General features: G+C 42.4%; 2 protein-coding genes across 7 annotated transcripts; both read left to right on the forward strand.

The window, feature by feature from the left end:
* Positions 1-4448: 4448 nt before the first annotated feature.
* Positions 4449-56480, forward strand: CASP7 (caspase 7). Of its 4 annotated transcripts, none has more exons than XM_015456708.3 (7): positions 4449-4493; positions 22700-22809; positions 46573-46709; positions 47191-47319; positions 50904-51079; positions 51761-51890; positions 54876-56480. In XM_015456708.3, the coding sequence occupies exons 2-7, from the start codon at positions 22700-22702 to the stop codon at positions 55103-55105; spliced, it is 912 nt and encodes a 303-aa protein (XP_015312194.3). In that variant the 5' UTR covers positions 4449-4493; the 3' UTR covers positions 55106-56480. The 4 variants fall into 4 exon arrangements, with proteins under 4 accessions (XP_015312194.3, XP_005566529.3, XP_045217510.2 ...); XM_005566472.4 differs by lacking the exon at positions 4449-4493 and adding an exon at positions 4920-5246; XM_045361575.2 differs by lacking the exon at positions 4449-4493 and adding an exon at positions 5182-5824.
* Positions 56481-76617: 20137 nt separating this feature from the next.
* Positions 76618-108214, forward strand: PLEKHS1 (pleckstrin homology domain containing S1). 3 transcript variants are annotated; one of them, XM_065521427.2, is made up of 13 exons: positions 76618-76693; positions 78821-78867; positions 92057-92145; positions 92258-92364; positions 92998-93132; positions 94464-94539; positions 95441-95557; positions 97967-98086; positions 100220-100326; positions 100818-101027; positions 101748-101849; positions 103125-103260; positions 106292-108214. In XM_065521427.2, the coding sequence occupies exons 2-13, from the start codon at positions 78840-78842 to the stop codon at positions 106469-106471; spliced, it is 1407 nt and encodes a 468-aa protein (XP_065377499.1). In that variant the 5' UTR covers positions 76618-76693; positions 78821-78839; the 3' UTR covers positions 106472-108214. The 3 variants fall into 3 exon arrangements, with proteins under 3 accessions (XP_065377499.1, XP_045217511.2, XP_065377500.1); XM_045361576.3 differs by having other exon boundaries at positions 100818-100985; XM_065521428.2 differs by lacking the exons at positions 76618-76693; positions 78821-78867; positions 106292-108214 and adding exons at positions 90479-91048; positions 103405-103752 and having other exon boundaries at positions 100818-100985.
* The last annotated feature ends 9544 nt before the right edge of the window (positions 108215-117758 follow it).

Genomic DNA, 117758 nt, shown 5'->3' on the forward strand with positions numbered 1-117758 from the left:
GCATCAGGAAATGGATGGTCACACTGCCGAAGGCCACAGAATCAGAAATGAGGCAGCGCTTGGTTGGTATCCATCTGGGTCCACTCAGGAGAGAGAAACCACACAGTAAGCTGAATGAACACAGGCATCCCTCAGTATCCATGAGGGTATTGGTTCCAGGGCCCCTGAGGATACCAAAATCCATGCGTGCTCAAGTTCCTTATATAAAATGGCATAGTATTTGTATATAACCTACGTGTAATCTCCCATATGCATTAAATCATCTCTACATTATTTAAAGTACCTAATACAATGTAAACACTATGTAAGTAGCTGTTACCCTGTATTTTTTATTTATATCATTTGTATTATTGTATTGTTATTTTTTGCTTGTTTGTTTTTTTAAGTATATTTGATCTGCTGTTGGTGGAATGCTCAGATGCAGAACCTGGGGATATGGAGGATCAACTGTATAACAAATTACAAACTGTAACAGTGAGTTGGAATATCAACAGGTTGGCTAGTAAGAAGTAAAGAGAACTCTGAAAACTGTGGCAATAGCAGATATCCTTGCAAATAACGTATGTGTGCCATAACAAAGTGCCACAGGCTTGGTGGCTTAAACAACAGAAATTTATTTTCTCACAGTTCCAGGGGCTAGAAATCCAAGATCATGGTATCAGCAGGGTTGATTTCTTCAGAGACCTCTCTCTGCTTGTAGATGGCCACCTTCTCCCTGTATCCTCCCATGGTCTTCCCTCTGTATCTGTGTCCTGACTGCAACCAGTCAGACTGGTCAGGGGCTAAGTCTTCACGTGCATAGGGTGTAACTGAGTAACCAATGGGAAACCTCTAGAGGGTACTTTAAACCCCAGAAGATTTTGTAACCAGTGCTCTTGAGCCACTTGCTCCACCCGGTTCCCACTCTGTGGAGTATACTTTCATTTCAATAAATCTGTGCTTTCGTTGATTCATTCTTTCATTCCTTTGTTTATGCATTTTGTGCAATTCTTTGTTCAAAACACCAAGACCCTGGAAAACTCCTAGTCAAGACCCCCTAGTGGTAACAGAGGCACTCTCTACAAAACCACCTGAAGCAGGTGCCAGGGGAAGCTGATGGCTGCTGGGTGTTCTGGCCACCAGCTATACTCCAAGAACCAGGTGCTGAGAAGTCATGCCCTCTGAAGGAGCACACCAGACACATGAGAACCAGGAAGCAAAACTCTTTCCATCCTATAATGAATCTGCAGCACCATTTACCCACCAAGCTTTGGGTAAAGGCCACAGGCAAGAGAAAACTACTGAAAGGGCCCAGTTCAATTTTCACAGAGCAGACAAAAAGGGTGAATTTGAAGTTGCGAGGCAATCATTCAGTAACAGGTGCAACATGAATTCCTTCTTCCAGGGAAGAAAGGAATTCCTCTTGGGCCCTGAGCTTCCTATTCTCTCCACCTGGCAGAAGCCTGCTGGGACCTCAGCAGGGGCCAGGGTTTGGGTTTGGGCTTTGGCTGGTGAGAATGGCATTTCTGTTAATCTTGCAATGTCCTTCATGGAGTCCTGTATAAAGTCATAGCCTGGCCTCACCTGTCCAGTGGAGAACTGGAGAAGCAATCACTGGTGCCACCCCTCAGGGGTGCTCTGCCCAGCAGGGTATGGATGGGGAATTCACCAGCAACCAGAGGGGAGGGCTGGAGGGAAGATTCAGAGGGGCTGGCCCAAGAGCACCTATGAGCCCCTTTGGAAACCATCCCAATGGGGGAGGCTGGGGGACTTTTCTGGAATAAGGGGGAAGGCACATGCTACAATCATGTGAATATAGAAAGGAAACATAAAACAATGGCATGACCCAAGGCTGGAGAGACAAACGAGGTACATTTAGAAGAAAACATCATTTGGATCCAAAGTGTCAGTACAATTATTACAGACGGAAAAGTTCAAAATGGTTTCTTCCCTTCTGTATTTCCTTCTTGTTGATACTGTGATAATCCAGCTTTAGAGCAATAACTTTGGAATTTCTCGTGCCAGCCTACAATAAGTATCAGGGGAACCCGCCCCCAATATTTCACCATAGGTTCTTTGTATTTTCCCTGTGTTGGCCAGTCTGAGAAATAAAGAGAAAGAGTACAAAGAGAGGAATTTTACAGCTGGGTCGCTGGGGGTGACATCACATATCGGTGGGACTGTGATGCCCACCTGAGCTGCAAAACCAGCAAGTTTTTATTAAGAATTTCAAAAGGGGAGGGGGTGCACCAACAGGGAGTAGGTCACATGCTTTAAAGGGCAAAAAGCAGAGTGAAGATCACATGCTTCCGGGGAAACAGGGCAAGGAAAAAATCAGAACTCCTGGTAAGTGTCTATGTTCAGCAGTGTACGTATTGTCTTGATAAACTTCTTAACAGAAAACAGGGTTCGAGAGCAGAAAACCAGTCTGACCTCAAATTTACCAGGGCTGGGGGTTCCCAATCCTAGTAAGTCTGAGGGTAATGCAGGAGACCAGGGCGTATTTCAGTCCTTATCTCAACCACATAGGACAGACACTCCCAGAGCAGCCATTTATAGACCTCCCCCCGAGGAATGCAATTCTTTTCCTAGGGTCTTAATATTAACATTCCTTGCTAGGAAAAGAATTTAGCAATATCTCTCCTAGTTGCACGTCCATTTATAGGCTCTCTGCAAGAATAAAAATATGGCTGTTTTTGTCTGACCTTGCAGGCAGTCAGACCTTATGGTTGTCTTCCCTTATTCCCTAAAATCGCTGTTATTCCGTTCGTTTTGAAGGTGCACTGATTTCATATTGTTCAAACACACATGCTTTACAATCAATTTGTACAGGTAACACAATCATCGCAGTGGTCCTGAAGTGACTTACATCCTCAGCAAGAGATTAAAATTAAAAAGGCATAAGAAATTATGAAAGTATTATTAGGGAAGTGATAAATGTCCATGAAATCTTCACAATTTACGTTCCTCTGCCGTGGCTCCAGCTGGTCCCTCCATTTGGGGTCCCTGACTTCCTGCAACAATAAGGAACTGAAAAAAGTTTCTTTTCGAACCACCTCTCCATTTGAGCCAGCTGTGAATTCTTGCATGCCAACACATCGTGACATTTGCATGATATAATTTATGATAGAGCATTCTTGTGGATGGAAAATTCATTTTTTAAAGGCAATTTGATTCTACTTCTACCACTAGCAAATCTATGAATCAGCAACTTTGCTGAGCCTCAAATTCTTTATAAAATGAACAGAGATCAGTTGTAAGAGCCTCTTTTAGCTCTAACACTGATTCACTATATTTCAGGAATAATCTACAAGATCCTAGATTTACAAATTAGATAAATCAAACAGTAACTTAATCGCTTTACTAATAGTGTTCTTTGTTTCTCAGATGACTCACAATCGAATTTCTTTCTTTTTTTTTCTTTTTTTTTTTTTTTTGAGATGGAGTCTCACTCTGTCCCCCAGGCTGGAGTGCAGTGGAACAATCTTGGCTCACTGCAAGCTCCGCCTCCTGGGTTCGCGCCATTCTCTTGCCTCAGCCTCCCAAGTAGCTGGGACTACAGCCGCCCACCACCACGCCCGGCTAATTTTTTGTATTTTTAGTAGAGACGGGGTTTCACCATGTTAGCCAGGATGGTGTCAATCTCCTGACCTCATGATCCACCCGTCTTGGCCTCCCAAAGTGCTGGGATTACAGGCGTGAGCCACCGTGCCCAGCCTTGAATTTCTTTACAAAACAAATTATCTTAGTGTCTGAATGGCTTAGTTTACCTCCAACATTTCGGGAACGTGGGTATTAAAAAAAAAAGACTAGGGCAGCCACATTAGAAATTGTGTCACTGCTGGTTAAAAATATTCAGGGATTCAGGATTTTCCCATAAGTTAATCAATTATAATTATTCCCTTACACTTGCCAGGGGTCAGTCTTTTTTTTCAAACCAAGAAAGCGTCCTCACCTGGAGAGATTTGAGAGACAAATACTGAAGTCTCAGGCCCACAGGAAAGCAAACAAACAAAAAGAGAAGATGGCGTTCTTGCCTGATTTCAGACCACTAAGCATGTATTCCATTCATGCAAGGATTTGGTGGTTCCTAAAAGTAAATACTGTATCTCTGATATGAATAAAACTACAATTTCTTCTCAGATATTTTACACCTCAGTGTGATTGAGTTTAGTTGCTTCCTTGAGCCAGGGTGAAGAAAGACGTGTGTGTGTACGTGTGTGTATGTGTGTTTTGTGGGGTCAGGGTGAACTGGAATGCGTAAGTGTGTGTGTATGTGTTTTGTGGGGTCAGGGTGAACTGGAATCCGTGCGTGTGTGTGTGTGTATGTGTGTGCTGTGGGGTTGGGGTGAACTAGAATCCGGGGGTGAACTAGAATCCGTGGAAGTGCTCGGTCTCTCCCGTGTTTGACTGACTCCCGGCCGCACACCCAGTCCCTGACACATGGGGGCGCACAACAAACATTTCCCGAAAGATTCGGGAGCAGCATCTCCACCAGCTAGCTGGGCTGCCAGGTGGGTACTTCCTTCAAAGCTGGGAGAGTGTCCTACGCCCACGCGCCCAGGAGGGCGCCCCCGCAAAGCAACCTCTAGGAGACCACAGCGGATGCCACAGCTGGCCCGAAGCGGATCAGCCTTGGGGGCTACGCATGCAGAAACAGGCGCGGAGTCCCCCGGGGGGACGCGAGCAGTTCCAGCTGGGATCCCAGTTTCGCTAGGGAAGAGCCTCTGGCTATGGGAAAGCGGTCTCCGAGTTCATGCGAAGGCCCAGGTCGAGGTCTACACTGGGGGCAGGGAAGTGGAGGTGACCACATGAGCGCCCCACCATTGAGCGCCGCCGCGAAGTCTGCGCTCTTTGGGTCACTTGGAGCGCGGCCAGTTTGGCAGATTTGTTTTTTTCCCGGAACAGCCCGCGGTGGCTGGGCTGTTCCGGAAAACTGCAAACTTTGCTGTGCGCGCTCTCCCGTGCGCAGGCTCAACTTTGCAGAGCGAGTGGCCAACTTTGTAGAGCGCGCGCCAGCTTTGCAGAGGCGCCCTCCAGGGATTATGCGTGCGGCGGCGCTTGTCGCTTTGGGCTCTTCCACCCCTGCCGAGCGCTCTGTCCCGAGGAAGGGGCGGCGCAAGCCCCGCCCGGCCCTACCCGGGGCGGCCCCTCCCTCCGCGGCGCTAGGGCTTTTAGTTTCGCTTTCGCTAAAGGGGCCCCAGAGCCTCGCTGCGGAGCGACAGAGAGAGCCTGCCAGCCCCAGCCGCCCTACCGCCGTGGGAACGGTAACTAGAGCCCCCGCCTCGGCCGGCGCTTCCCCAGCCCGCCGGCCGTGCGCGTCTGGCCTCCCTCCTTCCTGTCGGCTTCCTAGTCCCCTCTCTGCCCCCAGCGTGTAGGGGAGCCTGGTTGAGTGAGAGTGGCCCCGACGGCCTGCGCTGAAACTTTGGAGAGAGCCGTTTCTGCCCTCTCCATCCCTTGCCTTGTTCAGCTTGTCCTCCCTTCCCTCTCGAGATTTAGGAGAGGAGGGTTCGTGATCTGGCACAGCGGCTAACAGCCAGGGCTCCTTTACCTGGGTTCCGGTCCCCGCCCCTTGCCTGCAGACGGCGGGACCTTAACCCTCTCTCTGTTAAATGGGAACCACGGTGATCGCCGCTGACTGTTGCGGGGATGAACAGAGTTGATTATAGTACGCGGTTCGCGGCAGTGGCTGTGTCAAGGCTGAGTACCCTGGAGCTGAGCGTCCTTGCTGCAGGGCCCTTAGAGGGACCTTGAGGAGGTGGAAACAAGGCAGGAGACATTTAGACGGGTGGAGTGTTGGGCTCCAGGAGACAGCTTTGCGGTTTATGGAGCAGTAAAATTACTTGTGAGTGATTGTGGGTGTATCATTTCCAGATCTTTAACTCTTGAACTTCTGGGCTCTCGGGCTAGTTGACGTGGCCCTCCCTGTTGTCTCAATTTACAGGCTATTTCCTCCTTTTGGGTCTCGCCAGCCTGACCTTCACCCTTGGTATGGCCATTGCCTAGATTCACAGTCCACCTTCCCCCACCTGTAAACTGTGTGGCTTTGGGCGGGTTACTTAACATCTCTGAAGAAGCTGAAGTTTCTGCAATACCAAAGTAAAGGCCCTGGTCTAGCAGCGCCGTGAGCTTCGGGTGACACAGCGGAGCGCTTGAGTGCCCAGTAGAGCCTCCCTTTCCCCCTCCCAGCTGCTAGAGGCAAGAGGGAGGGGGAAGTTTTCAGGTCTTCTCTGTGTGCCCTTTAGGAAGTTTGTTTTTATTTGGGCAGGAAGTGAGGCACAAATGTATGATGTCACTTTTCAAGGGAAGCAGCTGCAGTCCATTTCCCCCTTCATGAAAGTAAAAAGTTCAGACAATAGCTGGACAGTGACTTCCTGGCCAGCTGTGTACCAACATGTGGGCCCCTGGTCAATATATTTGGAAACAATCACTGCAGGAATTTTTTTTCAGTCTCTACAAAATCTTTTTTAAAATATGGATGTGGTTTTGAAATAAAGGCGAAGGTGGACAGTTGTAAATCGTCTTAGTCTCGTGGACATTGGTGATAATGGAAATATTTCTTGACGATTTAGAATGTGCCACCCAGTGCCTAGCATTTTACGTGCATTGTTTCATTCATCCTCCCAACCACTTGTGACATAAGTACCATTGTTTTCCCATTTTGCAGATGAGGAAACTGAGACTTAGAGAGGTTGAACACTTTTCCTGAGGTCCCATGGCTAATATGTGGAAGAACTGATTCAGCCCCAGATCTCAGGGTTCTCAACCACCCTCTTGGGTCTCCTTGGTTCTGTTGTTTGGACAGTAGTTTATTCAAGGGGCTGAAGGATTCGAAAATACATTTAAGTTAGGTTTATAAAGAAAAATGGATTTGGTGCCTGTCATGTACCTGACACTTTTCTGTGATCCAAAAAAAAAAAAAAAGATTAAGATGAGGTCTCAGTCTGCAAACAGCGACAATCTTGGTGACGAATAGTAAGAATAAGAGTTACAGTGACTAACCGAGATTTACTGTGTGCCTGGCATTGTTAGCGCTTTGAGTGTCTCATGTATTAATTTATTTAAAGAGAAGTTAGACATATTTCATTTAAAGAGAAGTTAGACATATTTAACAGTGGGATAAGCAGTCTCCCTCAAATGGCTGCTCTTTGCAGTCTGGACCCTAAAAAGGGGACAGATATGAGAAAATAATGCCAGGCGTACCCTCTCCGGGCAGCTTGGCAGAACTGAGATAGGTCTGGATTTTCTTGGTGCACTGTGATGATGAAAGGAGGAAATAAGGGGTCAAAACCAGGTCTTGGTTTGACTGAAATGAAGTGTCTGAGATCAGACACCCCCACCTGGTTACCACCCTGGGCTATGATTGCCCTTTGGAGGTTCCAAAAATCAAGCCCAGTCTCATAGGAATAAGAAAGTAACTGTTTAGCTTTACAGATTTGAAAAAGCCAAGTCCCACCACTGCTGACTTGAATTGTTAGAAGAGACCCTTTCTGTCACTGTAGACAGTGTTTAGCATCAACCTAGAAGGATACTGTAGGTTTCAGACAGAAGACCTAATGGCCTACTGTTTGGAGGGAAAGTTCTAGAAAGTGTCCCATCATTGAGCCACAGAAATCAGCCTGAATTTTACATCTCAGTAGCTAAGTCCAAAGCCCTCTCTTAGTGTCTGAGAAGGATGAGGAGTTTATACCCATCCTTTGATGGAACATTTCAAATGTTTAATGAGTGCACGGTTCTCTCTGCCTGCATGGCTCCCACCTACCCTCCCTGCTTCCCGAACCTTTTCGGTTCTCAAGTCAGACATTTCCTCCCCTGAGAACTTTCCCTAATTTCTGTGAGGTTCTTGAGTTTCCCTGGTATGGTTACAGATTGTTCACCCTCAAGGCACACAACACAGTTGCATTTCAACCTAGACGCCATCCTTTTTTTCATGTCTGTTTATCAACATGGCAGGACAAGCTCAATTTGCTCACAAGTATGTCCCTAATTCCTAGTGGGAGTCTCCAAAAGTCTCCAAAAATTCAGGTTCTTTGCCCATTTTTAAAATTGGGTTATTTGCTTTTTTGCTGTTCTGTTGTGAGTTCCTTGTGTATTTTGGACATTAACCCCTTTTCAGATATATGGTTTGTAAATATTTTCTCCCATTCCATAGGTTGCTTAGGGCTATCAAAACAAAGGCTTGGCTTTCTTAGGAGCCATTTTGCTTAGGGCCTTCCCCTTTTTCAAAACCACTTTATTAAGGTATAGTTGAAATATAAAAAGCTAGGCCTATTTAATGCATGCATACATAACAAATTTGGGGATAAGCAGAGATACACCCATGAAATCATCACCACCTCAACAAAGCCACCACCTCCTAAAGTTTCCTCCCACACCCTTTAATACTATTATTATTTTATTTTTATTATTATTATTATTTTCCGAGATGGAGTCTCGCTCTGTCACCAGGCTGGAGTGTAGTGGTGCAGTCTTGGCTAACTGCAACCTCCGCCTCCTGGGCTCAAGCGATTCCCCTGCCTCAGCCTCCCAAATAGCTGGGACTACAGGTGTGCGCCACCATGCCCAGCTAATTTTTGTATTTTTAATAGAGACGGGGTTTCACCATGTTGGCCAGGATGGTCTCGATCTCTTGACCTCGTGATCCGCCTGCCTTGGCCTCCCAAAGTGCTGGGATTACAGGCGTGAGCCACTGCGCCTGGCCAATACTAGTATTTTTTGTGTGGTAAGAACAATCACCATAAGATCTACCCTTTTAGCAAATTGTAAGTATACCATATAGTATTGTTAGCTATAGGCACTATGCTGTATAGTAGATCTCTAGAATTTATTCATCTTGCACAACTGAAACTTTGTACCCTTTAACTATCACTTCCCCATTTCCTCCTCGCTGCCCCCACCCCCGACTTCTGGCAACCTCCATTCTGTTCTCCATTTGAATGAGTTTGACTCTGTTAGATTCCACATAGATGTGAGATCATACAGTAATTGTCTTTTTGTGTCTGGCTTATCTCACTTAGCGTAATGCTCTTCAAGTCCATCCATCTTGTCACAGATGGAGGATTTCCTTCCTTTTTGTGGCAGAATAATATTCCATTGTGTGTGTATACCACATATTCTTTATCTGTTCATTCATTGATGGACATTTAGATTGTTTCCATAATGCTACAGTGAATGTGGGAGTGCAGGTATCTTTTTGAGATCCTGATTTCAGTTTCTCTGGATATATAGCCAGAAGTAAGATTATTGGATCATATGCAATTTCTAGTTTTAATTTTTTGAGAAATCTCTAGACTGTTTTCCATAATGGCTGTACCAATTTATATTCCCACCAACAGTATAGAAGAGTTCCCTTTTTTCACATCCTTGCTAACACTTACCTTTATACACGCACACATATATACATACACATACACATTATATATGCATATGTGTATGTGTATACCATACACATATTGTGTATGGTATACCATATATATTTAAAAATATATATACATATTTAAAACAGCTATCCTAACAGTTGTGAGATGATATCTTATTGTGGTTTTGCTTTGCATTTCCCTGATGATTAGGGACACTGAGCACCTTTTCATATACCTGTTGCCTATTTGTATGTCTTTAGAGAAATGTCTATTCAGGTTCTTTGCCCATTTTTAAAATTGGGTTGTTGTCTTTTTTTTTTTTTTGCTATTGTGTTATGTGAGTTCCTTGTGTGTTTTGGATATTAACCCCTTTTCAGATATATGGTTTGTAAATATTTTCTCCCATTTCATAGTTTGCTTTTTTTTTTTTTTTTTTTAATTTCCTTGCTGTACAGAGCTTTTTAGTTTGGTGTAATCCCACTTGTTTATTTTTGCCTTTGTTGCCTGTGCATTAGCATCATATGCAAAAACTCATTGTCAAGACCAATGTCAAAGAGCTTTCTCCCTGTTTTCTTCTAGGAGTTTTAAGGTCTCAGGTCTTATGTTTAAGTCTTTAATCCATTTTGAGTTGATTTTTTTGTATGGTGTAAGATAAGAGTCTAGTTTTATTCTTTATATCATGGGGATATCCTGTTTTCCCAACACCATTTATTGGAGACTGTCCTTTCCATATTGAATATTTTTGGCACCCTTGTCAAAAAATTAGTTGACTGTAATGTGTGGGTTTATTTCCAGACTATTCTGTTCCATTGGTCCATGTATCTGCTTTATGCCAGTGTCATACGGTTTTGATTACTATAGCTTTGTAATGTCATTTGAAGTGAGGAAATGTGATGCCTCTAGCTTTCTTTTTGCTCAAGTTTGCTTTGGCTATTTGGGGTCTTTTGTAGCTACATATGAATTTTAGAATTTTTTTATATGTCTGTGAAAATGCCATTGGAATTTAGATAGGGATGGCACTGAATCTGTTCAGTGATCAATTTGAGCAGCATGGACATTTTAACGTATTCTTCCAATCCATGAACATGGAATATCTTTCCATTTATTTATGTCTAATTTCTTTCATCAGTGTTTTCTAGTTTTGTTGTTCTGGCTCAAAGAAGACCCGTGTGTTGCTTAATTTGCACATATTTGTGAATTCTCTAATTTCTCTCCTGTTACTGATTTCTACTTTCATACCATTGTGGTCAGAAAAGATACATGATATGACTTTAATCCTCCTAAAATAATTAAGACTTGTTTTGTAGCCTAGCATATGATCCATCTTGGAGAATGTTGTGTACACTTGAGAAGAATGTCTATTTTGCTGCGTTGGATGATATACTGTATATATGTCTGTTAGGTCCATTTGGAGTAGTGTTGTTCAGGTCCACTGTTTCCTGATTGATTTTCTGTCTGGATGTTGCAAGTGAGCTTTTGAAGTCCCTTACTATTATTTATTGCTATTTCTTTCTGTAGTTCTATTAATACTTGTTTCATATATTTAGGTGTGCTAATGTTGGTTCATATATATTTACAGTTTTTATATCTTTGATAAATTGGTATCTATAATTATAATATAATGACTTTCTTTATCTCGACAGTTTTTTACTTATAGTCTATTTTGTTTGATGTAAGTATAGCCTCGCCTGCTCTCTTTTGGTTACCATTAATATGGAATATCTTTTTCTATCCCTTCACATTTAGCCTATGTGTGTCCTTAAATCTAAAGTGAGTCTTTTGTAAATATCATGTAGTTGGATCTTATTTTTTTACTCTATTTAGTCACTGTATGTATTTTGATTGGATAATTTAATCCATTTATATTTAAAGAAATTATTGATAAGGGCTCACTGTTGCCATTTTGTGATTGTTTTCTGACTGTTTTATAGCTCATCTGTTTCTCTCTTCCTCTCTTGCTTCCCTCCTTTGTGATTTGATCATTTTTTGTAGTGATATGCTTTGTTTCTTTTCTGTATATATTTTGTATATCTACTACAGGTTTTTGCTTTGTTTTCACCATGAGGCTTACACAAAACATCTTATAACGGTATATTCTAAGTTGATAACAACTTAGTCCATTTGGGATTCTATTACAATATACCCTAAACTGGGTTGCTTATAAACAACAGAAATATATTTCTCGTAGTTCTAGAGTCTGGAATGTTCAAGATCAAAGTACTAACAGCATTAGTGTATAGCAAAGTTTCATTTCCTTGTTCCTTTATTATATCTTATCACATGGTAGATAGGGCAAGGTAGAGCTCTTTTTATAAAGGTACTAATCCCATTTATGGAGCTTTACCCTTTTGACCTAATCATACCCCAAATGTCCCCCTCCTAATACTATGACATTGGTGAATAGATTTCAGTGTATAAATTTTGGAGGGGTATGTAAACATTCAGACCATAGCAACAACTTAACTTCATGCACATTCAGAAACTCTACAGTTTTATTCTCTCCTTCCACGTTTTATGTTATTGGTCACAGTTTACATCTCTTTATATTGTATATCCATTAACAACTATATATCTATAGTTATTGAAGGTAGAGTTGTTTTTAATACTTTAGTCTTTTAACTTTAGTAGAGTTCAAAGTGATTTATGCACAATTAATACAAGTGCTCCCCAACCTATCATGGATTTACATCCCTATAAACCCAGTGTAAGTTGAAAATATCATAAGCCAAAAATGCATTTAATGCAACTCATCTATTGAATTTCAGAGCTTAGCCTAGCCTGTCTTAAACATGCTCATATCACGTTAGCCTACAGCTGGGCATGAGAATCTAATACAAAGCTTATTTCATAATAAAGTGTTGGATATCTCATATAATTTATCAATACTGTACTAAAAGTAAAAACAGAATGGGTGTATGGTTACTTGAAGTATGGTTTCTACATGATGTGTTTTGCTTTTGCAGCATTGGAAAGACAAAAGATGAGTAAAACCATTGTAAGTCAAAGACCACTTGTAAATTATTTTCATATTCTGGATTTGACTATACACTTACCTTTACCAGTGAGTTTAAAGAGTGTCCTTTCATTTCAACCTGAAGTATTCCTTTTAGCATTTCTTGTAAGGCAGGTCTAGTAGTGATGAACACCCTCATTTTCATGTGTCTCAGAAAAGTATTTATCTTTTCTTCTGAAGGACAGCTTTGCTGGATATAACATTGGTGGTTGGCAGTTTCCTTCTTTTAGCACTTTGATTATATTATCCCACTCTTTCCAGGCCTGCAAGGTTTCTGGTGAGAAATCCGCAGATGGTCTTATGGACATTTCTTTGTATGTAATGAGTTGCTTTTCCGCGTGTGTGTGCGCGTGCGCATGTGTGTGTATACATATATATATGTACATATCAATAGCTTTTGGAGTACAAGTAGAATTTGGTTACATGGATTAATTGTGTAGTGGTGAAGTATGAGATTTTAGTGGACCTGTAACCCAAGTAGTGTACATTGCACCCAATATGTAGTTTTTTAAAATCCCACATCGTCCTCCCACTCTCCCCTCTTATGAGTCTCCAGTATCCATTATACCAATCCGAATGCCTTTGCATGCTCACAGCTTAGCTTCCACTTATAAGTGAAAATATAGGTATTTGGTTTTCCATTCCTGACTGACTTCACTTAGAATAATGGCCTCCAGCTCCATCTAGGTTACTACAAAGACATTATTGTAATGTCACCATCTTCCTTCTTTCCTTCCTTCCTTCCTTCCTTCCTTCCTTCCTTCCTTCCTTCCTTCCTTCCTTCCTTCCTTCCTTTCTTTCCTTCTTTCCTTCTTTCCTTCTTTCCTTCTTTCCTTCTTTTCTTTTCACAGCTTAGCCTAGCCTTTTCACAGACTCTCACTCTGTCACCCAGGCTGGAGTGCAGTGGCACAATCACAGCTCACTACAACCTCCACCTCCTGGGTGGAGCAATTCTCCTGCCTCAGCTTCCCGAGTAGCTGGGACTACAGCCGCATGCTACTACACCTAGCTAATTTTTCTATTTTTAGTAGGGACGGGGTTTCACCATGTTGTCCAGGATGGTCTCAGTCTTGACCTATGATCCACCCACCTTGGCCTCCCAAAGTGCTGGGATTATGGGTGTAAGCCACTGTGCCTGACCCTACATCTTCAGTTCTGATTTAGCTTATTTGAATCTTCTCTCTTTTATTGGTAAATCTAGCTAATGGTCCCCTGAGTTTATCTTTTCAAAGTAGCAACTTTTTGTTTCATTGACCTTTTGTATTTTTTTGTTTCAATTTCATTTATTCTGCCTTGATCTTTGTTATTTTCTTCTGCTAGCTTTGGGTTTGGTTTGTTCTTGCTTCTGGAGTTCCAGGAGGTGTGACTTTAGGTTGTGAATTTGTGATCTTTCAGACTTTCTGATGTAGATATTTAGCACTACAACCTTTCCTCTTAGCACTGCTTCTGTTGTATCACAAAGGTTTTTGATAACGTGTGTCACTATTATTCGTTTTGAAGAATTTTCAAATTTCCATCTTGATTTTATTGTTAACCCCAAAATCATTCAGGAGCAGACTGTTTAATTTCCTTGTTTTTATGTAGTTTTAAGGGTTTCTTTTGGAGTTGATTTCTAGTTTGATTCTGGTGTGGTCTGAGAAGATACTTGATATAACTTTCATTTTTAAAAATTAATTGAGACTTATTTTGTGGCCTATCACATGGTCTATCTTAGAGAATGTTCCATGTGCTGATGGGAAGAATGTGTATTCTGCAGTTTTTGGGTAGAATGTTCTGTGAATATCCATTAGGTCCATTTGTTCTGGAGTGTAGTTTAAATGCAGTGTTTCTGTGTTGACTTTCTGCCTCAGTGATCTGTCTAGCACTGTCAGTGGAGTATTGAAGTTCTCCAATATGATTATGTTGCTGTCTATCTCTTTTCTTAGGTCTAGTGGTAATTGTTTTATGAATCTAGGAGCTTCAGAGTTATGTGCATATATATTTAGGGTTGTAATATCTTCCTGTTGGGTCAATCCTTTTATAATACTTTCTTTGTCTTTTTTTTTTTTTTTAACTGTTTTGCTTTAAAATTTGTTTTATCTGATATAAGAGTAGCAACTTCTGCTTGCCTTTGGTTTCCATTTCTGTGGAGTATCTTTTTCCACCCCTTTACCTTGATTCTATAAGAATAATTTGTATTAGCTGAGCTTCTTGAAGAGGGCAGACATTTGGTTTGTGATTTTTTAAATCCATTCTGCCAATCTTTATCTTTTCAGTGGAGCATCAGGCCATGTACATTCAACATTAATGTTGAGATGTGACCGACTCATCATGTTGTTACCTGGATACTTTATTTTCTTCATTATGTTATTGGTTTATAAGCCCTGTGAGTTTTATGTTTTTGAGAGGTTCTATTCTGTTGCATACTGACCTTTTGTTTCAGGGTTTAGAATTCCTTTTAGCATTTCTTGTCGGGCTGATCTGGTAGTGACAAATTCCTTCAGCATGTGATTGTCTGAGAAAGACTATATCTCCTTCATTTATGAAACTGAGTTTTGCTGTATGCAACATTTTTGGCTCAGAGTTATTCTATTTAAGGAGGCTAAAAATAGGGCCCCAGTCCTTTCTGGCTTATAAGGTTTCTGCTGAGAAGTCTACTGTTAGTCTGATAGCTTTTCCTTTGTAGGTTGTCTGATGCTTTTGTCTTACTGCTCTTAGAATTCTTTCCTTCATGTTGACTTTAGTAGTAGCCTGATGACTGTATGCCTTGGAGATGTCCATTTTGCCATGAATCTCCCAGAAGGGCTTTGACCTTCTTATATTTGGATGTCTAAATATCTGGCAAGGCCAGGGAAGTCTTCCTCAATTATTTCCTCAAATAAATTTTCCAAAATTTTTACTTTTTCTTCTCCCTCAGGAACACCAATGATTATTATCTTTGGCCATTTTACATAATCTCATATTTCTTAGATACTTTGTTCATTTCTTTTAGTTATTTTTTCTTTATTTTTGTCTGACTGAGTTTATTCAAAAGCCTTGTCTTGAGCTCTAAAGTTCTTACTTCTACTTGGTCTAGTCTGTTGTTAAAACTTTCCACTGTGTTTTGTAAGTCCCTAAATGTGTCTTTCTTTCTAGAAGTTCTGATTGTTTTTTGTTGTTTTTTTTTTTTCTCTAAAGTATCTATCTCTTTAGAAAAATTTTCATTCGTATCCTGAATTTTTAAAAAACTTTCTTTATGTTGGTTTTCACCTTTTTCTTGTATCTCCTTGGGTAACTTAATAATCAACCATTTGTATTCTTTATTTGGTATTTCCAAGATTTCATCTTAGTTTGGATCCTTTGCTGGAGAGCTAATATGATCTTTTGGGGGTGTTATAGAACCCTATTTTGTCATATTGCCAGAATTATTTTTCTGGTTCCTTCTCATTTGGATAGACCATTTCTTCTAATTATTTTTTAATTTGTTTTTTATTCAACTGTTGCTTTTTAATTTCCTTTCTTCTGCCTTATGGATGTGACTTCAATGATTATAGCTTGTTGTAACCTAATTTGGCTCTGGGTGCTTTTGGGGGTGAAGACTGTGTATGAGTTCCTTGGTTATAGAGAGTCTTTGTGTGATGGTTTTCTCAGATGTAGTAGCAATGTGCTTGGTGTGTGAGCAGGTTTACTGTCTCTTATGGGGTTAGGATGGCAAAAGTCTCTTGAAGGTTAGCTCATCCCCAGTGGTGTACACTCATTCATTCATTCATTCATTCATTCATTCCTCCAGTATTTTATTTACTGAGTTGAACAGTTCAGGCTTCAGGTCAGCATGGCAGTTGTCCATGGGTAAAAACTGGGTGTAGCTAAAACAGGTAGATAAATACAACACCTAATGTGGGCAGAGGTCCCAGCCTTGACATAGGCAGCTGGAGAAGCTGGAGTGAAAAGCACTGAGGTCTTTTCAGAGGGAAGGAAGGGGCTACCTCAGCTCCCCTGCCAGGCCAGCAGGAGAAAAATCTGCTTCCCATTCACACTCCTGACCCAGTGTTCCGTCTGTTCAAACCAGACAGACACCACTTTCCATCTGCAGAAATGCTGGTATTCCACGTAGAAAGGGATTATGACTACCCCTCATGCAGGACTGAACCCTGAGGGCACTTGTCCTATGGGGATGCAGTCACCCTGAAGTGTTCCAGAAAGGCTGTCTACAGATGCACCCATGCCACGCTCCTGTAGGAGAAGCCCAAGCTGTAGCTGCAGTGGTGGGTGAGGAGGAGAAGTCTCCTTCTCCAAGACCTGTCACAAGCACCAGGGCTGCTTGACTGTTGTAGTAATGCCACAGACTTTCCCTGCTGAGTTCAGCATTGCACCTGTGCCTCTGCTGAAAGAAACTTCCCGCAAGCAGAAAGCTATGGGACTCGAGCTTTGCCATCTGGATTCTTTCGTCCCATGGGTTACTCCCTTGATTTGGTACACTGCCCCTTCCCCTAGGAGTAGGAGCCCTGAGGGCCAGACTGTTGTGAATGCTGCTGCTCCTCTAGGTCTAGCCACCCAGTGGGGCTGCCACACTCCAGGAAAGTGCTGGGGAAAGTCTGCAAGGGGTCCAGTGATGCGACCTGCCCTCAGATTTCCAGCAGTGGGTACCAGCACCTGTTCTGATGGGGATGGCAGGGGAGTGACGTAGACTCTGAGATTCCTTATACATAGCCTTAGTGTGTTGGCTTTCTCAAACACTAGCTATAGTAGGAATGAACTGATCATATGGACAGACTCAGGACCTCCTGATTAGCTGGGGGTATTGCAGGCAGTGGTGACAGATGGGGTCATGCACAAGTTTTCTCCTTCCTGGGTGCTATGCTATTCTGCCAGCAGATGCTGTAATGGACTGTGTTTGTTGGCCTCCAGGCAGGAGGTGGCACTTGGAAAAGAACACCAGCTGCGGTGGTAGCCGTGGGATTTGTGCTTCTCATGTTACCCAGGTGAGGTACTCTGGTGTCTCAGACAATGGGCGAGGCCATAGAGCTTCCCAAAGTTTCTGTTCTTTGTGTTAAGCTATGGAGTAGGGGGTAAAGAGGCAAAGCCAGGTGGAGGCTGGGTCACGCAAGTGCGTGCTGTGGCTCTCCACGTAGGGGCTCAAGCAGAGGCCCCAGTGGGGATAAGAGGGCAGTCCTCCTGCCGCAGGGGTAATGTTCCAGGGAGGAGCGCAGCTGCCTGTGCTGCACAGAAAGTCCACACAGGGAGTGCAGAGTAGCAGGTGACAGTAAGCCCTGCCCAGTTCCCATGCACTTGGCAAGATAGGTCTCACACCCGTAGTGTTCCACTAGTAGCAGCTAGCTAGGTTCCAGGCATTCCGCTCTCAGAACTCAAAACTGCCCCAGGCCATAAGCCTTCCCAGTTGAGACATACCATGGCTTTCAGGCCACACCCCTTCTGGTCTGCCTGAGAAGCAAAGGTACCCAGCTCTTGTGCTTGTGAGTATAACCCACTGCCCACTCACCCCTCGGTCTGGCCAAGGGGGTTCATCGTCACACAAGATTATATCACAAATGTCAATTAGGAACCTCTCTCAACCTGTGACAGACTACTGAGTTAGCTGGAAGACATCCACAAGGTCACCTGTGAGGTAGGACCTGGAATGACTTCCCTCTATCCCTGCTGGGGACCGAGAGCACACGCAACGTACATCCCAATGCTGTTCCTTCTCGTGTGTTCCCCAGTGCTCACTAAGTCAGCTTCAGTGCTGGGTGGGGTTAAGACCTTTCCCTATGGCCTGGATTGCCAAGTTCTCCAGTGGGAGTGTATGTCCCAGAGACAATTTATCCCCCTCACACTCCGGGGACTTAGAATTTTCCACCTGGTATAGGCTGCAGCCCACCACTTCTTTCAAAGGCTCTGTGGTTTCTTTCAGCTTTCCTATTAAGTTCCTGTGTTGCTTCTTGGAAAAAAGTACACAGCATGAATCTCTACACACTATTTTGTCTTCCCAAGTGAGAGAGGCATGCTAACAATGCCTCCAATCTGCCATCTAGGAAAAAAAATCAGTTGCTTTTCTTTTGCTGCTTTGAAAATTTTCTCCTTATCTTTTTTGACTCTTACCAGTGTTTGTAATGTGTCTCAGTGTAGACCTGTTTATGCTCGATCTGTTTGGGGTTCTTTGGGCTTCATGAATCTAGATGTTCATTTGCCTCTCCAGATTTTCTGTCATAATTTCTTTAAATAAACTTTCTACCCTTCTCTCCTTGCTCCTTCTGAGACACCCATACTGCATATATTCGTTCATTTGATGGTCCCATAAGATCCATAGGCTTTCTTCACTCTTTTTCACTCCTTTTCTTTTTGTTCTTCTGACTGGTTAATTTCAAATGATCTGTTTTCAAGTTCACCTGACTCTTTCTTCTGCTTGATCAAGTCTGCTGTTGAAGCTCTCAATTGAATTTTTTATTTCAGACCTTGTATTCTTCAGCTCCATAATTTCTGTTTCATTCGTCTGTATGGTTTTTATTTCTTTGTTGAACTTCTCATTTTGTTTATCTATTGTTTTTCTGATTTCTTTTAATTGTCTCTCTGCTCTCTTGTTCCTCACTGGGCTTTTTTAAGATGATTATTTTGGATTCTTTGTCAGGTAATTCATTTTTGAGGGGTCAGCTACTGGAGCTTTATTTTGTTCCTTTGGTGGTGTCATATTTCCTTGATTATTTGTGTTCTTTGAAGCCTTGCATTGTGTGTTCCCACTTGAAGAAGCAGTCACCTCTTCCCATCTTTATTGACTGGCTTTAGGAGAGAAAGACCTTTGCCGGTGAGCTCAGCTAGAGATTCTGGGGATCTCTCACACCTTTTCTATGGATATACCTGCTCCACACCTCTTGATCCCTCTTTGGGATTATATGCATTTTCTCAATCCTGCAAAGCCAGACCTCATGCTAAAAGCCTCCTCTTTATTCCTTAGGGTAGTACCCTGAAATGTTCAAAGTTTCATGTCTTCTCTCAATCCATCAAAGTTGAGTTGGCTGCTAGTATCCATACCTGCTGTTGAGATCCATGCATCATCTGTGGTTGTATACAGACTGTTGTGCACTGAGGTACACATCAGCTGGCTGAAGGGGTCCATAGGCCAGTCGTCCAGCAGGGTTTATGGGAGGGTCTTAGGGTAGAATGCATGAGCTGGGTAGCAGAATCTACAGCTGACTGTTGATAACCGTTCACTCTTTGCACTCCTGCTTTTTCTCCTTGCTCCTAGCTGCCCCAGATGATTCAGCCATGCTATTCCCCTCAGTGTTCTGGGTGGGATGAGACAGAAGTGGGTCTCCTAGACAACATCCTGTTAGGCTGGGAAAGGTGGGTGCGCACTTCACTCTCACTTCCCCCATGGGAGAATTGTGAGCTGGAGGGACCTCTGCCTGGCACTGAGCTGTGCCACCTTAGGGGAGAGGTGATGTGGGTAAAGTGAACTGCTCTTATTATACTCTTTGATGCATCCAATCTTAGATTTTTTGCTTCGCCAGTGTGCTGAAACCTCTCAGTGGACTCCTGTGGCCTCACAAAAGTATTCTTGTCCATAGGTGTAGTTGCCAAAATCAGTATTTCTATAGAAGAATGAAAACTGGAATCTCCTATTCTGCTATCACACTGACGTTTCTTCTGTCTTTTAAAAATAGTGGCTATATTGTTTTGTCATCATATACCCTAAATTCAGCCTTTAAGATTAACTTTTGGAAAAGGGCCAACTTGGTTAACACCACATGTCAAAGTTAGTGTCTTTGGTGAATTTTTTTAAAAACTTTGACTTATTAGTTTTGAAAATATGTGAGTATGTATTGTGTTAATAACAATCTATGTTGAAAAGTAAGTCTACATAAAGGAGACAAAAGAAGCTATCCGGTGTTTTCCACGTGTGTGGCCTTACGATTATCTCCTCTGTGGGTTATCTCCATTTTGAGAAACTTTGGGTTCTAATCTGGAAAATCTGCCTCCCAACCAGATACACATTGGTGGTGATGAAGGGAGGCTCACGATGTGTTGAGAAACAAGGTGACCATCTGACTTCTCCTGGTCATTGTAGAGACCTGGCAGTAGGACTTTCCCTTCTTCTTAGCTCCCTCCCTTCTTCCCAGTTCACCCTCAGATAAGCTGGAAGGTGAAACCATAATGCCATTCAGAGTGCAAGGCCACTAGGTCGTCGCTTTGCCTCCTGGGACACCTCCTTCTGAACTGCATTCCTTCTTCTCTCCACCTCCAAAAGTCATTACTTGTTGTGCTCAGTGGCACAAAATATTCTGTAAAATAGATACCTTCTTGTTTTCCAACTTAATGATAGCATCCCTCGGTGAGCCCTAACTGGAATACAGAACTGCACCTGACAACCGTGGCCTGCTCAGTGAAGTTGCTTAGAGTTGCTTAGAGATTGTATCAGAGGCATTTGAACCAGAGCAACTCCATATTGAATAGGGGCTGGGTAAAATAAGACTGAGATCTACTGGGCTGCGTTTCCAGGAGGTTAAGGCATTCTTAGTCACAGGATGAGGTAGGAGGTTAGCACAAGATAGAGGTCATAAAGACCTTGTTGATAAAACAGGCTTTGCAGTAAAGAAGCCAGCCAAAACCCAGCAAAACTAAGATGGTGACAAGAGTGACCCCTGGTCACCCTCACTGCTCATTATACACTAATTATAATGCATTAGCATGCGAAAAGACACTCCCCCCAGCACCATGACAGTTTACAAATGCCATAGCAACATCTGGAAGTTACCCTATATGGTCTAAAAAGGGGAACTTCCTCAGTTCCTGGAATTTCGCACCCTTTCCTTGGAAAACTTGTGAATAGTCCACCCATTGTTTAGCATATAATCAAGAAATAACTATGAGTATCCCTAGTCCAGCAGCCCAAGCTGCTGCTCTGCCTGTGGAGTAGCCATTGTTTTATTCCTTTACTTTAATTAATTAATAAGCTTGCTTTCACTTTATCGACTTGCCCTTAATTCTTTCTTGCACGAGGTCCAGACCCTCTCTTGGGGTCTGGATCAGGACCCTTTTCCAATAACAGTTGGGACCAGGTAGAAATTGGAGTCTGGAGAAGTTTCCCTTTATTCCTGAAAGTTGATCTGTAATCCCTTCATGTGGAAGGAAACGGGACTTGATTTAGAAGAAATGCTTCTAATACTGGCCAGGCGCGGTGGCTCACACCTGTAATCCCAGCACTTTGGGAGGCCAGAGTTTGAGACCAGCCTGGCCAACAGCCTGGCCCGATCTCTACTACAAATACAAAAAAAAAAAATTAACCAGACGTGGTGGTGGGCACCTATAATCCCAGCCACTCAGGAAGCCGAGGCAGGATAATCACTTGAACGTGGGAGGCGGAGGCTGTAGTGAGCAGAGATCACGCCATTGCTCTCCAGCCTGGGCAACAAGAGTGAAACTCCATCTCAAAGACAAAAAAAAAATGAATCTAATACTGGCTCTGCCTTGGGCCAGCCACATCACTTTTAGCTAATTATTTTCCCTTGGGGTGTGTGTTTCATCCAGCCTTCCGTTCAGTTAAATATTTTAGTAAGCACCTTCTGTGTTCCAGCTACCTCTGCCATGATGAACTTATATCGTCTTATGGGAGCCAAACAGCAGAGTGCAAATAAGCAAGCCACATACAAAGGCTATGTAGTAAATGAAGGCAGAGGGTGGGGGTGGGAAAGGGCCAGGTAGTAAATATTTTTGGCTTTGTGGCAATCACTCAACTCTGTTGTAGAGAGGAAACAGCCATAGGCAGTACATAAATGAATGGACATGGCTGTTTTCCAGTACAACTCTATTTACTGAAACAAGTGTTGGGCCATAGTGTGCTGACTCCCAGACTAGATCAGAAGGGGCCTTAAAATCCGAGGACATGGCTTTAGATTTGAACTTGTAGTTAATGGGGATCTCTTGAAGATTTTCAAGCTGGAATGTAATTTGATGGAAATCTATTTTGTTTAGAACTGTGTAAAAGCATCTGATGGAAAGAGAGCCTAATGCCCCAGGTTGTCGCTGCTTTTGAACTGCGTATGAGCACTTCGTGACCTGCTAGGAATTTAGGGGGAAATTGTCATGGTTGTAAACGTTGACAGACCTTCCACTGTTTCTTGTATGCAGTGAACATAAAACAAAATTGTGGATGCTGGATTAGAAGCTCCCTGAGGGCAAGGACTTTGTTTTCTTTGCTGCCATATGTAGTCTCTGGGATGTAAGCATACTCACATATTTGAATGCATTAATGGGGCAGTTACCCTGAATCTTAAATATGCAAAACTGCTCACCCCTAGTCATAATGGAAAAGCATGTCACCTAATGAGTGTCATTTAAAAATATCACAGTATCAGTGATGCCACTGACCTCGTGGCTTGTTTTTTTTTCTTTCCAGATGGCAGACGATCAGGGCTGTGTTGAAGAGCAGGGGGTTGGGAATTCAGCAAATGAAGATTCAGTGGATGCTAAGCCAGACCGGTCCTCGTTTATACCATTCCTCTTGAGGTAGGTTTGCTTAATCAGGGACCTTGGACCACGTCAGCCTGCCATGCCTCTGCCATCTCCACCCACTTATGGGGAGGGGACACTCAGGGAAGGAGGTTCATGCTGAGCATGGGAGGTTTGCACAGGTTCTTGCTAGCCACATACAAAGGCTATGCAGCTGTATGCAGCAACACTAGGGTCCTGCGTGCGGCTGTATGCAGCAACGCTAGGGTCCTGCATGCGGCTGTATGCAGCAACGCTAGGGTCCTGCATGCGGCTGTATGCAGCAACGCTAGGGTTCTCATGTGCACCCTCTTGTCTGTGGGCCAAGCCCAGGAATGGACAAAACCAAGCATTGGGAGTCTCCTGCTCAGCGGCCGAGTGTCTGGTAGCAGTTCCCAGGAATCAGGGGCTGTTCTCATTAGAGGCGATTTGCAGGCACCTTCAGAACAGAGCCTGGGCTGCTGCCACCAGTGGGACCAAATTTGACAAAAAACACAGAATCCAGGGGCTGAGAGACAGGAGGTTTTAGGGTGACTCACGCCCACCCTGTGCCTCCTGCTGCATTCCACTGATAGAAGGGGGATTGCATCCTGTTCATTAGTTCCTGCCTTCCCCTTTCTTGAGTTCACTTTTAAAATTCTAAATTTTGCATTTAATAATATAATAGCTTCATTGATAAACTCTTGTATGCCTGCTTTGTATTATTGCATTTAGTCTACATAATTGCACATTTAGTTTTATTGTTATCACCATTTATCAGGTAGGAAAACTGAGGTGCTGTGAGGTTTAATAACTTGCCTTTTTGCTGACAGTAAATGATAAAGCTGAGAAACTATACAATGCCAGCACCACTCACTTAAAGGTTCTGCTGTGTGCTTGCCTTTTAAAAGTAGGGCTAGCTTGGTGCAGTGGCTTACACCTGTAATCTCAGCACTGTGGGAGGCCAAGGATTGAGGATCGCTTGAGCCCAGGAGTTTGAGACCAGACTGGACAACATAGTGAGAGCCCCGTCTCTACAAAAAAAGATAAGAAAATTAGCTGGGTGTGGTGGCACATGCTGGTAGTCTGGCTATTCGGGAAGCTGAGGCAGGAGGATCACTTGAGCCCAGGAGATCAAGGATGCACGGGACAATGACTGCACCACTGTACTCCAGCCTGGGCAACAGAGTGAGACTCTGTCTCAAAAAACAAGTTTTTTTTTTTTAATAAAAAATAAAAGTAGGACTGCAAGGACTTGGAGGAACCCCAGACCCTCCCTTAACCTTGATCATGGATGGACAGTGAGTGGAGCTTCCTGAGAGACAGAAGGCAGCATGAGTCAGACGCATCACACTTCTTTGGATTCCCTAAGCCACGTCTTACCAGGAAAGATAGCGAGGGGGATAAAGGCCGAGGTTAGGGAGTGCTCCCAGGCAGTGCTCAGGAGGGGAAGAGCTGGTGGGGGGTGGGCAGCCAGGCTCCCAACACCTCAGAGCAGACCTTGGGTCATATCATCCAACCTAGGACTTGGAAAAGTGGGAGAACTCCAACACTGTGGACCCAGATTCTGTTGTTTGCCAAATAAAGTCAAGAATATCCAATTAAATGACCAGAAAATACAGTTCTGACTCCTGGAACTTTCCAAAACCCTGAGAAATTGGTACAGGCCAACTTACTCCCCAGGGAAAGCCCCTTAGAGCCATGGGGCTTTGCTTATATGTGCTCAAAATAATGTAAAGCTGTGTGTTCCCTTGTGTATTTTAAGGTAACATACACATTTTTGTCAAGATAGTTGCAAAAGATGTAATAATAGTTCACTCTTCCCCACCCTTTTTGAGTATTTGACTTCAGCAAGTTGTCTACAAGTGAAAGAGAAACAGGAATCATTTAATAATCATTTTGTAAGTCTTAGTAAAGCCTTTTGATGTACTTCCCAGAAAATATTAAAATAAATGGTGCGTTGTAAATACTGACATTTCAAAGTCATTTCTTTAAATGTATCCAGTGGAATCTACATCCATAGTGATTTTATAACCACCTTTATCCATTAAAAAAAATACATGAACAGCTCTCCTGTAACAGCTAGAACTTTTATATTTCTTTTTTCCCCTCAAACTTGGTTTTTTCATTCTCTTTTCCTCCACATTTTCTTCTGATGTAATAGATTTAATTGCTTAAAAGTCTTGTTGATCACAGCACATCATATACCTATGTAACATATACACGTATGCGTATGTGTATCCATATACATTTTAAGACAGTTTTCCAGATATCATGAGTATTAAAAGAAAGTTCTCCTAGACTAAGTTACTGTTTCAGCTTTAATGAATTCACAGTTGATCTAAAAAATAAATGTTAATATATCATTAATATATTGTCATTCATCAAAATAATTATTAAATAGAAATTACATGGAAGTTTCAACTTATAATGGAATGAAGGGGCTTTTAATAAGTTAGTTTCTAAAGAAATGGACAAATAATACTTATTGCTGGAATAAGAAAGAATTTGATATTACCTTTTTCCTATTTTTCGTTTTTAGTGATAAGAAGCACTGAGAAATCATGAATAAATACATGAGATGGTAGGAGGTTTGTTATAGTCATGTCACTTAATTCTTTGAATTCTCTGAATTCCTTCTGAGTTCTGGACCAAAAAATGACAACTTGATTAGGTCTGTCCTTAATTATGTTGGAAGTAAAGAATTGGCAATTACCTAACTTACAAAAGAAATTGTTATTCAGCCTTAAAGGTATTTAATTTTTTTAGTTTCTGGGAAGTACACCAAAAAACTTGTACGTAAACTTTTCAAACAGTTGTAAATTAAATTTGCTCCTCTTTTATTTAGAGGCAGTCTGTTTAACTCAAAATGTTCCAGAAAAGATAATTAAGCATTAATAAACATTTGTCAGTATCCTTTTTTTGATAAAATGCTTTTAAACCATATGCTATTTAAAATATATTTTTGTCAAGACGTTGGAGCTGCTGATGTAGCTTATTCATGTATGAAAATTGTCTGCTCTATAATCTAGTTGACAAAGCCAGTCCCTGTCAAACCAGTTAGCCGTACCACACTTGTTTGCTGTCAGTAAATGTCTGATACCATTTTTCAGTTCAATAAATATGTTATTAGGCATCCTTGTGATAGTCATCTCGTTTCTGAATTCTAAATTCTTTTTTTTTTTTTTTTTTTGAGACAGAGTCTCGCTCTGTTTCCCAGGCTGGAATGCAGTGGCCAATCTCGGCTCACTGCAAGCTCCGCCTCCCGGGTTCACGCCATTCTCCTGCCTCAGCCTCCCGAGTAGCTGGGACTACAGGCGCCTGCCACCACGCCCAGCTAATTTTTTGTATTTTTAGTAGAGATGGGGTTTCACCCTCTTAGCCAGGATGGTCTTGATCTCCTGACCTCATGATCCACCTGCCTCGGCCTCCCAAAGTGCTGGGATTACAGGCGTGGGCCACTGCGCCCGGTCCTGAATTCTGAATTCTTATTCTTGGATAGGTGAATGGATGGATGGAGGGAAGGGAAGAAGGATGCAAGGAAGAATGAAAGGGTACCAAGCCCAGCCCCATGTTGACCTCCTGGAATCAGTGTTTCTTTTGTTGTCATAGGACTGATAGGGTTTGGCTCTGTGTCCCCACCTAAATCTCATCTCAAATTGTAATCACCGTAATCCCTGTGTGTTGAGGGAGAGACCTGGTAGGAGGTGACTGGATTATGGGTGTGGTTTCCCCCTTGCTGTTCTGGTGATGGTGAGTTCTCACGAGATCTGATGGTTTTATAAGTGTTTGACGGTTCCTCCTACACACACTGTGTCTCTCCTGCTGCCATGTAAGACGTGTCTGCTTCCCCTGCCACCATGCTTCGCCTTCCACCATGATTCCCCAGCCATGTGGAACTGTGAGTCAATTAAACCTCTTTTCTTTATAAATTACCTAGTCTCGGGTAGCATCTTCATAGCAGTTTGAGAACAGACTAATACATAGGAGTCCAGCTCAACAATAAAAAATCTTTGGAAATACTAAGGGGATGAAAAAGGCAAAGGCATTAAACAAGAACCATCATCACTTCCATTTCATTCTATTATATATTTTTTAATACAATTTTCAGTGTATACAAGCATACTTTGTTTTATTGTGCTTTGCAGATACTGGTTTTTTGTTTGTTTTTTGTTTTTTGTTTTTTTGAGACAGAGTCTCACTCTGTTGGCCAGGCTGGAGTGCAGTGGTGTGATTTGGCTCACTGCAGCCTCCACCTCCCAGGTACAAACGATTGTCCTGCCTCAGCCTCCCAAGTCGCCAGACTATAGGTATACACCACCACGCCTGGCTAATTTTTATATGTATTTTAGTAAGGACAGGATTTTGCCATGTTTCCCAGGCTGGTCTTGAACTCCTGACCTTAAGTGATCCACCCCCCTTGGCCTCCCAAAGTCCTGGGATTACAGGCATGAGCCACCACACCTGGCCCAGATATTGCATTTTTAATAAATAGAAGGTTTGTGGCAACCCTGCAAACCTATTGCCTCCATTTTTCCAACAGCATATGCTCACTTTGTGTTTCTGTGTTACATTTTGGTAATTCCCACAACATTTTCAGTTTTTTAATTAGTGTTGTATCTGTTACTATGGTCTGTGATGAGTAATCTTTTTTGTTGTTGTTGTTCAAACCCAGGATAATCTCTGTAAATATAATCAGTGATCTTTGATGTTACTATTGTAATTGCTTTGGGGTGTCACAAACCACACCTGTATAAGATAGCGGACTTAAATGATAAATATTAAGTGTGTTCTTACTGCTCCACCCACTGGCCATTCCTGTCTCTCTCCTTCTCCTTGGGCCTCCGTATCCCCTGAGACATTATTGAAATTGGGCCAATTAATAACCCCACAATGGCCTCTAAGTGTCAAGTGAAAGGAAGAGCAATATGTCTGTCACTTTAAATCAAAAGCTAGAAGTGATTCAACTTAGTGAAGGCATGTCGAAGCCAAGACAGGCCGAAAGCTAGGCCTCCTGTGCCCAACAGCCAAATTGTGAATGCAAAGGGAAAGTTCTTGAAGGAAATTAAAAGTGCTACTGCAGTGAACACATGGATAATAACATTATGCTTATTATTGCTGACTTGGAGAAAGTTTGAGTGGTCTGGAGAGAAGATCAAACCAGACCCAACTTTTTCTTAAACGAAAGCCCAAGCCAGAACCAGGCCCCAACTCTGCAATTCTTTGAAGGCTGAGAGAGGTGAGAAGGCTGCAAAAGAAAAGTCTGAAGCTAGCAATGGTTGATCCATGAGGTTTAAGGAAAGAAGCCTTCTCCATAAAGTAAAAGTTCAACATGAAGCAGCAAGTGCTGATGTAGACGCTATAGCAAGTTATCCAGAAGATCTAGCTAAGATCATTGGTGAGAGTGGCTACGCTAGACAGCAGATTCTCAATGTAGACAAAACAGCCTTCTATAGGAAGAAGATGCCATCTAAGATTGTCCTAGCTAGAGAAGAGAAGTCAATGCCTGGCTTCAGTGCTTTATAAGGACGCTTGACTCTGTTGTCAGGCAGACTGGTGACTTTTAAGTTGAAGCCAATGCTCATTGACCAGTCTGGAAATCTTAGAGCCCTTAAGAATTATGCTAAATCTACTGTTTCTGTGCCCTATAAATGGAAGAACAAAGCCTGGATGACACCTGTTTATAGCATGGTTTACTGGATATTTTAAGCACACTGTTGAGACCTGCTGCTCAAATTAAAATAAGATTCCTTTCATTGACATTGCACCTGGTCACCCAAGAGCTCTGGTGAAGATGCAGAAGGAGATTAATGTTTTTATGCCTGCTAAAACATCCGTTCTGCAGCTCATAGATCAAGGAGTAATTTCAACTTCCAAGTCTTATTACTTAAGAAATAATGTCTTACTATTTGAGAAATATTATTTCAGAAATACATTTTATAAGGCTATAGTTGCCATAAATAATGTTGGGAATAACATTATAGTTATAGTGTTACCTTTGATGGATCTGGGCAGTTAATTGAAAACCTTCTGGAAAGGATGCACCATTCTAGATGCCAGTAAGAACATTTGTGATTTATGGGAGGATGTCAGAACATTAATAGGAGTTTGGAAGAAGTTGATTCCAATCCTCATGGGTGACTTTGATGGGTTCAAGACTTCCTTCTGTGGAGGAGGTAACTGCAGATGTGCCTGTTGTGGTGGAAATAGCAAGAGAACTAGAATTAGAAGTAGACCTGAAGATGTGGCTGAATTGCTGCAGTCTCATGATAAAACTTGAACAGATAAGGAGTTTCTTCTTATGAATAAGCAAAGTAAGTGGTTTCCTGAGATGGAATCTACTGCTGGTGAATGTGCTGATATATTTTTGAAATGTACATTTAGAATATTACATAAACTTAGTTGGTAAAGCAGCCACAGAGTTTGAGAGGATTGACTTGAATTTTGTGTGTGCTTTAACTCTTTTTTATTTTCTTTTAATTTTTTTTTTAACACTTTTGTTGAGGGCTGACTTTCAACAGATTGCAGTGAGGGAGCTGCTCTGCTGCGTACGAAACCCCAACCCGGAAGCAGGTCATCTTTGAATGGTTTAGTGCCAGGTTCCTCACGAATGTGCATTGCGTGATGGGCGAGGGAACAATCACCTTTCTGTTGACTTGAATTTCGAATGAAGTTGTGCTGTGAATAACGTGCTGTCAAACAGAATGGCATGCTACGGAGAAATTGTTCATAAAAGGAAGAATCATTTGATGCAGTGAACTTCATTGCTGTCTTATTTTAAGAAATTGTCACAGCCACCCTAATTTTCAGCAACCACCACCAGATTAGTCATCAGGCATCAGTGCTGAGGCAGGACCCTCCCCACCAGCCCAGCGATTACAACCCACTGAAGGCTCAAATGATTGTTAGCATTTTTTAGCAATAAAGTATGTTTTAATTAAGATATGTATTTTTTGACATAATGCTGTTGCATACACTCAGACTGGTGTATCGTGTGAACATAACTTTTCTACCCACTGGGAAACCAAAAAAAGTCAGGCGACTCCATTTATTGCAATATTTGCTTTCCTGTGGTGGTCTGAAACCGAGCTGGCAGTATATCTGAGTTGTGCCTGTATTTGAATTTGGAACAGCCCAATGTGGTCCCACATACCCCCATTACTAATGACATACTTCACCTTTATCAGACCCACGTATAACTAAGAAGCCCCACCACAGTGCCTGATTCAAGGAGACTCACAGATACATCTTATTTGTCTCTTTGTGGATGACCCGGAGCTTTCCTCACCCCGTGAGGTTCAGGGTGGGTGAGGACGTCTGCCCTTCTTTTACACGGTGGGAGATGGGAGAGTGGGCAAGGGATAAGTGGTATCTCTGATAGACCAGTTTTAGAAAAAAAAGTGTAAGTGGCAGTTGAGGACCTGACCATTTATTCTTCCCTTAAGACTGTGCACCTCTGGGAAAGTTTTTGAGTACCTTGCTGGAAGTCTTCTGCCTGAAAGACCTTTTATTTTGCAAAAATAGATGTGGTCTGTGGTATGTCCCCCCCACCCCTCAGCTTTAAGTCGTTTGGAAAGATAAATAAGCCTGGAGGGTCGACATTCTGGTCCACTCTACCTTTTTCATAGCACGACTGATGTTGATGTCATTAAAATAAACAGTATCCCGAGGTCCTCCCTGCAGTTTGGTCCTCCCTGCAGTTTCAGGAGTGCCATGTCACCCACTGACAGATGTGGGGTGCAGTGCATGGGAATGCCACTGGCTCCTCTGGATGTTCCTTGCAGCTGATGGTGCCTCCCACACCCCCACAACCTTCCCTCCCTCCCATCCCATTCCATCCCATCCCATCCCACCCCATTCCAGCCTCCTTCTCTAAGGGGCTCAGGATCACTGTTAGGCAGTGGAGGAGGCAGTGGCATCTCTGACCTGTCACTAATCAAGGACCAGATTGCCCACCTGCCCACCCCTGGAGACATGAAGGATCCTGGGTTGCAGAAAGAAATATCCCCTTCCCCAGAAAGCCGGGGTGGGACTCACAGGTCTCAAATATTAATAGTTTCAAGCCCCTAGACTTGTCTTGGCCTTTTTTTGCCTCGCAGCCACTAGATGGCAGGACAGCATTGTTTTATCTCCAGTCTGTAGGCACTAAAAATCCAGCCTGTTCTTTAAAAAAAATATTTAAGGTTTTTATAATTTTCTGATTATTGAAGAACATGTGGAAAACACGGAGAAGCACAAAAAATTCAAAATATTTTAAAATTAGTAAAGCATTCAGGTTTTTGGTTATTTAGAGGAAATCATTATGAGGCCAGTCCGTATTCATTTATGAACCATAGTTTATAGAACAGGGTCTAGGGTCCTCCTTGCACTTGAAGAAGGTTCTCTCTTGATGTAAATATAACCCTATAGTCCTTGCCCCAGATATAAAGTCAAAGTTTTAACCAAATGCCTAGGCGCAGCTACAGAAAATAATAGCGAATTGCTGAATTGTAGGACACAGCCTTGGAGCTGTGGCAGGTTGGGGAGGGAAGGATAAGGAAGGACTGGAAGAGGAGCTGAAACTTGAGTTGTCAGGAAAAGCAGGGGGGTATCAGGGGACCGGTGGAACCTCAGGGCCAGGGTGGAGATGATTCAGGCAAGGCCACCGACATAGCTTCTGCCTCAGAAAGTGGGCAGAATCTGCTGGACAGGGTGAGTTTGGTCTTCATAGCATAGGCCACAAGGAGCCATTGTAGGTCCAAGGCCAAGCCCTGGCCAGCAGCAGCCTAGAAGATGTTCTCTCCTAGGAACCTGAGAAATCGGAGGCTCCCTTCTGAACTCTGCTCAAGGTCAGAATTTAGGAAAAGGAAAAAACGGGGAAGACAGGTTTCACGCAGTCTCAGATTTCCCCTGGGCCTCCGTGGAGTCTCGTGTGTCTCTGCCGAGGAGTTTGTTTACCCTTCTGGTTTCCCAGTGGAAGAGCGCAGAAGAAAAGATCTATTCTCAACATTTGCTAAACTTCCTATTTTCCAGGCACTGGCTCGGATCACATGGGTTTTACCCTTGGCATCATCTGTGTTTTCCAGCCTTTGCCCCCTGGAGGGTGGCTAATAAATGCCACTTGGTTGTAATTCTCTCTCCTGGAGGCATCTTGGGCTTCTCTTCACCAGTGAGTGTTATATGTAAACACATCCCTATAAAAAAATATGTTATTTGTATAATTATAAGGAAGATCCAAGTGGCAGGCTTTTTCATTTGGAGAGGGGTTAAAAACTGTTTTAGAAGACACAATGCTTTGGAATCAGAGACAAGCACAAAGAAGGCAGACCTTAATTCATTCCAAAGAATATGTTTCAAGTTAAGCAAAAATTGTGCCATGATGCCCATTGATTGAAAGGGGCCAGATCTGGGCCCACAAAAAAATATATGAACATTGAAATTTATGCAGGGCATTTACTTTTCAATAAAGGAAGGATTCAAATTCAGCTGCCAGAAAATTAGAGACCTGTCTCCCAAATTTGTACATAGAGAATGATAAAGATTTAATGCTGTATTTGAAGCAGTGATGACACTATGTAAAATAATAGAAGTAGCAAAGTTGAGTGAGACAACCGGGGTTCAGATCCTGGCCCTTCTTCCCACTTACTGTTTGAGAGACTGTAGCAAGTCACGTGACCTTCCTGTGCCTCAGCTTCCTTATCTGCAAAATAGAGATATTAATTTCTGCCCACAGGATTGTTATAAGAATCAGAGTAACTGTCAGCTTCCTGAATTTCCTGAATGTGCCTACTGAGGAAGAAATCATAGAATCATGATTTTAACACTGGGAGAACCCCTAATGTAACTTACTTAATTCCCTTCATTATAATCAAGGAAAGGAAGACCAGAGAGGTGAAGCGTAGCCACCCAACAAGACCAGGACCGCGACGCAGGCCTAACTTGTGGTCCAGGGCTTCCCCCCAGCATCAGGTGGCACCCATGACTGTGGTGGCATCAGGCTGTTCATCTACATTAATCCACCCACAGAGTGGTTGTTTCCTTCCACCCAAGTGGGTCAGCAAATTATCTTCATGTACACAGCCTCCTCTCTGCTTCACTTTGGCGGAGGAATGGTATAGGGATAGCTGTCCCAGCAGGGCAAGCAATGGACTTTCCAGTGGCAGAGGAATGGCATAGGGACATCTGTCCCAGCAGAGTGAGCAGTGGGCCAGTGAAGAGGGCCAAGTGCACATTTCAGGACCAGCAAGCGCAGGACACCAAAACGTAGGTGGAGGTCTAAGAATGGCGAAGCTGTAGCTTCTGCATCTGTGGGATACCTCCAGTTCTTTTCAGTTATTGCTCTTCTAGAGGGGAAAAATTAACTCTAAAGTGAAAAGGTAAGGTAAATCATCAGCTTTTCACAGTCATAGAAACCTAGAACACTATTAGCAGAGAAAAATTAAACCTAGTAATAGAAAGTACTATGAAAACATAACCAGTTGCTTCTCACATGAACATGTGATCACAGATAGGGAATGTGAGCATGGCATTGCATGTTTAACCCCTGAGCTGCTGGCTTGCTTTCTCTCAAGGATCTATGATGGTGGGAATTTTGTTTGTTTTGTTTTGAGACGGAGTCTCACTCTGTTGCCCAGGCTGGAGTGCAGTGGTGTGATCTCGCCTCCCTGCAACCTCCACCTCCCAGGTTCAAGCAATTCTTGTGCTTCAGCCTCCCGAGTAGCTGGGACTACAGGCACATGCCACCACTCCTGGCTAATTTTTTTTTTGTATTTTTAGTAGAGACAGGGTTTCACTATGTTGGCCAAGCTTGTCTCAAACTCCTGACCTTAGGTGATCTGCCTGCCTCGGCCTCCCGAAGTGCTGGGATTACGGGCATAAGCCACCCTGCATGCCAGTGGTCAGTTTTAAGGGGAAAAGATGGGTGGAGTGATTAAGTAAGGACTGAAGTATATTAGCTGTTCTAATGCTGGACGCTGTAGCCGTAATACAGACCTATTGTATCTTCCACTCAGTCTATTAGGCTATTTAAAGACAATTCAGCCTTTTTCCTCCCCCTACCCCGGATGATTTGTTTTAAAGTCATTTATCAATTTTTATTGTCAGGGACCCTACTTTTTTTTTTTTTTTAGGGGAAGGAGGGAAATGTGGAGGTTGATATGTTTTGGTGAGGGGAATGTATTCTTCTCCTTAGCCTCTTTTAAACTGAGTTTGCTTCCCCATGTCTGTATTTTTGCAACTGAATTGCAGAGAAAAAATGTATAGAGCGAATTTTCTCTCTTGTTCACAGACCTGAGGATGGCAGATGATCGAGAGGCTTGTGCAGAGTAGCAGGTGTCATAAGCTCATTCTATCAGCTTCACACCCTTTGTAGACTGTGGTCCTGAACCAAGAAATTGAGAAAAGCATTGCGGAGAAGTTCACTTTATAAGTGTTTTGTTTTTATGTGTTCGCATTTTCCTTGTTACGTTTGGAGGGTTGAGATGGGGAAATACAGCAACTCCTGGATCGTTTACTTTATGCAAGATCATTGAAAAATGTTTGTATGCCTCGTTTGAAAATGAAGAGCTTTGGTATGCTTCCATGGTCTCCTATTATTTTTATTATTCACTTGAGTGCCTTTAAAGGAAAAACATAACCTAATGAACCTGAACTCTTTACTTCACCACCCACTTCCTCTTTTTGTTGATTAACTTACATATAGTTTGACATGTTTTGCTGTCATGTGAGTGCTGTTTTGCGGCCTGTCGTAGATTTGGCACTTCAGTGGGTTGACCGTGAGTGACGCTCATCCGCTTTAACTCTATGACGGTTTGTTCTGTTGACACTCTGTCTCTTGCTCAGCTATTCCCCTGTTTCCGATTTTTCGCTCTTAAAGATTGTGCTCCTGGCTGCATGTTTATGAAAATTGGTTTGTTTTTTTCCTTTGGACCCCATGTGCACAGACAGTTGCTTGTTTCCACAGGGAGCCATCCCAGGGTTGGGGGGTGCTACAATGGGGAGCCGGGGCATTTCTGCCGGTCAGCAGAGAAGGGAGAGGCCAGTGTGACCTTCCCAGCCCGAGTTTGAATGGTCCTATGGAAAACTCCAGCGTGCAGTTCACTGCTGATTCAGTCACAGGCCTTCAGGGCCAGGCGGCCTGTGCCAGTCTTATCCCCTGCTGAGCTCCGAGCATGTTGAGTTTTTATTATTACAGAGAAGAAGGAAACTCACTTCCTGTCGTCTCAGGGCACAGCCTAGTTCTGATGCAAAGGGAACTGTTTTCGGATGGAGACACTAGGTACTACCTTCACTCTTTCTTTTCTTCTCTGTCTTGCTCTGTGCCTTGGTATGTTAGGACCGTGGGGATGCCCTCTGTTGAGATGTTGAGACCATGAATGAATCATCCCAAAAATATTTAGACAAAGCGGCTACGAAAACCAGAGCTCTAGTTCCGAATGAAACAGCTCTGGGGAAATGTGAGCCTGGTGGTGTGTTTACTTTCATGCTGATGAATGTCTGCAGGCAGATAGAGCTACTGGGAATCCTATTCATGGTGATGCTTTAGAAAATTAATTGCAGTGGGCTTCTTGCATGCTTATATTCCTTTCCAAATATAGAAAGGCATAATTCACATTTTGAGTAGCCTGGGGGATCCATAAGAGGATAAAACCTGTATTTATCCACTCCAGTGATGGGGAAAATTATACTTGCACCCAGAGTGGATTGTAAAAATCCGTTGTACTCTTTCTAAGGTTTTTCACTTCTTTGTAAAGTAGGCAGAATATTTTTATCCTATAATGTTTTCTGATACAAGTTGCTGTAGGCTCTTCAAGGAGGCCTTTTTATCTAAATAATCATGAGAGCTTGGTTATAATTTTTTGACTCTTGAGTTTGTTGTAGTGAAAATGACTGAGTTGAGCTCACACTGTGAAATTAGAAGTTGCAAGAAATGGCTGTCTACCGAAGAAGTTAGGACAGTCTGGTTCCTTCCTGATAGTTGATGCTGGCATTATTTGTGTTCCTAGCAGAGATTTATGCTTATCTGAACACGTCTGGAAACAAAGATAATGGTACTTGCCCATATTGGCAAGAAAACTCAACATGAAGAAAGAGTTGGGATGGTTAGGAAGCACTGGATTCAACCTGCTCTGTTAATTAACTTTCCTTTGCATTTTAGTGCACACTGAAGTGCACTGAATAAGTCATTCTACCATGATATTGTAGTGTGTTGTGATCTTGCTTGTCTGGTCCTGAGCATAGTGATTTAGCAGCCAGGTTTCTTTTTTTAAATCTGCAGTGAATTGTGGAACACAGAAGCTTTTAAGCGGATTTAGAACTTTCAATTCACTGCTCTGGTTTATCTTGGACTTTGCACTTAATGGCAGATTCTAAAACAAGAATCAGATGTTTCTTCGCAAAGTAATCTTAGTAAAAGTCTTCAGAATGTAAAAAGGGCCAAAGTAAAGGTAGTTGCATCAGCAGTTAGCAAAGAGAGGAAAAAGAGGAGGATGGATAGAATGGGCAGTGATAAACTCTGGAGGAAAAAATACCCTGACCAGTTTTACTTGCCTTATCTTTCTTTGCCTCTCGTCTGCACTTTGCAGAATCAGTGGGATAATGATTGTTAATTCAATTTGTAAAGCGTAAGCCTATAAAAATACTCGTACTTCTTCATGGTGACTTAAAAAATATCTGAAGTGGTTCCTCCACCGTTTGTATCGTTCATCAGCTTCCGAAGAAAGACTTATTCCCATTGATCTGGACTTGAAAGAATCTTAGCGGCCTTTTCCTCCTGCCTCCCCTTTTGGCAGGGTACAACAGTTCTCACATGCTTCAACATCTTCTGCTGTGAGGTCCTAGGAACCTGGAGAAACAAGAACAGCCACTTTTAGAAAATCATGTCTTTGGGGATGATCGCCAGCTGAAGAAGTTTCTAATCTGAACCTTTGAAAGCATTTTATTTTCTTTCTTATTTCCTCCCCAGCTCCCACCCCTGGGAGAACCTGCTGGGCTGAGCTATGGACTGTTGTCTTCTTTGTGCCATTGGCTAATTAATTAGCACAGTCTCCTGGGAGCCCTTGAGGCCCTTTCTGCTGTCCAGTAGCAGTTGTTTATCTGATGATCTGCTCGGTTCCAGCAGCTGATTTCCAAACAGACAGTAACTCTGTTTGCTGCTAGGACTGGGATTACAAAGCATGCCTCCTCTGACTGTGCTGAGAGTGAATTACTGCTCACACCCAGGCTGCCCCGGGGACTCTACACAGTTTGTTACAAAGGAAGGAGACTCTAAGGATGACACTGCCTGCTGGGGCATTTCCTGGAAGGATTTTGGTGGTGGCATTAAAGGAATTTCCGTTTAATGTTCAGCTTAGCGGTCACTGCTAGGAGACCTTGCAGGTTTCATGGAGAGTTGTAAATTGCCCCGGTGGCCCTAAATACACCTCAATGCTGCAGAGGGGCACCTTCCAGAGTCTGTGCTTCCTGAGGTATGTCAGGTTCCATCTTCTGTCCAGGAACCAAGGAGCCAAAAGGCTGTGCACAGCTGGAGAGGTGTTTGATACAGTGGAATGAGCTGGTGTTCTCTGCCCCACACGGGAGTGCACATCGGCACCGTGCAGGAATGTGTGGCCAACATCTTCCATCAACTTCTCCGCTTCCTCGGGCTCTGGAAGTAGGCGAGGGGCTTGAAACAAGATCAGAGACAGCAATGAAAGGTCAGAGCCAAGAGGGCCCATGCAGTGGACAGACAGGCTTTTGTCTTGACCCTCAAGCTTCAGAGGGTCCGAGATGCTCAGACCCTCTGCTGCTGGCATTGTTCTGCACGTTGCTTTTGTTCTGTGCTTAACGCTGCTTACTGGAGATCGTCCCAGGAAAATGCCCACGCCTGACCTGAGACTCATTCTGTAGGTCTAGAGCAAAGCACAGGAATCCGAATTTTAACAAAGATGAGAAACTCTGGAATAGGAGACTTGGTGTTACACCTCGGAATGAATCTAGGCTCTATTCCTCTCTAGCTTTGTAATTTTGGACAAGCTGATTTCATCTCTCTGTGAAATGGAGTTAATACCTCATAGAAGATTAAATGAGATAATATATGTAAAGCGGTAAATGATGAAAAAGTGACATTATGTATTGATTCTTGTTGTTATTGCTGACACAGAGGAGTAAGAAATTTAGAAGACTAGGCAGAGGGATAAAGTCACAGTGAAAAATAGAAAAATGGGGCGTCTAGGGAGCCCTCTTAATTAGCACAAAAAATTATGAATCCAGTGATCTTCAGAATAAGCCAGATCTTGAAATCCATTTATAGCAAGCAAGTGACTTTTAACTATTAAATGGTAATTATTAGTTTAGCGTTTTGAATAACTTATTTGCGTGTAATAAAAAAGTTACACAGTCAGAGTTCTTTCCACTCTTGCTTGCTGTTTGCTCCCAGCTCCCTGTAACACAGATAACCACTCGGAAAGACGGACATAATAATGAACCAGCGTCATTGTCGGAAGTAAATACCCAAGATTCGGTGTCTGACGGCCACGGAAAACTAGGACACAGACACACAAATACTGAGGTTCAGAGTGGAAGTTTAATAAGCAAAAGAAAGAGAAGACCTCTCTGCTGCAGAGAGAGGGGTCCAAGAGAAATGGGTTGCTGGTTCCACAGTAGAATGCAAGGAGTTTCATAGATGAGCTTGAGGAGGTGATGGCTGATTTACATAGGGCGCAAAAGATTAGTTGGACCAGGTGTGCCTTTTGCATAGGGTGTGAAAAAGCTGGCCGCCCCACCCTCATCTTTTATTACAGCTGCTTCTCCACCTGGCCAGTGCCATGTTACCTGTTTCCTTACTGTACACATGGTGACAAAGAAAAGGGAAGATGGAGCCTCCCTGTTAAACATACCTGGCCCTTAAGTAGCCCTTTTCTGTTGGCACAGCTGCTGGCGTTCACCCGTGCAAGCTTCTAGCTTGCTTATCTGTGTCTGCAGCTCGATTTTTGAGGCTGCTCTTTGTTAAAAAAAAAAAAAAAAAAGAAATGACTTGGGGGCTGCTTTTTGTTAAAAGGGAAATTCTGTGGAGGACTCTTATACTCTTACTATCTGCCTAAATAATTTCTGTCTCCTGTATCAATAACAGTAATAATCATGATGTTTATTTACCACTTACAACAGGACACACACTGTTCTAAATGCTTTGTGAATATTAACTTGTTTACAAGCTCTGAGCTAGATGCTGTTATTTTGTCCTTTTAACAAATGAGGAAGCACAAGCACAGAGAGGTTAAGTAACTTGCCCACAGTCACACAGCTATGTGGTAGAACAGGGATTCAAATCCACGCAGTCCAGCCCCTGTCATGGATTTATCCACTGCACCATCCTTCCAGTGTCTCTTTATGCAGATACAAGCAAATCTAAACATATTTTCTGTTCCTCTCAGTTTTTTTCACAAGGTAGCACACTGCTGTCATTGTTCTGCACTTTGGTTTTGTTCTGCACTTAACACGAGTTATTGGAAATTGTCCCGCATCAGAACATAAAGAGCTTCCTCATTCTTGTTTACAGTACTATGTGATTTTGATTAAAGAACCCTCCCTTTATGATCCAACCTGGTTATTGTGGGAGCGCGTGACTAATTGAATAAGCTTATGTCTGCCAGATAGCTCTTGTAATTGAGGTGTGCTATGAAGGTTCAACATTGGAAATGGGAGAGTCGGGGGAAATGAGGGAAGAAAACTTATTACTCCAAAAATGTTTCCACGTAGTATTAGGTCTCCCACCTGAAAGAAATACTCGAGCAAAAGAGTTGTCCTGCATTCCTGCAGAATCAGCAGGAAGCGGCTGCCCTGAATCAACTCCCTCAGAAATCTGTTCTCTTCCTATATGTGAACTTTGAGCCTAATGAGACTGTACCTAATGAGTGTCTCTGCAGCAGCCTTGCAACAAGAACTGGTAAAATGGAAGTGCGGGTACCAGTGTGCCCCTCCCTCACCTGCCCCTGACATGTCCTGCTGGTCACCAGGCAGGATGGCAGCTCCATTTAGCTGATCTCCACCTAAACTGGAGGTGGCCCAGGGCCTCTGACTGTGGTGTGTCTTCAGCAGGAAACGCTCTTCACTCATTCACAAAACACTGTTGGGCACCTGCTATGTGTCGGGCACTGTTGTAGAAGCTGGGGAACTGCAGTGAAGTAGTCCAGGTCCTGCCCTCATAGAGTTTATACTCTAGCAGGAGACAATATAGCTCTAATTTGAGATCAGGTGACGAATTTAAAAGTTAAAGCAGGGGCCGGTGCGGTGGTTCACGCAGCCTGTAATCCCAGCACTTTGGGAGGCCGAGGCGGGCAGTTGACCTGAGGTTAGGAGTTTGAGACCAACCTACCCAACATGGTGAAACCCCATCTCTACTAAAAATACAAAAAAAATTACCCGGGCATGGTGGTGTGCGCCTGTAATCCCGGCTACTCCGGAGGCTGAGGCAGGAGTGGGAAGGAAAAAGTGGATATAATAAGGGCAGTAACTCATGTAGGCCCTGCGGGCTGTGGTCAGGACCCTGGAGTTCCTTCCCCACATGTGAGAAAACCACTGGATGGCTCTGGGCAAGGAACTAATCTGACTGGATTTATCTTTTTTTTTTTTTTTTAAAGTACAGGGTCTCTGTTGCCGAGGCTAGAATGCAGTGGTGCGATCTCGGCTCACTGCAGCCTCTGCCTCCCAGGCTCAAGTGATCCTCCCACCTCAGCCTCCCAAGCAGCTGGGACCATAGGCGTGCACCACCATGCCTGGCTTTATTTATTTATTTGCATTTTTTGTGGAGACCAAGTTTCTCCATGTCACCCAGGTTGTTGGAACTTCTGGCCTCGTGATCTGCCCACGCTGGCCTTGGAAAGTGCTGGGATTACAGGTATGAGCCACCACACCTGGCCTTACCATTTTTAAAAGCTCATTTTGGAGAGAAGCCAGTTAGGAGGCAATGGTGGACATCAGGTCAGAAGATGATGTAGCTTGAGCCTTCCAGGGTCCTGGCCTGAGGGAGCAAGCAGCATGATGCCCAGTGAACTAGGGTTGTTGCGTGCAGAAACAAGAGACCAAGGGACAGTGGCCAGCTCCACTGGGTAGGAACCATCGTGGGTGCCCTGGGTCCTGCCATGCCCTATGATCCTCCGCAAGCAGGTCTGAGCTGTGCAGGGGAGAGCTGCACCAGAGCTGGGGCCAACAGGCCAGCAGGGACACCCTGAAGGCTTCTGAAACCCTGGAACAGAGTTTCACAGGGAGCCCTGGGAGGGCTTTAAGTGGTGATGGTGGGATCTGGTTTCTCTTTTTTTTTTTTCCTTTTTTTTTTTTTTTTTTTTTTTTCTAGACAGAGTCTTGCTCTGTCACCCAGGCTGGAGTGCAAAGGCATGATCTCGGCTCACTGCAACCTCCGCCTCCCGGGTTCAAGTGATTCTTCTGCCTCAGCCTCCCTAGTAGCTTGGGATTACAGGCACACGCCACCACGCCCAGCTAATTTTTGTATTTTGTAGAGACAGAGTTTCACCACGTTGGCCAGGCTCGTCTTGAACTCCCGACCTCAGGTGATCTGCCCGCCTCAGCCTCCCAAAGTGCTGGGAATACAGACATGAGCCACCGTGCCCAGCTTGATTTCTCTTTTTAAAGGAACACTCAGGGTCACAGGAATCTTGGGTGAACATTACCCACTCTCCTCCTCCATCCCCACATTTCTCTTATCTATTGGCTTTGTTCTGCCCAATCTTTGCCAGTCTGTCCTCTTGGCTCCTCAGGCCACATGGTAAAACATGGCAGTCACCAACTCTCATTTTAATCACCTTGACGGAGACTGACCCATTTTCTCAATTTCAGTTCTCAAATTCCCAGGGAAGAGAGCTGATTGGCCCAGCCTGGGGATCAGGTGCCCCCTGGACCAATCAGTGGTAGCTGCAGGGTCAAGTGGGCCGGATGGCAAATCACTTTCTACCAATATGGTGGCTCTCATTGTAGCCTCAAAGGGAGAATGGGGATGAAACGGATATAATCCCCGGGAAAGAAGGTACCCCAAAACAACACAGCTCTTAGGTGGAAACCTAATCTCTTAGACTCTCGTTCTTGCTGAATATATCTATAAGCAGTGGACTTTTCGTCCCTCTCCCCCTTTTTTTCTGATGCTTTCCTCCTGATGCCTTCTAGACAATCATTTGCACCTTTTCTTTGTCTCCAGTTACATGCTTTAATCTAATCATCAGGGTTTGCTTCTTCAAAGTTAAGCTATGGACAGAGTTTTCCCAAAGCCAGCTCTTCTTAGGAAGATGAATTCAATGGGGTTGAATTGATAGTCACTCACAAACACACATCTGTGGTCTGGGAAGATGTGGGTTTAACAAAAAGCTATTCTGGTTAGAAGGAAAAATTAATATTGACTGACTCAAATCCAGAAAGAGGAAGCAGATACCAAGTTCATTTTGAAAAATAAGAGTTCATTTTAGGGGCAGACTAGCTAAGTTCTTTTGCTTAGAAGGAGAAATTAATATTGGCAGACTCAAATCCAGAAGGAGGAAGCCGATATTAAGTTCATTTTGAAAAATAGGAGTTCAATTTAGGGGCAGGCTAGGTATCACCCTTTTTAGATATTTACCAGGACGGAGGACCATATTTCATATTCAATTTTAAGGTACTTTTCATAACCATGGACAGTGTTTTCTTAAAGTGTTTATCTTTCTTCCTCTGTTGTGTTCTTTTTATGTAACCAGTTAATTTTCCAAATTTTATTCTGATAGAACCAGAGTCCTTTTATTTTTCACATAACATATCTAATTCTGTTTTTCTCATAAAGGATGCTTGCTAGTTTTGTTTTGCTCATCACTGAGGATGAGCTAATGACAGCTTTAAAAAAAATCCCAGCTTGTTTTTTACTTTGATATCATCATTGAGATCCATCCCACAGAAGAAAGAAGTAGGACTTTATCTCTGAAAGGATTTTAGTGCATAAACTGTGACTTCCAGCCTGCTAGACTTCATGCTACTCTTAGGATCTTTGAATAGCCTTGAATTAGCTGCAGGATCCAGGAAGTTAGCTCTGAAATTCAGTTGACATGTTAAGAACCTACTTTAGGCCAGACACAGTGGCTCACACCTGTAATCCCAATACTTTGGGAGGGCAAGGCGGGTGGATCGCCTGAGGTCAGGAGTTCAAGACCAGCCTGGGCAACATGGTGAAACCATGTCTACTAAAAATACAAAAATTAGCTGGGCGTGGTAGTGCACGCCTATAATCACAGCTACTCAGGAGGCTGAGCATGAGAATCGCTTGAACCTGGGAGGAGGAGGTCGCAGTGAGCTGAGATCGTGCCACTGCACTCCAGCCTGAGTTACAGAAAGAGACTCCATCTCAAAAATAAATAAATAAATAAAAACTCTACCTATTCAGTGTTCTTTTCTTTTATCCCATTCTAGTGTTTTCTGAAGGGTTGTGGAGAGCACTGGTTGAAGCCCACCCTGAAACTACCTTGGTAGAGGGGTTAACTGGGCTAGGAGACCTAATTTCAGAAAGGTCACAGATTATATTCCACCCTCCACAAAAGTAACCTGGAAGATGAGTAAGTCCTGTCCTGAATTTTAGTATCAAAAACAGTGTTTGTTCAAAGAAAAAATAGTCTAGTAGAGAAAGTACACCCTTTGGGGTCAGATCACCAGGAATCACATACCAACTCTGAACTTGAATTTTCTTATCTACACAAAGGCAGCCTGGCTGTGAGAACATGCAGTGATTTTATAAAGCTCCTGGGCCATAGGTGGCAGGTACTAATAAGAAATAGCTACGTAAATATACTTCTTTTGGACTTATGTACTATTTTTGCATTGGTTGCCTCTGCTTTTGAGGTCTTACTCAAGAAATCTTTGCCCAGACCAATGTCCTCGAGAGTTTCCCCAATATTTTCTTCCGGTAGTTTCATAGTTTCAGGTCTTAGCTTTAAATCTTTTGTCCATTTTGATTTAATTTTTGTATATGGCAATAGTTAGGGGTCCAGTTTCATTCTTTTGCATATGGTTATCTAGTTTTCCCAGCACCATTTATTGAAGACATTTTCCTTACCCCAATGTATGTTCTTAGCCCCTTTGTTGAAAATGAGTTTACTGTAAATGCATAGATTCATTTCTGGATTTTCTCTTTTTTTTCCCATTAATCTGTGTGTCTGTTTTTATGCAAGTCCCATGCTGTTTTGGTTAGTATAGCTTTGTAGTATAATCTGAAGTCAGGCAATGTGATTTCTCCAGTTTTGTTCCTTTTGCTCAGGATGGCTTTGGCTATTCTAGGTCTTTTGTGGTTTCACATAAATTTTAGAATTTTTTCTTCTATCTCTGTTGAAGAATGTCATTGGTATTTTGATAGGGATTGCATGGAATCTGTAGATTGCTTTGAGCAGTATGGAGATTTTATAACAATTTTAATTCTTTGAATCCATGGCCAACTGCCTGGATTTGGACTTGCTGTGCCCTCTCACAACCCTGGGCTAGTTACTTCCCTACCCCAAGCCTCCGCAGCTCATCCTTAAAGGGGGTTACAATGATATCTGCCTCCCTCTCTGAGTTGCTGTCAGAATTCAGTGAGGACATGCAGATGAGAGTTTTAACAATATCCAGGCCCCTAGTAAGCACTGACAAATGTTAATTATTATTGTTACTTGTAAAATGGGCATGATTATCCCCCCTCTACCTACCTCTGAGATGCCTATCAAAGACCAGAGATTTTATGTGTTTGAAAAGCTGTGCACACATATTTTAAAAAGTACAGAGAACACTGTCAATAGCAGTCATTAACAGGGTGGCAATAAGGAAATCCTATTGCTGCCTGAATAATATGTCCTTGAACAGTGCAGAAACTCCCTTTGCTGATATATCTCCAAGGGGCAGGAGGTGGGGAGAATTCACAGGAAGTACCTGCTGCCATTGCACCTCCCATCTAATTTTGTGATGATCATGAAATGCTTCACCTACTGCATGCAACTGACTGCGTTACATGAGAGGAAGCTGGTGCTCTGCAAAGGGTAACAACTCACTGGATCAGGTCACATGGGCAGGTGGACGCAGAGCTCCGACTAGCCCCAAGTCCAGCGCTCTTTTGTGTTGCTTCTTTGTGGAAGGAAATGTGAAGAAAACCCAGCGTCACCCTGTAAACCAGACAGAACACAAAACAGCGGAGGAGCCCAGAGAAGGCAAAACAGATTCAGGACCATTTCTCTTTTAAAAGTAAAATGGCCACATGGAAGAAATTTGACTTTCCAAAAGTGGAGGATAAAGTCATGTTCAAGGGGAAAAACAATACAGCATCTGCAGCTTAGACATACAGAGCTCCTCTGTAATTTGGAGTAAGATAGGAGTGGGGGCGGAGAGGGGGAAGGCCGTGTCCTTTCAGAGATTCTGAGAAACTCCAACCATAGAAGTCCATGACAACTCAAGTGCAGTACCCTTGACCCCATGTTTGTCAGGTAACAAGCTGGGTTTTGACTTTTATTTTGCTGCTTCTAACTCTGGCTAGGCTCCGTGGGAGAAAGGCAGGCAGATCATTCTAGCAGATACTCTGGGGGACAGGGTTGCGGACTTGGACCTGCCCATCACTAGCTGGGTGACCTGGGACAACCCCGTCTCCCTGTGGACCTCAGTTTCCATATCTGTCAAATGAAGTGGATATGATTCTATTCATTCATTTATATAACAGATATTTACTGAGCAACTTATATGCTGGGCATCGTTCTCCCTATTGGGGATTCAGTGATTTTCGGAACAGAGAAATGTCTTCCTCCTGGAGCTCACATTGGCATGGATGGCTGGCAAGATGGCTTCCCACCCTCATTGGAAATGTGTCCCTCTGCCCGCTCCGTAGTGCCTCATGCCCCACCACAGTGCCTACCTGCCAGACTTTTGGCAAACTGGACCACCAGTTGTCTGGAGATTGGAAAGAGCCTACTTTTTTGTTGTGATCCTTCTGTGCCTTTTTCCCCCTTTTAATGTAAATGTTATTAAAACATAACATCCACATAGAACGTGCATATACTGATAAATTTTCACCAACAGAAACACACGTGTAACCAGCACCCGTACCAAGAAACAAAATATGACTCACCCTCAAGAAAGACCCCGTGTCCGTCTGGTCTCTGATCTCCACCGTGGGGAAAACCATCTCCAGATTTCTGATCCTAGCTGTTAGTTTTGTTCTTTTTAACTTTGTGTATACCCTTTTGTATGTCAGTTCTTTCACTCACTGTTACATTTGTGAGGTTTATTCACGTTGCTTCACATTGCGGTGGTTTGTTCCTTCTCGTGTAGTATTTCATTAGATGAACATTCAACAATGTGTACGTTTGACTGCAAATGGACGTACGGATTATTTTCTGTTGGAGGCCATCGCTGAATGGTATTGCTGTGAATGGACCCGTCTTGGTGAACGTGTTTACTTTTCCCAGGGGAGTTGCTCTGGCATAGGTTATGTATACATTCTATTTCAGTAAATTCTGCCGGTTTTCCACGATGGGTGTACAAAGTAGGTTCCCACCAAGCAATGTTTGTTAATCCAAGGGGCTGAACATTTTGCGTCTTTTACACTGTAGCCATTCTGGTCAGCTTGTACTGGTGTCACATTGTGATTTTAATTTGCATTTCTCTGGCATCTAATAAAATTTGCCAGGGGACCCTGTTCCACTTAAACATGACAATTAAACAGAGCCGTCTGTCCACGCCAGGTCTTTTCTTCAAGGATATTGCAGTTTTCTTAGGCATCCCCCCTTTCATGCCAGTAGTAAAATGAAGAGGCGATACTATACACACTTCCACAGCCCCTGACTATGGAACTTTGTATTTCCCCAGTAAGAAGAAGAAAAATGTCTCAGGGCAATCCATCAAGACCACCCGGGACCGAGTGCCTACATATCAGTACAACATGAATTTTGAGAAGATGGGCAAATGCATCATAATAAACAACAAGAACTTTGATAAAGTGACAGGTAGGTATGTGGGCGTGGGTTAATCTTTCTGGTTCCCTTTCATCTTCTCCTATTTGTATCAAACATTTATGGGATAAATGCTGCACCCCCCTACTGTGGCAGACAGCCCCTCTGAAGGCGGGGTTGCTGTATCCAGGGGAAAGGGTTGTGTGGAAATGGAGAACGTTCAGTCTAAGGTCCCACCACGTGTATTAGCTGACGCGGGGCTTTGACCAAAGGGCTGAGAATCCAGGAGAGCCTTGGCTTTGATGGGAGCTGAGTGTTACCAGGAGGCTCACCTGTTGTGGCAGCCTGCACTGTTAGCCTCCCCTTTGAGTTTGCTTCAGTTCATTTAAATTGTGGCCTTGGAAGGCGTTGCATATACTTGGAGTGTTTCTGCTGCAGCTGGCGCCAGTACATTTAGCGCCCGGCCCACTGGTACCCGCATGTGGTATTCAGCCAGGGGATGCTCACCTGTGGACTCGTTACTTGATTCCCACAGGTATGGGCGTTCGAAACGGAACAGACAAAGATGCCGAGGCGCTCTTCAAGTGCTTCCGAAGTCTGGGTTTTGACGTGATAGTCCATAATGACTGCTCTTGTGCAAAGATGCAAGATCTGCTTAAAAAAGGTAAGCGCTGCCAGGAGTGGTGACTCACGTCTGCAATCCCAGAACTTTGGGAAGCCAAGGTGGGAGGATCCCTTGAACCCAGGAGTTCAAGACTAGCCTGGGCAAAATGGCAACACCTTATCTCGAAAATGGTTGTTTGTTTGTTTGTTTGTTTTTTAATTAGCCAGGCATGATGGCATGCACCTGTAGTCCCAGCTACTTGGGAGGCTGAGGTGGAAGGATTGCTTGGGCCTAGGAGGTCAAGGGTGCAGTGAGCCATGATCACACCATTGCTCTCCAGCCTAGGTGACAGAGTGAGACCCTGTCTCAAGAAAAGAAAAGTTCAGCCCTTACCACCCCTCCATCTGTCTTCTTCCTGCACCCAAGGGAGGCGATCCTCCCACCGTGGCCAGGCCCATCTCAGGAGGATGCCTGTGCAGGGCAGAGGAATTTCAGTGTGAGAAACCTCCCTCCCTCTTGACCAGTCCATAGCTGTCCTGGGGTAGGCAGGTTTCTTTCAGGAGCCTTCAGTCTCTGTAAAAAGATGAAATCAGCTGAAAGTCCAGCAAGAGAAATAGATTCTTTATGTACAGAATGGTCACAATTTCAAAAGACTCATTCCTGGGAAGTAACAAATCCATGTCATCCTTCCCAGAATGAAGTGTAAGTGTAAACTTTTCCCTTGTGGTGGATAGAGAATAATAATTCCCATATACTTTAGAACTATGTTATTTTTTATATAGCATGTTCACTAAGTTATTTCATTAGATCTTTAACAGAAGCCCTGCAATGTTGGGCAACAGAATATTATGCTTATTTTATCAATGTAGGGGCGGGCCACGTGCGGTGTCTCACTTGTAATTCCAGCAGTTTGGGAGGCTGAGATGGGTAGATCACCTGAGGTCAGGAGTTCGAGACCAGCCTGGCCAACATGGTGAAACCCCATCTCTACTTAAAAATACAATAATTAGCCAAGTGTGGCCTTGGAAGGCATTGTATATACTTGTAATCACAGCTACTTGGGAGGCTGAGGCATGAGAATCACTTGAACCCAGGAACCCGGGAGGCAGAGGTTGCAGTGAGCCAAGATGGCACCACTGCACTGCAGCCTGGGTGATGGAGCAAGACTCTGTCTCAAAAAATAATAATAATAAAATAAAAAATAAAAGAAGGGGTGGAGCTTCAGAGAGGATGAACGATACACTGAAGGGTGCAGTTAGTAGGGGCAGAACTGAAACCCACACTCTGGTCTTCTGACTCCAGGACAAACGCGTTTCCTATTATACCGCCGTCTCTAATGGATGCCACCTAGCGTATTCTGGCATTTAGGACAAGTGTTTGAAAGTAACATCCTATCAATTCATTAGACACAGACCCACAGGAAGTGTATAGGAACACAGTCTAAATCACTGCTGTTTTTGTTAACGTCGCAGCTAAAACAAAAAAAGTCCCCACCATCTTTTTTCTTTTAAACTAGGTGTTTTTCCTAATTTCCTCCAACTTGACTCTTACAAGCTTACCTTTTGTACCCTAGTAGGTCATGTCCTAGACCAGACTAGAAGTCAGGAGTCTGAGATCTGGGTCTGGCCCAGGTTCTAACAGGCAACCCAGGCAAGGCAACCACATCGTCCTGATTTTTTTTTTTTTTTTTTTTTTTGCTTTCCTGAAAGGCAGATTATGATACCAGCTCCTGCTGTTTCTTAGGGATGGAGTGAGGAAGCTTATGAGCCAAGAGGAATTTTGTGAGCATGCTTCGAGAAGTATAATGGCCCAGATAGGCATATGAACTTGTCCCAGTTGTAGTTTCTGTTTGTTTTTTGTTTTGTTTTGTTTTGTTTTGTTTTGTGTGAGACGGAGTCTCGCTCTGTCGCCCAGGCTGGAGTGCAGCGGTGCAATCTCGGCTCACTGAAACCTCTACCTCCCGGATTCAAGCAGTTCTCCAGCCTCAGCCTCCCAAGTAGCTGGGATTATGAGTGCATGCCACCATGCCCGGCTAATTTATTTTTATTTTTATTTTTATTTTTAGTAGAGACAGGGTTTCACCATGCTGGCCAGGCTGGTCTCGAACTCCTGACCTCGTGATCCGCCTGCCTTGGCCTCCCAAAGTGCTGGGATTACAGGCGTGAGCCACTGCGCCTGGCCGTTTCTGTTCTTTTGAAAGGTGATTCATTCTGCCCAAGCCCAGGGCATGTCACAATCAGAGAATTCTTGTTTATTGTCCTATGAAACTAGTAAAGCATTTATTTTTTCTGACTTTACATGCAGTCAGTTCCAGTGAAGACAAAACTTCCATTTTCTAACTGTCCTAATTTGTGTAATCTTAAAATAAGCTAAGAACTCCAACTTTCATCACCATTGCCTTATACCTCTACTATCAAAACTAATACAAGAATCACTGTGCAGATGATGCAAAGTGTCTTGGTAATTCGAATGGGAGAGGCCACTCTTGCTCTGCCTGGAACTGGTGAGGTAGCTGGATTTCACAGTGTCCTGGGCTTGAAAAACGGCCCCAAGGCTCCAACGTGTCGTACCACCTTTGGAGAAGGTTATGAAACCTCTCCGAGATTCCATTTTTTTTAAATCTGTGAAATAAAGATAAAAGAGGCCTACTTCCAGTCCTGTAGGAATTAAAAATAACTCATGTAAAGTTCCTAGATCAGTGTCTGCACGTAGTATTTGCTCAAGAAATTCTAAATATTATTCCTCCCCCTCATTAATCATAGAGAAGAAGAAAGGATATGTATATTAGCTAGTTATGGGCTGGTGCAAAAGTAATTGTGGTTTTTGGCATTAAAAGTAATGGTTAGTTACCCTCTAGCTGGTTAGTTAGTATCACAGAGCCTTTGGTGAGTTCTAGCTGGGCCAGCTGGCTACATGGTTTATGATTCCTCTCCTCAGTATCCTAAATGGACAGCCAATCTAGCATTTTTATTTATTTTTCTTTAATTTTCTTTAGTTGTGGTAAAATATACAATATAACATAAAATTTACCATTGTAACCATTTTTAAATGTATAGATCAGAACAACATTCACATGGTTGTGTCACCATCACCACCATCCATCTCCAAGCTTTCTTTCATCTTCCATAACTGAAACTTTATCTCTGTTAAACACTAACTGGCTATTTCCCCTTTCCTCCAGCCCCTGGCAACCACCGTTCTATATTCTCTCTGTGATCTTGACTACTCAAGGTACCTTCTGAAAGTGGAATCATGCAGTGCTTGCCCTTTAGTGACTGGCTTATTGCACTTAGTATAATATTTTATTCTCTTTAACAAATACTTGCATGATGCTTATTATGTTTCAATGTACAGATAAGGAAACCAAGGCACAAAATGATTCAGTAACACTCCTGATGTCACAAAACTAGCCAACAGCAGGGCCACACCTATCAGCCCCCATACATTGTACCTATCCCTGTCTCTTAACTTCTTAGATAAGTCTGATCCTTTGAAAGGAGCCCAGTCCCCAGCTCCTCTCCTCCCCACTCTTGTACCCCTCTAGTAGTCAGAGGCAGCTGCCAGGCTGCCTCTGGAAATGCTGCATCTGAGGCCCCCCAGAACTTACACCTTAACTCTTCAATGTTCGTATTGTTTGCCTGCAGCTTCTGAAGAGGACCATACAAATGCTGCCTGCTTCGCCTGCATCCTCTTAAGCCACGGAGAAGAAAATTTAATTTATGGGAAAGATGGTGTCACACCAATAAAGGATTTGACAGCCCATTTTCGGGGGGATAGATGCAAAACCCTTTTAGAGAAACCCAAACTCTTCTTCATTCAGGTAACCTCTTTTCAATGCCACTACACTTGAAAATGGGAAAAGATTATAGACTGACAGGGATGGCATCATTTTTACAAATCCAAATGCTGTTTCCGTATTCAAATTAGGGTTTAATTTTTCTATCTCTGAATGGTTAGCATATGTGTTTCCACTGGATCACAAATTATGAAAGTTTCTTTTTTTTTCTTTGAGATGGAATCTCGCTCTGTCACCCAGGCTGGAGTGTAGTGGCGTGATCTCGGCAGACTGCAACCTCCACCTCCCAGGTTCAGGCGATTCCCCTGCCTCAGCCTCCTGAGTAGCTGAGATTACAGGCACGCACCACCATGCCTGGCTAATTTTTGTATTTTCAGAAGAGATGGGGTTTCGCCATGCTGACCAGGCTGGTCTCAAACTCCTGGCCTCAAGTGATCCACCCACCTCAGGCTTCCAAAGTGCTGGGATTACAGGTGTAAGCCTCCATACCCAGCCACAAATTATGAAGGTTTCTTTAAGACATTGCAATACTTTTATTTGCTTTGCTTAGTAATTTGACACACATTCATTCATTTATCTGTTCATCACATTATCATTGAGCTCCTAAGTATGCCAGACACAGTTCTAGGTATTGGGACACAGCAGTGAACAGGACATACATTTCTGCTCCCAACTGCGTGGAATGATGTCTACTTTGATACTTAGGCTTGCCGAGGGACAGAGCTCGATGATGGCATCCAGGCTGACTCGGGGCCCATCAATGACACAGATGCTAATCCTCGATGTAAGATCCCAGTGGAAGCTGACTTCCTCTTCGCCTATTCCACGGTTCCAGGTATCACGTCCATTGTCTGCCAAGCATACTTTAGTCCATTCCGTCATCAAAACACAGACTTGGGGGCAGTATTCGTTTCCTCTTGCTGCAGTAATGCATTACTACAAACACCGTGGCTTAGAATACACAAATGTATTATCTTGCCGTTCTGGAGGTCAGAACTCCAAGACAGGTTGTCAGGGCTGCATTCCTTCTGGACGCTCAAGGGAAAATCCATTTCCCAGCCTTTATGTGGCGTGTTAGAACCGCCTGCATTCCTTGGCTGTGGCCCCTTCGTTCATCTTCAAAGCCAGCACCTTGTCATCTCTCTGACTCTTCTGTCGTTAACAGTGCTCGCTTTCTGACCACAGCTGAGAAAGGATGCCTGTGATTAGATGGGACCCACCTGGATACCCCAGGCTCATCTCCCCCATGTCAGTCCGATACCCTTAACCACATCTGCAAAGTCCTTTTTTCCACATAAGGTTTTATGTTCATAGGTTCCAGGGTTAGGGCATGGACATCTTTGGGCACCATTATTCTGCCTACCACAGAAATGCATTCACTTTTCTCTCCAGGAAAGCTGATTTATTTATTCATAAATAAATGAATGATTTATTCATTCATAAATAAATAAATGAATGATTTATTCATTCATAAATAAATGAATGATGTGTTCATTAATAAATGAATGATTCATAAATAAATGATTTATTCATTTATTATTAGTAGTGTTTTGGAAATTATAAGGACACACATTTCTATAGTACTTTACAATATAGAGTGTCTTGCATGTATTTTTTCTCATATACAATAATACCATAAGTATTTAGGGGAAGTGTTATTCCTGTCCTGATTTTACAGATAAAATAAAATAATTTTTAGTTTGGATGAACCTAAGTGATACGCCTAAGGTCAGGGAGAGATTTCAGTGCACAGTAGAGCTGTGGCTCAGCCAAGGTTCCTTTACACTGCAGCCTGTACACAGGTACCAGAAAATGCCAGCAATGGGCACACCCCCTCACTATTTACCGAGCACCTCATTTGACTGAGTCTGTTCAATGAAAGTCGTTCCTTTGTTTTGGGTACAAACCAGCACTAAGTTAGAATTTTCCCAGCTGTAATAGTAGTTGTGTCAAGTATTTGGCACCAGGGTACTGGTTACAGTAAATAGGTTGATGTGTTTGGAAAACCAGCTCTGGCAGGATCTACAGATGGGATTTTGTGAGAGCGATAACTTCACAAGTTTTTAAGGATGGCGTAAGATAGAAAATAATTTGGTCTTTCTGCTCCTGAGAGGGAGGAGGTGTAATGGGGGCTATGTCTGTGTAAACAAACCCAGTGGTAGAGTTGTAGGTGCTCTGAGCAAGGAGGCAGATGAGAAAAGCTATGTTAAAAAGGAGCTGCTGGGCCGGGCGCGGTGGCTCACGCCTGTAATCCCAGCACTTTGGGAAGCCGAGGCAGGTGGATCACAAGGTCAGGAGATTGAGACCATCCTGGCTAACATGATGAAACCCCATCTCTACTAAAAATACAAAAAAAAAAAAAGAAAATAGTGGGGCATGGTGGCGGGCACCTGTAATCCCAGCTACCCGGGAGGCTGAGGTAGGAGAATGGCGTGAACCCGGGAGGTGGAGCTTGCAGTGAGCCGAGATCGTGCCACTGCACTCCAGCCTGGGCGACAGAGTGAGACTCTGTCTCAATAAAAAAAGAAGCTGCTGTAACTGAGCCTAAAATTCCAAACGACATGGGTAAGAGAAGGGCTTGTCGACGGAGTACTGAGGGGCCGGATAGCCCAGTGCATTTGGTAAAACTCGGGGCTGGATCGCAGCGTATATCAGTCTTCTTGGGCTGCTATAGCAAAATACCTTAGACAAGGTGGCTTAAACAACAGACATTTATTTCTCTTAAGTTAGGGAGGCTGGGAAGTCCTACATCAAGGTGTCGGCTAAGTCACTTTCTGGTGAGGGCTCCCTTTCTAGCTCATAAATGGTCACCTTCTTGCTATAGCCTCATATGGCAGAGATTGAGAGCAAGAATGAGTGAGGTCTCTCGTGTCTCTTCTTATAAGGACACCAATCCCCTTGGATCAGAGCCCTACCCTAGTGACCTCATCGGACTTTAATTACCTCCATAAAGACCCTGCCTCTAAACACAGTCACATTATGGAGTGCAGCTTCGATAAATGAATTTTGGGAAGACATAGTTCAGTCCATAGCATTGGATGTGACAGGGCATGGCCAGGATCAAACCAGGACAGGTAGGCAAGTGGCCCTGTCATGGCGGGCCCTGTGTGCTGTGTCAAGCAGCCTGAACTTGACCCAGATAAAGTGGTGCAAGCAAACTGTTTTAGGTTAGGGAGTTATAGGATGAGATTTGTCCTCCCAGGGCATCAGGCTCTCCTGGCCCTGCCCCTCAGACAGTTGGGCATTCAGCTTCCTCGTGCCTCTGGATTTCTTCAGCAAGGTCCAACTCTACTCCCATGTACCCCAGCAGCAGGAACACATCTCAGAAATCTTCAAGGTTCCCTGCAAATTCCTTCTCTAGTAGATTTGGATTCGAAAGTAGCACTGACCCCCAAAGGGTAGTGAGGAGTTCCAGAGTTATGGAATAGACCTCCAGCATTTCCTTTGGAAGTCTGCATGTGCAGATCTGTTTCACACTCATGTATCTGATATATATCAGGTGGGTACCTCCATCAGGCTAACACAGGAGAGTACCCTGGCACCATCCACCAAGGCTGGCCCTTAGTGATGTTGTCTGTCATAGGATTTCCGTAGTGAAGTACCCAAAGCATTTTCTAGCATCTTCATGCCAACCCTCTAAATCTCAGATGTTTGCTCTCTGAGCACACCAGCATAATTCTCATTAATGACTTGTGTGCAGAGTAGAGTGAAATCATTTCTGAAAAGCAGGTGTAAAAGCCCCATAGAGTCAGTCTCATTGGTGAGTGGAGCAGCTGTCAGAATTAGCTGATTTGATTATCTCCTTTCTTTCCTGTTGAAGGCTATTACTCGTGGAGGAGCCCAGGAAGAGGCTCCTGGTTTGTGCAAGCCCTCTGCTCCATCCTGGAGGAGCACGGGAAAGACCTGGAGATCATGCAGATCCTCACCAGGGTGAATGACAGAGTCGCCAGGCACTTTGAGTCTCAGTGTGATGACCCACGCTTCCATGAGAAGAAGCAGATCCCCTGTGTGGTCTCTATGCTCACCAAGGAACTCTACTTCAGTCATTAGCCATATCAGGGGTGCATTCTAGCTGAGAAGCAATGGATCAATCACTAATGAATCAGATTTTTTTTTTTTTTTTTTTGATGCTCTTGAAGTATTCAGAAATTCTCCAGAATTTTCATTTCGGGAAAATGTATTGATTCAACAGGGAAGAAACTTTCTGGTGCTGTCTTTTGTTCTCTGAATTTTCAGAGACTTTTTAAATAATGTTATTCATTTGGTAACTGTGTAACTTTCTCTTAAGATTAATTTTCTCTTTGTATGTCTTTTACCTATTAGACTTAATACATGCAACAAAAGTGACCTCTGGAGAAAGCTTGTGGCTGTGTCCTCTGTAATTGGTGGTAACAGTGGTAGGCAGAGTCATGTTTGCACTTGGCAAAGAGAATCCCAGTATTTGACAAAACACAGCCAAGGGGATATTTACTGACCTTTATTGCAGAATGTGGGTATTGAGTGTGATTTGAATGATTTTTCACTGGCTTAGGGCAGATTTTCATGCAAAAATTTCCAGATAAGAGGAGAAAAAGCTAAATGATTCTGATATGTATCCATCAGGATCCCGTCTGGAAAACAGAAACCATTCTAGGTGTTTCAACAGAGGGAATTTAATACAGGAAATTGACTTACATAGATGATAAAAGAGAAGCCAAATAGCAAGAAGCTGTTAACACACCCAGGGCTGTGACGATAATGGGAAGAGGTTTGGTTTCCTGAGTCTAGTAGTAGGATCATCCAGAGGAGCTGGAACCATGGTGGGGGCTGCCTAGTGGGAGGTAGGACCACTAATGGATTGTGGGAAGTGGAGCCATGACAAGGACAAAGCCACTGCCTGAGATGGATTGAACTGAGTCAGATACAGAGAATACCTTGGTCTCACCTCTCCTGCCCTCACATCTTCCACCAGCACCTTACCGCCCAGGCCTACCTGGAAGCCACCTTACCAAGGGCCTTGGAAGAGCAAGGGACAGTGAGGCAGGAGAAGAACAAGAAATGGATGTAAGCCTGGCCCATAATGTGAACATAAGTAATCACTAATGCTCAACAATTCATCCATTCAATCATTTATTCATTGGGTTGTCAGATAGTCTATGTATGTGTAAAACAATCTGTCTTGGCTTTATGTGCAAAATCTGTTAAATCTTTAAAATATATCTGGAACTTTTTAGATAATTCCAAGCCTTATTTTGAGTAAATATTTGTTAATTTTAGTTCTATAAGTGAGGAAGAATTTATGGCAAAGATTTTTGGCACTTTATTTTCAAGGTGGTGTTATCTTTTGAAATCTTGATAAATGACTGTTTTTTTCTGCCTAATAGTAACTGGTTAACAAACAAATGTTCATATGTATTGATTAAAAATGTGGTTGCTTAATTCCTAACCTGTCCGGTTTGCTTTCCTTTTGAAGTCATTTATGACAATGGAGAAATGAGAAAACAGGGTAAGAATTGACCCTATTGGCTGGACGCAGTGGCTTACGCCTGTAATCCCAGCACTTTAGGAGGCCGAGGTGGGTGGATCATTTGAGGTCAGGAGTTCGAGACCAGCCTGGCCCACATGATGAAACCCCACTTCTACTAAAAATACAAAAAAATTAGCTGGGAATGGTGGTGGGCACCTGTATGTAGTCCCAGCTACTCAGGAGGCTGAGGCAGGATAATCGCTTGAACCCAGGAAATGGAGGTTGCAGTGAGCCAAGGTCGAGCCACTGCACTCCAGCCTAGGCGACAGAGTGAGACTCTGTCTCAAAAAAAAAAAAAAAAAAAAAAAAAAAAAAAAAGATGAAGAAGAATTGACCCTATTGACTTGACCTCAATATATAATATAATGTTTTTGAAGTTAGTACACTAATAAGTAAGTAATTACTTGGGAAGCCAGGACTCTTCACATAAAGGGTTAATCAACTTAGAAAGATGTTTGTGATGGGCTGCCATTTATTAATTTTGGCAGTAAAATCAGATAACATAAAAGTATCTTTCAAATAAGAAAACTAATTTTGGGTGCATTTATTAGACTTGTCCCTGGTTTTCTGCCATCTAAAATATTCCAAATGTTCAAAATTGGAGATCATAACAAGCATCCACACTGCTATTCCCAGAATTCTCAGGCTGTTCTTTGGAAAATAAGCTATCTAATAAAGGTCTCTATCACAGAAATCAAAGGGCCTAAGAGCATTGCAATTTGAAGTAACACCATACAATCTAGTTATTTGCCTTTTAACCTTCATTAAAGGGAAAGAAATGCTCCCAAGTATCAGGATTAATTTTTCCTGAATTTTCTGGGAAGTTATAGCTTACAGACAATGAATATTACCTTTCATCCCTTAGACTTTTAATAAAGTCTTAGTCCTTGAATACTTCCATGGGCAGACACTTATTTATTGAGATCAGAAATCTGAGTTCAACTTGGAAATGTGTTCAGTCATACCACCTTCATTCTAAACTTTCCAGACTTTTTATATTCCAAAATTCTGATGACAAGTTACCCTAAAGGAGAGCTCAGTCCTGATGAATATACAATCCCAATCGTTGTTCAGAACCCCAGTTCCTCCTCGCAGGAGTATCAGACAGGGCGCTGCCCTTGTCCTATGGGAAGACAGTGCAGACTACAGCATTCCCACTGGCTTTATGAGCTCAAAGCTGGATTTCTGTTTGGATTTTCATTTTCTTCAAGGTGCCATTAGGTTATTTAAGTTTTTAGTTATCGGGTCAGGCACGGTGGCTCATGCCTGTAATCCTAGCTCTTGGGAGGCTGAGGCGGGCAGACCACTTGAGGTCAGGAGTTTGAGACCCGCCTAGCCAACATGGTCAAACCCCATCTCTACTAAAAATACAAAAATTAGCCAGGCGCAGTGGTGGACACCTGTAGTCCCAGTTACTCCGGAGACTGAGGCAGAAGAATAGCTTAAACCTGGGAGGCGGAGTTTGCAGTGAGCTGAGATCTTGTCACTGTACTCCAGCAACAGAGCAAGACTCCATCTCAAAAAAAAAAAGAAAAGAAAAAAGAAATATTTTTTTTTTAGATGTTTTAACTATTAATACATTCACAGACAGCTTTGGGCTCTGCCCTGGCCTTTTTGTCTGAGCAAATTCCCACAAGCTGTCATCAGCCCAATGTGTTTATGAATTGCTACGAATCGGTCTGAAAGTCCTGCGGTCACTGAATTTACATGATTTAAAACCTCGAGGGAACCAAGGCCTCTCTGTGAGAAAGGAAATGACATCCACCAAAATGCCCTAGACACTGGCTGACAAATCCCTTATTTTGCCCAGTCGTGCAAATCTGAAGTCACCTGAAATCTTTCATTACCAGCTACTCTGGTGAGCAAGGATTGATTGCCTTCGACTTCCGGGAAGCACAGCATTTTTGCCAGCTTTTCCTCTTTCAGGCCCTTTTCCGGAAAACATCTGGCCAGGTAAGAGGCTGTGTTGGTCATCAGTTTATGGCAACAATTCTTCTGTGTTAATTAGCCACTGGACAAATAGCAGCAGCCCAGGTATCCTGAAGAGTTCTTCGAAGACATGCAGATCAGAAAGCTACTTTACACTGTGTGCCTTGTAAATGTTTTCGTGTCTTGCAACACTGAGCGAGTGCCTGGACTGGCCACATCAGCATCCCCTGGGAGCTTGTCAGAAATGCAGACTCTCAACCCCGCCCCAGACCTACTCAACGTGAATCTGCGTTTTAACCAGATTCCCAAGTGGTCCATGTGTACATTACAGTTTAGGAAGCTCTATTTTGAGGGCAAGGACCATGTGTGTGTGTATATATATACATATATGTATACACACACACACACATTTTGGTCTTCCCTCTGCACTGAACATGGAGGTGATAGTACATACCTACAAAGAATTAATAAAACAATATTTCGGAGCTTTCATGGAAGACAGATTTTCAAGCTCTCGTAATCTCTTTTAAAACTCCACGATACCCTTAAAGTATATAGTACACTTTTTACTTTCTTTACCCATCTCCCTGTTAAATAAGCCTTTGCTGCATAAAAGGATTATATGATCTCAAAGTGTCTGTGAATGTGAATTGCAGCCTTTAAAATGTTTTCATAAACATAATGGGATTAAAGGAGCCATTTCTTGCATGTTTTTGTTGGTGGCAGAACTGCTGAGCATTGAGGCTTCAGAGCTTGTCTTTTCCACCCGTCCTGTCCCCAGAGCCCAGTGGACACTAGAGCCAGTGTGCCCTCAGGCCATAGGTCACCTTTTTGTTAGACCTCAGGGCTTTGTTTTGGATCAGGTGGCAAATAATTCTTTTTGATTCATAAATCATTAACACAAACACACCAAGGGCATATGTGGAAAGCCCAGCCACTACCACAGTACTGATGTGGACGCGGAAACTCCATTAGCTTGTAGGTTCATGCAGGTACGGCTCTCTAAAAGTACGCAACAAACATCAGAAAACGCAAAAGTCAAATACGACGAGTTTGCTTCGGGGTAAGTTTTGGTTTTTATGGCACTATGAATATTTATGGCACTACAGTTTTCTAACAAATTTGTTGTAATCATTTAAAGCCAAACTGTGTCAAAGAATTTAAATTTGGAAGGCACATGGGGTTATGGCTGCAAATAAACAAGGCTGCGCATTTCTCAAGCTTTAAGGGTCTGGCCCAAGTAAATAGTGTAAGATTTAGTAAAGAGGAAAGTGTAAATGGTAAGATAGGTTTGGTCTCCGTTGCTAGTTCTAGCTTCAGCTATTTAAAGCAGATCTCAATTAGTACAGCATCAAACTTTTTAGCAGAGGTGCTTTTAACCATTCATGTTTAAAAATTAGGCTCTGAGTCTGATCCAAGTTCTAATCCTAACTCTGTCATTTAACCATTTAATACTCACATAACCTTAGGCCGTCCTTCAGTTTCCTCATCTACATATGAGGATGGTAATGTGAAGATTAATGAGATAATATATAGGAAGTGCTTAGTGTAATGCCTGGCACAAAGTTGTAACCAAAAGAGGGTCTAGCTGCTCACCACTTATAGAAAGAAGCCAAAATAACAAGAACGAGGTGTGATCAAAAGAGAGAGAATTTTATTATCCATTGCCAGCAAGGGGAAAAGGTCAGAATCCTTTCGGAAAACTGCCACCTTTTCAATTTCTGGAGAGAGGGCAACGGTTTAAGAATAGAGGCTTGGAATACAGAGAGGTAGGAGGGGCTAGGAGGTGCCAGGTGGCATGTTTCACTCCGATGGCTTATCTTGAATTATTATTCCAACTGGCAAAGGGGCCAGTGCCATCTTGGGCCCAACCAGGTTACAAATTAATTGCAGTCAATCGTGCAGTTAATGTCTCGCTGGAAGTGAACTCCATCCTTGAAGTCATCTTCTACTCGGGAGAGAATTCCAGAGATGCCTCATCCATATCAGGATTCGGCCCCTGAAGCTTCTAAGGAAATACATGACAAGATAAGTGGGCATGGTGTGAGCGTAACAAGAATCTAGGTAAATAAATGTGCATAGGCATGGGAGCATAAGGTGGGAAAGGAAAGAAAAAAAAGGTTCTGAAAACAGTATTTGAAGCTAAGCTACTCGGTTACAAAGTAATGGATGAGTAGTGGATATCAAAGATGATGGTGATGAATGATGATGATGACGATGACATGAGGCTCATGGAGGGGCAAGAATGGAAGATGCCCTCCTGGATGCCTCCACTTGCTCTTTCTACCTCCAGGTCTCTTCCTTGGTCATGCTCTTCAGTCTATGCTTTCAACCTGAGGTCTCTCAGAAGTGAAGGGATTAGATCAGCGATTGCTTTATTCAGCAAACATTCGAAGAGTCCTACTAGATGCCAGATGTTATATTAGGATGAGGGTAAAAAGATGACCAAGAAAGGATGCTTATCTCAAAGGAGGTGAACAAATCCCTCCAGGGCTTAGTGGCTGTAACAGAGTCATGTGCACATTACCCAGGAATACAGAGGGGGTGCATCCTGCCTGGGGAGTCCGAGAGGGGTTCCAAAGGAAATATTTTCATCATCTTCCATTCCAGCCTCCCAAAAAGGCTGAAGGGATGGTGGTGGAGAGGAAATTAAGGTTAGCAGGCAGAAGACGGCCTGAGAATTCCTGGAAGATCTGTTTAGGAAGGAAATCACTATGCCCCACCGCATCCTCATTGCAAATCAATAGGTCTGGGGTGGAGACCAGGAATCTGCATGTTTAACCAACCTTCCTAGATATTCTGAGGCAGGTGGTCCTCAGACAACATGCTTTATTCTGATACCAAAAATCCGCAGGAGTGGCAGCAAAGCCCAAATTAAACAGCCGGAAAAGATCACCCAGGGGCCAGCAGTGCATTGGCTGTTCGCAGACCCAGCTAGCCATCCTATCCCCAGATTGAATAGCAAAGGATTGAGGGCATAAATGAGTTCAGTACTGGAGCGTTCTTGTCCAGGAACTTCCAGAGGCTGCACAGAAACACCAAACCCATGTTGACAGGCTGGTTTGAGGAAGGCTGCGAAGTGTGAGGGAGGGGTGGATCAGCAGATAGCTTTCAGTGCATGGGTCCAGGTGCACTGGCTTCTCCAGCTGGTGTCAGCAGGCGCACCTCTTTCTCTTCCTCTCGATTGCATCACTTAGGCAATCATTTCTAGACAAGATGGGCCACTCGTGTATTCCCTCTCCTCCAGTGCCTCATAGGTGCCACAATGCAAAATGCTCCCCTTAACAACATTTTGAGGTTGACATTTTTAAAGGAACTTTTCTCTACAGTACCTTTTGTAATTAACTAGATTAATGTTAAGTAGTGAAGGGAACACAGAATTCTCAAGTGAACGTGTGGTTTTTTTTTTTTATTTTTTTAATATATTAGGGTATAGGACACATTCTCAAATGCTTAGGAAAATCAGCTTTTGCAAATTATCTTTTCTGAAGCTTCCAGCTGCCTTAAGTGCTGACAGTTTTTAAGCACTGAGATGAAAGAGACAAATTCTTTTTCTTTTGTGTTGCTAATTACAATTTTGCTTGGCATAATGTAGCCTGCTTTCCTCTTGAGACATTTGCCAGCATACATTAATTGCACAAATATTTACAGAGGGCTAAAGCACAGGAGAAGCTTATACCAAACAAGATACTGAACACTTGGAAAAAAGCCTCTTTGACACATATTTGTGGCCAGTTACCCAGAATCAGCATAAACTATTTGCCCCTTAGCCTCAGCAAATGTGTTTAAAGAACATGTCCCTGGGTTGATTTAGTGTTGACTTTGCTGGCAATGACTGCTGAAATCTTTCTTCCAGAACCTTGTGGTGACAACTTTTTTTTTTTTCAGGGTTAAAAATAAGGTTTCCAAGAATATGTATGCATCTTATGGGTTGCTATATTGTCAACACTTTTAATCTCTCAAGTCACCCACATGGAATGGAAAAACGTTTATCCAATGATTGTTCCACACCCCAGGAGTTGCAGAAAGCCAAATTGAGCAAATCTGGAAAACTTGAATAGCTAAGCCACCAGGCCCTCAGTACCATCTTCTTGTTTTCCTAGCATGCTAATTAAGAAAAAAAAGGCCCTGGTGTCAGACAGTCCCAGGTTCAAATCCCAACTTTGGCACTTCCAAGCTGTATGACCTCAGGAGTCTCTTAATCCCTCCAAACCATTCCTCTTTCATCCTCAGATTGAATTAGTCCTATGTGAGTACCTAGGAAATAATGCCTATCTCCACAGGTCTTGTGCCCACCTCACAGGGATGTTGGGCAGAGCCAAGGAAATAACACACAGAAATGGCTTTGCAAATTCCCCAAAAATCTAAAATCAAATAAGGAGACATTTCCTTTGTTTTGTGTTGTTATGAAAACCGAGTCATCAAGCAAAAGGCAAGTAAATGTTGGGTTGTGTTTTTTAAACCAGCTTGACCTTATCAATAATTGAGGCCACAGAAAGGAGATAAGGATGGGGGGAACAAAAGGACATGCAAATGATGCTGACATACAGAAGAGGTTCTTTTTGAGCATGACGGCTACCCATGCAATGGAGAGGAAGAATGTCTTCCAAAAGCGATGTAGTCAAGCTGCTGGAGGTCATAGGCAGGAAAGAGAAGGGCATAAGATGCTGGCCTGAGCTTCAGAAGACGAGTCAGCGCTGAGTGTGGAGTTGCCATATGAAATAGAAGAGGCCCAGTTAAATTGGAATTTCAGTTAGAAAAACCATTTTTTAATATATATATCCCAACTACTGCACAAAATATACTAAAAACTTAATTGTTGTTTATCTAAAATTTCAGTTTAAATGGGTGTCCTGTGTGAGTGGGTTTTTTTGTTTGTTTTTTGTTTTGAGACGGAGTTATTTTTTGTTGTGTTTCTTTGTTTATTCTCCTCAGTTTGGCAGCCCTAGCCTAACTCTGTAGAGCACTGCTGTAGCTCCATTGCCTCATCTCAGTCCTGAATGCCCACCTCACAGTGATGTTGGGAGGAGCCAGGAAAATAACACACAAAAATGGCTTTGCAAACTCCCAAAAAAATCTAAAATCAAGTAAGGAGACATTTCCTTTGGTGGGTGTTCTTATGAAAACTGAGTCATCAAGCAAAAGGCAAGTCTTTGTGAGTTTAAGAAGTATGGAAAATTTCAAGGAGTCTATGGAGTTGATTTTTTTTTTTTTTTTTTTTTGATAAAGTCTCACTCTGTAGCCCAGGCTGGAGCGCAATGGAGTGATTTCGGCTGCAACCTCCGCCTCCCGGATTCAAGCGATTCTCCTGCCTCAGCCTCCTGAGTAGCTGGGATTACAGGCATGGGCCACCATGCCCGGCTAATTTTTGTAGTTTTAGTAGAGACAGGATTTTGCCATGTTGGCCAGGCTGGTCTCGAACTCCTGACCACAGGCGATCCGCCTGCCTCAGCCTCCCAAGTGCTGAGATTACAGGCATGAGCCACCACACCCGACCAGTGGAGTTGATTTTTAAGTTCTAAAGACTCTAAAGAGAGGGACTATATGTGATGACTGTCGACACCAGCAACACCTTAGAGTCACCTGGAGAGGTTTCTAATCTCAATGCCCAGGCAGCACCCCAGACCAACTAAATCAGGATCTCTCAGGTTGGCACCCAGCCATCAGTGTTGTTAAACCTTTCCAGGAGATTCCCATTTGCTTCCAAGCTTCTCACCAGTGGTAGAATAGTCCCAAAGGGGTGAGTTGAACAGTTCAGAAACTTTAGAGCATAAGGAGAGTCCTAAGGGATAGCTACGCCCTTTATGAGACTGGTTATAAGAGGGGGAAGAGGAAAGAGAAAACAAAACAAAAAGCAGGAGAGAATTTGCAAAAAAAAAAAAAAAAAAAAAAAAAAGATATATTCTATCAGCTTTTTCAAAAATGTATGTTTTAAAACACTAAAATAAGTACCAAGGGCAAAAGAACATGATCACTTTAAAAAACAGGAAATTTGGGTATGTGCTAGAAATAGTTGATTAAGTAAGAATGCCAGGTAAGAGTTTGCTATAATCAACCAGCACCTAACAGTGTCCCACATACCCAACAGGGACAATGGTGCCTCGCATTTGAGAGCACAAAAAGATCCTTTTGTGATTGAAAGGGGCTGTGTTGGAGGATTTGTATTTTCAATGAAATTACACAGTTGGTTCACAATTTCTCTTCCAGCTTGACAGGACTTGTGGGAGCTGAAGACCAATTTCTCTTTCAGGCATAAAGATATGAGAGATGTGGGTGGCTCTGTAAAAATGCACAAATCCGTGTTCTAGGTAAACTACAGCTACGTGGGAAGTCACCACTTACCCTTAACTGTCCGTGACATCCAAAAGGAAGTAATCATATAAATAACCATATGTGTGTGCGTGTGTGTGTGTGCATTTCAATTAACAAATATTTATTGAACTCTGTGCCAAGCACTGTTGTTGGCACTGAACAAAACAATCTTAGTCCTCATAGGATTTACCTTTTAGTAGGGAAGACAGACAGTTCTAGAGAGAGTGATAGAGAGAGGAGGGTTATAAAGAAAGATAAAGTAGGAGAAGGAGCTCAGAAACAGTGACATGGGAGAGAGGAGTCCATATCAGACAGAGTGGCTGGGAAAGGCCTCTTTGAGGAGAATATAGCTGGGCAGACACCAGAGTGGAGTGAGGGAGTGGACCACATGGCTGTGTGAAAGAGCAGGGTTCTCAGTGGAGCAAGCAGCACATGCAAAGGCCCTGGGGCAGCTACCACCTGGGCCTCTTTGACAAGCATCAAGAAAGCCAGGGTTTGCTGGTGGGAATGTAAACTAGTACAGCTGCTACAAAAACAGTGTGGACATTCCTTAAAGAACTAAAAGTAGAACTACCATTTCATCCAGCAATCCCACTACTGGTTATCTACCCAGAGGAAGAGAAGTTATTATTTGAAAAAGATACTTGCACACACATGTTTATAGCAGCACAATTCACACTTGCAAAATCATGGTAACCAACCCAAATCCCCATCAATCAATGAGTGGATAAAGAAACTGTGAGATATATATATGTATATATGATGGAATACTACTCAGCCATAAAAAGGAATGAATTAACAGCATTTGCAGTGACCTGGATGAGAATGGAGACTCTTATTCTAAGTGAAGTAACTCAGGAGTGGAAAATCAAACATCATATGTTCTCACTGATATGTGGGAGCTAAGCTATGAGGACACAAAGGCATAAGAATGATACAATGGACTTTGGGGACTTGGGAAGAAGAGTGGGAGGGGGATGAGGGCTAAAAGGCAACATACATGATGCAGTGTGCACCGCTCAGGTGGTGGATGCACAAGGATCTCACAAATCACCACTAAGGAACTTATGTAACCAAATACCACCTGTACCCCAATACCATATGGAAAAATTAAATAATAACTTTAAAAAAAAGCCAGTATTGCAGAGCAGGGTGCTGAAAGCAGGGGCAAAAGGCAGGCAGGGCCAGATCAGTCAGGCTTTCAGCCGTGGCAAGCACATTGGATTCCTTCTAATGAAACGGGAAACCATTGCAGGGATTGGAGCAGGGGAGGGACAGGATCTGATGTACGACTGTGAAAGACACTCTGGAGAATGGATTAGCAGGAGAATGAGTGGAGCAGGGAGCCAGGTGGGAGGCTGCTGCAGTCATGACCTAGGTGGAAATGATGGCAGGTGGAATGGGTCCTGAGAAGACGTCCGATTTGGGTGTGGCCTTTTTAAAAAAAAAAAAAACACATTATTGAGGTATGATTGACACGCAAAAAGCTGTTGCATATTTAATATATACAACTCAGTGAGTTTGGGGATAAGTATACACCTACTGAGCAAGAGCCAGTAGGATTTGCTGATAAATTTGAGGTGGGAATGTGAGGAAAGGCTAGAAATCATTAGCCGGGCATGGTGGCACAAGCCTGTAGTCCCAGCTACTCGGAAGGCTGAGGCATGAGAATCACTTGAACCCAGGAGGCGGAGGCTGTGGTGAGCCAAGGTTGTGCCACTGCACTCCAGCCTGGGTGACAGAGCGAGACTCCATCTCAAAACTAAACAAAAACAGGCTGGAAATCCAGGATGACCTCAAGGTTTTTGGCTTAAGCAGGTGGATGACACGGGGCTGTTTCCTGAGATTGGGAACAACTTTGATGCAAGAGGTAAGGATGATGAAAATCAAAATTTCTGTTTTATGCAAGCTGTTTAAGATACCTGCTAGATATCTGTGGTAGACTCTTCCATTAACCCACCCAATATCCATCCACTGTCTCTGTATTAGTTTCCAATTGCTACTGTAACAGACTATCACAAATTTAGGGACTTAAAACAATACAAATTGATTCTCTTTGAGTTATGGAGGTCAGAAGTTTAAAACCAAGATGTCAGCATGGCTGGGTACAGTGGTTCACACCTGTAATCCCAGTATTTTGGGAGGCCAAAGCAGGAGGATAGCTTGAACTCAGGAGTTCAAGACCAGCCTGGGCAACATAGTGAAACCTTTTGTATTTCTAAAAAAAATACAAAAAGTAGCCAGGCATGGTGGCATGAGCCTGTAGTCCCAGTTACTCAGGAGGCTCAGGTGGGAAGGTGGCTTGAGCCCCAGAGGTTCAGGCTGCAGTGAGCCAGGATCAACCACAGCACTCCAGCCTGGGCAATCGAGTGAGACCCTGTCTCAAAAAAAAAAAAAAAAAAAAAAAAAAAGGCTGGGCACGGTGACTCATACCTGTAATCCTAGCACTTTGGGAGGCCGAAGTGGGTGGATCATCTGAGCTCAGAAGTTCAAGACCAGCCCGGCCAACATGATGAAACCTGTCACTACTAAAAGTACAAAAATTAGCTGGGCGTGGTGGCGGGTGCCTGTAATCTCAGCTACTCAGGAGGCTGAGGCATGAGAATTGCTTGAACCTGGGAGGCAGAGGTTGCAGTGAGCTGAGATCACACCACTGCACTCCAGCCTGGGTGACAGAGCGAGACTTGTCTCAAAAAAAAAAAAAAAAAAAAAAAAAAAATCAAGATGTCCACAGGGCTGGTTCTTTCTGTAGGCTCCAGAGAAGAATACATTTTCCTTTCCTTTTCCAGTTGCTAGAACCTGCCCACATTCCTTGGCTCCTAGCTCCTTCCTCTACCTTCAGAGCCATCAGAGTAGCATTTTTCCCCCGCTCTGGCCTTACCCCTCCCTCTTGTAAGGACCCTTGTGACTATGCTGGGCCTGCCTTGAGGTTACAGGCATCCCCATTCTACCTGAATCAGTTTCATCTTCCCATCCCCAGATTCTTAACTACATTTGCAAAGTCCCCTTTCCCATGTAAGGCAACTGAGTTCAGAATAGCAATGTACTCAACTAAAATCACATTTTACACGCCTATTTGCAAGTAAAGATGACAACAGCACCTTCCCAAGAAGACTGTAGTAGATGCTGGTGGTGGCTGCCCATATCTCCTCATGCTAATCATGTCAGTGCACTGACCTTTTCTCAACTGCGAGAATCCATGTGTTTTTGCCCCAAGGATTCCTCTGGTCCCTTGAGCCCACTTTGCTACATGTATGACAGGCTAGAAATGCCAATAAATTAATGTCCCCTGACGACTGGCAGGGTTGGTATATAAATACCCCAGCTCCCTCCCCACTGGATGGAATAACTCTGAGGCAGGTGTTTTCCACCCGCTCCGAGTGTTTCCCAGTGCGATTCAGCTCCTGTTACCCTCAGGGATAACTTACCTGACATGAAAGCTTTCATCAGCTGGCTTCCCTACCTGGTTGTAAAACAGTGAAAATAATGTCCATGATGCCTTTCTGACAAGGTTTTTGCATGAGCAGAAGACGCTGTCCAAATGCTTTGTAAATGCTAAACTGGAAAATCAATTACAGTGGTGTTATTATGAAACGATTAAGTCTGTTAGGTACCTGAAGATCATCTGGTCAACCCCCATACCCATAAGAAGAAGAAAGGGGATAGACCTGAGGTCTTCAGTGAGTTGAAGCAGAGCAGAAGCATAAAACTCAGTGTCCTAATTCTTAGTCTGCTGGGCTTTAACTCCATCATGATGTTTGTTATCAGATTCTCTCTTAAATGATTTTGACCTTCCTGAAACTTCTATTTACTCATATGAAACATGGAAAGAATTACCTGACACCCACATTGTCACTACATAAAGTACTTGGAGAGTCTTCAAACTCTAAGGGGAGCCCAGCCCCTCTCTTTACAGGTGGGACTCATGTATAAGTTCAGTTGTAAAGTATAGACACAAGGCCCTTCATTTATTGGACAAGCACTTATAACGTGTTTTCTGTATGCCAAACACTGTTCTCAGTTCTTTACAAATATCAGTTCATTAAATCCTCATAACATCTCTATCAAGTATACTATCATCATTCTCGTTTTACAGACAAGGAAACTGAGGCATAGAGAGGTTGAGTAGCTTCTCCAAATTATGGAACATAGCAATGGACCCAGGAAGTCTGACTCCATGCTAGTAAATACTATGCTATGTTGAGTCACCTTCCTTTTTCTTATATTTTCTCTGCCTCCAAACTCCCTCCCCTCATCTTCATCCTTGGGCCAATTAGGTAATGTCCAAATCATAATAGCTCTCATCCAAGATGTTTGACATTTCACAAAACAATTTAATGAAAACTGACTTAAACAGCTAGGACGTTTTTAGTTTCCCATAATGAGAAAGTGCAGAGGAAGGATGGAATTCAAGCACAGTTTGGTCCAGAGTTTGCCAAGTCATCCTGACTGCTGCTCTGTATCTCTGTGACTTTCAGTTTTGCCCTTGTCCTGTGTCGTCTTCATTGCAAGGCTGGCTTCCCTCATGGAAGCAAAACACTCTCCCATCCCCATGGACCCTGCCCAGAGGAAGAGAGGGATCCTTTGACCCAGTTTCCCTCTGAGGCTCCCTCTGCCTCTGAACCATGACTGGGCCATTGCTGGGGTCAAGAGTGTGTCTGCTGTCCACAAGTTACATGGATACCCAGGGCAATTGAGACGTGGAGGGGTGGGGGGCATAAATGGAAACTGTTGGCCACACCAGCCTGTAGGACCCAGCCAAGACACTGTCTTCTCCATGAGACCTCCCTATGTCTCTTTCTCTTCCCTCTTTGGGAGAGTGGCTTTCTCCTCTGAATCCCCATGCTCTTGCTCTGCCTTGCCCTGACAGCACTGACCACTTAATATCCTCATATTATACTCCTTCTGGATTTTCTCCACTTGCCCTTCCAGAACCCCTCTCCACTCTCCTCCACTCTTTATTGCCCTGAGGGTCCTCAACAGATGGGTCATTTCTCTAGTTAACCTGTTCCAATCAGACTTTGGCTCCACGCCACTTACCAAATGGTTCTTGCCAAAGCCACAGTTGCCCTTACCCTACCAAATCCATCTCACCCTTCCTCTTGGCAGCATGTGAGGTGGCTGCCCCCTACCCACCCAAACCTTGTCTCTACTGCTAGACGCCACACACTCCTGGTTTTCCGCATGCTCCTCTGAATGCTTCTTGTTAATCTCCTTTGCTGGCTTCTCCCTGTCCTACCCCACCCCAGCCCCCCTGCTCCCTCCATCATGCTGGGCCATGGTCTGGACAACTGACCATATACGTTGACTACGGCCACTACCCCTATAGTGTAGGTTTATCTCATGACTGCAGCTTTCATCAAAATTGGGTAACACTTCTCCCTCCTTTCATCCCTGCAAGCCTAGAGGAGGTGAAAGCTTCCCACTGTTGCTGTACCACCATCCCACCACCATTCCTTGCTGCTCCCTTAACCCTGCCTCCACCTCTGTAGACAGTCCCTGCAACAACTCTCTTCTATAAATCCTTTGAGCATGCTGTTTCCTGCTGGGACCCTGCCTAACACGTTATTTCTGTACAGATTTATCTGCCATATTAGTTTATAAGGTCCCTAAGAGCAAAGTCTATGTTTAATTCTTTTTTCACAATTCCCAACTGTGCCTGTTATGCAAGTGGTACCAATAAATGCTGAAAGGAAATTTTCTTTCTTATTAACTGCCTTCAACTTAAATAGAAGGTGAAAAGAATGAAAACGTTTTAAAAAGATATACATCTCCTGGAACAATAAACATTTAGAAGTTGAGTTCAGAAGAATAAAAAACTTTAGAAGAATAAAACACGATGCTAAGTGGGATGTGTAGTCTGATTTCATGGGCTTTACCTGATTCCTCAAATTCATGATTCATACAGAATCCATATGGCATATGCTCTTTCTTCTCCAGGTCCCAGAAATGAAATAGGGTTGCTCCTGTTATGATAGCAGTTGAAGTGGAAAAAAAAAAAAATTGGGCTGCTCTGAGATCCAGAGCAGCAGGGAAGCTCCACACTGACCAACAGGAGTTCTAGGAATCATCGGGTTCCAGGGTTACACCACACCCTACAGATGTGATGGGCTGGTGGGAAAGAGGCCACTGCACAGGACCTTAATTTGGGATTTCCTTCCTACTCCACTTTTTCTTCAATTGCACTGCCACCCCTTCCTTACCAACACTGACTCTTTTGGCCCAGTGCCAACCAAGTTAGAACTACTAAGATTCAGGGCCACAATGGCAAAGAAATGAAAGAAAAAAGGAGAACTCATCACCCCTCCCTCTGCCCCAGTGGTGGTCTCACTGGCTGACTCCCAGTCCGAAATCTCTGGGCCATCCTCTGTCACCTGTGTACATTCCCTAATCCCCAGAAACTGGACCCAGTGTTCTCTTTAAATAAGGAAGATTCTGACTTCAATCTTCTGTGGATTTCCAAGTCCTCTTTTGGCATCTACATCTGCTTTTGCTCTAACAGATGAATCCAAATACAAAAATGGACACAGGTATGTATGTGTATTGGGGGAAGCAGGTAGTGTTAATTACCTTTATTCTGCTTCTCATGTTTTTAAAATGTTTAGAGAACTTTAAAAGGACTTTGCTCCATCAACTGGACATCCATGTGGATGGCCAAACATATTAGCCCCTCAGTTCCTTGATCTCCTCATCACCAATGACCTTCTACACTACACAGCTACCTGCGCCTTGCAATTTCTCTATTTTAAGATCAATCAAACATGTTCCTTCCAAGCACTACTTCCTATCCTTCAGTCAGCTTGTACCATCTGTCTTCGATGGCACATCTCACCAGGAATCGCCACCCAGGATTCTCCTCCCCAAGAATCTCCTCGTATCTCCTTTACCTTTTTATGTCCTTGGTTATTTCCTCCTTATGACCCTCTGATTCCATAAGTCAACATTTCAAGCATTCTTTAGCAAGTGTCTTAAACTCCCTTGCTCCTTTGTCCTTCCGTGGCATCTTCCTAGCAAAAATGCTAAGCTGAAAGGAACCCCAGGCCCTGGCTCCCCCATGCCTGCTCCTGAACAGCTGAAGGCCACTGGAGAAAATCACACATCCGGAACCTTGCCAAATTTACAGTCACCAACCTCAATGGACCCACAGTATTTGCAGCATTGAGAAATACTTACAAAGTAAGGAAACACAGTATATAAGGAAGGAACTCTGGGGACCCCAAAAAGTAAGGATTGCATGCTGGTAAAGAACCCAGCAAACAAAACAAAGAAATAGATCAGTATAGATGAGAACCAAGTGAGAGAGTAACCTGGAAGCAAAGAGAAGAGAAAATTTCAGCAAGGGTTGGTTCACGGCCATTGCCTCTTCTGAGCAAAGTTCTTTGTGTCAGGCCATTCCCTGGGTCAACAGCCAGCCAATAGAGAAGCAGTCGTAGGGTAAGGTGCTCACCCTGATCCCATAAGTGGTTATTCTTGTGCAAAGTTCAGCCCACTTTATCTCCTTTTGCAGGGGGTTGAGAGAGTGGCAGTTTCAGCTGGTAATGGACATTGATCTCAGCAGACATATTGAAAGAACGAGGAAGGGTCCAGAATCTTGAGGTCTTGGAGAGGATGAAGTGAAGAAACGTAAAGCATAGAAGGAAGGGAGATTGCAGTTGGAAAGCGGAGCACCAGAGGCAAAGTTATCAAAGGTCATGCAAGAATGGGTAGTTCCAAGGTCCAGAGTGTAATCATAAGAGTGAGGTACAAAAGTGAAGTAGGAGGGATTACTAATGGAGTATTAAAGTTTTCTCTGGATCTCCCTGGTCAAATTATGAGCTCTCAAAAAACACTAATCTTTCCATTTCTCTATTATCTCTAACATCTGGCACATAGTAGGCACACTGTAAATAAAGAATGGATAGGCATTTAAGCTAGCTACTGGAGATACACTGGTCAGAAGAAACAGACACAGTACTAATGGATTATACAGTCTTCTGGAGGAAGAGACAGACATTAACCAAATAATCAGACAAATGCATCTAAAATTACAAATGGCAAATGGGTACTGAAGTTAACACTGCACCATGATAATGTGTCATAAACAATCTGGCCTTGTCTGGGGAGAGAAGGAGTCACTGAGAAGTGATGTCTGAGTGAGAACTGAAGGATGTGTAGTAGTTAGCCAGCAGAAGAAACAGGAGAAGAGTGAGCCGGAGAGAGGGAGCAGCACGTAGAAAGGTCAAGGTGCTCAGCATGCAGAGACCAGGAGTAAGAGTTCTTGGAAACGATCTTGAGAGGGAGGCAGGGGATGACGGAGGGAGAGAGGGATGATAATGTCTGCAACAGTTATGCTCCATCTTCGTGGCTAGCAGAACCCCAATTTTGTTCAGATAGCAAGGGAAATTATCACGATTGGTGCAAGCCAATGAAATCTCATTTCCTCTTTGCCAATGACTGGTCTTCTTGAGGTAACAGCTGATCAGTCCAATCAGATGTAAGAGAAAGTCTTATCCAGGACTTGTAGGAGAAATTTTTCTCCATGAAGTGAAAAGCACATAAGGAGAATGCTCATTTTCTCCCAACACTTCCCTGCTGCTTGAGATGGTGTGTTGTGGAAACATGATACTTACGACAGCCAACTTCTGGCCGTATGGAAAAGGCCAAGAAAATCGGAGACATAACCTTAGTTCTGACATCACTGAGTCATCAAAATAAGTCTGGAAATGCTTCAGTCCAGACTTCTTGCATGATGTATGATAAATAAATTATAAGCCACTATTGTTGACTGTTGGGTTTTTTTTTTTTCTTTTTTAACAGCTAAAACAGTCCTAACCATAGAGCAATTTCCAAAATCAGTCATGGAAGAGAATCACATAAAATTATACAAAATGCTTTATATCATCAGTTCCTTTCTCTTTACAAACATCAGATGATTCAGACCACAACCAAACAGATGATAGAAAATAGGTCTTGGTTTGATACCGTTTTTAACATAATCTAAAAGATACGCTTGTTATTACTTTGTTCTGTGTACAGCTTTCTCCTTGCTTTCCTTGAATTCTTTGTTCCAGAGAAGAGGTATAGTAAGGATGCTTTGAAGTGATGTGATTGATGTCACTCCTTTACCAGTGTCACTGACAAGGACACATTTACTATCCACATGGACAATGAGCATGCGGCATGGAGTGAAAAGGCCTGCACGCTAATAAGCCCTTGACTTTGACTCAAAGGCATAATCATAATCAGAGATAAATGGGTACTTAGAGATTTTTGGGGAAGGATAGTAATGGGATTACAAGGCCCAAATATCTGGCAACCTATGCAATATCACACAGTCAGAGTAGGCCGAGAGCAAGGCCAACTGATCTCAGCCCAGGACTCACATAGTGTAGCGTATGAAAGAACACACACAGGCTTTGGAGTCAAGACAGACCAGTCTGATTTCTGTGGGTCACTTACTAGCTGCATGATCCTTAGCTAGTTATTTAATCTCTCTAAATTTAAATTTCCTCCTTTAAAATTAGGAATAATAAAATTTATTCTGCAACAAGGTAGAATTAAATGAGATATCCTATGTAAAACAAAAATCTCCAATAAGTAGTAGGTATTGCCATGCCATATAAACTGTTCAGTTGTGTTTTGGTTAAGAGGCAGCAGAACTAAAGAGCATCTTCATGACAGAGAAGCTCAATTAACAAAGTCATCGAATAACTCATCTGATCTTTCAGATGAACAGGCGATTGCTTATTGCGACAGGTAATCCATACCTTGTTACAGGTCATTGGAGACAACTTAAAAAACCTATGCTTGTGTTTCATAGGGATGTTTGTTTCACAAGTTTAGTATTTGATGTCTGTGCCAGTTTTTGTTTGCTTTTCAGTTTTTATTTTATGGGTTCATCTACAGTACAAATAGCTTTATTAGGCTTCTTCCCCCAAAGAGTTTTGTAATACTATGGGAAAATAATACAAAAAAGCCTAGAATAGGGTGGGTTTGAAGGGTGGGTAGGTGGATGGACAGACAGATGAACAGGTTGCTGACGGAAAGCCCATCTAACTGACTCATAGGTATCCTTTCTAAAGGAACACAAGTCTGACAGTAACTTTCCCTCTTCCCCTTTTTGGTTAGGTCTCTATATTATAACAATGGTCTGTCTGGACTTTACAGTTCCCAAGTAAGTGGAAATCAGTACAAGCTTTTTATGAACTACTTAGAGCTACAACTAGTATCTGATTAAAGATCTAATGTAAAGATACTATCTGCAGAATAGTCCAAAGTTGGCCTAAAAGAACATCCAGGAAATACTGTTAGGTCATTCTTTGTCTTGTTATAAAGAAATACCTGAGATTTGGTAATTTATAAAGAAAAGAGGTTTAACTGGCCCATGGCTCTGCCAGCTGTACAGGGAGCATAGTGCTGGCATCTCTCAGCTTCTGGGAAGGCCTCAAGGCGCTTTCTTTTACTCGTGGTAGAAGGTGAGGCGGGAGTAGGCATGTCACCTGGTGAGAGTGGGAGCAGTAGAGTTGGGGGAGATGCCACACACTTTTAAACAAAGACCTCGCTACAACTCACTCACTATCTCAGACACAGAACTAAGCCATGAGGGATCCATCCCCAGGACCCAATACCTCCAGCTAGACTCCGCCTCCATCACTGGGGATTACATCTCAACGTGAGATTTGGAGGGGACATCCGAACTATATCAAATTTAAGAAGTTGTTTTTCCTAAATCAAGCAAAACTGATCCTGTGCAGGAAGCAAATAATATATTAATAATTTCTGTATGCCTGAAGTCCAGCTAGGTTTGCTAAATGAAGGAGCCAATAACATCTACCCTCCATAGGATGCAAAAGAGAAAAACAAAGAAATAACCTCTGCTGAATGCTAACTGTGGATAAAGCACTGTGCTAGATGCTTTTTATATGTGAAATTTTACTTAACTTAAAAAAAAAAAAAAAAACCTATGAAGTCAGTATTATCTGTCCCATTTTGCAGATGAGGAAACAGACTCAGAGAACTCCAGTTAACTTGCCAAGACCGCACAATGGATCCATGGCTGAGCTGATTCCAGGCCAGCTACCCTCGTGAGGATGAGGATTAAAATGATGTACTTTTACTTCTAAAGGTAGTAGAACAGGATAAAATCCATTGTCACTTCTTCCTCTCCCCTAGAAATTTGTAATATACATGAAAATATATCTAAGACACTTTGGTGGCTGGATGCCACTCAGCAGGTCTAAGCATGATGGTTTATTCAATTGCTGCTGGTGGCTGTGCAGGGGAACATGCCTAGCGCCACCCTGTTGATGATAACACTCTGTTATGGCTGAATGAGCAACTCTTCCTGGAAACCATTGGCATGTACAAGTGTGTTAGAGAAACCAGGTTTTTTGTTTCCTCATCTGGTACAAAGGAACCCTTTCTATCCTTCCCAGGAAGACATTGGTTAATATATGGCTGAGGGAGGCAAAGGGAATTTTTTTCAGTGGTAGTTGCCGCAGACGGTTGAGGATAAATTGGCATTGTTCTCAATAAGGGTTATTGTAATCATGGTCCAAAGTCTGGCAGGAATTTTTTTATTATTATTAATTTGTTTGCTGTCATTTTTGAAATGAAATGTTTGCTTATCATTTTCCCGTGCTAGACAGCTGGGACACCAAGGCGGTTCTGCGACGAGCCACAGGTATGAAGCCCCAGAACTTCCCCCGAGGGCACAGCTTCCATTTCAATTTGGGGCAATAATAAAATCTGCTCAAGAATAGTTGTTTGGGAACTTCCTGGTGGTTCAGATTTCAAGCACAGCTTGTGCTTAATCTTCACCCAGGCACCAAGGCTCAGTGTCAGCAGGAGTTCAGGAATCTTCAGGACAAGGCACTTTCCTGAGCATTGGACCAGCGACCACTTGGCTTCCAGTAAGTACTGCTTGGTGTATCTGGTTTGGACTCCCAAGACTGGGATGATCTAGAAGCTTTTTTGCAATTGAGCAATTGCAAATTTGGAAATGGAAAATTTTGCAGATATGCAGTATTTCCATGGGCTCTTTCTTCATAAGCTTCCTAGGCTATACTAGAGTCAGAGGGAAACAGGATGGACCTCTTGGTATGTTGTATTCCCTAAATCCAAAATAATGTTATATTTTAAATAGGTTAGGCGTGATTGTGGGGAGATTCTCCTGAATGAGGTCAAACAGCTAAATCAGAAAGGTTTTCTTTTTTGTTTGGGGGCAACGACAAGAAATGCAAGCAGAACTATGACAAGACTTAATTCTACTTTCTTAGGTAGGAGGAAGAACAAAGTAGGCCAGCTCTCAAGTTAGAATTCTGGTTCTGCTTCTTTTTCATTACATGATCAAAGGCAAGTTGTGTAATCTCTCTGATAACCATTTCCTCATCTGTAAATGGGCATTGTATCATTGTAAAAACAGTGCAAGCTTTAGAGTATGGTTATGAGGATAGGATGAGATTGTATATGTATACGTGAAATTATATGTATACATATACATAAAATCTTTCATATACATATTGCTTAGAAGTGTCTGGAATGTATTAAGTACTCAAAAACTGCTACCCATTATTAAACAACCATAGAATCATAGAATATCTGAGCTGGAAAGGACCTAACAACTAGCATTTATTGAGCTTCTATTATGCACTGAGGAGTGCTCATCAACAGGGTGTCTCCAGTGATGCTCCCAGCAATCTGATGAGGGTGGTAATAACCTTTATGTTACAGATGAATAAATGGAGGTGTAGAGAAGTATTAGAAATGGGTGTAGAGAAGTATTAGAAATGGAAGTGTAGAGAAGTATTATAAAGTATCAAAGATCACATTCCTCATAATTCATGGAGATGAAATTTAAACCCAGATACCAGAGCTAGCACTCTAAACCACCACACCCTACTGCCTTATCTGTCCTCTCATTTTTATGGTGGGTGGGGAGATGAACGAAGAATGGTCACAACACACGACTCCGGAGCACTTCACAGACCCTGGAAGGACAGAGATATCCTCCAAAGCACACTTTGACATCCACAGGGTACAGGGCAGGCAAACGTTATTTGGGAGTGTCCATGAGCATGAATGTGGTGCTGTGTGGAGTTCTGCCAGGGGACCTAGGTCCAAGTCACCTCAGTCTTCTCTCAAATGCAACTTTTCATTTGTAAAATGAGCTGTCTCAGAATGAGGCCATTCTGAAACACACAAAAAGAGTATGCAAATGCATTTCATAAACTTTAAAGGCTTTAGAAATATTTTATTTTAAAAATGATTTTTTTGGCTTTTTGACAAAGAGCAGCTCAAAAACAGTGGCGTAATCTAGGGTCACTGCAACCTCCACCTCCTGGGTTCAAGCGACTCTCCTGTCTCAGCCTCCTGAGGGATTATAGGCAAGTGGTAGGATTACAGGCGCAGACCACGACGCCTGGCTAATTTTTGTATTTTTAGTAGAGACAGGGTTTCACCATGTTGGTCAGGCTGGTCTCGAACTCCTGACCTCGTGATCTGCCTGCCTCAGCCTCCCAAAGTGCTGGGATTACAGGTGTGAGCCACCATGCCTGGCAGTCCTTATTCTTAAGTTTCCCCTGGAGAAAGCGAGCCTCTGGCATGGAGAAGGGCTTATCTTGGGCTTCCTCTAAGCCAGTGAGGCTTTCTCAACTGTATTGGCTCCATGACATCCTGCCCTTTGCCCTGTTCTTATCTCTTCTTGGTGTTGCCATCCCCTAGCTCTCTTATCAAAGCCTCTTATGCAGCAAGAACAGAGAAAGTCCAAGGAAGACAGCTCCTTCAGTCATCTCAACAACACCTCCGCAGAACCACCCACTGAGTGAGGACAAGCTGCTTGGATGCGTCCCCATTACCGCAGCTACTGTCAGCCTCAGGCCCAGGGAGGGAAATACTAAAGAAAGAATGGGAATGGGAAACTCATAACCCATCTCAGCAACGTTCATGAGCACAATCCCAATACTTACTGAAGCGGTGGCTGGTCAATGAAACACGCATGCTGTTGTTTGGGGACTAACACTAACCCTTCCTTTTGACAGGGGAGGACACACAGCCGTCATGGAACCCAAACCTCAGAAGAGTCCAGGTACCCGAGGGGTATAATCTCAGAAACAGAAATCTTTTTATTGAAAATGCCCCACAGTTCCCTTTAAGCTAACCAGGATACAGAACTTGGTGGTTTTTGTGTATATTTTGTTTTGTTTCTTTTGTTTGCTCTGTTGCCTAGGCAGGAGTACAGTGACGCGATCTCAGCTCACTGCAACCTCCCGGGCTCAAGTGATCCTCTAACTTCAGCCTTCTGAGTAGCCGGCGCTACAGGCATACGCCAGCATGCCTGCCTAATTTTCATGTTTTTAGTAGAGGTGGGGTTTCTCCATGTTGGCCAGGCTGGCCTCAAACTCCTGGCCTAAGGTGATCCGCCCGCCTCAGCCTCCCAAAGTGCTGAGATTACAGGCATGAGCCACCATGTCCAGCCCCAGAACTTAGTTTTGGTGGGGATAATGGGTAACATTCTATGACAATGTTTTTGGTTTGGGGAGTGTAGCAGGAACTACTGGATTCAATTAATTATCGTGTAAGAGTTTACCTGTCTAGAAGTTTAGCATTTTCTGATTTTTATGAGCCAAATTTTCCATTCATTACCCAAAGATGATGTTAATAGTAAACTATGGGCCAGCAAAGATTAGAGAATATTTTCTTAATTTTACATGAAACTCTCACTTAGAGAAGCTGCTTGCATTGTCACTACGGCTTATTATGAGGGTAGCTCAATGTATGGTATTCAAATATCCTTGCTCATATTCATACACTTCTTTGTAGGTGAGTGGACAGAAAAGCTAAATTTAGGATGAAGTCACTTAGAAGTTAAATTATCCAATTCAACTCAAAAATATTTACAAAGCACCTATTACTAGTAAGTCTTTGTGCTTTGGGTTGCAGGGGATATACAGATTAATAGAGAGGAGTCATTGCCCTCAAAGAGTTTTAAAATGTTGTTGGTGGGAGGCTGAGGCAGGTAGATCACTTAAGATCAGGAGTTTGAGACCAGCTTGGCCAACATGGTGAAACCTTGTCTCTACTAAAAATACAAAAATTCACCGGGCGTGGTGGTGTGCGCCTGTAATGCCAGCTAATGAAGAGGCTGAGGCAGGAGAATCGCTTGAACCTGGGAGGTGGAGGTTGCAGAGAACCAAGATCGCATCATTGCACTCCAGCCTGGGTAATAAAGCAAGACTCTGTCTCAAAAAAATAAAATAAAATAAAATCTTGTCGGGAACTTAAACACATGCAAATCACTGTGCTGGGAAATTAAGATTAGCCTGTGATGGAAATCATGAAATAAGTACAAATGCTATGGGGTCTGAAGAAGAAAAAGCATTTAAGTAGCAATGAGAATCCAGAGAGGTTTTATAGGAAAGGCATTTGAGCTAGAACCTATAGGAGGAGTAGGGATTTTAAAGAAATCAGAAAAAAGAGCACATCCCAGAAGGAGGAACGGCATGACCAAAGCAATGAAATGGTATAGAAGCAGAATGTGTCAGAGCTGAATATACTTACAAGGTAGGAGAAGGGAAAATGGAGGATGAGGCTGCAGAAAGTTGTTGCCACATTGTGCCAGACCTTGACCACATGTGACAGGTAACGTTGAAGCATTTTGAGCATTTTAAGTATGGAAGCTGCATGGTCAGATCTGCATTTTAGATTTTTTTTTTTTTTTTTTTTTTTTTGAGACGAAGTCTCACTCTGTCGTCCAGTCCGGAGTGTAGTGGCACGATCTCAACTCACTGCAACCTCTGCCTCCTGGGTTCAAGCAATTCTCTGCCTCAGCCTCCCGAGTAGCTGGGATTATAGGTGCCCACCACCATGCCTGGCTAATTTTTTTTTTTTTTTTTTTTGTATTTTTAGTAGAGACAGGGTTTCACCATCTTGGCCAGGCTGGTCTTGAATGCCTGCCCTCGTGATCCACTTGCCTTGGCCTCCCAAAATGCTGGGATTATAGGCGCGAGCACCGCACCCAGCTGATTCGCCATATTTTAATAGCTTTATTGTAGTTTATTGTAATTGGCAGACAATAAACTATATATATATCTAAAATATACAATTTGATACAAGTTTTGATATGAAACATAAACAGGAATACCTCAGAGATATTTCAAGCTCATTTCCATACCACCGCAACCAAGCAAATATCACAATAAAGCTAGTCACATGAATGTATTGGATTCCATAAAAGTTATGTGTACACTATACTGTAGTTGAGTGTATAATAGCATTATGTCTAAGGAAACAATTTGCATACCTTAATTAAATATATTTTATTGCTAAAGTTTGCTAACAATTATCTGAGCCTTCAGTGAGTCATAATCTTTTTGCTGACGGAGGGTCTTGCCTCAGTGTTGATGGCTGCTGAGTAATCAGGCAGGTTGTTGCTGAAGGTGGGGGTGGCTGTGACAATTTCTTATAATAAGACAACGGTGAAGTTGACCACATCGATCGATTGTACTTTCATGAAAAATTTCTCTATAGCACGTGGTGCTGTTTGGTAACATTCTACCTACAGTGGAACTTCTTTCCAAATTGGAATCAATCCTCTCAAACCCTGACTCTGATTTCTCAACTAAGTTTATGTAATATTTTAAATCCTTTATTGTGATTTCAAAAATAAACACAGCATGTTCACCAGCTGTAGATTCCATCTCAAGAAAACTCTTTTCATATCCCATAAGAAGCAGCTCCTCATCTGTTGAAGTTTGATCATGGATTGCAGCAATTCAGTCACATCTTCAGGGTTCACTTCTAATTCTAGTTCTCTTGTTATTTTCACCACATCTGCAGTGACTTCCTCCACTGAAGGAAGTTTTGAACCCCTCAAAGTCATCGGGGAGTATTGGAATCTACTTCTTCCAGACTCCTGTTCATGTTGATATTTTGACCTCCTTCTAGGAATCATGAATATTTATAATGACATCTAGAATGGTGAATCCTTTCCAGAAGGTATTCAACTAACTTTGCCAAGATCCGTCAGAGGAATCACTGTCTATAACAGCCATAGTCTTATGAAATGTATTTCTTAAATAATAAGACTTAAAAGTTGAAATTACTCCTTGATCCAGGGGCTACAGACTAGATGTTGTGTTAGCAGGCGTGTAAATGGCATTAATCTCCTTGTACATCTCCATCAGAGCTCTTGGGTGACCAGGTGTATTGTCAATGATAACTAATATTTTGAAAGGAATCTCTTTTTTTTTCTAAGTAGCAGGTCTCTGCAGTGGGCTTAGAAATATTCATCAAACCATATTATAAACAGATATGCTGTCACCCAGGCTTTGTTGTTGTATTTATAGAGCATGAGTAGAGTAGATTTAGTATAATTAAGGGCCTTAGGATTTTCTAGCTTTTAATTGAAAGTGAGAGACATGTAACTCCCCTTTCACTTGACACTCGCCTTCACTAGGAGGACATTGTAAAGTTATTAATTGGCCTAATTTCAATATTATTGAGTCTCATTGAATAGGGAGGTCCAAGGAGAGGGAGAGAGATGGGAGAATAGCCAGTCAGTGGAGCAATCAGAATACACACATTTTTTAAGTTCACCATCTTATATGGGCACCGTTCATACTGTCCCAAAACAATTACTCAAAGATCACTCATTGCTGGTCACCCTAATAGATACAATAACGATGAAAATGTTTGAAATATTGCAAGAATTACCAAAATGTGACACAGAGACACTAAGTGAGCACATGCTCTTGAAAAAATGGTCCCAGTAGACTTGCTCAGTGCAGGGTTGCCACAAACCTTCAATTTGCAAATAAAGAAAACTGCAATATAGGCAAAGCACAAAAAAGTGAAGTGCAACAAAATGAGGTCTGCCTGTATTTGATACATGTGACACCTGGGAAACCATCAAGATGGTAAATGTGGCCGGGTGTGGTGGCTCACACCTGTAATCCCAGCACTTTGGGAGACTGAGATGGGTGGATCACCTGAGGTCAGGAGTTCGAGACCAGCCTGGCCAACATGGTGAAACCCTGTCTCTACTAAAAATACAAATATTAGCCTGGTGTGGTGGTGGGCACCTGTAATCCCAGCTACTCGGGAGGCTGAGGCAAGAGAATCACTTGAACTGGGAGGCAGAGGTTGCAGTGAGCCAAGATTGTACCACTGCACTCCAGTCTGGGTAATAGAAGGAGATTCCGTCTCAAAATAAATAAATAAATAAATAGTAAACATACTCATCACTCTTGATGTTTTCTTGTGCCTGTTTGTAATCCTTTTCTGCACACCCAATCCCAGTCCCCATTGTTCTGTTTTCTCTCTAAGTTTGTTTGTATTTATTAGAGTTTAACATAAATGGAATCATATAGCATACACTGTTTTGTCTTTTTTCACTCAGCATAATTTTTAAAAAATATATCCATGGTATTGAGTGCACCAATAGTGCAGAAATAGTTCATGTGTTTTGATGAGTAGTATTCTATTATATGGATGTACTACAATTTGTTGATTCATTCACCTGTTGAATATCCAGGTTGCTTCCAGTCTTTACTTATTATAAAGCTAATATGAATATTTGTGCATTCTCTTTTGTGCATTAATTTTTGTAAAATCATATATTTCTTTATTTTAGCTAGAAGCAAAATGGCTGGGTCATATGGTTGGAGTATGCTTACTTTTCATCCAAATTTGTTAGATTTTTTTTTTAAAGCTTTATTAAGGTATAATTGACATACAGTAGGCTGACATGTTCAAAGTCTACAATTTAGTAAGCCTTGGCAAATGTACACACCCATAAAATTATCACTTAAGTCAAGATATGAGCATATTCATCAACCCCATGAACTTTCTTCGTCCCCTGCCTCCCAGTCTTCCATGCAGTCATACTTTCCCAGACAACCTTTGATCTGCTTTCTATCCCTATAAATTAGTTTGTGTATTCTGTAACTTTATATAGATATACTCATGCAGTATGAACATTTTCTGTCTGACTTCTTTTACTCAGCATAATTTTCTTGAGATTTACCCACGTCTTTTTTAAATAACATTTTCCTTTTTATTTCTCCCTTTCTAAGAACATGTAAATATAAAGTACAATAACAAGATACATATTGCTATTAATATGTATTAACAATTGTTAGCATTTTTAAGTATTAGCTCCAAGGCTGAAAGAAGGGAAGGAGAAAGGAAAGAGAGGAGGAGGAAAGGTAGGCAATAGGGAGAGGATAAGGAAGGGAAGAAAGCAGGAAAACAGAACTAAGGAAGGTTGAGCATATTTTCCCTTGTTTTCCTAGAATTTGGATTTCTTTATTTTTGGTTTGCCGGTTTGTATCTCTCAAAATACAAACAGTCTTTAATTTTAGAATGTCAGAGTACTTTTATTTTAGTTAAGGCTGATCTTTTTTAATTTTTAAATTAACATAAAAATCAATTTATTTATGGTGTACAATATGATGGTTTGATGTATATAAACATTGTGAAATGGCTAAATCAAGCTAATTAACATATGCATTACTCCACATATTTTTATGGAGTAAGTTAAAATCTACTCTCTCAGCAATTTTCAAGTATATATTAACTATAGTCACTATGTTGTACAATAAATTTCCTGAGTTGCATCTGTCAATAGTTTGTTCCTTTTTATTCCCATATAGTATTCCATTGTATAGATGTATCACAATATGTTAATCCTTTCACCTGTTGATAACATCGGGGTTGCTTCCAGTCTTTGGCTGTTACAAATAAAGCTGCTATCAACATTCATGACCAGTTTTTGTATTTGTATATTCCTTTACTTAAGAGTAGAGTGGGCCAGGTGTGATGGCTCACGCCTATAATCCCAGCACTTTGGGAGGCCAAGGCAGTAGTATCGCTTGAGCCCAGGAGTTCCAGACCAACCTGGGCTACATGGTGAGGTCAAAGCTGCAGTGAGCCATGATCATCCCACCTGGGTGACAGAGCAAGATCCTGTCTCAAATAAACAAACAAAAAGAGTACAACGGTTCTTTAACTTTTAAAAGAATTTAAAGAAAAATAACAATTTTAAAGTGAAAAGTTTGGTGGCATTTAGCACATTCACAATGTTGTACAACCATTACTTCTATCCAGTTCAAACTATTACCATCACTCCAGAAAAAAGGCTTACCCATAAAGCAATTTCTCCCTGTTCTCCCTTTCCCCCCAGCCCCCGTTAACTGCTAATCAGCATTCCATCTCTAGGGATTTATCTATCCCAGATATTTCACATCAATGAAATCATACAATATTTCACCTCTTGTGGCTGGCTTCTTTCACTCAGCATGACATTTTTGAGGTTCACCTACATTGTAGAATTTATCATTACTTCATTCCTTTTTACAGCTGACAAACATCCCGTTGTTCATGTATGCCACAATTTGTTGATCCATTTATTAATTGATGGACATTTGCACTGTTTCCATGTTTAGCTATTGTGAAAAGTGCTACTTGAACACGTGTGAACACGTATGTATTTGAGTACCTGTTTCAATTCTTTTGGGTATATGCCTAAGAGTAGAACTGAGGGATCATATAGTAAGCCCCTGTTTAACTTTTGTAGAAATCACCGAACTGTTTTCTGCAGTGGCTGAACCATTTTACATTCCATCACCAGTGTATGAGGGTTCCAGTTTTTCCACATCCTTGCCATTTTATTTTCCATGTTATTTTACTTTTTAAAAAAAATTAGACCAGGCACAGTGGCTCACACCTGTAATCTCAGCACTTTGGGAGGCTGAGGTGGTGGGTCACCTGAGGTCAGGAGTTCGAGACCAGCCTGGCCAATATGGCAAAACCCCATTTATACTAAAAATACAAAAATTAGCCAGGCATGGTGGCAGGCACCTGTAATCCCAGCTACTCGGGAGGCTGAGACAGGAGAATTGCTTGAACCTGGGAGGCGGAAGTTGCAGTGAGCCAAGGTTGAGCCACTGCAGCCTGGGCCACAGAGTGAGACTCCATCTCAAAAAAAAAAAAAAAAAAGAAAGAAAAGAAAAGAAAAAAGTTATGCCCATCCTAGTGAGCATGAAGTGGTTTCTTATTGTAATTTTGATCTACATTTCCTTAATGACTAAATGTGTTGCACAGCTTTCCTTGTGCTTATTGGCCATTTGCTTATTTTCTTTACAAGAATGTCTGTTCAAGTTCTTTGTTCACTTTTTAGTTGAGTTGTTTGTCTTTTGTATTGCATTGTAAGAGCTCTGTATATATTCTGGATAGTAGGCCCTGGTCAGACATATGACTTTTGATATCTTATTCTGTAGGTAGTCTTTTCACTTTCTTAATAATATCCTTTGATGCACAAAAGTTTTTAATTTTGATGAAGTCTAGTTTATCTATTTTTTGTTTGTTGCTTGTGCTTTTGGTATCATATCTAAGAATACATTGTCAAATCCAAGATCATAAAAACTTACACCTATGTTTTCTACTAAAAGTTTTATGGTTTTAGCTCTCATGTTAAGGTCATTTATTTATTTTGAGTTAACTTCATTATTTGGGATGACATAGGGGTCCAACTTCATTCTTTTGCATGTGAATACTCAGTTGGCCCAGCACCATTTATTGAAAAGACTGTTCTCTCCCCATTGAATGGCCGTGACCACTAATGTATGGGTTTGTTTCTGGACTCTCAATTCTATTCCATTGGCCTATGTATCTTATCTGTCCTTATACCAAAACCACACTCTTGATTATTGTAGCTTTGTAGTAAGTTTTGAAATTGGGAAGTGTGTGTACTCTTTGTTCTTTTTCTTTTTTTTTTCTTTTTTTTTTTTTTTTGAGACGGAGTCTCGCTCTGTCGCCCAGGCTGGAGTGCAGTGGCACGATCTCGGCTCACTGCAAGCTCCGCCTCCCGGGTTCACGCCATTCTCCTGCCTCAGCCTCCCGAGTAGCTGGGACTACAGGCGCCCACAACCGCGCCCGGCTAATTTTTTGTATTTTTAGTAGAGACGGGGTTTCACCGTGGTCTCGATCTCCTGACCTTGTGATCCGCCCGCCTCGGCCTCCCAAAGTGCTGGGATTACAGGCGTGAGCCACCGTGCCCGGCCTCTTTGTTCTTTTTCAAGATTATTTTGGATATTCAGGGCCCCTTGGTATTTTAGATGATTTTGAGGATTACCTTTTCCAGTTTTACAAGAAAAAAATGCCATTGGGATTTTAATAGACATTGCATTGAATTTATAGATTGCTTTAGGTAGTATTTATATCTTAACAGAATTAAGTCTTCCAATTCATAAATACGGAATGTTTTCCCAAAAATGTATGTCTTCTTTAATTTATTTCAGCAATTTTTCTAGTTTGCAGTGTACCAGTGTTTTTATCTGCCTAAATTTATCCCTAGGTACTTTATTCTTTTGGATGCTATTGTAAATGGAACTGTTTTCATAATTTTATTTTTGGATTCTTTATTGCTGGTTCATAGAAATATAGCTAACTTTTGTCTGTTGTTCTTCAATACTGCTGAATTTGTTTATTAGCTCTAGTAGTTTTCATGGATTCTTTGGGATTTTTAACATATGAGATTATGTCACTTGCAAATAGAAATGATTTTACTTCATTCTTTTCAATTTGGATGTTTTATTTATTTTTACTTATTTTTGATGCATTTTTTAATGTTTTAAACAATAAGTTTGCTAAGAGTTTTCAATCAAGAAGAGTAATGCCAGCCTCATAGAATGAGTTGAGAAATATTCCCTTGTCTTCAATTTTTTTGGGAGCCTTTGTGTAGAATTGATGATTTCTTGCTTACATGTTTGATCAAAGTGAACAGTACAGCCACTTGGGCCTAAAGTTTTCCTTATGTGAAGAATTTTTAACTACAATTCCAATTTCTTTAATAGCTATAGGAGGCTATTCAGGTCATCTATTTCTTCTTCAGTGACCTTTGTTGGTGTATTTCAAGGAATTTTTCAGTTTATCTAAGTTGCCAAATTTATTGGAATAAAGTTGTCCATAACATTTCTTTATTATCCTTTTAATATCAGTAGACTCTGTAGATATGTCCCCTCTCTCCTCCTAATATTGGTAAATTGTGTTTTCTCTCCAGTTTTTCTGGTCTATCTGCCTAGGTAGAGGTTTGTTAAGTTAATCCTTTTAATGGATTAACTTTGGTTTCATTGGTTGTCTCTGTTGTTTTTCTATGTTCTCTTTCATTGAATTCCACTTTTATCTTTATTATCTCGCTTCCTCTATTTACTTTTGGTTTCTTTCTTTTTTTTTTTTTTTTTCCAGTTTCATGTTCAGTTTCAGGTGGAAGCTGAGGTAATTAATTTGAGACTTTTATTCTTTTCAAACATGGCCATTTCTAACAAAGGCATTAAAAATTTTTCTCCCTAAGTACTGCTTTAGTGGCATCCACAAATTCTGATATCTTGTGTTTTAATTGTCATCCAGTATAAAAAACTCGCAAATTTATTTTTGGGATTTTTTAAATCTAGAGATTATTTATTTCAGGATCTTTTAAGAGGTCTTTCTGTTATTGATTTATAATTTGATTTCCTGGTGCTCTGAAGACATGATTTATATGATTTGAGTGCTTTTTAATTTATTGAGACTTGTTTTATGGTCCAGAATATAATTTATATTAATAAATGTTACATGTGCCCTTGAGAAGAATGTATAATCTGTTGTCATTGAGTGGAGTGTTCTATAAATATCAATCAGGTAAAGTTGGTTGGTAGCATTGTTCAAGCCTACTGTATTCTTGCTGATTTTCTACAAAACAGAAGAGAAGGGAATATTTCTCAACTCATTCTATGAGGCCAGCATCACTCTTCTTGATTGAAATCTCTTAGTAAGCTTATTATTTAAAACATTAAAAATGCATCCAAAATTTAAAATATCTATTTTAGAACTATTTGTTCTATCAATTCTTGAGAGAGGGATGTTAAAATTTCTGACTATAATTGTGGATGTGTCCATTTATTCATGCAGTTCTATCAGTTTTTGCTTCATGTATTTTAAAGCTCTGTTATAGGGGCATATATGTCTAAATTTTTATGTCCTCTTAGGATTAATTCATCCCTTTATTATTATGAAATGATATTCTTTGTCCTTGATAATATTATTTTCTTTAAAATCTGCGTTGATGTTAATACAGGCACTCCAGCTTTCTTTGACTAGCGTTGGCATAGCATATCTTTTTTTCCAGTTATTTCCTTGTAACCTACTTGTATTTTCATCTTTAAAGTGTGTTTCTTACAGGCACCATAGAGTTGAGTCTTGCTTTTTTATCCAATCTGGTCATCTCTGTTTTTTAATTGAGGTGTTTACACCATTTACATTTAACATGATTATTGATATAGTCCAGTGTAAGTGTATCATATTATTACTTATTTTCTATTTGTCCTATTGGTTATTTATTCTCCCTTTCCCTTTTTCTGCCTTCTTTCAGAATAATCAAATTTTTTATGAATCCACTTTATCTCCTTTGTTGGCTTATTAGTCATTACTTTCTGTTTTGTTATTTTACTGATTGCTTGAGGGTTTACACACATCACAGTCTAACTTCAAGTGATAGTATACCAATTCACATATAATAAAAGAACTTTACAAAAATATATTTCCATTTTTCCCTATTGGCCTTTATGCTACTGTTGGAATGCATTTTACTTGTATATATGCTATAATCTGCACAATACATTGGCATTATTTTTGTTTAAACAGTCAGTTGATGTTTCAGTGTTTTCAATAACAAGAAAATAATTTCATACATTTACCTCAGTAGTTACCATTTCAGTGCTCTTTATTGCTTTGTTTAAATTCAGATTTTTATGTTATCATTTCCCTTCTTCCTGAAGGACTTCCCTTGATATTTTTATACTGCAAGCCTCCTAATGATGAATTATTTCAGCTTTTATATATCTAAAAAGTCTTTAAATTGCCTTCATTTTTAAAAGATAGTTTTGCTGAATATAGAATTTTTAAAGAGTATTTTTTCAGTACTTTAAATATAGTTTGTTTGTTTGTTTGTTTGTTTGTTTTGAGATGGAGTCTCACTCTATCGCCCAGGCTGGAGCGCAGTGGCGCTATCTCGGCTCACTGCAACCTCTGCCTCCCAGGTTCAAGCCATTCTCCTGCCTCAGCCTCCCAGGTAGCTGGGACTACAGGCTTGCACCACTACGCCTGGCTAATTTTTGTATTTTTGTAGAGACATGGTTTTGCCATGTTGGCCAGGCTGGTCTCAAACTCCTGATCTCAGGAAATCCACTGCCTCAGCCTCCCTAAGTACTGGGATTACAGTCGTGAGCTGCCACACGCAACCCTTAAATATATTGTTTTACTTCTTCTTGTTTGCATTTTTTTTTGGATGAGAAATCAGTATCTCTATTTCTTGTCTTTGTTCTGTATATAATAGGTCTTTTCTTCCTCTGGCTGCTTTTAAGATTTTTTTTCTTTATTGCTGGTTTTGAACAATTCAGTTATGACATGCCTTGATGTACTTTTCTTTGTGTATCTTGTGCTGAGCTTCATTGAACTGCTTGGATCTCTGGGATTATAGTTTTAGGTTTATAAAATTGTTAGCATTATTGCTTCAGATATTTTTTATTTCTTCCTCTGTCACTTCAGGGACGCCTATTACTTGTATACTAGGCTACTTGAAATTGTCCACAGTGTACTGGTGCTCTTTTCGAGTTTTTACATTATGTTCTAACTCTTTGCTTATGTTGTTAGTTACAATTGCCATGCCTTTAAGTGCACTAATCTTTTCTTGTACAATATTTAATCTGCTCTTACTCCCATCCAGTGTTGTGGCTGTTTTTTTGAGACATTGTAGCTTTCATCTTTAAAATCTCACTTTCGGTCTTCTTTATATCTTTTATATCTCTCCCTAACTTCTTGAAAACACTGATAATAACTGCTTTAATTACTTTCTCTGCCAATTCTAACATCTGTGTCAGTTCTAGGCCTGTTTTTATTGATTGACTTTTCCCTCATTATTGATCATGCTTTCCTTCCTCTTTGTATGCCTGGTAAACTTGGATTGACTGCCAAACATGGCAAATTTTACCTTGTTGGGTCCTGAATATCTTTGTATTCCTGTGAATCTTGAGCTTTGTTCTGGGATGCAGTTAAATTTTTTGGAAACCACTTTCTTCTAAGTCTTTTATGATTTGTTAGGTGGGTTTGGAGCAGTGCTCAGTGTAGAGCTAGTAATTAGTATACAGCTAATTATTCCTCACACTGAGGCAAGACATTCCTGAGTACTCTGTCCAATGCCCTGTAAATTATAAGTTTTTCCAGTCTGGCTGGAGGTAACAGGCACTTTTTCTGAGCCTCTGATTTTTTTAATGGTTCTTTCTCTGGCCTCAGGTAGTTTCAGCACCCACATGTGTTAATCAACACTCTTGAATACTTAGGGAGACAGTATATATTGCCCTTTGGCTTAGCAGACAAAAGCAAAACAACTCACTATTGAAAATGGGGTGGCAGAAGTGATTAAATAAAGAAGTTTCTACAATGTTCACTGCTTCTCTGTGAGTGATGAAATTATAGGCAGTTTTAGTATTTTCTATATTTTCTAAAATGTCCACAATAAATATGTATTACATTCACTATTTAGAAAAACACAATTAATGTTGTTAAACACGATGTTGTTATTTTTGTTTTTTTTGTTTTGGGTTTGTTTTTGTTTTAGCTTGGATTTGCTTTCACATCCAGGCTATAGGTTTAGTTTGTCCTCAGTTTTGGAAAGGGCAGTCTTTACTAAAAAATTAGAGCTTCTTTATTAAGTGAAAACAGACTCAAAATTTGGTAATACAGCTGCTGGGGCTATGAGGATAGCATCCAGTAATTCTGGGGAGGTGGCTATGTTTACCTTCCCTCCTTTCCCAACTTCTGCAGAGCTCTACCTGTCCCCCTTCCCCAAATAGTTTTTGCCACATCATTTTTAACAGCAGGTGCTTTTGATTTTGTTTGCTAAGCCAAAGGGCAATGCAAAATTATCATGCTTCTGCAATGGAACTAAGAGCCAAATCTTCGCTCACACGTAGAGAGCCAATGATGTACTCTAGAAACAGAAAGCCAGACAGGTGTGAGCTGAATTAACATGCTTTCAAATGTTGTTTGAATGAAGGTCTTGGCTGTGGAGGAATAAGAATCACACATTTGGTCCTTTGTTTTCTTGGGTTATTATAGGTGTTCTTTTCCGTAACTACTGAATAATCTGAAGGTCTTTCCAGAGATAAATAGTGTTTTCCAATTGAGGCAGTTCTTTTCAGAAATGTATGAGGAACAAACTGAGTTCTGTTCACTTTCATTAGGCAAACAATTTACATTTTCTTATGAAAATGAAGTCTGCAAACAAGATTACTTTATTAAATCACCACCTTCTCAGCTGTTCTTCTCTGTGGTAAGTATTTGCTATGATTTAACAAGCCTCCCACCAGCCTCATGAGCATTTTTAAAAATCCTTTCTTTTCCGCTGAGATTTAACTAAGACATAAAATCTTTCTATTTTTCAGACCTCTTGGAAAAAGCGGTTTTTCATCCTGTCAAGGACTGGGGAAAAGAGCTTTAGTCTTTCTTATTACAAAGACCATCATCACCGAGGGTCCATTGAAATTGATCAGTGTGTATCCAAGCAAGAAAACTTTTATAACAACAAATACTATAAAGTCAAACAGTAACAAGTTGCATGCAAATTGAAATTTACATAATTGACCAAAGGAACCAAAGGCTTCAAGCTTATTATAATATTTGTGACTGAATAGGAGCTAAAATAGTGAGCACTTTAAGTAAAAGATAGTTGAATATTTGTTTCATATTGTATGCCATACTTGGTAAGTCTTTAATTAACAGGCATTCCGTTAGGGAGTTTGATTCACGTAATTTGTGGATGAGAGGGAGCGGATGAAATTTTCATTTTATAAAGTTAAGATAGAGTTTTTAAAAATATTTAGATCAGCTTTTTTTGGTCTTCTCTTTAATAAATTGTGCACCCAAAAATTAAAAAAGATAATTTGTGGATCAAGAATCCAATTAAAATAGAAATTTTTGAATCTTAGGCTAAACCAAATAATTTCAATTATTAATTAACCAGATCAAAAATCCAAACTTATCTTCTAAAATTATTGGACAATCTTCAAAACATGGATCCAGCACATCTAAAGTTTTATTCCATTTGAATCCCAATATAAAATATTAGTCAGTTTTCTATTTCTGTATTTACCTTGGTTTAATACTTTGTGTCAATATCTAACAGAAATTCCAGTGTAGAAGTTGGCATAAGTAACCAGGAAAAGATGCAATCTGTGCAGAAGATGTTTAAATGCCACCCTGATGAGGTCATGTCCATCAGAACCACTAACAGGGAATACTTCCTCATCGGCCATGACAGGTGAGAGAAGTAAGATAACGCATAATGTCTACTGCATGCAAAACAAAAACAAACCAAAAAACAAAACATTTTATACCAATAAACAGTTTCTGAACCCATGCTACAACCTCAGATGCCATCTTGGCAATCTTTGCTATTTGTTAAAGTATCTTGAAAAGTTACTGAGCTAGTTTCCTAGGGCTGCTGTAACAAAGTACCTCATCCTGGGTAACTTTGAACAACAGAAATGTATTGTCTCGCTGTTCCAGGGGCTAGGAGTCTGAAATCAAGGTATTGGTAGAGCCATGCTCTCTCTGACGACTCCAGGGAAGGATCTATTCCAGGGGCCTCTCCTAACTCTTGGTAGTTCCCTTGGCTTGTGGCAACATAACTCTAGTCTTCACATGGTGTTCTCCCTGTGTGCATAGCTCTGTGTCCAAATTTCCCCTTTTTATAAGACCATCAGTAATATTGGATTAGGAACCCACTCTATTCCAGTATGACCTCATCTTGACCAATTACATCTGCAACAACCCTCTTTCCAAATAAGGTCACATTCTGAGGTATTGGGATATAGAACTGAAACACACAAATTGGGTGGGGAGCGTGCATTTCAACCAATAACAGTCACCATCACCCCAGAAGCATTCCATGTAAAAGAACCCAATACAAAAACATCCACCAAGCTACATATATTAGGGAGGAACTAGGCTTGCCCCCAAAGGAGTCTGAAGTTTTTAAGAGGGGCTTCTGCTTCTAGCTAAGGTGCCTAGTGGACTCTTCATGGATGATTATCTGCCTGAGGGAGAGGCAAAGCTGGTGTGGGGGAGACTGTGCAGAGGAGGTGGACAGTGCCAAAGCCAACATATGAAAAACCCTGATCTGTTTCAGATTGACCAAAGCTTTCTTCTAAGTTGTCCTGTGAGTCCATAGAAAAGATGTGATTATACAAATTCATTCAAGCACATTCTTCATCAACATGTGCACTTTCTAAGGGAAGGCCCACCTGCATAGTTACACAAAAATGGCACTGACAGGTTAGGGGGCTGGCTTGAGAACATAAAGGAAATCAGTGTCAAAGCCGAAAGCCCCAAACCCTGTGATTACTACTATTATTTTCTACTTTTCTTCCCTTTCTCTGAGCTTTCTTTGCAGAGGTGGCTGAGCATTAATTCTAGTGTGCAAATGTGGAGGTGGCGAGGGCATTTAAACTACTTAGGAAAAATTCTTACTTCGCTGGTACCCGCTCTCACCGCCATTCTAACCTTCATAAAAGAATCCTTCTCTGGTTCAAAAGAAGTACAAGCACTATTGTTGCCACATGCCAGCTAAAAGTTTATTCCTATCAACAGGGAGAAGATTAAAGACTGGGTCTCCTTCATGTCATCATTTCTCCAGGTTATAAAAGCAACACATCAGAACACAGAGGTGACTCCATATCACTAACAAAATAACAGGGCACCTGAATACAACCCTCTTTCAATAGAAAACAATGGTAGCTTTCCTTTGCCTCCTTAGCAACTGGCGTTAATACAAGGAATAAATAAGTGAGAAAATGTACATCCTTATTACTTTTTATGATTAACAATAGAAAAAAATTCTTCTGTGTTTTGTGAGAGAGCTAAAATACAGACACTTCAGACTTTTATTATTGTGGTAGAGGGAGGAAAAGTTAACTGTGGCATTTTTAAGTAGTAGCTAGAACATAGTATTTTCCATCGTTGTTATTCAAGGTGCATGACAAGCTCCCTTTTGAATGATTAAGTCTAGGGCAGGTTCTAAAAAAATGTTTTTCATGTATCTTGCATTTTTAATATAACGTATCTTTCATGTACGTGCTTAGTAGTTTTACATTTTAAATTTATTTCAAAAGGGCCTCTGCTAATGTTCCCAAGTCCTTTCTCAGGGCAGACTTTTATAGATGGAACTTTGGCCCCTAGGTATCTTTTTTGACATGTTTTCTAGGTTGTTCCATGCTTACAGCAAAAGCCAAAGAGAAGGAGAAATCAAGGCATGTCTTCAAGTAGACTGAAATGATTAGAGCAAAGGGAACTAGGGCAGAGGACGTCAGAAAGAGACACAGTTGAGAAGACAGGTGGAGGGAAACGCTGGCCATCTCTGAGGGTCATGCTAAATGTCCTCAAGGGTTTAGAAACAGGAGAGAGACAAGTTCGGCTCTTTTCTTGGTGAGATAATGCTGGCAGGCCACTGGCATGAATGTTAGATCACTGTGGGGAAAGACGGGAGGCAAGGAGCACAGTAGAGAGGCTGCTGTTTCATTCCAGATGGAGATCAACGGTGCCCTGACTGATTCCTTTTTTGTGACCAGGAGGAACTCTCATTGGGTAATAAAAGAACCCTCTTCTACCCCAGCCCTCTCCTTGGCCCTCCCAGCACATCGGAGGCTGTTGGTTCCAGCTCACCAAGAAATGGTCTCCAGGACACGGTAATGGGGCTCACTTCTTTCTCAGGACAGCACACCTGGGAGTCAGCTAATGCTTAAAAATCTTACCAATTAGCAATTGAATTTAACCACGCCCACCTTCCTCAAAGCCCGATGCACTATAAGAATGATTCTTAGCCCTGATGTTTATCCCATACCACAGATGAGCCTCACTCAGGGCTTGCCCTGAATACGTCTCAGTGTATTCATTGATTTTGGATGCTCTTGATATGCTTTGGGTATGCTAGTGTAAGACCCTTTGCTAAACCAAAACCTGGCCGGCGACTTCTTCCTTTCTTTCACACAGAGGGCACAGATCCCTCTGCCAAAAGATTTCCCAGACACCACCTGTTTTCTGCCCATTCTGTCTGTATTCCTCAGGCAAAGGCCAAGTTTCTTGTTAATTTCCTCCCTTTACCTTGATCAATCTTGCTTCTCATTCATTATAGCTGTCTCTCACTTCATCCTCATTTCTAATGAAATCCATTTGAAGACATAAAATATAATGTAATCTGCCTCTTGAAAGCAACTTGTAATTGGACCTTCAGCTTTCTTGGATTTGCAATGTTCCCAACTTGGGATATTAGTCATAAACATGCTGAGTGGTTTTGTCCTCTGGCACAGATACTATTTTGTCTCTTAAAGACTTATCCATTGACTTTGCCCTGTCCATGTATACCAAGTACATCTAATGAGTCCTAGCCCCTTATTTTATCTAGTTGGTAGCTCTCCAACTATTTTGAAAGCTTTTTGTAGCATATCAAATTCACCATGCCAGACACTTCACCTCAGTTCTTCATTTAGTGAGTAGAAACGGTGGTATGCAGCAGTTAGGAAGCTTCACCCTTTTCTGTAAGCACCTCTTGCTTTTCACTCATGATATCTCCTTTCCCCTAGAGATAACATTATTTGTCATCTTGCCTTTTCACACTATAGATCCAGTGATTTTTAAACCAGCTCGAGTTAATAGTACTATTTGCCTTGCTGGGTGATGGTGGTGGTGGTGGTTAAATTAAGTGGATTTCCTTTACCCCCAACTCAGCATAATCTGGCCCCATGAGCTTGGAGCCTAAAACATGGACAGAACTTAAACATACGTATATTTAAAAACTTGACCTTTTGGCCGGGCGCAGTGGCTCAAGCCTGTAATCCCAGCACTTTGGGAGGCCGAGACGGGCGGATCACGAGGTCAGGAGATCGAGACCATCCTGGCGAACACAGTGAAACCCCGTCTCTACTAAAAAAATACAAAAAACTAGCCGGGCGAGGTGGCGGGCGCCTGTAGTCCCAGCTACTCGGGAGGCTGAGGCAGGAGAATGGCGTAAACGCGGGAGGCGGAGCTTGCAGTGAGCTGAGATCCGGCCACAGCACTCCAGCCTGGGCGACAGAGGGAGACTCCATCTCAACAACAACAAAAAAAAAAAAACAAAAAAAAAAAAAACAAAAAAAAAAAAACCACTTGACTTTTTTCCTAGAGAACATTCAGGGTCTTTTCCAAACCCCCTGCTCTGAGGCATTGTTCTTGGAATTTTTCTGCCACGCGAAGAAGCTACTTTAGTAGAATATTGTGTATCTATGGGGAAGGGGAGGCAATAGTGGTTGAATCTAGATGGAAACCTATAATTCATACTATCACATGATCAACACAACCAAATTCCGTTGCCATGGAAACAATAGAAGTATGTGAACAGAACACAAAAGAAAAATATGGAGCAGGAACAGCAGAGGTGCAGCGCCTAGATTCTGGGTTAATTACATTCTCAGATGGTATTGGATGATAACAGGAAAAAGATGAGGGTGGCAACTCCAGAGCTTAGTGACTTAGAATACCACCCACAGGGCCGGTCATGGTGGCTCACGCCTGTAATCTCAGCACTTTGGGAGGCCGAGACAGGTGGATCACAAGGTCAGGAGTTTGACACCAGCCTGGCCAATATGGTGAAACCCCATCTCTACTAAAAAATATACAAAAATTAGCCATGCATGGTGGTGCGTGCCTGTATTCCCAGCTACTCAGGTGGCTGAGGCAGGAGAATCACTTGAACCAGGAGGTGGAGGTTGCAGTGAGCCGAGATTGCGCCACTGCATTCCAGCCTGGGTGACAGAGTAAGACTCTGTCTCAAAAAAAAAAAAAAAAGAATACCACCCGCAGGAGAAAACCACTTGTTCTGAGTGACTGTTCCAAATGGTAGAGGAAAAAAAGCCTGAGTGCTATGCTTATATTTTTTCATCCTCAGTGGTGACCCAGACTCAAGAGGCAAGTTGAAGTTGTATGAGCTTCCAGATGTAACCTTGGAAGACCCTCTGGTCTTTTTTAACCCAACTAATTTATTATGGGTTTTCCAGAATGCATGTGATTTAATTCTATCTCTTGCAAAGAAAAAGCAAAGCATTTTTATCTCTTTTCTTCAGCATTTAATGGAAAAAAGTTCTCCAGGATTTAGGCAAGCTCATCTACAAGATTTACCAGAAACCACTCAAGATGTGAAGGAAGAGAATTATTATCTTACTCCTCGAAGTGTTCTTTTAGAGGTAACCCTTTCTTGTCCATTCATCATTTGTTTCTTTCACAAATATTTACTGAAACCCTGCCATGCACTTTTCGTGCAATACTAGGCTAGGGTCAGTGGGAACACAGAGGTAAATCAAATACAGATGACGTGCTCATGGCGCTGACACTTGGCTAGGAGCCAGCTGTAATACAAGACAGAAGGGTTCTATGCTGAAGAGAGATGCTTATAAAATTCTAGGGGTGCATGAGCAATGGGAGGAGGAGATGACTTTCAAACAAAAAATCAGGAAGATTTCAGGGATGAGATGACATTTGACCATACATGATGAGTAAAATTTGGATGTGGGGGATTGCCTTGAGGAGTCTTTCTGCATTCTTAGCAGAAAGAATAATGTGAGTCAAGGTGCTTGGGTGATCAGTTGTGTGCTGTGTATTGATCAGTCTATTGATCAGTTGGAGGCCCTTACTGAATGCCTTCTGAGCAGTAGTCACTGTACTGTACTGGGCACGGTGGCTAAAGTAATGAGCCTGACATCACCCTGCTGAGTGCATAGTCTTGTCAGTTACCACAGGATCATGCTGCACAAAAGACGTGGTCAGTATGCTCCGGAAGCAATAGAAAAAGAGCAGATTTTCTGTCTCTACTAGAGTCAAGGAAGGCTTCCGGGATGAAGTGCCATTTGATACATGCATGGGGAATAGTTCAGTGAGGCTGCATCCTAGAGTGTGTGAAAGGCATAGTGGGAGATAAACAGAAGAAAAGAGCCAGCCCATGAAGGGTTTTGAATGCCAAGTTGACTTCATTCTGTAGACAGCATAGGGGAAGCGATGGCTTCTGAGTTGGGAAGTATCAAAACCTGAATTATCCTCCATTAGTATTAACCCAGCAGCTGTATCCGCTGTGGACTATAGAGAGAAGAGAATGGAAGTGAGAGATAGGAAGACAGAATGGAGGGTGGCAATGCTGCATCATTTCCCAAACTGAGGGTTTTCCGTAAGAGGGTGACATATGTTTATATAAAAGAAACATTCTGGGGTCAAATAAATTCTGGAAACACCCAGTTAAAATAAGTTAAACAAACTTCTTAGCAGAATTCTCAGAGCATTTAGTATGCAGTGGTGCACTGTAAATAGTCAAGTCAAATACAACACATGGTGTTTCCCAAGCTCCTTTGAGCACATAGTTCTTCTTTCACCAAAAGATTTTCATGTTTGTGTTTCCTGGGATGCAGTCTTTTATGATAGTCCAGCCAACCAATCAGACGTGTACTGAGCATCAGTTAGAGGCCTGGCCTTTGCTAGGTACTTTATGATAGGCAAAGTCTAGTAAAGCAGACAAAACTAAGCTAAAAAGACAAAAAAATAAATAAATAAGTACAAAACTATGCAATGGAAATTGAGAGAAAGGAGACCTCTGCAGTAACTGAGGTGATCAGAGGGGGCTGTGGGACTTCAGGCAGGCCTGAACATGATTTCAGTAGGCAGGAAGGAAAGATGGCACGCTAGGTGAAGAAGACTGCATGAATATGGCGACAGAAGAGCACCATTTGCAGGGGGCCAATGGGAAGACTGGCTTGACTGGAAGGAAGGTTTCCATCATGGGTTAACGGTGAACTTAGGTAGGCCTTAGGGTTTCTGAGCAATCATCGCCACAAGTGACTCTCCTTGTTCTAAGGGGGCTATTGAGAGCTTCCTAAGGGCAGTGTTTTCCTAGACCATTGTAGCATCCCTGAAGCCACTTGGCCTGCCTGTGAGCACAGTAGCCTGAGACCAGCTACACATTGTGTCAAAGTCTTTGACCCAGCCAAGTGCCATGATTCTATAGTAGAACTGATTGGGGAAACGCTTTCGTGTCATTAAGTGCCTAATGGTGAAACAGAAAGATAAATAGCAATTTAGTTTCAATAGAAATAACACTTGTGTCAGCCACATGAGGGATCCAGGAGAAGAAAATTGACTTTGAGTCCTCCAGAAGCTTTGCTGGTTCAGTCTCACGGAGGTAAGGTCAGTTGATATTTCCCAAATGAGAACCACGTTCATCCACTGGAAACTGTACCTCTATGTCAGAGCCCAGAGCTGTTAACACTAGAAATAAGAAGGTACCTGACTTATCGGTAAACTGGGATTCTTACATCTATTCCTTTTATCTACAGTTGGATAATGTCATTGCTTCCAGTGATTCTGGTGAATCCATTGAAACTGATGGTCCAGACCAGGTCTCTGGAAGAATCGAGTGTCATTATGAGCCAATGGAATCCTAGTAAGTCAAAGTGCCATTCAAAAATTTGATTTTTGCTCATCTGCTGTTATGGAACAATGACTGTCAGTTCATTTCAATAGTTGATAAACTGATGCCAAACATTACCACAGACCAGGTTCCACATATTATTCCATCATCTCAACACACAAAAATGAGGGAGTCACGTCTCCACCCACAGAAAACCACCGATGACATCCTCAGGACCTTTTCTGTCTCCTGAGGAAGTTATCTTCTACTTTGCATTTATGTCTCTCACACTCTCGCTTCTGTCCTCCAAACACTGTAAAGGGTAATTTTGATTCCATATCCATTTTTAGAAGGAAAGTTTGTTGGATTTGATTCTATCTGTGGCTGTGATTCTGATAGTTGGACATACTTCAAGACCTTGCTAGTCTTCACATGGCTGTTAGCTACTGAAATCTGACACACACAGGGGAACACTGTAAAAACACATGCTAAAATAGGGCTTGTTTTAACTTCTTATACTCTAGTTTTTTCAAAGAGACATCCCATGAGTCTGTGGATAGCAGCAAAGAGGAACCCCAGACCCTTCCAGAGACCCAGGATGGGGGCCTCCACCTGCAAGAACAAGGCTCAGGAATTGATTGGTGTCTTTCCCCTGCCGATGTGGAAGCACAGACCACAAATGACCAAAAGGGGTCGGCCTCACTAACTGTTGTGCAATTGTCTATATTAATCAAGTAAAGCTCTAATTTCTAAAACTTTATGGGCCCTAAGAGCAAGGCAGGCTCCCTCCCACTGTTTTGTTTGTTTGTTTGTTTTTTAACTTAAAATTAAATTTTAAAGCCATTCCTAAAAATCTCCAAGTCAGCCAAAAACTTGACCATCTTCTCCCTGTCATTGACGTTGTGGCCAAGGAGAGGGGATGATAGAGCTGAAGTAAAGCAGTCCCCGGGGCTGGGGGTGGCATTTTCAGCTATTTTTAAAAATCACCCCTTGGCTAGTCTTTCAGTTCCCAAGACTTGGGATCCAAACCGATCTGAATAGCATGTCAGTCAGTTTTCCCATGAGTGTAATTATGGGCATGCAAGTTGCATGGGGCTTAGTTATAGACCAGGAGGGGGTTATTTAGGCCTTAAGTGATACCAAGAGTATTTGGTACGACTGATGTAATTTTAACTCTTTTCCGTGCCTTCTTCTACGGAATCATTTCCAGCAAAGAAATATGCAGACTGGCCTGATGTGGACAGTTACATAACCAACTTAGTCCATTTTCCCTCTGTTCCCGTAGTCTACCATCCACTACCACATCCCAAGAGGATTTTTCAGTAACTTAAATTTATATTATTCTCCAAATGTTTTGGACCTTTACCTGTGCAATATCATCTCAGAAATAGAAAGTGCAGTTAAGAGCCATGGCCAGTTGTCTGATGTGACTTTTACAAATGTCTTGTTCATAGTAATATCCCTGATGAAAGCCAAGTGGAGAAACTGAACATTTTCCTTTCTCCTCCTGATGTCATCAACTATCTTGCTCTCACAGAAGCCGCAGGACGGATATGGTAGGTTGGAGATTTGACTGTTGTGGATTATAAATGGGGCTGGAAGCTTTGAAGAGAACAGTTACATCTTGAAACAGTGTATTTGGCAACACTGACTCGGGTTGGGGGGTCGGGGACCTTGGACTGTTGTCTTGCTGTTGTTACAAAAGTCTTTGAGGCCGAAATCAGGGTCTTGTTGTGCAGGAAAGTCAGCTGGGAGGTGAGAGGGGGGAATAACAGGACCCAAAAGTTCAGGAAGCAGCCATTTCTGACTCCTTGAAGGGAGGAAGAATGGGCGGGGATACAGATGACCCAAGGACATCATTTCTGATCACTGTGCAATGAGTATTTGATGAATGAGTGAAATTACTGAAGTCAACAGGAATCAGAGGCCTAAAAGAAGAAAGCATATCAGCTTCTAAGACTTCCAGACACAAGGTAAAAAAAACAAACAAACAAACAAAAAAAACTGCTAGTCACGGACACAGACACAAAAGACTGTGTGGCAGAGAATTTTCTTAAAGCAATCACTGTCTATTTGATATGGCATTTTTAAAAAGACTTTGTAATTTATTTTGATGGAAGATTACATCTTCGTAAGAGAAGAAAACTCTTTAATGTAAACGCTACACAATAGTTGTCTTATAAGTTCTAAGAAGGGAGGAACCACACCTTCCATTTTTTTTAAATAGTCCACAATCCAAGGCTCAATACACACTTGACCAAAACTGTGGAGTCCTCCATAACTGAGCTGCTTCATTCCTTAATTCATTTATTTGTTCATTAGATATTCATTGTGTAATCATTACACCCTCACTTCCAACAAACGCTGAGCCCTCTTTCTTTGCTTGGAACCATGGGGTTTTAAAAATTAAAAAACAAAACAAACAAAAAGGTGACATCATACTTCTGGGGTCATGTACCCTCGTAAAAAAAAAGACAGCCACACAAACAAGTAAATGTAAAATGCATTTTATTTAAAAATGTAACAAATCAGGTACTCACACAATGTAATACAAGTCCAGGGGTAGGGGAAATGAATTATAGCAGAGGAATGGGATGTACGATTTTATGGGCCTTTGTAAGAGCAGTATAATTTGAGCTGGGCTTTGGAGAAAGGGTTAGGCTCCTGTAGTAGTGACAGAGGAAACAATATTCTAAACAGATGGAGATAGTCTACTTCAGAGGTGGTGCCACGTGACCTAGAATCAGGACTCCCTGTAGACTCCACGTGTGCCCTGTCCTCCTGGCCGGCTGAGCCTCACACTGGTGTCGGATGTTGTATTCCCACTGCAGTGTGTCTCAGTGGGAAGGCCCCCCACGTCTGGGATGCATATTTTGCCACGGAGATCATCTTTTGGCGGTGAATGGCCTGAAGCCCCAGAGCCTGGACGAGTTCTCCTTGTTTCTCACCCGGTCCATCCAGAAGGAGGTGAGTTGTACTGACCAGCCCTGAACAGGGCAAATCAGTACCAGAAGGAAAAAGGTCTTAGATGGAGTCTGAGAGGTACCCTGAGTATAAATAAGGCTCCTCATTCTTCCACCACCAAGTGCAAATAACAGAATGTTCTTTTAGGACTCTTTCAGGATTCTTTCATATCAAGTAGCATTTGGAGAAGGCATTGGGCTAAGAGACACAGCACCTGGGTTCAGGACCTCAGATCAGTGTGATGTAACAAAAAGAGCTTGCATGCAATCAGACTGGTACAGGGATTCCAAACCAGGTCCTTCAACCAATTTGTGCCTCAGTTTTCTTTTCTGTAAAATTATGGCTAATGATAGTGCTGGTTGTTGGATAATTAAATGAGGTAATATGTATAATGTGCTTACAAAGGTGACTGGCACATATTAGGTAATCAATAAAGTTACTAGTTACTTTTACTTCTACTACAACTGACCATGGAATGTTACTCAAGCCCATTTTTTAAAGCCTCAGTTTCCTCATCTCAGAAATCGTCACAGCCCTAATTTCCTCATAGAGTATTGCAAGAATTAAACATAATATGTGGTGAAGGGCACAGTGGCTGACACCCGTAATCCCAGCACTTCGGAAGGCTAAGGCAGGAGGATCAATTGAGCCCAGGAGTTCAAGGTTACAGTGTGCTATGATTGCACCACTGCACTCCAGCCTGGAAGACAGAGCAAGACCCTGTCTCAAAAGAAAAACAACAACAAACCAACCCTAATATATGGGTATGTTGTTTTTTCATGGACTAGCTACTGTCCTGCATGTCACTGCAGTCTTCATGTGTTAATTCCTTCCCTGGTCTACTTTTCTTTCTAATTAGCCCTGTGACCTTAGGAAATTCACTGCCTTCTCTGGACTTCAGCTTATTCTCACTAAAGTGAGAAGTTGGTTTTCAGACTGTACGTCTTACATCCCTAGGATAGAGGTGAAAGGAAACGAGAGGAAGGAGAGAGTATGCTGGGTCTTCAACCAGAGAAGCTCATGTTTATCTTTTATCTTTTATAAAAAAAGATTAGTCCAAAATGTTGGACTTTCCTGTTAGCTTTCCTTAAGACACAGTTCTTTGGCTTCAAATTTCTGAAAACCATTGTATTAGATGATTTCCAAATTTCTTCCAGCTCTGGGAATTTTGTGATTGTGTAGCGTATCTATATTAAGAACAGGTCTTATCTCTTCTGCACTATGTAATAGTCCTGTTGGTCATACAAATTGTGCTATCCCTATTACTCATTACCCTAAATGAGTAATCCCAGGAGGATAAGTGAGTGAGTTGTCTAAGATACATAACTAGTTAGTGGCAGAGCAAGTACATATTCATTCACTTTCTATTTATTGAGCATCTACTGGGTGCTAGATACTGTGCTAAATTCAAGAGCTACAAAAATGGCCTCAGCCTGAGCTTAAGAAGCTCACAGATTAGCGGATGAAGCAGGCATGTTATGTGCTACTTGCAATACAGTGTGTGCCCTGAGATATGAACACAGGGCCACAGGATCACAGAGGTAGAATGGAGTAAATCTGTATGAAGGAAGCCAGCATGGTGTCTCAAAGAAAGTGCTGTTGGGCTTGGGTTTTGAAGACTGGATAGGAAAGTGCATGGCAGAAAAGAAGTAGATTTCAGGGCCCCAGTCCAACAATCTGGTACCTATAGCACATTTTCTCTGCCAAAGATCCACACTGGGCTGGGCAAGGTGGCTCACACCTGTAACCCCAGCACTTTGGGAGGCTGAGGTGGGCGGATCATGAGGTCAGGAATTTAAGACCAGCCTGGCCAATATAGTGAAACTCCCTGTCTGTACTAAAAATACAAAAAATCAGCCAGGCGTGGTGGTGGGTGCCTGTTATCCCAGCTACTTGGGAGGCTGAAGCAGGAGAATCGCTTGAACCCAGGAGGCAGAGGTTGCAGTGAGCCGAGACTGCACCACTGCACTCCAGCCCGGACAGTGCGAGACTGTTTCAAAAAAAGAAAAAAAAGGATCCACATACACTGGGGCCAATATAAGCTTCTGAACTCTTCTGAAAGTTACCAAACACTACTCTGACCCAAAGATCCAGGCATTAATTCAGAAGCCAGGAAAAGGGTCTTTGCCTGTGAGCAGATCCAGGAACGGTACCTGGGTGTTGCTGACTACAGTTTATCCTGACTGCCTTTCCAGACTGTGTAGTCATTGCATAGGAAAGGGGCGACTGCATTTCTCTTGTGCTTGTTCTGCCTTCCCTTTCCAATTGATAACAGCTCCTACATGCTACTGAGAAATATGCAGTATCCATCTTCATGATTATCTGGAAGATCAGAAAATTCCTTTACTTTCCCACCGCCACCATTCCTGACTTCTTTCTTGGTATTGACGGGTATCCATTGCTCTTTTAACACTCGAACACATGGTCCCTGGAAGGAAAACGAATATTGGAAAAGGGAGACGTGGAAGCAAAGGAAGAACAGCCATTGGCCCTTGATGTTTTAAAGTGCTTGAATCAATCCCATTTACTCTCCTTCCTGTTATGCTACGGATGAGGGAATTGGAGGTTGGGGTGGGAATGGGGCAGGGATTGAGAGGGGAGAGAACTGAGATTTTCAAAGGAAGGGGAGAAGGTGTGTGCAGGGGAAGGACATGATAGGTTGCAGGAGAAACTGATCAAGTTTCAATTTCCTCCCAATCTTGTCTGGGTGAGTCCTATCTGGTGGTTTCATTTTGATTCACTTGTTTCAAGAGGCCTTTTAATTATTGGTGCAATTGGACCCCTGAGAGCACCATCAATGCTACCTGGATCCTTCCTTAAAAGCTCAGCCCCATGGATGCCAGAAAATAAAAATCCACCTTCCACCCAAGTAGCCAAGTAAGTCATCCCTGTCTTCTTCTGGCCCAGATATTACAGTTCGCTGCAGGACTTTCTTCAAAACCAGCTCCCAAGGGTATTAATGAGGACAGATTGGGAAGCAACAATCTGAAAGATAATCTTCAATCATTGAACTTTCTTCTTTCCTGTGTTTTAGAAGTTAAAGCTTACCATCGGCAGGATCCCAAATTCAGAGACATTTCATGCTGCGTGCTGTACGTGTCCCTCAAAACGCCAAAGTGCTGCACCTTCTCAGCTGGGTAAGCCTCGACTGGACAGGGCTCCCAGGAGGAGTCCGGCCATTAAAAAGAGCCAGCAGAAAGGAGCTGGGGAGTAACGCACCCCAGACCCATGGCGGTAGAACCAGGATGGAGCCGGGACTGTCCAGCTCTGCCACCCGCTACTGCCATGTGATAGGAGACAGTCAGCACACCCCTCTGAATTTCTGCATCTGCATCTTAACAATGGGGATGACTATTCCCTGTCTGGTTATTGCGTCAGAGATGTTAAGAGGGTCACATGACATGATTGGAGGACCTGGAGGAAATGGAAGTCCTTATTATCTCAGCTATTGTCCCAAACACCACAGACACAGATTGGGTCAGTCCCTCACGTAATACATGCCATGTTCTGTGAGGATGTGGTCCACACAATTCCTTCTTTGTTAAAGGACACACAGTTGCAAATTCTTACTTCAAGAAGGCAAGATTCGCAAGGGAGATGTGATACCCGATCAGGCTTCCCAAACACCTCCTTCCCAACACCTCCTTTCCAGACACCTCCTTTCCAGACACCTCCTTCCCAGACACCTCCTTCCCAACACCTTCCCAAACACCTCCTTCCCAACACCTCCTTCCCAGACACCTCCTTTCCAACACCTCCTTCCGAACACCTGCTTCCCAAACACCTCCTTCCCAACACCTTCCCAAACACCTCCTTCCCAACACCTTCCCAAACACCCCCTTCCCAACACCTTCCCAAACACCTCCTTCCCAACACCTCCTTCCCAAACACCTCCTTCCCAGACACCTCCTTTCCAACACCTTCTTCCCAAACACCTCCTTCCCAACACCTTCTCAAACACCCCCTTCCCAACACCTTCCCAAACACCCCCTTCCCAACACCTTCCCAAACACCTCCTTCCCAATACTTCCTTCCCAGACACCTCCTTCCCAAACACCTCCTTCCCAAACAAACACCTCCTTCCCAAACACCTCCTTCCCAAACAAACACCTCCTTCCCAAACAAACACCTCCTTCCCAAACACCTCCTTCCCAAACAAACACCTCCTTCCCAAACAAACACCTCTTTCCCAAACACCTCCTTCCCAAACACCTCCTTCCCAAACAAACACCTCCTTCCCAAACAAACACCTCCTTCCCAAACACCTCCTTCCCAAACACCTCCTTCCCAAACAAACACCTCCTTCCCAAACACCTCCTTCCCAAACACCTCCTTCCCAAACGAACACCTCCTTCCCAAACACCGGCCTCTCCTCAACCCCACAAGCCAGAGTGCTGAGACAGAGTGGCCTTTTGGATTCAATAAGTATCTTGTTCTCTTAAAGACCCAGCAACTATTTTAGAAGTTGCAGCAGTTTTAGGTCATATGCAGCTAAGATCAGCTTGCTCTACAAGCAATAACATCTCTACTTAGCACTTCAAGGTTGAAAGTTCTTCACTAATGGATCCATTGACTAATTGATCCTGGAAGGTCAAAGGAATAAAATTCTTTTTTATAAATAGGAAAACAAAGGCAGAGAGCTAAAGCACTAATCAAACTGGGGACTGTTAGAACAAAAACAGGCTTCAGAGAGAGGATTTTACCATGCTGTTGTTTCACATGGTAGAAATCACGGCCTAGAGCGATGAAAGGCATACCCTCTTTGTTTCTCCAAGTTTCATAACCGTTCAGTTGCAGAACCAAGAATCTAAAACCAGCTCTGGGAAACAAATGTCCTGTTGCCAGCCTCATATTTGGACTTGGATTTGAAAATACCTTCAGCACTTAGAAGAGACATTCAAATACATTTCATTTCCTGTTATCCAGATTGTTCGGAAAGTATTAAAATTTTTTCATTTACATGCTGATATGGTTTGGATCTGTATCCCTAACAAATCCCATGTTGAGTTGTAGTCCCCAGTGTTGGAGGTGGAAGTTGGTGGGAGGCAGCTAGATCATGATATCGTGGGAGTGGATTTCTCGTGAATGATTTATCATCATCCCCTTGGTGCTATTCTCATGATAGTAAGTTCTCGTGAGATCCGGTTGTTTAAAAGTGTGCAGCACCTCCCTGCTCACTCTTTTCCTCCTGCTCCTGCCGTGTAAGATGCCTGCTCCATCTGCCACAAGTGAAAGCTTCCTGAGGCCTCCCCAGAAGCAGATGCCGCCATGTTTCCTGTACAACCTGCAGAACTGTGGGCCAATTAAACCTCTTTTCTTATAAATTACCCGATCTTGGGGATTTCTTTATTTAATGTAAGAATGAACTAATATGCATGCCCTTTTGGATCTACTGTTTCTATAAACTTATCCTACAGAAATACACATATACACAAAGATACATGTAAAAAAAATAGTTTACTACAGCATTGTTTGTAATAATAAAAATCAGGCCGGGCACAGTAGCTCACACCTATAATCCCAACACTTCAGGAGGCCAGGACAGGTGGATCACCTGAGGCCAAGAGCTCGAGAACAACCTGACCAGCATGCAGAAATCCCATCTCTACTAAAAATACAAAACTAGCTGGGCATTGTGGTGCATGCCTGCAATCCCAGCTACTTGAGAGGCTGAGGCAGAAGAATCACTTGAACCGGGAAGTGGAGGTTGCGGTGAGCCGAGATCATGCCATTGCACTCCAGCCTGGGCAAAAAGAGCGAAACCCCGTCTCCAAAAAAAAAATCATTTGGGTATTGCTTAATTCTGATTTCATATCATTGAACACTGCAGATGTTAAAATGTTCAACATGCACAGTTCTGTAAAATTGTTCTTGATATATTAAGAATGAAAGAATCAAGTTGTATAATAAGGATAACATCATCCCACTTTTGTACAAATAGATGTTTGGTGTTTGTGTGTATGTATATGTATATGTGTATATCAAATTTCTTCAATCCTCGCTAGGTTGAGAGGTCCGTACCTCCCAGGGCTATTGTGAGGTTTCCTTGTAAGTACATTCCCTAATCAGGAGTAAACACTCCACAGGTGTTCCTTGTGCCACTGTTGCTCTACATGCTTTCTTTTTTTTTAATTAAAACTTAGAATCAAATTTTTAGTAAGAATTATCTCTGAGAAATATGATCAGGGCTGGCCATGGGAAGAGAGGCATTTCTGTAATGTTTGAATACTTTTTTTGCAATGAGCATATGTCACTTTTATAATACAAAAATGCAAGTGTGGGAAAAAATATATATGTATATATATACTTTGTTTTTTTGAGACTGAGTCTCACTCTGCCATCCAAGTTGGAGTGCAGTGGCGCGATCTCAGCTCACTGCAACTTCTGCCTCCCAGGTTCAAGCGATTCTCCTGCTTCAGCCTCCCAAGTAGCTGGGATTACAGGTACCAGCCACCACACTCGGCTAATTTTTTGTACTTTTAGTAAAGTACAACTTTTTTTTGTACTTTTAGTAAAGTACAACATTTTTTTGTACCTTTAGTAAAGTACAACTTTTTTTTGTACTTTTAGTAGAGATGGGGTTTTGCCATGTTGCCCAGGCTGGTCTTGAACTCCTGTCCTCAGGTGATCCACCTGCCTCGGCCCCCCAAAGTGCTGGGATTACAGGCACGAGCCACCGCACCTGGCCACATGTACATATTTTTTAAACCTTCAGAAATGAGAAGCCAAGCCACTGCAATGAAAGAAATTTTTAAAACCTCCAGGTAAAACCACCTGGCAACCATGGTGTGGGTGGATACACTGCTTTGAAGCCCAAAGGTCCTTCCCTGGGCCTGCTCTGAGGCCACACTACCACACCAATAAATGCGAAACGGAGGCCAGTGGGCAAACCTTACCCACCAGTCTTTCCATCCCCTCAATGAGGCAAAGAACAGCGGGAGGCCTCAGGAGGTGAATCATTGACATGGCTCAAGGAAGTGCCGGGCCCAGAACACAAAACTCCTGGCTCCCAATCCCATGCTCTTCCAGCCCAGCATAGGGAGATCAGCCAGCCTGCCCTTGGCCCTCTCTTAATCCCAAAACTTTCCTCCGACATCAGGGCCAGCTGGGGTCCTTGTTATAAGGATCCTGCTCTGGGGGCTTCTCTCACATGAGGAGTTTGTTCTCAAGGAACATCTCGGGGCAGATTCCAAGGTTCCCCCAACTGAAAGATTCTGATTCTGCAGATCCAGTATGGGACCCTAATAACTGCGTTCTAACAGCCACCTTCCCTGAAGGGGATCTCACTGCAGGTGGAACAGGGAACATACACTGGGGAGCACTGTCCCTGGGGTCCCGTGGAGAGGCACATGAGTCCTCCCGAGAGGCTGCAGAATGTGAAGGATGCACATTATTGAGGGAAGAAGGCCCACAGTTTCCAATAGTTCTGAAAGAGGTTAATGACTGTCACCCCCTCCCCACCTGCAAAAAGGCTTGATTCCTGAAGGGAGAAACCTGGCTTTCACTCCTTGCTATCTGCTACTTAGGGAAGGGTACAATCAGTGCCTGGAGGAGCTGGGCACCACCCCATGCTGTTGTGCAGTTGAGGTGGAGAAAGGAGCCCATAGCTTTGGCTTCAGCAAAGCCACTTCTGCCTGCCGCTCCTCAGGGCCTGGGTTCACTCCTCTAGGCCTCCCCTTTCCCAGGGCTGGGTGCCATGCTTCCCCAGGGGCCCACTGAGGCTCTTTCTCCTGATAACGGGAGTGGCTCCAAGGGAAGCTCATGACCAAACTGGCCCCAAAGCCCAGTCATCAAGCCATTGTCTCAGACCTCAGCTTTTAGAGCCCTTTCTGCTGCACAGCTAAGAAAAGAAAGGTACAGGACAGGCTGCTGGGAGATGCAGACAATTCCCAGGCTGGGGCTAGAAAAACACTTGTGCTTCGTATGTGTATAATTCTGCCAGAGCTAGGAGGGTGGGACAGACCCTCCTGACACACTGCCCACCACAGCCACGCCCACACCCACCCTCAGTGCCTTCTGCCACCTGTGATCTTTCCCCTTCCAGAGCTGCCCTTGATATTTGTCCCAACCTGGTTCTAGGTGGGTGAGTATGGGGCTGGGGACTGCAAAGCGATTGGCCCAGCTTTCCTGCCAGGATAGCCCGTCTGGCAGATTTCTGGAGGAAAGGAGGTCATGAGAATGGACTGGAGCAATTCTTGACCATCACATACTCAGCTCAAATCTGGTGCAGCCTTTCAGTCTTGCTGGAGAAGAAACCAGAGCCCAGACATGTGGAGACATTGGCCTGGGCTTCTCTGGCTCCATGCCATGCCTCCACCTCCCAGGCCAACACCTTCCCTGCACTCACACTTCTCAGCAGGGCATCTGGCGGTACCACCTCTCTGGCCTGCTCTCCCTTCCAAATGGTTGCCTTATGCATCCAGAACAGGCCACAGAGGGAGTCTATATGTGTCCACTTTGTTCTCTTGGCTGAGGATGCAAACCCTTCAGAGTGAAATCTTAAAAGCAGCTGGTAAGATACGGAATGAATGCACAGGGCCAAATACATGCATCCTTACTTGAAGCCGTCAACATGTGAGTGTAGATTCGAGGAAGGTATTCTTCTCTACCTAGAGAATGAGCCACTGTACGTTCAATATATGTACCTAAGTGTGTGTGTGTGTGTGTGTGTGTGTGTATCAGCAGGGAGTGGAGAGGACAGGTGGAGAATCACAATAATTCTTTGATATGCTAAGATGACAGTGCACCATGATCCCCCCACCTCCATCCCATTTCTCTCTAGAGCTTGTGCCAAGTGACTTTCCCTTGAGATAAGAGGAATTTAAAGTATCATAAACAGGCCCAAAGGGAGAGGGTGTTCAGATTTAGCTGGATTAACTCAGTTCTTCAGTGAAGTTGAACTTTGTGGATATGCAAGATATGTGTTTTACAGAAAAAGCTCCTTAAAATGCCTGAGTTAATGAAATCTTTGTCTAATGATCAAGAATCTGGTAGGACTTACGGGTCATTCTCCATATCAACTCTGGTTAGATGGTTCTAGAAAATGAAGGGAGGTTTAAGGGGCACCCTTGCAGTCACAGCACTGGGTTCTGGAGCTGTGCTGCCTCATACGACAGCCACTAGCTCCATGTGACCATTTAACTGTAACTAATGCAAATTACATAAAATTTAAAATTCAGTTTCTCAGTTGCACCAGCCACATTTGAAGCATTCAATAACCCTATGTGGCAATTTGGTACTGTGTTACATGGCACAGATGTGAAATATTTTAATCACAGAAACTTCCAGAGGCCAGCACTGATCCAGGGTATTAAGCCCCAAGAGGAGAACAATTCACATCTTTCTTATTCACCACCATATTCCTAGCATATAAATACAGGGCATGGCGCATAACAAGTACTCAATAAGTATATGTTAAAAGAAGGAATGTTGTGTTAAATACTAATTCACAAACCTTGTTCATAAATGAGTATTTATTAACTGCATCTGACCCCAGCACCCCCCGCCCCCGCTCCCCACAAAAAATGTTATCAGAGTCATTCCATTGTGAGGCTAATAACTTTATTTTTTTTTATTTATTTATTTTGGTCTGGGGTCAGATGCAATTAATTGAAAACCAAGTTATGGGCTTTTTTTTTTTTTTTTTTTTTTTTGAGATAGTGTCTTGTTCCTCTCACCCAGGCTGGAGTACAGTGGCAGGATCTTGGCTCACTGCAACCTTGACTTCCCAGGCTTGAGCGATCCTCCCACCTCAAACTCCTGAGTAGCTGGAACTATAGGCACACACCACTGCACCTGGCCAATTTTGTGTGGTTGTTTTCTGTAGAGATGAAGTCTCATTACATTGCAGGCTGGTCTCGATCTCCTGAGCTCAAGTGATTCGCCTGCCTCAGCCTCTCAAAGTGTTGGGATTACAGGCATGAGCCACCATGCCGGGCCTTTTTAATGTAAGCTCTTTTTTCAACAATTAAGAGATTTCTAAGGTTCCTATGCAGTAGTTAATAGGCTTGGTGCTGTTACGGGGACATAAAAGAAATAGAAGATCTAAAAGTCTCTTAAAAAGAGCTTACTACGTGGTGAGGAAGAGAAAAATTGAGCATACCATTATCTTTTGTTTACCTGATATCATTTGATATGGCACTATTCTGTAAGTTTAATTTTTAGCTTACATGAATCATAATCTTTCTAAAATTTCTTAACACTTTCCTGCATTCTTAAACTCCTCCCACTCAGGGACATGGTTATGGGCATTCTAAGTATCTACTACTCTAAATATTTCCTCCGGAGTACTGAGCTGCGGGGGACTATTTTCCCCTATGCCAATTGATCCTAGACAGCTTTGTTTATGCTGTGGGTTGCAAAAGCAGAGGATGCAGCTTGTTCTAACCATATGCACCAGGAGTCAATAGGCTTTGAGTATGGGTCCAAGAGGTTTTATGAGTAAAGATGTTGGTTCTTAATCCAGGGGTTCTGTGACACTGATTTGGAGTTCTCAGTTGCCTTGGTGCTAGTGGCGGTGGTGGTGGTGAAGGTATTGCCATTTGCTTGCCTCTTGGCTCTCAAGTATGTTCTGGATAGGTGAGACCACCAGAAAAATAATTAGAGGCAGAGTAAAATTACTCTCCAAGAAAAATCAGAGGTCAATGAACTATCAAACTGCATGGTGAGAGCAGAGTTCAGAAAGGAAGGAGATTGAGATGGAACAGAAAGTCAACCATGACTAACGTGCGGTGAGTGCCTGCTATCTGCCAGGCAATATTCAAACACTCTACTGACTCCTACAACAGCCCTGTGTGCTGGGTGCAGTGGGTCATGCCTGTAATCCCAGCATTTTGGAAAGCCGAGGCGGGCGGATCACTTGAGGTCAGGAGTTCAAGACCAGCCTAGCCAATATGGAGAAACCTCGTCTCTACAAAAATACAAAAATTAGCTGGGCGTCATGGCAGGCGTCTGTAATGCCAGCTGCTCAGGAGGCTGAGGAAGGAGAATTGCTTGAACTTGAACTCAGGAGGCAGAGATTGCGGTGAGCCTAGATAGCGCCATTATGCTCCAGCCTGGGCAACAGAGCGAGACCGTGTCTCGAAAAAAACAAAAACAAAAACAACACAAAACAAAAAACAGCCCTGCAAGACCAGGACTCTCACTGTCCCTGGGTTTCGGATGGGGAGACAAAGGACAGAGAAGATACATCGCTTGTTCAAGGCTATGGCTAGTACCAGACAGAGCCAGAATTCAGACCAGAAAGACTGGCTTTGGAGACCACAGCCGTCGTGAAAGAGGAGTTGAAATTGAGCTCTGGAAGAGAATAATCCAACAAGCGATGGCGGTGCAGACATGATCAGACATGGAGCTCACTTGCCAAAAGTAAAAACAAGGAACATGTTGGAATGACTCACAGAATGACTCGGCGTTTTCGTACATCTCTCATTTCAGTAACACGCATTCATCTTCCGGGCCTATTGCCCAAAAGAACCACAAAAGTGGTTCCTTTTGTGGTTCCAGCAGCCAGGGGAATTCTGCAGTGGCTTCTGTTATGACTAGTAAACGTGTTTCATACCTTTTCTTTGAGCTGGCCATCTGACTCTATATTATAGTCAAGTTAATACGAAACGAATGCATACTTCTAGTGACAAAGGCATTAGAGCTAGTCCTCTGGATAGGAGGTGAGTAATAAAGAATCTTTGGCTTTGTAGACCTTGTCATCAAGTGAGGTGGAGTAAAGACATATACATAGATACCTACAAGGCAAATACGAGTATCCTAAATCCTTTGTTAAAGACACAACTCAATGTTACAAACACAAAAGTCTTAAAGACTAATCCTATCTAGTTGGTTTGGAAAAAGCTTCAAGGGAGAGATTTATTTAGGGTGGAGAAATGTAGTGGGAGGGATTTCATGTCTTGAAGAATTAATAGGATTCACTTAATATTCTAGAACAGGCCAAATCCCCAGTGCACAGCCCCCAGAATATAACTGGAGGGCCACGGAAGTTCTTGAGGGTCCTGTAGAACTCCTTAATCTCTGTCGGCTGTCACTGTCAGCACTTTTCCAGCATCTTCTGGGTTCAGGGGCCTGTCAGGCACTGGTGATATTAACAGGAATAAAATATGTTCCCTCAGGGAGGTGATAGCCTAATTAAGGTGTGAAAATTGTTTAGGGGTAAAAAGTTCCCTTGTAGAATGAAAATATATGTCCACACATAAACATGTGTATGAATGCTCATAGTACTGTTATTCATAATAGCCAAAAAGTGAAAATGTCCATTCATTGAGGAATAGATAAACAAAATGTGATGTATTCATGGAATAAATAATATGGAATATTATTTGGTCATAAAAAAGAGGCCAGGCATGGTGGCGCATGCTTGTAATCCCAGCATTTTGGGAGGCCAAGGCAGATGAATCTCCTGATCTCAGGAGTTTGAGACAAGCCTGGGCAATATGGCAAAATCCCATCTCTATCAAAAATATAAAAAATTAGCTGGACATGGTGGCATGCAGCTGTGGTCCCAGCTACTCAGGAGGCTGAGGTGGAAGGATCACTTGAGTCTTGGAGGCGGAGGTTACAGTGAGCCGAGATAGTGCCACTGCATTCCGACCTGGGTGACGGAGTGAGACTCTGTCTCAAAAACAAACAAACAAAAAACAAAACAACAAAAAAAAAACAAGAATGAAGTACTGATATATGCTACGACATGGATGAACCTTGAAGACATCATGCTAACTGAAAGAAGCCAGACATAAAAGGCACATATTGCATTATTCTGTTTATATATAATGTCTAGTATAGACAAATCCACAGAAACAAAAAGTAGATTAGTGGTTGCCAGAGGGTAGGGGAAGGGAGAATGAAGTGATTGTTAATGGGTTTCTTTTTGGGGTGATTAAAATATTCTGAAATTGGGCCAGGCACAGTGGCTCACGCTTATTATCCCAGAACTTTGGGAGGCTGAGGTGGGGGGGATCATGAGGTCAGGAGTTTGAGAGCAGCCTGGCCAACACAGTGAAACTCCATCTCTACTAAAAATGCAAAAATTAGCTGGGTGTGGTGGTGGGCACCTGTAATCCCAGCTACTTGGGAGGTTGAGGCAGGAGAATTGCTTGAACCTGGGAGGCGGAGGTTGCAGCCAGCTGAGATTGCACCACTACACTCCAGTCTGGGCTACAGAGCTAGACTCCATCTCAAAAAAAAAAAAAAAAAATTCTGAAATTGGATAGTGAGGTTGATTGTACAACTATGTGAATATACTAAAAATCACTGAATTATACTCTTTAAGAAGGTAAATGTTATGGTATGTAAATATATATGGTATATATAAAAAATACAGAAGAAAATTTCCCTCTTAGACTCTAGACCGGGGTAGGGAAGTTTTATATTAAGGCATCCTTCAGTGCTGGAAATGGGCTTCATTTATAGTTCATACAGAAAAAAGGCAGGAGTCACTTTCCTGTGGACCGATTAAGCAGGCTTTTCTAGAACATTACTTCATGTGAATCTCCTAAGAGTTTCCCCGCAGAAGAAACAATTGGCTACCTGCTTAATGAGAGTCTTTAACTCCTTTATAGGTAATAATTACTATAATTATCAAATCTTAAAATAAGATTACCCCGACAATCAGGAGTTCCACTTGAAGATCCACTTATACTAAAGTGTAAATGACTATATGCGTCTTAACAGAACAAAAAGATGGCAAGAAAGGACAAGAGGGCACTTAGTGCCTAGAAGGGCAGGATGTGCAGAGCTAGACTTCAGAGAAAGTGGAAAGATAACAATAAAGCATCCAAGACAAATGACATATTTCTCAGCTTATCAACAGCTAAGTAGCTATTGACAGTGGCTAAAGTAGCTAGAAATTACAGTTCCTCCCCTAAAGCCTTCTTTTGGAAGTTGCTAAGAAAACATAATTGCTATTTTTACATATTTGGGACTGGCAGGACTTTGCTGTGCTCCAAAGAAAGGTAACCCCTTGATCAAATGTTTTGTTTTGGGGTTTCTTGGTGCGTGTGTATGTGTGTTTGCCTTATATGCTAATCCAACCTTGATTTCTCATAGGCGGTCTTGCAATCCCATTATCTTGCCAGCCAAAATCACATAAAATTTAACACTGTAGGAGAAAAGGTCTTCAAAAGTCTAAATAATGACCAAATCATAAGGCCTACCTAGGAGATGAGAAGCTCTAACTGAGAGCTAAGCGGAGGAGGCGTGGGCTTAAACTCAAGAAGAGGGATGTTTAGGAAGAAATTAGTCTTGAGCGATTACAGATTGCTAGCAAGATGCTGCCAGCACAAATCAGCCTAGATGCTGTAATCCACCTTTTCCTTAATTAATATCTCACACTTTTGAAGTGAGTGAAACTGCAAAGGGCTCTGCCAAGATTCCTCCCAGCTTACATAAGCCAAACTTGAGCTGGGTTGTGGATTTATTAGGCAGTGCTGTGAACATGTTTAATGCAGTCTTTATTTATTGAGCTATATAAATAGACTTGATACTAGTGTTGCCAT

This window comes from Macaca fascicularis, chromosome 9 (assembly GCF_037993035.2).
Source record: "Macaca fascicularis isolate 582-1 chromosome 9, T2T-MFA8v1.1".
Classification (NCBI taxonomy): domain Eukaryota; kingdom Metazoa; phylum Chordata; class Mammalia; order Primates; family Cercopithecidae; genus Macaca; species Macaca fascicularis.

What these genes read in the sequence shown, in the direction of transcription:
- CASP7 (XM_005566472.4), top strand. Translation starts at nt 5,025, where the DNA reads ATGCGTGCGGCGGCGCTTGTCGCTTTGGGCTCTTCCACCCCTGCCGAG. An exon ending in GCCCTACCGCCGTGGGAACG is followed by an intron (nt 5,247 to 22,699) that starts GTAACTAGAGCC and finishes TTTTCTTTCCAG; the next exon opens with ATGGCAGACGATCAGGGCTG. An exon ending in GCAAGATCTGCTTAAAAAAG is followed by an intron (nt 47,320 to 50,903) that starts GTAAGCGCTGCC and finishes GTTTGCCTGCAG; the next exon opens with CTTCTGAAGAGGACCATACA.
- PLEKHS1 (XM_065521427.2), top strand. Translation starts at nt 78,840, where the DNA reads ATGGAACCCAAACCTCAGAAGAGTCCAG. An exon ending in CTCGAAGTGTTCTTTTAGAG is followed by an intron (nt 98,087 to 100,219) that starts GTAACCCTTTCT and finishes TTTTATCTACAG; the next exon opens with TTGGATAATGTCATTGCTTC. An exon ending in TATGAGCCAATGGAATCCTA is followed by an intron (nt 100,327 to 100,817) that starts GTAAGTCAAAGT and finishes CTTATACTCTAG; the next exon opens with TTTTTTCAAAGAGACATCCC.